The sequence below is a fragment of the Emys orbicularis genome, chromosome 9, assembly GCF_028017835.1.
Source record: "Emys orbicularis isolate rEmyOrb1 chromosome 9, rEmyOrb1.hap1, whole genome shotgun sequence".
NCBI classification, from domain to species: Eukaryota; Metazoa; Chordata; order Testudines; family Emydidae; genus Emys; species Emys orbicularis.
In genome coordinates, this window is record NC_088691.1 from 98,320,322 (window position 1) to 98,464,500 (window position 144,179).

A 144,179-nucleotide genomic window follows, 5' to 3' on the forward strand; every position below is an offset into this window, starting at 1 on the left:
GACTAAATAACCTCAGTTCCCTTAGCTTTGCCTCAGCCCCCTAATAATTTTTGTTACTCTCCACTGGACTTTCTCCAATTTGTCCACATCCCTTCTGTATTGTGGGGACCAAACCTGGACGCAATACTCCAGGTGTGGCCTCACCAGTGCCAAATAGAGGGGAATAATCACTTCCCTCGATCTGCTAGCAATGCTCCTACTAATACAGCCCAATATGCCATTGGCCTTCTTGGCAACAAGGGCACACTGCTGACTCTTATCCAGCTTCTCATCCACTGTAATCCCCAGGTCCTTTTCTGCAGAACTGCTGCTTAGTCATTCGGTCCCCAGCCTGTAGCGGTGCATGGGATTCTTCTTTCCTAAGTGCAGGACTCTGCACTTGTCCTTGTTGAACCTCATCAGATTTCTTTTGGCCCAATCCTCCAGTTTGTCTAGGTCACTCTGGACCCTATCCCTACCCTCCAGCATATCTACCTCTCCCCCTAGCTTAGTGTCATCTGCGAAGTTGCTGAGGGTGCAATTAATCCCATCATCCAGATCATTAATAAAGATGTTGAACTTTGATTAACTGCATTGAACTACAGAAAAAACACTTCTGTAGATGTAGGAAGCATTTGTGTTGCTAGAGCACTTGTAGTGTAGACATAGCCCTAGGAGTGCAGTAACTGACTGGAGGAAACAGCTTTGAAGTTTGTGAACTAATGGGGAGAGTATGTGTGAGATGGGGTGTAGGAAAGAAACAGGACCCTACTTATTTTGGAGGGAATAAAATTTTTGGCATCCTGTAGAATAGGGAGAGGAAAGATAAGTTCAGGGGTGGAAGAAGAAACCCTAGTAACCTCTTACTTTTAAAAACAAAAACACTCTTCTCTTTCTATCTCCATTTCTGTTGAAAATATGGTTGATAATCACCTTTGTGAAGGGCTCTGAGAACCTCAATGAAAGGTCCTATTTGAGTCCAGGTATTATTACTCTTTCTTTCTTTCTTATACATTTATTGCGCTGTGACCTTTGTACTGCTATAGAAGTATTAATATGCATAAATACATGAGCCATCAGACAGCTGAGGAATTTTGTGGGATTTTCATGCTTGGTTAACTTTTTAAATATGCAGGACGGTACACAGGAAACTTTGAATTCCTGATCCTACATTCACTTTTAAATCCCTATGCAAAACAGTCTCGTACTTCAGTCCATTTTAAACACAAATCTTTTTGACTGTATGACTTAAAGAACGTAAGGAAAGAAACAACCACCAGCAAACGGAACGCTACTACATATATACTGCCTTTATTATGGATTGAAGGCATTTGCTTCATAGTTAAGGTTGCAGCTGGGCTTCCATACAAGCTCACTACCCATTCTAAACTCTACAAACAAACAAACCCTATATTGGAAGGCTGGATCTAGGACTTGGCTGAATTGTTCCTGGAAAAAAGTAAATGACTCAGACAAAGGTTTCCTGAGCTACAACACCTAAAAATAGAGCTGAAAAGCAGTTCAGAAAGTTTAACTTTTTCTGATACTTTGAAGTGAAAACAAAGGAGAGATGAAATCCACTTTATTGGATTCTTCTAACAGTTATAGTGCTTAGGACCTAAATTTAGTTGATTAAAGTCAAATTACTGAAGTTAACATTTTCTTTGGTAATGACACTAGAGAGCCTGAGCTTAGATTTGCAAGAGTGCTTTGATAACATATACTAAGTTTACAATTTTTAAAAATGAATCTAGTTGTTATCCTTGTAGAAAGACACCTCGGAAATGTTTCATGAACACCAGACAGGAGACATGAGATTCCCCTCGACAGAGACTCACTCTGAGGCTCGCATGGGAAACTGACAAATTTCTTAAGGCTTAGTGGGGCTTCCTCAGGAGGCCTAATAGAAGGGGGATTATGCTTCCCTTATCTCTTCCCCAAAGCACCCAGTTCTTATCCAGTCCTGTCTTCCTGAGGCTCTCCTGGGATTTGTAATGATGAGTACCCTGCTCATGCATAACTTAAGAGATCTGCAGATGGCTGAGAAGAGGGGCTAATATCCGTAATGGTATTTCTCCCTTCCTGTTGACTTTCTGAGGTCTGCAGGTGGGGACGAGTCCCAGCAAGCATTAAGAGGCTCACTGGGAGCCACCTCCAAGTCTTTGGCTCGGTGGAGCCTGCCACATCCACTTGAGCTTGGGGGGTCACCCTGACCCCTTATGAACCTAATGCTGAGAAGGAGTGCTGGTCCCCAGTGGGCCCAAGGATACTTATCAAGGTCTTTCTCCTCTTCCTCCTCTCCCCCCTCCTCCAAGGAACGGCCACACCGGGCGCCAGGTCAGATCCATCCCCAGAAACCTGCCCCAGCTGCAGGAAGCTCCATGCCCTCCCTTCCTGCCCCCATGGCTCCTCAGCCGCTTGGGGAGGGGTCACTGTATGGGGAGCTGCTCCCCCGTCCGCCCAACACCTGTGCATCCAGACCCTGCCATACCCAACCCAACCTCCCCCCCCCCCCCCCCAGTCGAGCCTCCCCCCTGCATCCGGAACCCGTCTGCACCCAGAGCCTCAACGAGACCCTGCATCCAGACCCCCACCCCTGCACCCAGACCACTCCCCAGTGAGCCCTCCCCAACTTGAGCCCTCACCCCGATGAGCCCGACCCATCCTACACCTGGACCACCTGGATGAGCCCCCTGCCCCACTGAGCCCCAACCAGCTGCACACAGACCCCTATCCCATCAAGCCCCATTCCCCCAGTATCTGGACCCGCCTGCTGAGCCCACCAGACTCCCACTGCTGAGCCTCAACTACCTTCAGCTGGGCCCTCCTGCAGCATCCCATTCCCCCCACTGAGCCACCTGCAATCACATTGCACCACTCAAAACCCTCTCACCCCACACCTGGATCCCTCCATGCTTGGATCCTGCTGGATCCAGGTATTGTGGGGGGGATTATTAAAAGCACTATGTGAAGTTGGGTGTCTAACTTCCCTTGTGGCTTTGAATATTCCTCTGTGTATTTTTAATATACGTAGTCTAAAAAAAACAAAACCAAGTAATGGCACGGTGAGACCATTTTATTATCTGAATGTCACCAGTTGTTATCTACCTTTGGAGTTTGTTTATTCTGCTTTCCCCTACTCTCATTCTTTCTTTCTTTCTTTAGAATGTAACCTCTTCAGACTAGAGACCAGGCTTTTATGTATGGAAAGTGCCTAGCATTTTGTGGTTGCCACGCACTTTCCAAACAAAAAAAAGAGAGAGAAAATCTGTGTACATTTATCACATCAACCAGGTAAATATGCTTTCTTACTCACAAATATTTCAGTACTTAATACAACATCTTTAGTATTGTTTTAGAAATAGATTAAGAAGTATTCATTCACAAGCTCCAGTTATCCAAAATATTGGTATTAAAAACATTCGTCTATCTTTTGTTCTCTGTCCGCATTCAAACAAAAATCCCATCATTAACATTCTGTATTTTACCATCTCAAATTCATGCTTTTTACACTTCTCCCTTACAAAGCTCTGAACAGTTTCTTCCTCTCCTTTGTTTCCTATATATGTTTCTAGTCCTTTCTCCTAACTAATCCCTTTGTGTATGTCTACACTGCAAAAAAAGACCCATGGCAGTGAGTCTCGGAGGCTGGGTCAACTAGCTTGTGCTTGTGCTACAGGGCTAAAAATAGTGTTGTAGATGTTTAGGCTCATGCTGGAGCCCAGGCTCTGAGACCTGCCACCCTCACAAGGTTTCAGAGCCTAGGCTCCAGCACATCTACACTGCTGTTTTTAGCCCCATAGCACTAGCCCCACGAGTCAGTTGACCCAGGCTCTGAGACTCGCTGCCACAGATCTTTCCCCCCCCCCACCCCAGTGTAGACATACCTTTTGTGTTCTTGTCCCAGTTTTATCTTGGTACCTTCTTTCTTGCCAGACACTGTACATAGAACAGACTCTCACTTCTTGTCTGCCAAAAGTTTATTCTTCTTCAAATCTCTTTGTAAAACCTTCCTAAATTGTTCTTGCTCCTTTTTCTGCATTAGCTTCCTTCATATTTTCTGAAAAATTAAGTTCTGCAATACTTACCCACCTTTGTGTACAGTGCTTTTAAGCTCAATGAATGAAAAGCACTGTGTAAGTGTATGACAAAACACTTCGGATTAAAGTATTTTTATTTTTATCCATGTTTTGTTGCATTTATATTTATCACATTGTCCATCGCACATTTTTGCTGGCAATCAATTTCATGCTTACAAATTGAGTGTGAAGGGATAGATCTCTAATTGGTTTTGTCAAGCACTGAAAGAAATTTTAATATGACAGTTTTCAGAGTACTTGACATTGCTGCTTTAATTTTAAGGTCTGATGCCTTTATTACCTATGATCATAGTTTTTAATCAGGAATCCTCTTTGAGTTGTTTTATTGCAAAAGGCAGTTTTATTCCCTGTACAGTTTATAAAGTGGAAGAATTGAACTTTTCAACCCCATATATGTTACTAGTGAGGCCTTGAAAAACATACCTAAACTTACTTGTATGAGGATTAAGCCTTCCAGAAAGATGAAAAAAAATCTTACCTAGACTGGGAATCTGTGAAATGCTACAAAGAAGAGATAATGAAAAACTTAGAGCATATGATTAGGTTTTGTGCTGTGTTGCTTGTTCTACCTTGTTGGGTTTTTAAATTCAACACTTTTGTGGCTTTATTGGGGTTTCGTCTTGTCAGATTGTCCCCTTATTTCTCCCGTTCTCATTTGGTATTGTATTGTGGTTATTTCTGCAGGATTTGGACTAATTAGTTGTTTCCTTAATTTCTTTACCCAGTTTATTCCATGACTTATGCAGACAAAAAAGCTAACTTTAGGCCATGTGCATTCTGTGATACCTTGTTGTTTGTTACTAATGACCACATGAGATCATTAGCTGAGGGGAATAATCTAAACCAGGGGTTCTTAAACTTCATTGCACCGCGATCCCCTTCTGACCAAAAAAAAAAAATTACTACTTGACCCCAGGAGGGGGGACTGAAGCCTGACCCCACCTGAGCCCCGCCGCCCAAAGCCCGTGTCCCACCACCTCAGGCAGGGGGGCACAGCCAAAGCCTCAGGGCTTCAGCTCGTGGCAGGGAGCCTGTAACCTGAGCCCCACCACCGAGGGCTGACACCCTCAGGCTTCAGCTTTGGCCCTGGGCAGGGGGGCTCGGGTTTTGGCTTCAACCCTGGGCCACAGCGAGTCTAATGCCAGCCCTGGCGACCCCATTAAAACAGGGTTGCAACCCACTTTGGGGTCCCGACCCACAGTTTGAGAACTGCTGATCTAAACTGATATTTGCTTTCCATCAAATTCAAAGGAAGTGTAAGGGCTACCTCAGACTCCCGCTGTTGGAGTAGATTTTTAAAGCCCCCATTCTGCAGTCCAGTGCTGAGGATCTGGTAAGGGAGCCATAAAGGAACTCTTAGGCTTGGTCTACACTGGGGGGGAGGGGGAGATGGATCTATGTTACGCAACTTCAGCTACGTGAATAACGTAGCTGAAGTCAATGTACTTAGATTGACTTACCGTCAGGGCCAGTGCAAGGAAGTTCCGCGCCCTAGGCGAAACTTCCACCTTGCACGCCCCCCAGCCCTGGGCAGCTCCCCGCCCCCCCTCCGCCCTGAGTCCCCCTCCCCCCCACGGCAGCTCCCTCCCCCCCTCTGCCCTGAGGCATCCCCCCGCTGCAGCTGTCCCCCTGCCCGGGGAGCCGTGCGGCAGCTCCCCACCCCAGCTCACCTCTGCTCTGCCTCCTCCCCGAGCACGCCGCCCCCGCTCTAATTCTCCTCCCCTCCCAGGCTTGCAGCGCCAAACAGCTGATTGGCGCCGCAAGCCTGGGAGGCGGGAAAAGTGGAGCGGCGACTGCGCGCTCGGGGAGGGGGCGTAGCAGAGATGAGCTGGGGTGGGGTGCTGCCGCATGGCTCCCCGGGCGGGGAGGTGGGGAGCTGCCACGGGGGGGTGCCTCAGGGCGGGGGGGGGAGCAGCCGCAGGGCTCCCTACCCCAGCTCACCTCTGCTACGCCCCCTCCCCGAGCATGCTGCCCCCGCCAGCAATGACAATAATTGCGTGGAGCGGCCACTGCGCTGGGAGTGGGAGTCTGAGCCGCACGTGTCAGCGCGCCGCCGGCAGCCCAGCCCAGGAGCACGGTTTTAAAAAAAAAAAAAAAAAAAAAATTGGGGGCACCGCTTTTTGGCACCCCCAAATCTAACTGCCTAGTTTGCCTTAATGGTAGCACCAGCCCTGCTTACCGTGGTGTCTTCACTGCAGTGAGTCGACTGCTGCCGCTCTGCTGTTGACTCTCGCTGAGCTGGAGTACAGGAGTCGACGGGAGAGCGCTCAGGGGTCAATTTATCACGTCTAGACTAGACACGATAAATCGACCCCCGCTGGATCGATGGCTGCCCGCCGATCCGGTGGGTAGTGAAGACATACCCTTAGATATCACTCATCTAGTTAAGCCCAATGCCAAATTTGTAGGATCAGAATTGTATGAAGTCTGAAAATATGGTGGAAAAGCAGTTTTTGGTGCTGAGACTTCCTCAGTACTAAGCCTTGCTAAGAAGGCATAGAGCTGTGACTTGTAATCAGCCTCTCAGTGCTGAGATTCTTCTTCCGCAGGGCAGACTTGCCTAAGCATTTCCGAAGAGTGGAGGTTCATAAAGGCAGTTTTTGAGGGAGAGAGATTTGTTACCAGTAACGGTAGTTCTTTCCCCTTCTTGTCAAGTAGTTGTCTCCTGGAGTGTCTTTCTTTCCACAGCCCTTGTAACTAGGTCTCACAGCCTTGTTGAGCTTGGGAGTAACGACCAACCCTCTAGAAAATTGACCAGAATTGTCTGACCCTCAGTGTCACAAATGGCACCTGTGCCGCTGTGCGTCCCCTCCCACCTCCATCCCCGCCTTGCAATTTTGGTCAGGTTATGTCCCCAAAATAATTTGGTCTCCTTTCAAATTGTAGGATTTGGCCACCAAATTTGAGAGCATACATAACTTCATTGACGCATAATGCTTGCTGTTTCCCTTCCCCTAGTTCCTTGTGAGAACAGGCAAAAATGGCAGAGCAGGTGAAAAGCAAGCTTAATCCCTGCAAGGAGGTAAATGGTTGTGGCATGCAGGGACAGACTGGGTCTCCTACAATATTTCAGATGGCCAAGAGCAGTCTTGTAGCAGACTCCTGCTACTTGTCCCCCCTCAGCTGTTGGAGCAGCCATCGCACTCCGGCATTGCTGTCCTGTCCCGCTCCACACACTTTTACCCACTTTTTTGATAGTGGGTCTTCCTGACCTACTACCAAAACGAGGGCAGCAACAGATATTGATGTGGCTTTGCTGGCTCTAATTCCAGAGCAGCTGCCAGTGTAGGCTACAGCAGCACCAGAAGTAGGATAAAGCTCCCAGGTGGAGTATCTGCTCTTTGAAGAGGCTTTGCAGAAGAGGCAGCACTATGAGATTAATTTTCACTTCTAAGATTTGTTTAACCCTGCTCAGCAAGTCTACAAAACACAGTGCTCCCACTGTTATCATTGGTGGACCTGAATTGGTGGTAACAGTAGGAAATTTTAGAAAATAAAGTCTCGGAATGTAAGCAAGGCTTTTATGTTCTTTGAGGCAGGAAATCATTTACTTATTTGGGAAAGAGGGAAAATAATGTTGTTCAGTCAGTTTCTTGATTTTTGCACTGGTCGGATTATTTTTTCAAACTTGAATCGTAGCATTATGTTAGTGTAACTCTCTTCTGTTTATTTAAACTGTCTTATATGATTCAATTATGATCAACATTAGTTTGGCTTTTAAAAGTACAGCTATGACTATCTTTAATTTCTGCCTGTATTTTGGTTTCCATTTTTGCTTCTCTCCGCCTTACTCATACCCTCCCTTAGCCAAACTGCCATTTCCCTGTTTTCTTTTTTTCTGGTTTTACTGTGAGACAGTAACTTTTATCCTCATTTTGCATAGCCTGCATGTGCTCTTTCTTCTGATTCTTAAGGTTTTTTGTGACGTATGTCCCATAAGGAATGAACACACTCCACATAAATTTAGGCTTGTTTTCAGTTGATCATGTCAAAAAAATTTTAAACACAAAAATTAATCAAACACACAAGTTTAAAAAAAACCACACAAATTAATCAAAAATGTGTTTAAATGACATTAAAAAGCAAGCCTCCTAACAGCAAAAAAAAAAAAAAATCCTTTCTGGTCCAGATATGTTCATCTTTGTGTCCAATTCATAATCTGCTATTCTAAGACTCTTGTTAAAATTTGGATCCCAATTTCAGTTTAAAGATTAGCAGAATTTTGTGTGCCATGTGTGGTCTAAAACTATAGTTTTGATGTAAACTGTCCTGCCTGTTGATCAACTGATTTTTGCTTTTGCCTTTCAGGGTTTTGACCCACCACATCAAAGTGATACACGAACTATTTACATAGCAAATCGTTTCCCCCAGAATGGCCATTATGTTCCTCAGAAATTTGCAGACAACAGAATCATATCATCTAAGGTAAGGATCCATGTACTTTGTCAAAAATATTTGATAAAGAGTAAACATCACTTAGGATGTTATGGAGTATCTGTGCATCTGGTGGTGTGATGTGTTTTCACGTCATTTAAAACAGCAAATGACTTCAAAACCAAAGTTTAAAAAGTGAGGCCCCTTCTCCTCCTCCTCTCTGCTCCCATCACCCTGCCCTGCAAAATACAAAAACCTAATTGCACACTGACCAACCCTCTCGGGTAAAATTCCTCAGAAAAGAGATGGGTCTTGATCCATGAGATCCACTGGCAATTCCCTGAATCACCTCCCAGATATTTACATCTGTACTTAGAGAGGGCATCTCTCAAATTGCCAAGTCTCAAGCCTGTTATGTGAAAAAGAGCATGTTAGTGTAGAGAACACTGAGCTGCACACAGAGTTTCCTTCCTGGTGCACAGTCTGGCCGTTGGTGGGGTGCATGGACATAATTTGGTCAGGGTAAATATCTTAGTTGGCTGAAGGGTAAGGACAGAAGGCAGCAGATAGCAATGTCTGCTGCAGCAGCAGCCGCAGTAAATCTTTCCCCCTTCCCAATAGCCAGCTCGCAACCAGCTGATTGGCTCAGGAGGAAAGCAGTCCCCAGGGGAACCACTCTGACACCGCTCGCTCCCTCCCACCCACCAACACGCATGCACTGATAGATAGAAAGGTGTCTTCAGCTGGCACTGCCACAGCAGCACAGCTACCTCCAGGCCTGGGTTTCTCCCAGCTCCTGGCTTGCCCACAAGAAGGGACAAGCCTTGGCTCTGCCTCACCCCAAAGACAGAGAAGAGTGTACACCACTTTGGGGAGGGAGGGAGAGAGAGAGAGACAAGAGGAGAATTAGAAGGTTTTGAGGGATTTGTTGGGGAGAGACTGGGAGGAGATCGGGACGTTTTTGATGGAAAATTTATGCAATGTCATGTTATATAACCACACTTCTCTTTTCTTTACAGTATACGGTGTGGAATTTTATTCCGAAAAATTTATTTGAGCAGTTCAGAAGAATAGCCAATTTTTATTTTCTTATTATATTTTTGGTTCAGGTAAGTTGAATAAAACTCATAATTTCATGAGACTCCATAGTCTGAATATAGAGCTGGAAACAAGGATTTTCTGGGTTATATTCTCAGCTCTGCTACTCATTCTCTGCCTTGGGCAAATCACTTAGTTTTTTCATCTATTTTTTTTTTTTTTTAAAGGCACAATAACTACTTCACAAGGGTGTTGGAGGCTTAACTACTTAAAGGGACTGCACTGAATTTAGGCTCAAATTTGAAATATTATTTTGAGTATTTACAGTTTTTGTGAATTTTACATCTCCTTAACTTGAGAGCAGCATTTCTTTTCCTATCTACTTTATCAAAGTAGATTTTTATTTACTACTGTTCATGGTCCACTTAGTACTGCCCAACCTTTGTCTGTTATAGTATTCTTCTTGGTATAAATTATGTTTCCAGGCTGAAATCCTGTCTGGCTGTATAATAGCAGTACACAAGTTATCTAGCTCAGACTTGAATTTGCCATATTTTTTAAAACTCTGGTAAATTTGAGAGTAAAAAGATCATGAACAGGCCCTGCTGTGGCCCAAGCTATTTTCTCTAACCTTTAACTTTTTAAAACTCTATGCAAGATTTATTTGGTAGTGCTTCCCAAGGCAATGAGTTAAATTTCAGGTAAACCTAATAACTTTATTAAATTAATATTAATGTTTTGAATAACTGTTTGCCTCTGTATCCTTTCTCTGCAGCCCTTTAATACAGTTAGTTTATCCTGTAAAGTAGCACTGTTCCTGCAGTAGAAAAAAACCCATGCAGGCCCATGCACAGATTTTTAGTGTTTGCACTGAAGTTGGCACCACAACAGTGCTAGCATAAATTGTAAAATCTGCAAGATTCTCTTGTGGAAGACAGAAAGCAGTACTGTGAGCAAGGGGATTGTTTAATTTATGTGCCAGAGATAAAGCCCTAGGAAATTTGTGCTTTCAGTTTTCAGTTTGAATTTAAGATGTCTTTTATCCTACTTTATATTGTTGTAAGCTAGTTCTTTGTATGGTGTAAAAAAGCAGTTTCATATAATATATTTCTTAACTCAACCTGGTAGGAGAAAAAAATCTTGTTTTCATTGGTTAAGAATCTTAAAATCAAAATATGTGATGCACACTACCAACTGCAAGAGAAATTCGCTTCTGTGATCCTCACCATGGATTTTCTGTCCGCACTGGATGCGACCTTTAAGGAGAACTTCTGACATCAAGGGGAGTTTTGCACCTAGAATGACTATAGAATATGTAATAAAGATCCTCACTGACTTAGACAATTTTGCTCATGTGGTGTAAAATGTTATTGCCTTTGGTTTTATAAGATTTTTAAGAATAATCTGGTACTAACATTATTCTCATTCTCTTTTCCTATAGCTTATGATAGATACACCTACCAGTCCTATTACAAGCGGATTGCCATTATTCTTTGTCATAACTGTAACAGCCATAAAACAGGTATGAAATTAGCCTAAATAGCATGATTCCTTTTTAAACATTTTCTTTAAATGATGTAGTCAGGATTTGTTAGACATTCTAAGCAGTAAAGTGCACACAAAGTTTCTAGAAAGAAATCAGTAAATGTGTTTAAAATGTTGCCCACCAGAAGCTTAAACTGGGGAGCTCTGCTTAGCTGTCAGGTGCACAATGACTCATTGTAACACCCTTAAATGCACAGGAATGACTGTCAAAAGGCATTTTTGTCTAGGTTTTGTATGTCAGTTGTTATAAGACCATTTCCTAACGCCTCTCACTTATTCGCTTGGCACACCTCAGTACACATTATAAAGGAATCCTCGTACATAATACAGATCAGGAAAGAGACTTGGGGTGGATGATGCATTAAAAGTACCTCCACGATGTTTGGCAGCGGTTAAGACAGCCCCAAGATTGGGGGGGAGAGCTTTTCTTTCCAGTATAGAATGGTGCCCTAGGCAGGAAAGGCTTAAGTCCTCCCCTGGGGCAGAAATATAGGCATTCACACAGCTGTCAGATGAATGGAGGTAACCACTTTACAGCTGCATATTGATTAGAAGCAGAAATTCAATTAAGATCCTAACCTTACAAAAATAATGTTTGTAACCTAAACAAAGAGATCTGACTATATTTCACTATCCCTGAAGTACATTAATGCTGGTAGGGCTTTTGGCAAGGCTTAATGGTTACCTGCAAAATGGGTTGTTGAATTTTAGTTAATCCTAAGAGATATCTGAGCCATTAGTGATTATCTTTGAGAAGTCATGGAATATGGGAGAGATTCCAGAAGACTGGAAAAGGGCAAATATAGTGCCCATCTATAAAAAGGGAAATAAGGACAACCCGGGGAATTACAGACCAGTCAGTTTAACTTCTGTACCCAGAAAGATAATGAAGCATATAATTAAGCAATCAATTTGCAAACATCTAGAAGATAATAAGGTGATAAGCAACAGTCAGCATGGATTTGTCAAAAACAAATCGTATCAAACCAACCTGATAGCTTTCTTTGACAGGGTAACAAGCCTTGTGGATAGGGGGGAAGCAGTAGACATGGTATATCTTGATTTTAGTAAAGCTTTTCATACTGTCCCACATGACCTTCTCATAAATAAACTAGGGAAATGCAACCTAGATGGAGCTACTATAAGGTGGGTGCAAAACTGGTTGGAAAACTGGTCCCAGAGAATAGTTAGTGGTTCAGAGTCATGCTGGAAGAGCATAACGAGTGGGGTCCTGCAGGGATCAGTTCTGGGTCTGGTTCTGTTCAATATCTTCATCAGTGATTTAGATAATGGCATATAGAGAGTACACTTATAAAGTTTGCTGACGATACCAAGCTGGGAGAGGTTGCAAGTGCTTTAGAGGATAGGATTAAAATTCAAAATGATCTAGACAAACTGGAGAAATGGTCTGAAGTAAATAGGATGAAATTCAATAAGAATAAATGCAAATACTCCATTTAGGAAGGAACAATCAGTTGTACACACAGAAATTGGGAAATGACTGCCTAGGAAGGAGTACTGTGGAAAGGGATCTGGTGGTCATAGTGGACTACAAGCTAAATATGAGTCAACAGTGTAACGCTGTTGTAAAAAAAGCAAACATAATTCTGGAATGCATTAGCAGGAATGTTGTAAGCAAGACATGAGAAGTAATTCATCCGCTCTGATTAGGCCTCAACTGGAGTATTGTGTCCAGTTCTGGGCGCCACATTTCAGGAAGGGTGTGGACAAATTGGAGAGAGTCCAGAGAAAAGCAACAAAAATGATTAAAGATCTAGAAAACATGACCTATGAGGGAAGACTGAAAAAATTGGGTTTGTTTAGTTTGGAAAAGAGAAGACTGAGAGGGGACATAACAATTTTCAAGTATGTAAAAGGTTGGTACAAGGAGGAGGAAGAAAAATTGTTCTTAACTCTGAGGCTAGGACAAGAAGCAATGGGCTTAAATTGCAGCAAGGGAGGTTTAGGTTGGACATTAGAAAAAACTTCCTAACTGTCAGGATGGTTAAGCACTAGAATAAATTGCCTAGGGAGGTTGTGGAATCTCCATCATTGGAGATTTTTAGGTTAGATAAACACCTGTCAGGGATGGTCTAGATAATATGCAGAATTCCCCAAATGGCCAGGGTAAGAAGGTCATTCAGGATACAAATTACTGAAGTGATCTTTTTCTGTTTGTGTGACTCCCCTGCCTTCACTGCACCAGTTTCAAGACAAACGTCACAGAACTCCGTAACTCTGTTAGACTGGAGCTGTTCTATAGCAACGTTGCAGTGGAGGTAGTAGGGGGAAGAGAAATAGTGCCTCTTAAAATTAGGGTATTAAAATCCTGCAAGATGGTATGATATTTTAAATCCAGTAAGTTTTATGTGACCACTATAGGCTATCTCCAGTCTTTAGCAGGATTCCATAGTGTGTGAGGCATCACCAGCATGCTATGGTGAAGTACTGTAGAGCAAGCTCTTTATCATGAAAGTGCAACTTACAAATGTAAAAAAAAAATTTGTTACATAACTGCACTCAAAACCAAAACAATGTAAAACGTCAGAGCCTACAAGTCTACTCAGCCTTTTTCTTGTTCAGCTAATTGCTAAGACAAACAAGTTTGTTTACATTTACGGGAGATAATGCTGCCCTCTTCTTATTTACAATGTCACTTGAAAGTGAGAACAGGCGTTTGCATGGCACTTTTGTAGTCGGCATTGCAAGGTATTTATGTGCCAGGTATGCAAAACATTTGTGTGCCCTTTCATGCTTCAACCACCATTCCAGAGGCCATGCTTCCATGCTGATGATGCTCGTTTAAAAAAAAAAAGCGTTAATTAAATTTGTGACTCAACTCCTTGGGGGAGAATTGTATGTCTTCTGCTCTGTTTTACCCGCATTCTGCCATATATTTCATGTTATAGCAGTCTTGGATGATGACCTAGCACAGGTTGTTCGTTTTTAAGAACACCTTCACCGCAGATTTGACAAAACGCAAAGAAGGTACCAGTGTGAAATTTCTAAAGATAGCTACAGCACTTGACCCAAGGTTTAAGAATCTGAAGTGCCTTCCGAAATCTGAGACGGATGAGGTGTGGAGCATGTTTTCAGAAGTCTTAAAAGAGCAATACTCCAATGCGGAAACTACAGAACCCGAACCACCAAAAAAGAAAATCCACCTTCTGCTGGTGGCATCTGACTCAGATGATGAAAATGAACATACGTTGGTCCGCACTGTTTTGGATCGCTATCGAGCAGAACCCGTCATCAGTATGGACGCATGTCCTCTGGAATGGTGGTTGAAGCATGAAGGGACATATGAATCTTAACGTGCCAGATGCACTAAATACCTTGCGATGCTGGCTACAACAATGCCATGTGAACGCCTGTTCTCACTTTCAGGTGACATTGTAAACAAGAAGCGGGCAGCATTATTTCAAGCAAATGTAAACTTGTTTGTCTGAGTGATTGGCTGAACAAGAAGTAGGACTGAGTGGACTTGTAGGCTCTAAAGTTTTACATTTGTTTTATTTTTGAATGCAGTTATTTTTGTACATAATTCTACACTTGTAATTTCAACTTTCATGATAAAGAGACTGTACATCATTACTTGTATTAGGTGAATTAAAAAATACTATTTTTTGTTTTTTACAGTGCAAATATTTGTAATCAAAAATAAAGTGAGCACTGTACACTTTGTATTCTGTATTGCAATTGAAATCAATATATTTGAAAATGTAGAAAACATCTAAAAATATTTAAATAAATGGTATTCTATTATTGTTTAACAGCACAGTTAATTGCGATTAAATTTTTTAATTGCCCGATTAATCACGATACATTTTTTTTATTCACTTGACAGCCCTAGTTCCTAGTGTGTATTCTTTTTAGCAGTTGTGTTGCTCAGAAACAAGAGAATTGTAATGGCACTGGGATTTACATGACCCAAATAAGTCTTCCCTTCTTTCTTCTTCATTGTTCCACACCCTCAAAGAATTGGGTTACTCTTCTGAGTATTAGAGGAGTATTTGCAATATAACACTATAAACTTGGAAACACAGAATACGGTACTTTGGATTTTTTTCTCCATTCATTAGTCATGTGTGGGATCGTCCAATATCAGGTCATTTTTTAAATAAAGTGTTCTGTATCCAGGACACTTGAACCCAAAAGAAAAAAAAAAACTCATGCAGTGGCTGAATTAAGAGTATAATTGGGCAAAATGCTTCTATTTTATATATAATAAACACCATGTATGGAAGTGATATCAATTTTATAAATTAAGAACCAGTTGATAGATGATAAACCTATCATACCCCTTTGACTGCCTCAATAAACTTTCCACAGAAATATTTCCTCTGTCAATCCCCTCAAATTAACCCTAGTCCAAGGTTCAGGACAAGCAAGATTTAGTTTTGTATCAGTAACAACTTTTCTATACGTGAATATAAAAACATTCAGGTCCAATATCTTGCGGCATTCCAAGGTCAGAAACAATCTCATTAGGGTGGTGATATTCCCAGCATTTCAGTGAGACCCAGTACTCACTTCTAGGCTTGCAAGGTTCCAAGAAAGCAGACTGCTTTGTCACATTTTTATGGATGGAAAAGCAATTCAGATCGCTTTCCAGGTTTTTTATGGCTGCTTCTGACCTCTGTACAGTTGAATTCATGGTAACTAATGTCCCCAGCTTTGCAGATGGAGAGAGAGATGAAAATACACCCAATAAGATGTCTAAAAAATCCTCTAAAACATCCCTAAAATAGATTTCTATAATATTGCATATGACAAGTATAGAATACATGATGGTGTATAAGATGTGGTATACATTTATAAAGATATTGGAGGTAGCACTTTAGAGTTGGTTGGCTGTTTTGTCCATTTGAGGCAAAGTAAGGTAATGAATCTGTTTCTCAAGCATCAGTGGAAAGTGACTTTTCCACATTAAATGAACATGCCCTTGAATATTTGTCTCACTGAATTTAGTATGTTATCAAAAGTCCCCTAGATCTTCACAGAAAACTGATCTTTTGCTGTAATCCTTAGAGGTAGTTGATGAACACACTTTTAGTACTTTGAGTAGCCTTCAGTTTTTTTTATATAGAAATGGTAAATCTAACTCTGCTGCAGGCTTTGCTTTTTATCAAGTCAAACTTTTTAAAATTTTCACATCTGAATTTTATGCACAGCTGTGAGCTTGCTTACTCGCCCACCAGGCCTACTTTTGTAACTTTGAATTGAGAGTACAATACACACACACTTGTGAATGAAACATTGATAGAAAAAATATTTAACAGTGAATCATAGCCAGAGTTAGTCAGGAAACAGCAAAATACATTGCTGTTAAAAATTACTGGCTCAAGAACTTCCCTGTTATATACTTAGATTTTAAGCTTCTTGGGGCATGGACTGTCTTTTTGTTCTGTGTTTGAGCACACCTAGCACAATGGGGTCCTGGTGCATGACTGGGACTCCTAGGCACGACAATAACACAAATAATATTAACATTAACCTTCGTTTCAGGAATACAGATAGTCATTGAATTCATACGTATGCTGGCCGATCCATTGCCTTCTGCATATCAATAGTATCTTCCAGGATATACCTATTACTGTCTGACCACAAATTTATTGGGAGGTGTACAAGTAAACAAGCAATATATTAACTAATGCACAAAGAAAATATAAACAGGACATGTACCCTCCTTTGATTTTTGGATATCTGGAGGAAAAAAGTTAGTTTGTCTTCTCTATTAAAATTCAGGTTGATTAGTCAGTCTAAATCGTTGCCCTGGCACAGTCTGGATGAATTAAAACTTTGTACCTGACTATTTTTCTCACATACACTGTCATCTCCACTTGCTCAACAAAACATGAATGTCAACTCCACACGGTACAAGTTAAAATCCCTTTGCAAGAACAGGTGCCTCGGCTGTTGCTTAGAAAGACACTAGAGCAAGCTCTTTGGGAATTGCATAGTTTAACAGAAAAGGGAGTTATTTTAATAAATCAGTAAATGAGACTGTGGGAATGATTGGCTGTATTCCCTACTCAGTTGCCTTAATCCACTTAGACATTGTGAGGCTCTCAGGTTGCATGAGCAGTTGTATTAACTCTTCTTCAGGAACCTTCACCTCAGATATTTTTGTTTTAAAATAGGAATAACAGATTCCGTAATTCTACATTACGACTGCACAGTGATGGGTGCAGTAGAACCTGAATAGAACAGAGGTCTAGTGACATGCTCAAGGTCAAACAGCTGGTTGTTTGCAAAGCTATGGTGCCTCACACTACTTTGTTACTCTTAGAAAAGTATATAGCTGTTAGGTTTCTAGTTTAAAATATAACATTCAATCTTGTATTTCTGCAGGGTTATGAAGACTGGTTACGACATAAAGCAGACAATGAAGTAAATGGAGCTCCAGTTTATGTTGTTCGAAGTGGTGGCCTTGTAAAAACTAGATCAAAAAACATTAGGGTATGTGTCTAATAACTAGCAGAAAACAATGTATTTCTTTTTTAGAACTATAGTTATGCCAATTAGTTCATTTAAGCAAAATGCTCATTTGCTGCATTGCAATTTTATGTAGGCCTATTGCATTATAATTCTGAGTAACTGTTAAAATTAATTCTTAATCTATTCTTTTTCAAAAGCATACTCTCATTTATGTTTATCTTTTCAGGTGGGTGATATTGTCAGAGTAGCCAAAGATGAGACTTTCCCTGTTGACCTTGTACTTCTGTCCTCCGATAGAGTGGATGGTTCGTGTCATGTTACTACTGCTAGCTTGGATGGAGAAACTAATCTTAAGGTTGGTAGTCTAAACATATGCAGTTTTCTAGTATGAAATGCAACATAGAAATAAGTCAAATCAACTTTCAGCCTTTGCTTCCTTAAATTTCTCTGTTAATGACTCAAATGGGAGGTTTTTGTGTGTCTAATTTTACTTTTATTAAAAATTTCTTGTAGCTTCCACAATGTGCTAGCAGCTTTACTAAAAGTAAAGAGAGAGTGTCTAGGCTCTGTACTTATCGAAATATAGCTAATTTTTTATTTTTACTTATTTGAGCACATAGCAAGGCTATTTTAAAAATCACAATACATCATAATCTGCTGTTTTACCTTGTTGTGCTACACATAAGATCTTATTCTGCCACCCTTACTCAAACTGAGTAGTACCCAAGCCCCTTGAAATCAATGGGCTTTTGAAGTAAGATGTACTACTCAATGAGAGTAAGAGTAGCAGAATCTGACCTTTAGTTAATAGGTATGTCTTAATATATCAGAACTGTAGTATCCCTGTTTATTTTTCTTCAGTTTGAGCTGCAGTATATTAATAGGACCAAGAATCTTGCTTGATCTGCTAATGTAAGAAATGTTATAAAATGGTAATTAATGTGGGTTTTCTCTGGCCAAGTTAATCACTTTTAAGGAACACTATTGCAGTACTTTAAATGGCAGTTTGCAATGTCACAGTGGTGAAACATCTGTCAGTATACAAGATGTGATGCTTTCATATACAAAATCCATGACCCTTTTCGGGGTTCCAGAGGCTTTACTTGACCAACGAAACGCCAGCAAACTAATACTGTTCTGTATCATTGAGAAATTCTCATATATAGAGATGTGTGTTTTTCAGACTCATGTTGCAGTCCCAGAAACAGCAGTATTACAGTCAGTTGCCAACCTGGACACACTCGTAGCTGTTGTAGAATGTCAACAGCCAGAAGCAGACCTATACAGGTGTCATTTTATTCTTCATAATTTCAAAGTTGATTTAAAAGCAAAATTTCTGATGGTTGTTAATGATATGGATCTTGCTGAGAGGAAAGTTTCTCCACATGTATTGTACATTTCAGGTTTTATTAAACAAATTTAGGAATTTGTATGTAAATCCCTATGATGCTTAAAGCTACAAAAAGAGAAAGAGCCTTCTGATTTTTATTGTTTACATTTTAACACCAGCATGGTTCTGCATCGCTAGATAAGCAGTAAATTTGTTCACAAATTTTAAAAGTAATGGTGCTTGAGCAGGAATTGTGGAAAAAGACGAGCTGTATATGGTTCTGCCAAAACACTTCAGTCCTGAATATTTAACACCCCTTTCTTTTGTTCTAAATTTAAAGTGTCTCAAATTGTGTGATTTGTGTTAATTTTCCACTAAGAACATATACCCCAAAATTCACTTTAATTTACAGCCTAAGCAGGATTTGAACTATGTTTCCCAGCAGCAAAAGATTAGTTTAGTAAATCATTAACTCGCCAACATGTCTCATTTAAAAGCTACAGTCAGCAAGCAATGGGATAAACTTTTTAAAAGGGTGTTTTCATAACAAATGTATGTTCTGTAGGTCTATGGCCCTGTAAATATTTCTGACTCATAGCATAATATTAACATTGCATTAATTTTTTATTCATGACTAGCTTTAATAGAAGCTGATAACTTTCATGTACATTAGTTTTAGTAATTATACTATATGGAGAGTAGCTTATTTTAACTGAGTATTTGGTTCCTTGTGGAATTTCAGATTCATAACATAATGTATATTTGCTTAACTAATTATTGAACACTGAATCTCTTAAGTGGATTGTAAAGGTCATAGAATTAGTGATGTCAGTAAGGAGGTACTAAACCAATGATAGTGAACTTTTACAGTCATTTCAAATCAGGGTGCTATAAGGCATACAAAATATATTTGACATTTCAGACGCCTAAGAAGTTGAAAGTATGGTTTATTCATCTGCTTTGTTAGATGTAAATTAGTATTCATTTCAGATGGGAAAATGTACTGGTAACTTCAACCTTTTTTTTGGAATTCTGTTTCTTGATTGGAACATGTAATCGCTCTGGATTTTTTTTCAAAATTTACTTGTTACCTGATTTCATAAATTGAGTTGTATGGGTTATTTCTAAAATCACTCATTTTCTTGAAGGGGGGGATGGTTTCTGAGCTCTTGTTGATGACTTCTTGAAACATACCTCAAAATTATCACCAAGGTTAATGTATTGCCCATTAATAAAACAGACTGTAAATCAAGGATGGGATATTCCATCTGGCACATACCACATTTATGTCATGCTTTCCTTGCATAAATGAAATAAAGATTTTTTTTTTAATATTGGAGTTTGTACACTAACATTCTGACATGTGACCTTTTTTCATAGATTTGTTGGAAGAATAACTATAAGTCATCAAATTGAGGAAATTGTACGGTAAGTAAAATGTTTGTAAAGCTCACTTAGTAAAACTTAAAAGCTAAGTTATGGTGATTGAACATGACTGTTATAAAAGAGAATTATCATGGAATGGAAAAGGGTAATAGTTTATTATCCAGATACTAGTTCAACTCCATAGTTAAGGTTGAGTCAAGTAAAACTAGATTAGACAGTTGAAATATTTAAACCTCAATTTACTTGTGTTTTCCAAAGATTAGTTTATGGTAATTTTATGTGTTAGCTTCACCACTTGAATTAACTTGCTTTTTGTAAAGTTGGCATTTGAATGTTTCTAAAATGTGAGTATGAAGTTAGCATGTCAAATTTGTGAGAAGTGTTGTAATTTACAATTCTGTATCTCGTAATGCAATAGATACCCATAGCTTGATTATCAGAGGCCCTGAGCAATCGCAGCTCCTGTTGAAATCAGTGGGAAATACAGGCTTATTACCCTGATGGGGCTTTGGTTTTTTTAAACACGTTTAATAAATGTGCACTTTCACTAGGTATTTAACTACTTAAATGTTGCAGAGCATATAATCCCATGTATTGCAGTAAATGCACATCACCTGTTGTAGTGAACATGCCTGGTGTAATAGATTTTCCTGTTCCATTGAAATAAATGGAATATCCATTTAAAATGCAGCAAAAATTATCAAAAGGGTCAAGCAGTAAAGAAGTTCAGAGATTTAAGAACAGATTTTCAACTGATATTAGCTCCCATATAGGCACCTAAAAGAAGTGCCCAGAGTTTCAAGAGTGCTTAGCACCCAGATTGCCAGTAGAGCTGGTGGGTGTTGAGACATCTTGAAAAGTTAGTCCTCTCTGTCTTTTAAAATGTGCTTTTGTACATAATAGATGTATTCATTAACAAACCAGTTCCTTCCTATGACTTGTTTGTTATTTTAATGCCCAAGAAGTTCATTCTTAGGGCTGGTCCACACTAAGCCCCCAGTTCGAACTAAGATACGCAACTTCAGCTACGTGAATAACGTAGCTGAAGTCGAAGTATCTTAGTTCGAACTTAAAGGTACTTACCGCGGGTCCACATGCGGCAGGCAGGCTCCCCCGTCGACTCGGCCTACTCCTCTCGCGGAGCAGGATTACCGGCGTCGACGGTGAGCACTTCCGGGATCGATTTATCGCGTCTAGACAAGACGCGATAAATCGATCCCAGAAGATCGATTGCTTGCCGCCGAACCAGCGGGTAAGTATAGACGTACCCTTAATTGTTTTCGTTGTTCAGGCATAAAGCTTTCATCTCTAGGGCCTATCTTCTGTCCCCACACTTCATACAAGACTTTGGGCAAATCATTTATTCACGCTGTACTTCAATTTACTCATCTTTAAAATTGGCATATTTACTGAGCTCACAGCCAAATTGGGAGCTTAATTAATTAACATTTTATATAAATTTTTATATCTTCAGATAGAAGACACTATATAAGTGCTCAATTATAAACTTGTTAAAGAGATTATTCAGTTAAGTGGGAAAAGAGCTAAAAAAAAATCAGAACCAGTTAAGAATGAACTTCTTGGACTGGTTCTGATTTTTTTTTTTTTAAGCCCGTTTTCCACTGACTGAATAATCTCTGAAACAAGTTTATAGTTCAGCACTTATATAGTGCCCTTTATCTGAAAATATAAAAATCTTTATAAATGTGAATGAATTGATGCTCTCAATACTGCTGTGAGGTTGGTAAATGTGTCAGTTTTAAAGATGAGTACATTGAATAAGGGGTGAATAAATGATTTGCCTGAGCTCTTTTCCAAGGTCTTGCATGAAGTATGGAGACAGAAGACAGATCTTTCAGCCCCAAAGCCTATGCCTGAACAACAAAAACTGGGCATTCCCAAAGGTTTTCTTTAGGTTGCTACCACATTTGCAGCTCTTCAAAATATATTATTGCCAAGCTTTTCATGTTCAGCTCCAGGATTAATCTCAGAATTAATTCAGTTGAAAAGTATAGCAGAACCAGTTTAAAGCATGTGTGAAGACACACTTACAACTCCACCAGTAGACAGAGCTTATATCTCCTTATCATCAAAAATAAACCAGTTTAGCCTGTACTGCACTGATTTAGCTAGCTCAGAATACACAGTTCAACTGGTTTTATTGGTTGTAAAACTAATTGAGTCCAGCAATATGGGTACAGCTTCTTAGGAGAACATAATTTACCTGAATACCTAAAATCTTCTCTACTTCAAGTGTACTATATTGCATTGTTTTATTTTTTTATTAAAACATTGCAAATCTACTAAGAAATATTTACATTATAAGAATTTTTACTCAAGTTTGGGTTGAATTCTTTCTAACAGTGATTTTATACGGAAAAAATTTAAAGCAAATGTCACAAACTCAAGTGCATAATTTGCACATGCAGTTACTGTGGTTGTAGATGCAACTATGGCAATTGCTTGTGTAGCTATAGTTAGTCTAGCATAAAAGTCTGTCTTTTGTGAACACAGTTTTTTAAATCTGGGTTATGTTTTCAACTGAACTTGAAGGATAAGACACTTTGTTTATGTAAATGGTAGTCATGAGCTATTGTTGCTACTGCTTATGAAAGAGTGAAAAACCAACACTAAGCTGTACAGGAGGTTAATAAGCTGTACATCTTAGTGTTTAGTTTTTAATTCTGGTGTCTGCCCCTCCACTGGAGTTTTTTTCCATTTCAATTTCTATTGGAACCACTTCAGGCAAAATAAGAAAATTTTACTTTTTTTGCTTGACTTCAAGCTAACATTTTTGACAATTTCCAAAGATGGTACAAACACTGGGATGGAACATATACATATCTCTCTTACCTTAAATTAACCTTCCTGATAACTACAGCTGTGCTTTCCACAGCACCAGTTTCAGCTAATACAAATTGATTTAAAGGGACCCTTAGAATTCAAAATGTGGTGATGTCCTAGATTTAAAAAATAGCCATTCTTAAATATTGTGCTTTAAAAAAAAAAAAAAAAAAAAAAGCTAATGTATCTATTTCTTTTTAGACCTCTTGGGCCTGAAAGTCTTTTACTTCGAGGAGCAAGATTAAAAAACGCAAAAGAAATTTTTGGTTTGTAGACATCGAAACGTTTTTAACAGTGTGTCTTATTAAAACATGTTGATGAGTTGTGGCCTAATTTTCCCATTCATATTGAAGATATTTTAACAATCCTACTGGGGGTTACCTATAGATGGGGTATGATTATGGCTGAAGGGGAGGAGACTATGACCAGAGAGCCCTGTGGGATATCAGATTCTGTCTTTGGGTTTAATAATGGAGTAACAAGAATCCATTAGCTAGGTGGCTCTGACACTGCTGTCTGTTTCCACTGTTTAAGACCCACTCTAGGGCATTTATATTCTGACCTCTATACCCTTAATTATGTATCAGGGAACAGTACAGATCTAACATTGAGCAGTATTAGCAAGTGCTAAAATTAGTTCCAAGACTCTGCTTTATCATCACAGAATGCCACCGAAATGTCTAACTAGCCTCACCATGGTGTCTGAGTGCACATTACAAGTAGCAACCCTAGGGTTACCATATTTCAGCAAGCAAAAAAGAGGACGGGAGGAGCCCTGCCCCCGTCCTGCCCTAGCCCCGCCCTGCCCCTCCCACTTCCCGCCCCCCTCAGAACCCCCAACCCTCCCCCCGCTCCTTGTCCCCTGACTGCCCCCTCCTGGGACCCCTGCCCCTAACTGCCCCCCAGGACTCCACCCCCTACCTAAGCCTCCCTGCCTCTTGTCCCCTGACTGCCCCAACCCTTATCCACACCCCACCCCCAGACAGACCCCTGGGACTCCCACGCCCCATCCAACCACTCCCCCCCCCCCCCCCCAACAGCCTCCCCTCCCAGAACTCCCGACCCATCTAAACCCCTCTGCTCCCTGTCCCCTGACTGCGCTGATCCCTCTCCCCACTCCTGCCCCCTGACAGCCCCGCCCCCAGAACTCCCAACCCTCCCTGTTCCTTGTCCCCTAACTGCCCCCTCCTAAGACCCCCCCCCCCAGGACCCTACCCCCTACCTGTACCCTGACTGCCCAAAACCTTATCCACCCCCGCAAACTCCCGACCCCCCCCCCGTCTCTTGACTGCCCCCTCCAAAACCTCCCTGCCCCTTCTCCGACCCCCTGGCCCCCTTGTTGTTGGCCTTCACCTAACGTCTCTGTGAACTTGCTCAGGAACGGCCGGAGCCGTTCGTCCCGGCACGCTGGGCAGCAGGGGGGGGGAGCTCCAGACTGCTGGAGGCGATCTGCGAATGCAGGGAGAGAGGGAGTGATCTCTGCTGCAGGGAAAGCGGAGGAGGGGCTCTCTCTGGCTGTCGGAGCCCCATTCGGCCGGCTGCCCTGTTAGCCGCACGCGCTCTGCGGGGGGGGGGGGGGAAGTCCGGACATTTACAAATTCCCCCCGGACGCTATTTTTAGCTCAAAAAGCCGGACATGTCCGGGGGAATCCGGACGAATGGTAACCCTAAGCAATCCTTCTAATTTTTGTAGAAAATACCAAGCTGTACCTGAACAGAAACTGAAGTATGGTTCTGTTTTTTCAGGTGTTGCTGTGTATACGGGTATGGAGACAAAGATGGCATTAAATTACAAGAGTAAATCTCAGAAACGATCAGCAGTAGAAAAGTATGTATGTGTTATACTGTCTTATTTATGTGTAGCATCTAAACTCAGTGTTTCAGCAGTAATTAAAAAAATTAATTGCTTATGTTTTTGTCAGTACATAGACAAAGGGAGCTATTGTAAATGCTAGGTCTTCTGCTGGCTGGTGTAATTGTAATTTAAATTTCATTTGTTAATACTGGTTATCTAATTTCATCACTTCATTACTTACAGCTTCATTTTGCAATAGTATGCAAAACTAGTTTGATTGCTCTCTCTTACAAGGAAGGATTAGAATAATAAAAATAAGTCAGTTTTTCCTCTAAGGCCCTGTTTGGCAGTCCTTAGGCAGCGACTACCTAAGGCCATGAATGCTACTCCAGAGTAGTCAGGAGGAGATTATTCAAGAGATGTGAAGTGCTCCTTTCACCAGAGGTTCAGAGACTGTGTTTTACAGTAGTCCCAATCTTTGTCACTCTCTTGACACATCCTTTATTAGGAAGTTGCATCCTGCCCTTGTAGTGGGATGAACTCAGTCAAAGTCTTAATTTCTATCTCCTGAATCCTGATTTTCTCCCCTTCTTATTCCATGTGGGTGCTTGTTCCTGTTACATGGTCTGCAGTATTAGTAGAGAAGATACAGATTCTGAAAAGGAGCACTAAGTATCTGAAGATACTGGAAAATGCAGTTTGCCATGGAAAAAAATATGTTTTGTTTAATTTATTTCTGGAAAAAATAATTTACCCAGAAACATTGTGAGGGATATTAACTCCTTATACAGATTGCAAGTTCTATTTTTAATTCTTGGCTTGTTGTCTTTCCAGTCTAAAAGGCCGTTAAATGTAGTGTTTTGACATAAGTCTACAAATAGAACTCATTATACCAAATTTGTCTCTTAAAAAATATTTAATGTTTTTGTCTTGCAAGTTGTTCAAAGTGCAGGCTGGCCCGCTGACATTCTTTTACAACCAAAGAGTTAATTATACTAATGTAGCCAGACACAAACAAATCTGTGGGATGCACAAGAAGCTGCTGTATCTTTCCATCCCCGCATTTAACATTTCCCATGCACTGACATCAACTCTGGCCTTAATGAGTATTGACAGGGTTGAAAGGTGGTCACTGTCCAGCTATGGAACTGCATTTTCAGGTAGCGAAAAGGGAGCGGCCTTGGATTGGGTCTCTGTATTGGTCTTCCTTAGTTCCTTCACATTCTGAAGTGGTATTCAGAAGAGAGGGTGTCCTCGGAACAAGGATAATAAAAGTTAATCCCCAAAACTCCAAACAGCAGCTGTTACAGGAGACAGATTTTGATAGTGTTGCACCTTAATCTAACCTTCAATTTACAATAACTGCAGAAATCTACTGTAATTTAGTATACATTTTAGTCAGATGTAGTATTCCATTCCTGTTTGCCATTGTTTCCATTTGTCACATAGAAACTTTTCTGTTGTTTGAAACAGACGCACTGAAAATATTTGCCAACAAAACATTTTGTCATAGTTAAATTTTAACATTGCTTTCATACATTAAGGAAAAAACAAAACAGAATACACTGAAATAGTATTTTTGTGTCCTCCTTCTAGGTCTATGAACTCATTTTTGATTATCTATCTAATAATCCTCCTTTTTGAAGCAGTCCTGAGTACAATCTTAAAATATGCCTGGCAAGCTGAAGAAAAATGGGATGAACCTTGGTATGACCAGAAAACTGAACATGAAAGAAACAGCAGTAAGGTAATATGTGGTTATGTAAAACTACATATTGAGTAAATACACCCATAGATACTAATAGTATGTCTGAACCTTAGGATACTTCCCTTCCTGGATTTAGGCATGGCAGCTGCATAGTCTTTCATAGATATAGTTGGAAATCAGTATTGCTTTAATCAGAGCCGGTTCCAGCTTTTTTGCCGCCCCAAGTGGTGAAGAAAGGGGGGGGGGGAAAAAAAGCCGAGATCGGCGGCACTTCGGCGGCTGCTCTACCGCGCCGCTTCTTTCTTCGGCGGCACTTCGGCAGCCGGTCCTTCCCTCCGAGAGGGACTGAGGGACCCGCCGCCGAATTGCCGCCGAAGACACGGACATGCCGCCCCCTTCCATGGGCCGCCCCAAGCACCAGCTTGCTGCGCTGGTGCCTGGAGCCGGCCCTGGCTTTAATTTAACCTTTGGAGGAATCCAGCTTTAGTTTTAGTCCTGTTTCTGAAGTGGGGGAGCGCAAGCTGTCATTTCCTAGACTTTTTGTTTCTTTTGGCAAGGCCCAGTTTTTGATAGTTTTTGTTTTTAGTAGGGTATGTTCACAAGGCTATGTCGCAGGGTACTGTGTGTTCATCTCACATTGTTTGAGGGTATCTTGCCCATCCTTTTATGTTAAAACAAAGAAGTTTTTGGGATTTTTGCCTATTTTGTGCACTGCCTGTTGCAGTGATTTTATTATTTTTTACTTTGGGAAATCCTGTCATGCTGGTATCATTCAAGTAACTTCCCTTTGCCTGTAATTTCACTGCTTTGAAGATATTGCCAGACAGAATTCTCTTTCCTTTAGAGTTTGAAGGGATTCTTTGAAGAGATGTTCTCTTGGATCTTATAGTTTACATCTCTGGAGGATATCCCTACTTATTCATTTTTTACTTTATTTTATTTTAAATTTCTGACTTGTTTTGGGGGCCTCCTGCTTCCCATGCAGTTCAGGAGCTTATAGGAAAGTTTGGAAGGGGGTGAAATTTTCAGAGGTACAGAGTGGAGTTAAATGCTCATTTCCCACTGACTTACATTGGGAGTTAGGCACCTAACTTGCCTTTGTAATTTTGGAAATCTCCCCTCTAGACTCTAAGGCAGTGGCAGTTGGTGTGTGCTGACTAGTCATCATACAAATATGTAAAAGGATCCAAATTATGAGACTGAAGAGAGTCCTCCCAGGTTTCACACTGCTGCTGTAAAATAAAATGGAAGAAGATATGAGGAGCTCTCATTCAGGAACCTACAGCTAATGTTGTATTGGTACCTTTATTATAACACGTGACTTTCCCAAGGGTTTATGGTGTGAATGTTCTTCATGATTGAACTGGAAAAACATAAACATAATCTCTTCCTGGATGCCACTTTTTTGTAAATTACATTTATAGTTAAGTTGAGTGTTAAACTTACCAAATGCTTTTAGCTTTAAAACCATCTTATTTAAAATTTTAATTTTGCAAAGTATTAATGAATTGAAGATGTTTCAAAATTGCTCAGTGGCCATCTTTTTAGTATCTGAAACTACTTAAAGAATCTCCAGTTTTTTGAAGTAGTCAGTCAAATTTGTCTGAAGTAGTTGCTATGTAAATGAGAAGAACTTCTGGGCCCATTGCAGTGTGTTTGGAAAAAACAGGATAAATATTTACTAAGCCATTCCATCCCCTCATCCTCACCTTCAAGGCTATATGTAACCTTGCCCCTTTCTTTGATGTCATTTCCTCCTACCTTTCCTTCTTAATCATCTCTTTTTCACTCTGTTGCTCCCTTTATCTTTCTTCCACTCTTGTCAACCACCCGCCCCTTTATAGCTCCATTAAATATGCAGTTTTTAAAGAATTCCTTCTAGCTTCTGCCGCTGTCTTTTTCCCAAAAAATACCTTCACACCCTCCATTTTCTGAGCTACTATACTGTACCATGTCTTTGTTTATCTGGTCAGTCTTAGATTTGAAAATCTTTAGGGCAGGGAGCCTCTATGTTTTGTAAATCACCATGTAAACTTACAGTGTTGATTAAATAGTTATGCCAACATTCCCTAGTTAGGAAGAACACTTTTTATTATTAGCAAAATATTTACTACTTTTCCACTCTATTCCCGCACATTGTTCTTCTACTCCAGTATATTTCAATGGCGTTAAAAGGTATGTTCCAGTTCTTCTTGTCTCAAATATCTCCCTTTAAGCTTTCAGACATTGGTAGGAATTTCCTCAAAGATAAGTTTAATGCTAAGATTGTCACACTAATTATCAAGATAATATCCAAAGAAACTGTAAAATTGCATTTCATCCTTGATTCACACCTGTTTCAAAGTATGACTGAACTATGTTGTCATCCATTAATATAGAAATTTCTAGCTCTTGTTACTTTGTATGGCTACTTTAATGTGATCTTCAATATCAAATGTAAATTATGAATACTATAGATAAACGGGTAACAATGTGGAATATCTGTTGCTTTTAACTTGTTTTGCCTTCATAATTTGTGGATTGTTAAAAACAGTCTGTGATTGGCTGTTTTGTGGAGTATGTGATGTGAGTTGGTCATCTCAATCCAATTCCTTAAAAAAAAAAAAAGTGTTCACATTACAGAATTATCAGAACACTTAATATTGCAGCCTCCTTTACAGTCTCAGCAGAAAAGACATGGATTGATGGGCTTGAAAACTGAAATAGCCTCTCATCACTAAAGGCAGTCTGTCTGCATCAGTCTTAAAGACACATTGCTGGGGCACTGTGGTGAAGCCTGCATTGTTGCTACTTGTGTTGTACCTCTTCTGTGTATATAGAGGACTTCAGTCTCCTCCAGTACAGACAATCTGATACCTTTCATAATGCTGAAACACACTTAAGTGACTAAGTTCCGCTTAATGACTCTGATAATCTTTCCTTCTCTCTCTCTCTCTTTCTCATAGATTCTGAGATTTATTTCAGATTTTCTTGCTTTTCTGGTACTTTACAATTTTATCATCCCTATTTCACTTTATGTGACTGTTGAGATGCAGAAATTTCTTGGATCTTTTTTTATTGGCTGGGATCTTGACCTCTATCATGAAGAAACAAACCAGAGAGCACAAGTAAATACTTCAGATCTCAATGAGGAGTTGGGACAGGTAACAATAATGTCCATTTTTTACTTTTTGTTTAAATATCAGTGTTAAACAGTAAGGGAAAGTATTAGTGACTTCATATTGACTCTATTTTGAGCAACTCATGAATTTGAAAGTAAGATCTGCATATCTGACTTGATGGCAGAAATACATATTTGAAGTTTTTTTTTTAATGTTAGCAAAATAAGTTTGTGATATATGGGGAGATGGTAATAATTTTTCTGTATTAAATGTACATGATTCCAATTTGTCTTCTTTTATATTACTCTAGGTGGAGTACGTGTTTACAGATAAAACTGGTACATTAACTGAAAATGAAATGCAGTTTCGGGAATGCTCTATTAATGGCATCAAATACCAAGAGATCAATGGCAAACTAGTTCCAGAGGGGTTGACTGAGGATTCCCCAGATGGAATTAGACAGAGTCTTGTAAGATTTTATTTTTCTTCAAACTGAATAGATGCCGATTAATATTTCAGTTTAAATATTCTTTCTTCGTGTGTTATGTAGAAGAAGCAGAACTTCTGGAAGAATTTCAGGTAGTAAAAGTGATCACAGAAAGTGGTAGATGTAGGACAGTTTGAGAAATTAAATTATTTAAATACCCTATTCTGTGGTACTGTAGAGTAGCACATCTTGTTTTAGAAAGATAAACTTGGTTTATGAACAGCTTTGTCTTTCTTTTTATAGATGAAAGAGGAAGAGCTCTTCTTGAAAGCAGTCTGTCTGTGTCACACAGTGCATATCAGTGCAGATCAAACCGATGGCATTGGTGATGGGCTCTGGCATGCCAATGGAATAGTGTCTCAGCTGGAGTACTATGCTTCCTCACCAGATGAGAAGGCTTTAGTTGAAGCTGCTAGCAGGTGAGTTCTAAGGCCAAAATTGTGACAGGCACAGCATGGCCTACAGCAGCTTCAAAAGTTAACAGGGAGATTTCACAGCCCTGTGGCTAATTACTACAGTTTACTGCAAAGGGGTTTTATATACCACACACCCCATCCAGGCATTTTTTTATATAGAGAAAGTTTTACTTCTGGATCAATTGATAGAAAGTAGGCAGCCCAGGGACGTGGTCAATGGGGTCTGTACACATCACGGTTCCCTGGGCTACAAAGAGACTTAGGGGAGCACTTAGAGACTTAGGCCTGGTCTACACCGGGGATGGGGGGGAATCGATCTAAGTTACGCAACTTCAGCTATGTGAATAACGTAGCTGAAGTCGATGTACTTAGATCTACTTACCGCGGTGTCTTCACTGTGGTAAATCGATGGCTGACGCTCCCCCGTCGACTCCGCCTGCACCTCTCACCCTGGTGGAGTACTGGAGTCGACGGGAGAGCACTCTGTGGTTGATTTATCGCTGCCCGTCAATCGAGCGCGTAATGTAGACATGCCCTTAGGCAGCTCACATCCTTCACACGTAGAGTGTGATTATTCGCCTTCTAGCACAGTCTTAGACTAGATTCATAATGAGGCATTGGGACATTGCAGAATATTTTAATAACTATTACAATTAAATACTCTGGCTGCAAATGTCTTAGTTTTAATTCTCTAGTTTATAATACTCCAACCTTAAAATTGGATTGCTGTTTAATAGTTTCATCAGTTATTTTAAAAATAAGTTAGGCTACATTACCAGGACCTGTGAACACTTTGAATCAGTTGATCAAGCTTAAACAAAGCATACTGTTTTAATTGTCATATCTGTGTTTTGTTAATATTTAGGAAGATGCTGCTATTGCTGAAATGCAGTTATAATTAGGCTTAGCAAATTAAAATCTGTTATGGAATATGTAAAGTGTATGTTTAGAATAATAAAGCACATAATATACTTTAAGGTAGACTGTAGATCTGTAGAAGTATGTAGTATTGCATCATCTTTACTACAAAAGAGGCATAGAAGTATTGAGTATTTTTAATGTTCTGGAAATTAGAATATCTTTTTTCAGGTTATGTAATACTTTTGCATTATTTAAAAAATGGCTCTTCCACAGAATCTCATGTTGATGAAAATAGCAGGTAAACCTTTTTTTTCTCCCCCCCCCCCCCCCCCCATTTAGAGTTGGTGTTGTATTTACTGGAACTAATGGGGAAGGTATGGAAGTGAAAAGCCTTGGAAAACCAGAAAGGTATTTCTTTCATATCACATTTATTGTGGTTTTCAAAGGACAGAACATTAAATAATATGGATTAGTGTAATGTTATACTTTATATTTATCTTTACCCTTCTAGTTGGAAAGCATAGAATATTTTGTTCCTCTTGCTTTTCCCGTAACTGCCTTTTTCTGAAACCTTTGCATATGATGTCCTTGAAACGGTAGTATTCCGTCTTTTTTTTTAATGAGAATTAAATACATGTAACAATGGAAGGTGTGTGGATGTGTGTGTATATATATATATATCTACTGGTATGTATGTTACACTTGTCCTCTGTGCCCAATCCACAGATAATCTGAGCCTTGTTACAGTTCTCAGAGAACCTGGTTCTTTAGCTCAAGTTGTAGCATCTCATGCTTTCAGCTCTGGAGGTCCTCAGTTCAGTTCCTAGGGTCAGTCAAGATGGCAACTGTCATACATGCGCATTTTGATCATGTCTCTAATTTTTCAGCAAGCAGTTGAGAATGTATGGATATTTGCATTCTCTGCATTATACCATAGAATTTTTTGTCTTGGTCTGATCTCTCTTAGTAATAACATGACTGAGGTCAAAGTTTTCAAACCTCTTAACTTCTTTCAGAGCTCGTAAATAACATTTTCAAAAGTGACTTAGACACTTAGGATCCTAAATCTTATTGAAAGTAAATGGGCCTTAGGTTCCTAAGTGACTTAGCACTTTTCCAAATGTTACCCCTTAAATTAATACAAGGTAAGGCAGCAAGCTAGCAGCTAATAGTAAAAGTAGCTTTCCAGGCCCAAAGCTAGTATTCAGTAAACAAGATTTCCATTGGAAAAAGAACATACTTAACTCTTGCCCGACAGAGGCTACCAATACACCACTGCTGAAAAATAGCAGTTGAGAAAGTATGGATAATCGTCCCCATTTGTACATAGTATAGTTCTTATAGAATGTCTGGAACAGAATAGGGGTTTGGGAGACATTTTTATAACTTGTATTTAACTGTTTCCTACTGGCATTTGTTTCTAAGAAAAGCTGCTTTCCTTTCCCCTCCCTCTCCCCAGGTATAAATTACTTCATGTTTTGGAGTTTGATCCAAATCGTAGACGAATGAGTGTCATTGTAGAGAGTCCTTCTGGTAAGCAGCCAGATCTTGCACAAAGTTGTAATTTGTAAACTGCTAAATGGTGCATATGCTCAATTTTTACTCTGTTTTTTCTTAGGAGAAAAGCTCTTATTCACAAAAGGAGCAGAATCTTCCATTCTTCCTCACAGTAGAGGTGGAGAAATAGACAAAACAAGGATTCACGTAGATGAATTTGCTTTGGTAAGTCAAAACATTCAAGGTCTGAACCAACTAATAGATCTTGGTTGCTCGTGCTACTGCTCAGAAAACATAGTGGAAGTGTACAAAAGAACTGTGGGTCTCTGTTATGTGGAAGGGGTACTGTTTGTACGTGACAGGTTTCAGAGTAGCAGCCGTGTTAGTCTGTATCCGCAAAAAGAACAGGAGTACTTGTGGCACCTTAGAGACTAACAAATTTATTTGAGCATAAGCTTTCGTAGCCTACGAAAGCTTATGCTCAAATAAATTTGTTACTCTCTAAGGTGCCACAAGTACTCCTGTTCTTTTTGTTTGTAGGTGGCACTGCCTCTGCAAGATCTGAACCTGACACCACCAAATCAGAACAAATTAGTATGTCTTCTGATTTGGTTTGATTTATAACTCAGTGTAATTTATAAAACAAAAAAATTCGATTTTATAGTTTAAAACTCATTCAGATTTAAGTTTGGCAATTGCATCCTAAGAAGTCACTGTTACTTAAGCCAGTTGGGAACCCATTCAGTCCTTTTCTGGCTGCTGTCTTTTACCGATCCCCTTGAATCTCTGGTCAGCCCTTTTGTTCCTTCCAATTACAATATCTAGGGTCTTAAAGCTTCATAAATGGCTTAAACCAACCAAAAGCCTTAGTCTTGAACAGATTAAACCACTCTATCTAAGGCTTTAGATTAATTTAAGACGTTTATGCAGCTTTAAGGCCCTAGATAGGTTTAAACTAGGAAAAATGTTCAAGAAAACCTAATTTAGGGGGACTAGTAAAGAGTGGAGTCGCATTTATATGGGGAGAAATTCTAAGATTCCATGAGCTCAAATGCCAGCAATTTGCAGATGACACTGAGCTCTATTATTAACATTTTTATGCCAATGCCACCCTCGCCCCACCTATTCCAGAGTCTGGGTGAGGAAGATTTGACTGAAGCTATACCCAAGCAAGGTAGAGCTTATGTTTACAAGCAACAGGAAACACTTAGAAAAGCTTCCACCACACTGAGATCTCCTATTGAGGGAATTTGTTCCCAAATCCTCAAAATTAGACCACAGTCTGAGTCCTTCTAGACTCCTCAGGGATACTGAACTCTCACATAGCACTGGTTGCAAAACTGTGACTAACAAGGAATCTATAGCCTATTCTTTCCACTGACAAATTTTCCTTATCTGAACACTTTTGTTACCATCACACAATACTACCACAACTCAAAATATATATACACACAGGTATTAGAAAATTGTATAATCTGCTGTGCTCTGTCACTAGTCAACATTCGGCCTGCTGTTGCTTGTTAAGTCAATACATTCCTTCTGCCTCTTCTAGGCTTTCCAATATGTTTCCTTTCCTTGGTGTCTTCTAGTGATTTATTTTTTGTCTTGTATGGTGCTGATCACATTTTTGGCACTTAACCAAAGTTTAGCTTGGTAGTAGTAATCTGCCTTATTTAAAGCAACTGGTCAGTTTTTTAAGGTGTCAATTATGTATATTTATAGGATATAAATATTGTACTTATAGTGCCTTTTTTAGTGCCTTTCATATGCTTTTAAATCATTTTATGAACATTATTATTTCTGAAAACGTGCTACTTGTTTTGTTGCAGAAAGGGTTAAGAACTTTATGTGTAGCCTATAGAAGATTCACAGCTGAGGAGTATCAGGAAATAGACAGACGCCTTCATGAGGCTAGAACTGCCTTACAGAAACGAGAAGAACAACTGGCAGATGTATTCAACTTCATAGAAAAGGATCTGGAATTACTTGGGGCTACAGGAGTAGAGGACAAGTATGTTTTGGGCCTTCTGCTGATTCCGCTACAAAAACAAAACAGGCTTCTGTTTTATAATTCCATGATGATGTACCCCTCTTTGTAAAATTATCCCAACAAACCATGAAGTAATAGACAGCTACTTATCTGCACTTAAATAAATGCACACGTACACTCAATGAAGTCTTAAATGTACTAAAAGTGTTGTGCAGCATGAGACTTGATAGTTCCAATAGTGTGCTATGTGCTTTACAGACAGGTTTTCAAATGTCTACCTTGTAAAGTGCATTCACAATCAGACTGACTTAAATGTATGGTAAGGCTTCCAGATTCCTCCTGGGAAAAACCTGAAAAGTAGATATTCTTGAGGCCATTCTACTTTTATGCTGTATTTTTTTTTAAAACTATTTTAATTAGTCTCAAAATAAGTTCTGCTGATTCCCAATTTGAAGTCATAATCTCTTTAACAATATATTGATGAATAAATTATTGTGATTTGTGTAAGATTATAATTTCAGGGTGCAGATAGAACACTAAAGGGGTTTTCATGTATTTTATGGAAATATTGCTAAAAGTAAAAAAAAGAAAAATCGAAAAAAATACTGAATATAGGAAACTAAAACTTTTCTTATAAAAGATTTTTCAAATATATACAGAAGATCTCATCTTAAAACGCCTTACTGCTGCAAGTTTGAAGTAATTTCACTTAGTAAAGGTAAACTTTAGATTGTGCTTCACTGAGGTCTTGATTAGACTGGGTGGAAACAAAATTAGCTGAATACATTTGTGAACAGTGTTAGGAACACCCTTATTGCATCCAGATAAGCCAATTTACAAGTTAAATATCCTACCATATCATAACTGCCTATTTCAAACATGATTTTGTGTTCCTTTTTATCACACGCTTTGTTATATTTAAATATTAAACCCAATCATCATGTGGACTGTTTCTTTGTAGTGAGTTCTACCAGTTAGTGAAGATGTTCTTATTTTCAGACTCCAAGATAAAGTCCAAGAAACTATAGAGGCACTCAGATTGGCTGGTATCAAAGTGTGGGTGCTTACTGGAGATAAGCATGAAACAGCTGTTAGTGTCAGTTTATCATGTGGACACTTCCATAGAACCATGAACATCCTTGAACTTGTACAACACAAATCAGACAGTACATGTGCAGAGCAGCTGACGCAGCTAGCCAGGAGGTAAAGTACCATATGTGGCAATCTGAATGATGTTACTAACTCTGGATTATTTTTATTAAGTTTTATGACAATTACTCATTTTAGTTTATTTATATGCCTAATATATAAACTTACTCTGACACTAATAAAGCTGTTGCTTCTGAAAGTCTAACAGACACTCTTCTTCTCAACTTGTATGATTATTTGTTGTGAATATAGTACTTGCTTACTGTGTAACTAAATTAAAATACAATGGTATTTTCAATATAATAATGACATTTTTTCTCTGAATAGAATAAAGGATGATCATGTAATCCAGCATGGGCTGGTTGTGGATGGGACCAGCCTCTCTCTTGCACTCAGGGAACATGAAAAACTGTTCATGGACGTTTGTAGAAATTGTTCTGCAGTGCTGTGTTGCCGCATGGCACCCCTGCAAAAAGCAAAGGTAAGTCAATATACAATATTAATGGTTATTTTCAAATATAAGAATGTTTACATTTGTTATCTATATTATTGCACTGATTATGAGGACATCCTGCATTCCAAAGCTTTATTATAAAGTTAAGTATTATGAACTTCTTCTCAGAAGAATAGTTAGTATACCTGAAACCAGAGACCTATTGCATAATAAAGGTTTGGTTCTCAAGCATTGGCTTAGCAGTTTGGTCATCTAACAGCATTGTCATTATTATTTACCTATTAAGTCCGGGTCAGTGGTGGTTCGGTCATTTGGGCAACTGTATCACAGTGAAAAATCAGAACATGAAATCTGTGTGTAAAATTTTATTTCTAAATCTGTGCTCCATTCATATCAGTTAATTTAACAAAATACGTCTTAGTGTGGCAAGCTGTTCCAGTGCTTCATACTGTACAGTACATATTCCAGTAGGTGGTTTCAGAGAAGTAGGACTTATGTGAACAGTCTGGCAGCCACACCAGAGCAGTGGGGGGATGCTATTGCTAGTATCCCTAATTAATGAGTACATGGACAACTAAGCGTGAGCAAATTAATGTCCAAGCTAAATTTGGACAAGGAGCCACTACATGTCACTATTCACTAGAATTCATGTAGCAGAATAATGTATTGGGTTTTGCTCATTTAGGATATTTCAACAAAAGACAAAAGGAAAACATTTTAGTAACAGTTTACTTACAAATTTTCTTTTCTTGTGTTTTGTTTTCTGTGAAGTGTTTGTAGGATATCAAAGTGACTATGATACCTGCAATAATTGTAATTACTAGTGTTTTGAGTATCTCAGCTCTTCAATGCTATTTTAGTAAAGACATAAGACTTCCTCAGTTACTGCTGACAGGAAGAGAGGCCAGTCCTATTGACCAGTAATAAAATTGAGATTCCTTCAAGGAAATCCTTTCCATCTCAACCCAATGGAGAAATCTTCTTAGATTAAATTGGAGAAGCTTTATGGAGAAAGTACAGCTGCAGTTATTAAAAGGTGTAAAACATCTGGAAGTTTGAGTTGGGGGGAAATGAGGCCTCACCTCTGAAAGAATAAGATCTCTAGTGGTAATGTGCCTTCAGACTATTTTTTTTTTCTCTGAAGCTGTCCTGATTTCATATCTACTCATATTTAGTTCTTCATTGAATTTGTTTAGCACAGTTTTAATAAGTTGCTGGATATCCCATAACGCTGGATAGTGGCATCTTTCTGGCTTGTTCCTATCAGGCACAGAATGAAGTTTGAACTTTCTATGGTTCTGTTCAGACTGTATAGAAGAAAGTGGTTGCAGAAGTACTGGTAACTTATTACCACTATCCAGCCCAGAAATCCAGATGTTTTCAAAATTACTGTCTGGGGTGAAATTTCATGTTTGGCCTGGGCCTGTAAATAATACTCCCTGGAATGCTTTTGAGTAACTGGTAGCATGGATAACCATCATGATAGACCTGTTGCTCCTGAGAGAGATTATTATTCTGCTTAACGTAATGGGACTGAAAATGGGTGTATAATATAAGAAAAAACTATTGCCTCAATAGCATCAGACACCTTTCCAACGTGGAACTAGTTTCTGGCTGTTGTGTAACATTGTACCTCTTAAAGGATACATGGAAATCAAAACAATTAATTATGGGCCTGTTCCAATCTCCACTGAAATCAGTGAGGTTCTTCTATTATTCACGTTTCTGAAATCTCAGGAGTGGTTTGTTTCTTGTTGTTACTATTCTCCACTGGCTGAGACAATTCACTGGCCTGATGATGATAGTCGTATTACATATTTTGCTTGACTTGAAATTTTTGTTGCCAGCCTGCATCTTGAAAGCATAGCTATCTTCCAATTTTGGGTCAATACCTGTTTAGTTGCTTTTGCATCTGTGAAGTACGTATTCTTGGCTGCCAAAGAAGGTAGGTGGCAGCCAACAAGAACGATTTTTCACATCCTCTTGTTCCTGTCTTCTTCTACAAGTAGATCTGCCTTATTTCCTGCATCTTATAACAACCTATGTTAAAGCAGCTTCTGATGGAACTGACTTGCCTTAGCCATCAAAACTACAGTCAGATTACTCTGAAATGAGTACAGGACGAGGATAAACATGTTTTGTGGCAGCTTACTGTAGGCCTGTAAGGTTATATTCCTTCATTCATCTTGCCATTCCTCTCCTTTCTTTCGCCCTGAGTGCATATTGATACATCAGGGAGTTATATGATTTTACTCTGGGAGCTATTTTCTGAAAAGGTTCTGGCTCCACATCCAACAACTTGAAGGCTCAGAACATCTGTAATTGTGTTTGTGAGGTTTATCCCTTTGAGCTAGAGCAGCAGTTCTCAAACTGTGGGTCGGGACCCTAAAGTGAGTTAGTCCCATTTTAATGGGGTCCCCAGGGCTGGCATTAGACTTGCTGGGGCCCCGGGCTGAAGCCGAAGACTGAGCCCCAGTGCCTGCATGGTGGGGTTCAGGTTACAGGTCCCCTGGGCTCCCCCCCCCCCCCCCCCCGGGTGGTGGGGCTCCGGCAGGCTCAGGTTTCAGTGTGTCGTGTCCCGTTCTCTCTCTCTCTCCACCCTCCCCTCCCCCCCCATGTAGTAATTTTTGTTGCCAGAGTGGGGTTGTGGTGCAATGAAATTTGAGAAACCCCTGAGCTAGAGCATTCTCTCTCAATCCAGGAAATTAATCATTCATTATTTCTTCTTGGCCATGTGAAATTTTGGAACAGCCTTCCGAGGGAAACGGTGGGGGCGAAAGACCTCTCTGGCTTCAAGATTAGGCTTGATAAGTTTATGGAGGGAATGGTTTGATGGGATAACGTGATTTTAGTCAATTAGGCATTAACGTGCCATCGCTGGTAAAATGAGGGTCCGGCTGTAGAATCTTGCCTGTATGCTCGGGGTTCTACTGATCGCCATATTTGGGGTCGGGAAGGAATTTTCCTCCAGGGTAGATTGGCAGAGGCCCTGGAGGTTTTTCGCCTTCCTCCGCAGCATAGGGCAGGGGTCGCAGGCTGGAGGATTCTGTTGTGGGTGGGTCAGCTTTTGTGGCCTGCATCATGCGGGAGGTCAGACTAGATGACCATATTGGTCCCTTCTGACCTTAAAATCTATGAGTCTATGAGTCTGTCTCAAGGAATGCTTCTCAAGTTGGAGTTTTCCTAGCACTGGTTAGAAGGTTCCTGTTCAGAAGGTTCCTGTTCAGAATGTGTTTAATGTGTGCAGCAAAGATTTCGAGGACTGCTGTTCTCAGGAATGCACATAATTCTTGCATCCAGAGATACAATAGTGTTTCTCCATTTTACTGGTTCTACAGTTGTCCTTCCCAGTAACTAAACTGGGGCTACTCACTGACAGTAAACCTATTTTGCTTTGAAAAGAGGAGGAACTATTTTTGTTAGTGTCATTCTTAATTAGAATTCCTGATGACTCTTTGACTTTCTCAAATCATAATTGATGGTTATCTATCTCTCCTTTTTAAGGGATGTTTCTTACATGAATTTATCCTTTCTTCTAGTCTCACTTCTAGTATGTGAGAGGGTGCAAGATTCTTGTATAGCAATGGTATGTCCTTCTGGCAAAGCACATCCTTTCCATTGTCTGTGCCAAAATACATATTTGATTACATTAGCAATTCCTTTATTGCACTGTACTTAAGTAATCTGGGGAGACATCTGTACATATGTGTACTTTCCTTAGCTGTATTCATCATGGTTGAGTCTATGGAGTATCTCTCAAAAGTTTTAGCATTCCCTTCCAGGTTTGCTATGTCTCCTGTTACATTACTAGTATCTTTCTAGGTTCTAGCCTTGCAATCAAAGACATTGGGGCTGCACCTCTCTTCCTGCACAAACCAAAGGCAGTTCAAACTTGTCCAGAGGGCTTGGTCACACCCCTTATTCTTACACTAGATTCGCTCTGTCTCCATTGGTGCAAACAAAGCAGCAGTTTAGCATCCCCTGCCTTATCTATTGCAATCCTTAATGGTGGAGCAGTCCAGTCGGAGCAAACTGAAGATCAAGAGGTGCTTCATCTGCAAAAGAGACCTTTTCAGGAGTCACTTCTCTTCTGAACTGTGTGGAAAGGATGAGTTTGTTAATCCTTTTCCATTAGCTTTTCCATTTAAGAATATATATGCAAGTCTTTTGGATGACTTTGTTAGTATATACCTCTACTACTCCACTTGATACTAATGCAAAAGATCACATACAAAGGAATGCAGCGCAGGCCATATGTTATTGTCTTCGTTTTGAGCAGTGTTGATCATGTCTATGGCCGTTTCCCACCTGTTCAGGTATTCCCATATTCTCCTGTTTCCAGTTTGTTGTAAGAAGTTTAGGAAGTCTCCAGGGTTTTCTGAGATACAAGAAACATCCTTGGATTATTCCTGGCCCCTTTTATGATCTGGTGATTGTTTTGTGGATACTTCCCTTCAGCTATATAGCCTCCAAGAAAAGGAATTTAGTAAATACTGTATTTTCAGAGAGATTAAATGTATTGTAATTAAACTTTAAGAGTTGAGGGAATTTCATGCAGTCTTGTCAAATTATGTGATGCTGAATTCAGAGAAATTAATCTCTCCTTAAATCTGCACATACCACCAGATAAGAGTTTTCTCCATAACCTACTCTGCATGATCTTGAGACCATATTATCAAGGGATTCAAATTTTGGATTATTCCCTGGTTGAATTTTCAATTTTCCCTTTGTTCAGCAGCTATGGAATGTCTCTGTTCATCCTAGTTATTTTGTACGTCTTTTATGTGAAAATACCAATTTTATAGTAGATGTGTGTTTTATATTGTAGTTTTTGAATCGGTAGCCTGTGAATTAATATGGGAAAACTGTGCTATATTCTTTTCCTACCCTTATTGAAAACAAGCTTTTCTTATGCTGTGTGGGATGATCTGTATCATACAATTCAACTCCAGGATACAGTTGAGGTTTTTTCTTCCTGTCTTAAGTGTTTTTCTTATATTTCAAGTTTTTTAGCATTCAAACTTCTTTCGTTTGCCTGTATTATGTATACACAGCATGATCTGATGGATGAATGAGTCTGTTTTCATAGTCCCCATGAAACCTTTTAAGAGAGTTAACTGTAGGTAACCTTTGAAGGTACTGTCTATCTGTTGCTCCCACTCCCTACTTGCATGAGAAGTAAAATTCAGTATTTTGGTTAGTTTAATAGTTGTAAAAGACAAGATGGTTATGTGGATTGTCTTCAAAGCTCGCATAGGAATACCTACCCAAGCTGTATTCACTTATTTGATTGCAATGTAGACATACCCTAAAAGTTGTGTTAAAAAACAAGAGGCTTTTCCAATAGAGCTATGAATTTATGTGACACGTCCACTTATGTGACATGCTGGAGATACTCTTATCCAAGCATGCTTATCCCTGGAGTTCACTGGTGGTTGCATTTATTTAAGCTACTCATGAATTAGTGACAGATTTATAACCTGAAAATCCCCCCACCCGTCTTTTTTTTTTTTTTTTTTTTTTTCTTCTCTCTTCAGGTAGTACGACTGTTAAAAACATCTCCAGAGAAACCTATAACATTAGCCATTGGTGATGGGGCTAATGATGTAAGCATGATACAAGAAGCGCATGTTGGCATAGGTAACTGACCTTTTTCAGAACTTTCACTTGATATAAATATTTAAGTTTGTGTTCTTAATAAAGCATTTTACCATATGTAGAATTAGTCTGTACTTTACTTTTAAACTGCTGAACTTGACATTTTTACACCTGAAAATGACAATACATCAATCTTCCAATCATTTTTAAACACACTTGCAGTTGCATGTTGTATGTCAGAATTTCAGTGGAATCTAAAATGGAAGACAATATCTTAAATATCAATAGCTTGTGTCTGTTATACGGCACATCAGAATGTAGACCCCCATAAAGTGGTATTCTCTTAATTATCTCCAGCTGTTACTTAAGACACTATTGAATGTCTCTCTTGACACAGAATTGAAGCTATTCTCTTTATATAGGTAACTAAAGTTTTACCACCATAGATCTCTTTCATTACTATACACTGAACTTTAATTTTACCTTGGTTAGTCATACCAATGTTTTCTTTCCATATGTGTGTTTTTCTTGACTCGCCATGTTGAAAGGGGGCCTTACCCAATGTCTAGTGAAAAGAATCCAAAAATTTAAAAATCATTTAGTTTTATGTTGCACTAATAGAATAATACTTTGTCAAGTAAGACTTCAGCCCATTTTACTAATCCATCTCTCTACTTTTTTGCAATATATAAATAGCAAAGTTATTAAGATTTAGATTTGGATATAATTAAATGCTGCTCTAGATTGTCTTCCGCCTCTTATCCAAAAAGTGCTTAATTTTCAGTGCTGATTATATTTATTTCCTAAATTGCACCTTAATCTTGCACATCTGCAGAAAGGAAAGACAATAAAAAGAAGAGTATCATGAGAAGAATGAAAATCTTATTTCTGCCGTCACTTCTGCAACTCATTAATTTTCATTCTAGATCATTCTGTTATATTCTGCATGAATAAGAGAGGTTGATTTTGCTATTTAAAAAGAACTGTAACAATCCTTTAATCCTTGTGGCACCTTAGAGACTAACAAATTTATTTGGGCATAAGCTTTCGTTGGCTAGAACCCACTTCATCAGATGCGTGGAGTGGAAAATACAGTTGCAGGTATATATACATAGTACATGAAAAGATGAGTTGCCTTATCAAGTGTGTAACGAGACAATTGAATTAACAGTAGAATACCAAGGGAGGAAAAATCACTTTTTTGTAGTGGTAATGAGGGTGGCCCATTACAAAAACTAATTTCCCCATACGAATTTCCCCCTACTGTTACTCACATCATCTTGTCAACTGTTTGAAATGGGCCACCCTCATTACCACTACAAAAGTGATTTTTCCTCCCTTGGTATTCTACTGTTAATTCAATTGTCTCGTTAGACTGACCATCCACTTGATAAGGCAACTCTTAGCTTTTCATAAGCTGCTGGGTACTAATGAAAGTTTGACCTCTAGATTATACTCAACCCCACACTTCCACTGCAGAATTATTCTTTGCCCAGTCTAGCTTTAAATGTCTCTAAGGCAGAGGTATTCTCTCTTTCTCTTGAAACTCTGTTGCCGATCCACAGTTAAATATTGTAGATTTCACTTAACTTCCATCCTTTTTTTTCTGGGATGAAAGTGGGTTATGACACACGTGCCACTTTTCATTCTGTTACTCTTTTCATATAAACTAATCCCACTAGTTTCTTAAGGATTGCTGTAACATCACCACCCTAAGAGTAACTGTAGGAGGAATTGCCGTAAGGTCTTGAATATCCTGATGCGGCCTAGTAGCAACTCTTTCTGTGACAAGAAAAATCTACACAATATTCATTTATTATGGTGACTGTGAAGAGCACAGGACAACCTGCTTGAGAAATATTCAAGTAAATAGTAGATTGTCATCTATTGTCATAGTATGTGGTTAGTTCACATAAAAACGATGTAAGGAACGTGAAATGATGTACAGTTATCCAAGTTCCATTTGTAATTTGTGCAAATAATTCTAGCAATGATACCTTTTACTACCTGTTTTTAGAGAAAAGCCTCTCTCTAAAACTGGGCGTAATAAGTAAATTCAAGGGTTGATGGTAGATTTGCACATTTTAAGTAAAAAAAAATTTTGTGATTCTGTATGCTTTATTGTTGCTGTACGTTCCCTTAACATATTTTCTTTGATATAAACTGTCATTCAGGTATAAATGCAGTAGTATTTTGGTCTAACTGGTCCAGGGACCTTGAGTGAAGCTGATTCTCTAATTGTCTCCTATTTTTATCAATAGCTATTCGAGTCTTTAAAATGTGAAAGTGTATAGAAGCTAACCTGTCGCTTTCAAATGTATATTTTCATAAATTTACTTTTTCTGCAGCGTTTACTCTAATTTCATTTATATTTTATGTCCCAAATATTACAGGAATCATGGGGAAAGAAGGAAGACAAGCTGTAAGAAACAGTGACTATGCAATAGCAAGGTTTAAATTCCTCTCCAAGTTGCTTCTTGTTCATGGCCACTTTTACTATATTAGGATAGCAACCCTTGTACAGTACTTTTTTTATAAGGTAAGTCTATTCAGTGTGCCAATGATGTTCAGTAGAACTAAAGATTCTTTTTCCTAGCCTAAAATGTGTCTCAGATTTAATTCTTTGTTAAATCACCAAAATATTAAATATCTCCCACCTGGGAGTGTCTGGGTATTGATATACAACAGAGCACACCTGAAATGAGAGACCCATTTTGCTTCAGTATTCATGTGGAATACAGCTCACTGGAAGTATCTTTTAATATTGCAGCAGAGTTCACCTGGGCCAGTGTGCAGCTATTGTTACTCTACCAACTTGAAATCCAAGTAAATTTTAAAATAAGTTAAGTCATCTTGGGTACTACCCTGAGCCCAGTTCCTCTGTCAGTTTTGGTCATCTACAGTCACTTTTTCGCAAAAAGAACAGGAGTACTTGTGGCACCTTAGAGACTAACATATTTATTTGAGCATAAGTTTTGGTGGGCTACAGCCCACTTCATCAGATGCATAGAATGGAACATATAGTAAGAAGATGTGTGTGTGTGTGTGTGTGTGTGTGTGTGTGTGTGTGTGTATACACATACAGAGAACATGAAAAAGTGAAAGTAGCCATACCAACTGTAAGAGGCTAATTAATTAAGATGAGCTATTATCAGCAGGAGAAAAAAACTTTTGTAGTGATAATCAAGATGGTCAATTTTAGACAGTTGACAAGAAGGTGTGAGGATACTTAACATGGGGAAATAGATTCAATATGTGTAATGACCCAGCCACTCCCAGTCTCTATTCAAACCCAAGTTAATGGTATCTAGTTTGCATATTAATTCAAGCTCAGCAGTTTCTTGTTTTTGAAGCTTTTGCCACCTTTAAGTCTGTTACTGAGTGACCAGAGAGATCGAAGTGTTCTCCAACTGGTTTCTGAATGTTATGATTCCTGATGTCAGATTTGAGTCCATTTATTCTTTTGCGTAGAGATTGTCCAGTTTGGCCAATGTACATGGCAGAGGGGCATTGCTGGCACATGATGGCATATATCACATTGGTAGATGTGTAGGTGAATGAGCCCCTGATGGTGTGGCTAATGTGATTAGGTCCTATGATGGTGTCATTTGAATAAATATGTGGACAGAGTCACTTTTTCCTATTTTTTTTTTAAAAAGTTTATTCTTCTACAAGTGATTGTCCCTTTTGTATTCCAATGAGGGATAGGGATATGTGCATGTGCCCTTGAATTGCCTCATGGTTTAGCCTGAGGCAATAAAGGGCGAGGCAGACCGACCGTGTCTCCAGTTCCTTCTCGCTGCCGCATGGTCAGGGTTGGAGCATCTGCTGATCTCTTGTTCTTAGTGTGCACTTTCAAAAAATTTTACCAAAATACTTCTAATTTTTTTTTATAGTTAGGATTTTATTGTTTTTTATTGTAATTTGATAATTTCTTGGGACACCACTTCTGCGTTTTTTCCCACCAAATAATTCCTTCCCGCACCCCAGCTACTAGATCTGGGTTCTGGATTATGCCGAAGATGCCAAGATTCAAAGTCTGTGCTTCCTGCCCTGGCTCATTTTCCATCAGCAATGAACACCAACGCTGTTTGTACTGTTTGGGGGAAGCCCACATCACCTTCTGGTGCAGTATCTGCCTCTCCTTCCATGCCTATACATGGGAGGGCCAAGCTGTCTACCTCAAGAAACACCTCATGGAGGTTGCCATGGGGCTGAAGTCGGATCCTGGCTGGGGACCCCCCGTTGTACATCAGCCTGAGCAATCCAAGAGCATTCCCCCTACCGCAGAGCCTCCGTCTGGATCTGCCGGTACCAGTGCTACAGGCCCAGAGTAGGGGCCTAGCCATCAGCCACAGAAGTATGCGCAGAAGCATGGTAGTAAGTCGTCCTTTAAATCCAAGAAGGACGCTGCATGTTCCACAAGTTCCAGGCATGGAGGAGCTACACGTTCCACGGTGCAGAAGAGAGACGAGAGGCCACACCGCTTGCCAGATCCACTGGTGCCGGCACCAAATCCTCATATCCCTCCAGCATCCCGTGAATTGTTGGTCCTGAGACAGATGCCTTTACTAGTTCCAGTACCATCAATACACCGGACATACCATTGACTTCGGAGAGACTCAGAAGTGCTCCCAGCCCTCACAAACTGTTTGCTCTAGAAGGAGCAAGGTTTCTGCGTATTCCAGTGCACTCACCTCTGCAGAGGGGTCCATCTCCTGCACTATATCTCCCATCTGCTGGCCGTACCTCTCTAACACATCTTGTTCTGTTGGTACTGCCATTCATGCAAGACTCCGACTCCTCTGAATCTGAGGGATCTGGACTTTTGGCACAGTGTGCCACTTCCATTCCAGAAACACGACTACCAGAGGTTTTTGACTGCTCCGTGGCAGTTTCCCCCTTTGCCTTACCCAAGAAGCTGGTATCCGGCTCCTTGGGCACAAGTACAACAACAGGATCAACCGGGTTGGCCATATTGGAGCTTCTGGCCCCAATATTCGCCTTCAGAACAGTCTTGTCTCCCCTGTTTCACCGCCCCATCTTTCATCCGGTAGACGTTCAGAAATGGGGTTAGACAAGGCACCGATCAGCCCAGCTCTGACAGTACTGGGGGATCCAGGGAGATTCCCTTCGTCATCTCCAGACACAGCTGTGTCATCGACATCTTCCTCCCTGCCAGATGACTATCGTCAGTTTCAAGAACTCCTATGGAGAATAGCCAATACCCTTGATATCACACTGGAAGAAGTGCAGGACACTTACCACCAGTTACTAGACATTCTGCACACGTCAGTACAGGCAAAGGTGGTCTTACCCATCATTGATGGGTTTCTTCAACCAGCACACATCAGGTGGCATACCCCGGCCACATTTGCATCGACCCCAAAGAGGGCCAAGAAAAGGTACTACATCCCCCCAAAAGGGTCAGAATTTTTATTTTCACACCCTCCACCTAACTCCATGGTAATACAAACTGCGTCGGAGCAGACCAAACAACAACACACACGCTCTACCCTGGCAGACTGGAAGCATAAGAGACTGGACCTCATGGGTCAGAAGGTCTTCTCCTTGACTGGACTACAATTCTGGATCTCTAGCTACTTGGCACTGATGGCCAAGTATACACTCTGGTCGGATGGAGAAATTTGAAGATAAATTACCTCAGCAGGATCGTACTCGATTCCAAGCAATTTTACAGGAAGGCAAATTGGTCACCAGTTCCATACTTCAGGCTCCAGTTGATTCAGCGGGTACGTCCTCTCTTGTATTGGCAACTGGAATTGTCATGAGGAGGTAATCCTGGTAACACTCCTCAGGTTTCCCTAGAGAGGTACAGAACACAAACGAGGATCTTCCCTTCGGTGAATCACACCCCTTCAACCAGAAAACTGATGATTTCTTACACTCACTTAAAGAACCACCTTATGATCCTGGGGCGTATATACACTGGCATCAAAAAGAAAATGTTATCACCTACCACCAGCCCAGTGCTATAGAACTCCACACTTATAAGAACGGCCGTACTGGGTCAGACCAAAGGTCCATCTAGCCCAGTATCCTGTCTACCGACAGTGGCCAATGCCAGGTGCCCCAGAGGGAGTCGACCAACAGGCAATGATCAAGTGATCTCTCTCCTGCCATCCATCTCCATCCTCTGACAAACAGAGGCTAGGGACACCATTCCTTACCCATCCTGGGTAATAGCCATTAATGGACTTAACCACCATGAATTTATCCAGTTCTCTTTTAAACGCTGTTATAGTACTAGCCTTCACAACCTCCTCAGGTAAGGAGTGCCACAAGTTGACTGTGCGCTGCGTGAAGAAGAACTTCCTTGTATTTGTTTTAAACCTGCTGCCTATTAATTTCATTTGGTGACCCCTAGTTCTTATATTATGGGAATAAGTAAATAACTTTTTCTTATCCACTTTCTCCACATCACTCATGATTTTATATACCTCTATCATATCCCCCCTTAGTCTCCTCTTTTCCAAGCTGAAGAGTCCTAGCCTCTTTAATCTCTCCTCATATGGGACCCGTTCCAAACCCCTAATCATTTTAGTTGCCCTTTTCTGAACCTTTTCTAGTGCCAGTATATCTTTTTTTAGATGAGGAGACCACATCTGTACGCAGTATTCGAGATGTGGGCGTACCATCAATTTATATAAGGGCAATAATATATTCTCCATCTTATTCTCTATCCCCTTTTTAATGATCCCTAACATCCTGTTTGCTTTTTTGACCGCCTCTGCACACTGCGCGGACATCTTCAGAGAACTATCCACGATGACTCCAAGATCTTTTTCCTGACTTGTTGTAGCTAAATTAGCCCCCATCATATTGTATGTATAGTTGGGGTTATTTTTTCCAATGTGCATTACTTTACATTTATCCACATTAAATTTCATTTGCCATTTTGTTGCCCAATCACTTAGTTTTGTGAGATCTTTTTGAAGTTCATCAGTCTGCTTTGGTCTTAACTATCTTGAGCAGTTTAGTATCATCTGCAAACTTTGCCACCTCACTGTTTACCCCTTTCTCCAGATCATTTATAAATAAGTTGAATAGGATTGGTCCGAGGACTGACCCTTGAGGAACACCACTAGTTACTCCTCTCCATTCTGAGAATTTACCATTAATTCCTACCCTTTGTTACCGGTCTTTTAACCAGTTCTCAATCCATGAAAGGACCTTCCCTTTTATCCCATGACAACTTACTTTACTTAAGAGCCTTTGGTGAGGGACCTTGTCAAAGGCTTTCTGGAAATCTAAGTACACTATGTCCACTGGATCCCCCTTGTCCACATGTTTGTTGACCCCTTCAAAGATCTCTAATAGATTACTAAGACACGATTTCCCTTTACAGAAACCATGTTGACTATTGCTCAACAGTTTGTTTTTCTATGTGTCTGACAATTTTTTTCTTAACTATTGTTTCGACTAATTTGCCCGGTACCGACATTAGACTTACCGGTCTTTAATTGCCGGGATCACCTCTAGAGCCCTTTTTAAATATTGGCGTTACATTAGCTAACTTCCAGTCATTGGGTACAGAAGCCGATTTAAAGGACAGGTTACAAACCTTAGTTAATAGTTCCGCAACTTCACATTTGAGTTCTTTCAGAACTCTTGGGTGAGTGCCATCTGGTCCCGGTGACTTGTTAATGTTAAGTTTATCAATTAATTCCAAAACCTCCTCTAGGAACACTTCAATCTGTGACAGTTCCTCAGATTTGTCACCTACAAAAGCCGGCTCAGGTTTGGGAATCTCCCTAACATCCTCAGCCGTGAAGACTGAAGCAAAGAATCCCTTTAGTTTCTCCGCAATTACTTTATCGTCTTTAAGCGCTCCTTTTGTATCTCGATCATCAAGGGGCCCCACTGGTTGTTTAGCAGGCTTCCTGCTTCTGATATACTTAAAAAACATTTTGTTATTACATTTGGAGTTTTTGGCTAGCTGTTCTTCAAACTCCTCTTTGGCTTTTCTTATTACATTCTTGCACTTAATTTGGCAGCGTTTATGCTCCTTTCTATTTGCCTCACTAGGATAAAACAAAGGAGATTCCTTCCCCATGGTACTGATTCTTACTGAGAATTCAGTGATTTTCTGTCCTGCTTTAATTAATGGAGATATCCTATCTCCTAGAACTGGAAGGGACCTTGAAAGGTCATCGAGTCCAGCCCCCTGCCTTCACTAGCAGGACCAAGTACTCCCCCCCTACCCTACTTCTACCACCAATGAGCCTACGATCCTTTTCAGAAGCACCCTAAGGTACACAGAACCCGTCAACTGTTCTGGCAGCGCAGACCTCCGCACGACACACTAAGTCATTGCGAAAGCGGTATTTCTTAGTGCGCCTAGAGAGCCATCAACCACTCCGTACACCAAGCTCTTACTCTCCACCCCTTTCAGGGATCGTCTCAAACTCTTTCTACAAGCTTGGAGAGCTATAACAACAGACAAGTAGGTCTTGTACATCGTTTGATGGAGCTATACTGTGGAGTTTATGCTGACGCCTCCTCCACATCCCCCACCCTGACCACCCATCAGAGATTTCTCTCACAACAGTATTCTTACCCTAGAGGGTGGACTCCCTTCTGCAGAGAGGAGGAGTGGAGCCAGTTCCTGCAGCCTTTCAGGACACAGGGTTATATTCCAACTATTTTCTGGTACCCAAGAAGAAAGGGGAATGGAACCAATTTTGGATCTCCGACACCTCAACATTCGATTCGCAAGCCATAATTCCGTATAGTCACGCTTGCAGCCATCATTCCCTCACTGGAAAAAGGGCATATGGTTTACGGCTCTAGACATGCAAGATGCCTACTTCCATATTGGCATACATCCGACCCACAGAAGGTTCCTGAGGTTCAAAGTGGGTCATCGACACTTCCAATACTGGGTTCTCCCATTCGGGCTCACCACTGCCCCACAAGATTTTACAAAGGTTTTCTCTGTGGAAGTGGCTCACCTACGATGTCAAGGAATCCTTGTCTTCCCCTATGTGGACAACTGACTGCTGGCTGCCCAGTCCAAAGAGGAAGCTCAAGCATCGACGTCCCAACTTCTTCTACTCGTCTCCTCCCTAGGAGTGAGCATCAACATCGAAAAATCAACTTTGCATCCTACTCGGTTCTGTGAATTCATAGTAGCTCACATTAACATGGCCTCCGCACAAGCTTATCTGCCACAGGACAGATTCCAGAGCCTACTGGACCAAATAGCCCTGATAACCTCCAACCCTTCGGTCTTGGACAGGACCTGCCTTTCCATCCTAGGTCACATGGCAGGCACATACGTCATGATCTTTGCTGGCCTGCACCTTCCCTGTCTACAGCTATGGCTGCAAAGAGTCTATTCTCCTATGCACCAGTCCATGGACACCATATTCAACGTTCCTTCAAAGGTCATCTCTTCTCTTCGGTGGTGGACAGACCCACTACAAGTCTGCTCTGGGATGCCCTTCTTCCCATCCTCGCCGACTGTGATAGTCATAACGGACACGTCACTTGCAGGCAGGGGTGCTCACATTGGAGATCACATGACATAAGGCACCTGGACCACGCAGGAGGCCAGGATGCACATAAACATACCCAAACTTGGGGCAGTATGCAAAGCATGCCATGTGTTCTTACCAGCTATCTGCTATTGCCATGTTCTCGTCATGTCAGACAACACCACCACAGTATACTACATAAATAAACAAGGGGGCACAAGGTCCCCAGTGCTTTGTATGGAGCCAGTTCACCTCTGGGAATGGTGCATTGCACATGTCAGCAGCCTATCTGTCTGGCCCCCAGAATATGACTGCAGATTCTCTCAGGAGGAACTTGGCAACTGACCATGAATGGGAGTTGTCCATGATTATCATGTCATGTACCTTTAGTCGCTGGGATGCACAAATCAGAAACCTCTTTGCATCACACACCAAGTGCACCCAACATTGCTCCGGGGAGGACTCGGTGCTCACTCACTGGGCGATGCTCTGGTCATCAGTTGGTCAGACCGGGCGAACTACACTTTCACCCATACACAGACTCCTATCCCACATCCTCGACAAACTCTGGCAGGAGAGAGCGACGGCCATTCTGATCACTCCGTTCTGGCCTCACTAATTCTGGTTCCCTCTTTTCTGCATATCTAAATAACCTCCACTCCCGCTACAGACGTTTCCAGAACTGCTGACACAACACAACATCAGACTCAGGCATCCAGATCCATGGACGCTACACCTGACAGCATGGGTTTTGGATGGACATCTCCATTAGCATGAGAATGGTCATTGACAGTGCAAGACATCCTCTCGAATAGCCAAAAGGACTCCATGAGGTGATCCTATCAGGCCAAATGGACACACTTCACCTCATAGGCCCCCGAAGCTGTGCGCATCCCCATGCTCTTAAACTATTTCCTCCACCTGAAAACCTCGGGATGTGCTCTCAGCTCTGTCAGAGTGCATGCAGCCACCATTAATGCTTTCCACCCTGGAGTGGAAGGGCATTCCATTTTTACCCACCCCTTGACTGCCCAATCCTGGAAGGGACTTTTGCGTAAATATCCACTCATTCAGCCTATTGTTCCCCAATGGGACCTCAGCTATTTCTTACCTCTTTAATGAAAGCTCCCTTCAAACTGCTGGCCTCCTGCCCTCTCTCTCTCCTCTCTATGAAGGTTGCTTTCCTTGTTGCTATTACCTCAGCAAGGAGGGTTGGTGAACTGAGAGCCATGATGGCAAGCCCCCCTTTCACCATGTTCCATAAAGACAAGATCTCACTGCCACTGCATCCCAAGTTTCTGCCAAAGGTGGTTTCCCAATTCCACCTCAACATCTGACTACCTTCTTTCCAAAAACCACATGCCTCAAATGATTAATGGCAGTTTCCTTCCCTCAATGTGCATACGGCCCTAGTCTTTTATCTACAAAGGACAAAGCAGTTCCAGAAGTCTCCCAGGCTATTTGTCACCATAGCAGAGAGAATTAAAGGACAGGCCATTTCCACCCAGAGAACCTCTAAGTGGGTCTCAGGGTTCATTACACGCTGCTATTAATTGTTAGAGCGCTCCCCCGAGATGGGATACGAGCCCATTCCATGAGTGCGCAAGCATCAACCACACCCACGCTTCACGACATGCCCCTTCTGGACATATGTAAGGTGGCCACATGGAGTTCAGTACACACCTTTTCCTCTCGCTATGCTCTGGGATGTGATTCTATGATGCATGCCTCATTCGGCACAGCGGTCCTCTGCTATACGATTCCACCATCTGCCTCGCACCCTCCTCTCTAGGTACTGCTGGTCAATCACCTTCAATGGAATACAGTAGGGACTAGCATTTGAAGAAGAGGAGGTTACTTACCTGTAACTGAAGGTTCTTTGAGATGCGTGGTCCCTATCTGTATTCCAGGCCCACCCTCCTTCCCCTCTGCTGTGGATCTGTAGGTCTGTGGTGAAGAAGGAACTGAAGACAGTCGGTCCGCCCCTCCCTTGATCACCTCAGGCGAAACCACAAGGCAATACAAGGGCGCATGTGCAGATCACCGAGCAATACTACTTTGAAAAGCTCTGGCTCTGGGCACATGATGCATGCGCATGACCTTCAGTAGAATACTGATAGGGACCACATATCTCAAAGAACCTCCAGTTACAGGTAAGTAACCTCTTCTTTCCTCTCTTGCTGTGTGAAAGTGCCACACCAACAGGACACTGACTATAGAGGAGTTAGAGTGAAAATGACTATGCACAAAGTGCTGTTAAATGCCCAAGTAAACAAGCTGGGGTGGAAATAGAGATTTTTTGTTTTTATTATTCTCACATCTTTCAACAAGGGCTTGTCTACACATAGGCCTGGTCTGTACTAACGCTGTAAGTCAAACAAAGTTATGCTACTTCAGTTATATATGTTATGTAACTTAGGTTGACTTACAGTGGTGCCTACGCTGCGCTGTGTCGACAGGAGACACTCTCCTGCTGACTTAACTTCCGCCTCTCGGGGAGGTGGAGTACAGACGTTGATGGGAGAGTGCTCTGCCATCAACTTAGCTTGTCTTGACCAGACCCACTAAATTGACACTGCTGGATCGATCACAGACGTGCCGATTTAGCTGGAAGTATAGACAAGCCCACACACAATTTTTGTACTGCTATGCCTATATCTGTTTAGAAACCTGTATCATAGAAATATAGGGCTGAAAGGGACCTTGAGAAGCCATCAAGTCCAACCCCCTGTGCTTAGGCAGAACCAAGAAAACCTAGACCATCCCTGTCAAGCATTTGTCCAACCTATTCTTAAAAACCTCCAATGATGAGGATTCCACAACCTCTTGAAAACCTATTCCAGAGCTTAACTACCCTTAGAGTTAGAAAGTTTTTTTTTCCTAATATTTAATCTAAATCTCCCTTGCTGCAGATTAAGCCCATTACTACTTGTCCTACCTTAAATGGACATGGACAATAGTTGATCACAGTCTCTTTATAACAGCCCTTAACATATTTGAAGAGTATCATCAGGTCCCCTGTCAGTCTTCTTTTCTCAGAAGTAAGCATGCCCATTTTTTTTCCTTGTAGGCTGGGTTTTCTAAACCTTTTTTCATATAGTTAAAGCAGTACAACCCCTGAGTCTGGACACAGTTATACCAGTGGGAAAGGTGTTTATATTGGTGTAAATTATTCTCATAAATATATGGAATCTTAGGTGATACTTGTGAGAATAGTAGATGGTAAGATGATTATGTTTAAATTGAACCTTAATTCAAAAACAAGATCTGGTGCAGGGTGAAGCTTATTACTTGGCTTTCCCAAGTGAAACAGTGGAATGCTTTACTCACTCCATGTATTCATGCCAGCTTCATAGAAGTCATTTTTTTCAGGGCTGAGTGTGAGGGGCTTATACGTTCTAGGACTAACAATCCCTTTCATTTTTGTTTTTCAGAATGTATGCTTTATTACACCACAATTTTTATATCAGTTCTTTTGTTTGTTTTCACAACAAGTAAGTATTGGGTGTCTAACTTCTTTGTACATGGGACGGGATGTTAAATGACTAGACAAATGGGGAGGAAAGCAGTAAACTTTCTGCAGAAACTTTGTACCATTTGGCAGCTGAGTAGGAAATTTTTTTTTGTAAATTGCATATTCTTTAGCCTGTTGCTTATTCTTTTTCAGAAATGCAAAAATATATTAAATGATATTTTATTTCTTTTATCAAAAATGACTGCTGGCTTTTAAAAATAATCAACCACCTATTTCTTAACATGGCACTTTAAAAAAAATAAAATAAAAAAAAAATAGCTCTCTCTTCAGAAAAAGTGTCTGACAGCTACTTTTCCACAATAACTGTATGAATCAGTAGTGCAACTTCATGGATATTTTATTTTTCTCTTTCACCTTCAAAGTTTGTCACTTTTTTAAACTGAATTGATGAGCTTGTTTTTCCCATGTCTAAAGAGAACATAATTATGGAGGGAATAAAATTACACTATTGACAACCCATTTTCTCTGACCAAATCCATCTAATTTTTTGAGGGCATTTTTAACTATTTGTAGTGCCTTTCCCACATTACAGACAAATCAGCTTCTGCTGTAGAAATGATTGACTTCAAGTGGACAACACATTTAAGTATTAGCTTAAAAATAGCCAGCCTCCATTTTAATATTAATGATTAGTAAAAAGCAAGGTAATTTTCTAGAACAAATCTAAAAAGTTCATTATGTCAGTGAGTTACTGTTTCCCACCCCAATTAAGTCACTTCTGCTTATCTCTCATAAATTATTATATAGCTGTAGAGCGTTTATAAAATAGCAATTGCTAGAGGTTGGGGATCTGAGCTTTTAGAGCTTTAGACCAGGGGTTCTCAAACTGGGGGGTCAGGACACATCAGGCGGTCGTGAGGTTATTATGTGGGGGATCACGAGCTGTCAGCCTCCACCCCAAACCACACTTTGCCTCCAGCATTTATAATGGTGTTATAAATTAAAAACACTTTTTAATATATTTAAGGGGGGGGGGGGTCGCACTCAGAGGCTTGCTGTGTGAAAGGGATCACCAATACAAAAGTTTGAGAATCACTGCTTTAGACCATGCAGATTTCATCTCATGGGAAAGTGGTCTTGAGGACAATGTGAAGCAGAATTAGGCGCTAGTGGCTGAAGATCAGAAAACTGGGTCAGTGATGGAGGTCTCATTGTCTCCTCTGCACCACCTCTGACATCAGTTCCTGCACAAATGGCAGATTTTATTGTTAACATTATAAGTAGCTTGGTTTTTTTTTTTTTTTTTTCCTTCCAATATCTAGTACATAATCATAAGGCTTTTAAAAAATGTAATGGTTTACTTTATGTACCACGGTTTGTTTAGGTAATTGGTTTTTGCATTTGAATTTCCCTGCTTTTATTGCTTACGTGTAGTTTGTGTGTTAATTTAAACTTCGGATTATGCCAGTTTCTCTTACACATTTCTGTCTTCAACTTTACAAATCTTTGATTAGATTGTTTGGATATCTGTCAAAGCCAATCATGTTACAAATCAGAGCTTATGGGAGAACACACTTTTTCCCCCCTGGAATCAAAAGAGAACTAAAAAGCTCTCTAGCTCCCTCTTGGGAGTATAAATCCTATTCTGAAAACACTATCCCATAGTATCCTGAAGACTAAGGCCAGGTCTACACTATAAACTTGCATCAGTATAACTACATCACTCGGATGTGAAAAATCTACAACCCTGAGCGATACAGTTATACTGACTGAGACCCGGTGTGGCTGGGGCAGCCCTCACTGAAAATGCGAAGAGCAGGGCAGGCTTCAAAAGGGAGAGCAGATACTCCCAAGACTGGTGGGTAACACTGAAATTAAACCTCCCAACCAGTCACAAACTGTGCTTCTGATCCCCACACTGGTTATCAAGAAGCAAAAAAAAGAAATCACACAGTCCCCTTTATTGAATTCCAGTTTTCTGGCTCCCAGTCAGCACATAGGTCCCGTACAGTGAGACGTTATTTTAAAAATTCTGCTCACATATACAAAATGTTCTTCTGACCCCAAAGGGTCAGCCACGTTACCAGGTTTGGATCTTACCCAAAATACCACACTGTCCACCAATCCTTTAGTGTCTAAAACTAAAGGTTTATTATAAAGGAAGAACAAGAAGAGAGTTGTTAAATGGTAAAACAGTCATATACATACAAAGACTTCAGAGTCCATATATCAGGTTCCTAGCAGTACTGGTGAGTTTGCTGGCTTAAAAGTCCCTCTGGAACACATCCACAGCTTGGATGGGTCATTCAGTCCTTTGTTCAGAGTTTCGTTTGTAGAAAAGTTACTCCAGAGGTAAGAAGCAGGATTGAAGACAAAATGGAGAAGATGCAGCTGCCTTTTATAGTCTTTTTTGCCATGCGGTCTGTGCTTCCGTTGTCCCAAACACAAGCTGCCTAGCACATGGCTTGGAAGCCTTAGAGTTCTGCCCCTGCATACCTTGCTGAGTCATAATTTGAATCCCTTGCCTTCTCTCAATGGGTCAGTTGTATAGCTGATAGTCCTTAATGGGCCATCAAGCAGGCTAGGCAGTGCCGATGCCAAACTGTCTGGGGGTGTCACCCAGAAGCATAGCACAAGTTTTGTAATACAGACATACATACATATCCACTTAAATGTATACCATAAATTAAAAAAACCTAGTAAGAGAACCAGAAAAGAGCCACTGTGGCTAAACAACAAAGTAAAAGAAGCAGTGAGAGGCAAAAAGGCATCCTTTAAAAAGTGGAAGTTAAATCCTAGTGAGGAAAATAGAAAGGAGCATAAACTCTGGCAAATTAAGTGTAAAAATATAATTAGGAAGGCCAAAGACTCAAAGTAATAGCAAAAAAAAATCTTAAATACATCAGAAGCAGGAAGCCTGCTAAACAGGCTGCTAGTGGGGCCACTGGACGAACGAGATGCTAAAGGAGCACTCAAGGACGATAAGGACATTGCGGAGAAACTAAATGAATTATTTTCATTGGTCTTCACAGTTGAGGATTTGAGGGATATTCCCAAACCTGAGCCATTCTTTTTAGGTGACAAATCTGAGGAACTGTCCCAGATTGAGGTGTCATTAGAGGAGGTTTTGGAACAAATTGATAAACTAAACAGTAATAAGTCACCAGGACCAGATAGTATTCACCCAGGAGTTCTGAAGGAACTCAAATGTGAAATTGCAGGTCTACTAACAGTCTGTAAGCTATCATTTAAATAAGCTTCTTTACCAAATGACTGGAGGATAAGTAATGTGGTGCCAATTTTTAAAAATGGCTCCAGAGGTGATCCCGGCAAGTACAGGCCCGTAAGCCTGACTTCAGTACCGGGCAAATTGGTTGAAACTATAGTAAAGAACAAAATTGTCAGACACGTAGATGCACATAATTGTTGGGGGGAATAGTCAACATGTTTTTTGTAAAGGGAAGTCATGCCTCACCAATATACTAGAATTCTTTGAGGGGGTCAACTAGCATGTGGACATGGGGGATCCAGTGGCTATAGTGTATTTAGATTTTCAGAAAGCCCTCACCAAAGGCTCTTAAGCAAAGTAAGCAGTCATGGGATAAGAGGGAAGGTCCTCTCATGGATTGGTAACTGGTTAAAAGATAGGAAACAAAGGGTAGGAATAAATGGTTAGTTTTCAGAATGGAGAGAGGTAAATAGTGGTGTCCCCCAGGGGTCTGTAATGGGACCAGTCCTATAGAACATATTAATAAAAGATCTGGAAAAAGGAGTAAACAAGGAGATGGCAAAATTTGCAGATGATACAAAATTCCTCAAGATAGTTAAGTCCCAGGCAGACTGCGAAGAGCTACAAAAGGATCTCTCAAAACTGGGTGACTGGGCAACAAAATAGCAGATGAAATTCAGTGTTGATAAATGCGAAGTAATGCAATTGGAAAACCTAATACCAACTATATATATAAAATGATGGGGTCTAAATTAACTGTTACCACTCAAGAAAGAGATCTTGGAATCATTGTGGATAGTTCTCTGAAAACATCCACTCAATGTGCAGCAGCAGTCAAAAAAGCTAACAATGTTGTGAATCATTAAGAAAGGAATAGATAAGAAGACAGAAAATATCATTTTGTCTCTATATAAATCCGTGGTACACCCACATCTTGAATACTGCGTGCAGATTTGGTTGCCCCATCTCAAAAAAGATATATTGGATTTGGAAATGGTTCAGAAAAGGGCAACAAAAATGATTAGGGGTATGGAACACCTGCCATATGAGGAGAGATTAATAAGACTTGGACTTTTCAGCTTGGAAAAGAGACAACTAAGGTGGGATATGATAGAGGTCTATAAAATCATGACTAGTGTGGAGAAAGCAAATAAGGAAGTGTTATTTACTCCTGCTCATAACACAAGAACTAGGGGCCACCATATGAAATTAATAGGCAGCAGGTTTAAAACAAACAAAAGGAAGTATTTTTTCAGACAACGCACAATCAACCTGTGGAACTTCTTGCCAGAGAATGTTTTGAAGGCCAAGAGTATAATAGGGTTCAAAAAAGAACTAGATAAATTCATGGAGATAGGCCCATCAATGGCTATTAGCCAGGATCGGCAGGGATGGTGTCCCTAGCCTGTATTTGCCAGAAGCTGGGACGGGGATGGATCACTTGATGATTACCTGTTTTGTTCATTCCCTCTGGAGCACCTGACATTGGCCACTGTCAGAAGATAGGATACTGGGCTAGATGGACCTTTGGTCTGTCCCAGTATGGCCGTTTTATGTTCTTCTATCAATACCCCAAAATACAAATGTGATACAAACACATAAACGAGATCATCCTGTCTGGCAAATTGTAACATCTTTGCAGATATCTTTCATGGCATATCTGGCATAACTCATTGCAATTTTACAGTATTGGTATTCATAATATCCTAAAGTGTCCCCCAGATTCCATACAGCGTCACACTGACCTAACCTCCGGTGTAGACAGCACTGTTTCAATGGGAGGACTTATCTGAGCAACATAGCTACCGCCTCTCATGGAGGCAGATTAACTATGCTGATTGGAGAAATTCTCCCTTCAGCGTAGCACCGTTTTCACTCAAACGCTACATCGGCGCAACTGCACCAGTGCAGATGCACCGCTGAAGCGTTTTAAGTATAGACCTGCCTGAACTTGGAAGATTACTTCACATTTGCATAGAAAAGGATGATCACAAATGTCCAAACTAGAACTTGCTTAAATTATGGATTCTTTGGGGTAGGGGGCTGACTTTTTTTGTTCTGTTTCCACAGTGTCTATCACAATGGGGTCCTAGTCCATGACGGGAACTCCTAGGTGCTACAGTAATACAAATAAAAAAATAATTGTAATAGGATTTAACACACAGTGGAATGCACTTTCATGTATACACTGTATATCAAATTTTAAATAGTGCAAATTCGCATGAGATTAGGTGGATTTGCTGCTACTATTGCTCTATTGCTTTTATATATCTGTTTTTAAACATGTCACTCTTTCCATTTTTGTATTTAAAAACTTAAACTAATTAAGTGTATTTCCATTTACAGACGCTCTATGACAGTGTGTACCTGACTTTATACAACATTAGTTTCACTTCTTTGCCTGTTCTGATGTACAGTCTTTTTGAACAGCATGTTCACCCTCATGTGTTACAGAGCAAGCCAACACTCTATAGGTATGCATGCCCTTTGTACCTAAATGTGGACCTAGTAGAATGTCAGTAGTAAAACTTACTAATAAAGTGGTGTCTTCTGTAGTTATATCTTAATGTGCTAAAATTACTCCATTTGCTTAGATTCCCCAGTATTTGTATAACTTATTAACAACCTTCAGAAGAAAAACTTGTAAAAATGAGGTTTCCAATATTAAAGGTTAGTTTTCAAAAATATTTTTGTGATTCAAGAGCCACATCTGTTATATCCAATCCCATGTTAAGATTTGAAAAGAATGAGCTCTTCTTCGAATGATATGGTATTCCACTGAAGGTTTACACATGTGATCCATGCATCCAGAGTCAGAGAATCTGAAAGCAGGAGTGTCCATTAGTCCGTGCATGTGTCCTTGCTTCGTCTCATGGTTTCGTCTGAGGTGATAAAGGGTGGGGCGGACCGACTGCGTCTCCAGATCCTTCTCACCATCGCATAGTCCGAGTCGGAACTACTAGCGTCCTCGTGTGTGACACACCTTAAAAAGTGTAGAGCTGTATATAATTTGTTTTTCTTGTATTTGCTGTTTTTACTGTTTTAACATAGTTTTAGCTTTTTAGTAGTGTTTGGAGTAGAACTAAGACTTTGGGAAAATCTGTTTACTGATTACCCCTCCCACCCGCATACCCACATGTGGGTACTGGACTATGCCGCAGAGTCATGGATTTAAAAACTGTGCCTCCTGCCTTTCTTCTCGATCAGCGATGAACATCTGTGCTGCCTCTACTGCTTGGGAGAAGCCCACATTTCATCCAGGTGCGGTATCTGCCAGTCTTTCCCAAGCTGTACCCGTTACTCCGTTAGTCGGACCAAATTAACTGCACCTGGCCTCCTTACCACTCCTGCCACTAATACTCCACAAGATCAGGCAGGAAAGAGCCAGAGTCTTCCTGATCATCCCATTCTGGCCAAGACGGTTCTGGTTTTCCAACCTTCTCTGCATGTCAGCTTGTGCCCCACTTCCCATTCCCACTTTCCCTGAGCTGCTAACACAACACAGTGGCAGGATCAGACATCCTGCTCCACAGACGCCTCAACTCAGAGCATGGTATTTGGATGGGCGCATCTGCTCTAGAGCAAGAGTGCTCATTGGAAGTGCAAGACATCCTATCGAGCAGAAGGAAAGATTCCAATAGGCATTCCTACCAGGCCAAGTGCAAACGCTTTGCCTCCTGGGCCAAACCAAAGGTGCTTTCCCCATAGGAAGTAGAGATTTTCCCTTCTTTTGAATTATTTCCTGCCCTTAAAGATGTCAGGGCTTGCCCTAAACTCTCTCAGGGTCCACCTAGCGGCAGTCAGCACCTTCCGTCCTCCCAGGGAAGGATACTTCCTATTTACACATCCGTTGACTACTAGGTTTTGAAAAGGCCTCCTCTGAACTTTTCCACCTGTACAACCTGTTGCTCCCCAATGGGACCTCAACCTTGTCCTGTTTGCACTGATGAACCAATCCTTTGAGCTACTGGGTTCATGCTCTATGTCCCTTCTTTCCATGAAAGTCACCTTCCTTGTGGCTATCACTTCAGTGAGAAGGGTAGAGGAACTTAGGGCCATGATGGTGAACTCCCCTTTCACCGCTTCCCATAAAAACAAAGTCTCCCTGTGCCTATATCCTGAGTTTCTACCAAAGGTCATCTCTGTTTCATCTCAACCTACCCATCCACTTGCCCGCTTTCTTCCCAAAGCCTCATGCCTCAGAAGAGGAACGATGACGTCACTCCTTTGACGTATGATGGGCCTTGGCCTTTACCTGCAGAGGACAAGATTGATCAGAAAGTCTTCTAGATTGTTTATTGCAATAGCAGAGAGAGTTAAGGGGCAAGCACACAGAGAATTTCCAGATGGATTTCCGGGTGCATTACACTATGCTATCAGTTGTTAGGACTGTCTCCACTCTTCAGGGTGAGGGCCCATTCCATGAGAGCCCAGGCATCCACCATGGCCACCCTCCACAATGTGCCGCTTAGAGAAAATGTAGGGTGGCCATGTGGCATTTGGTACATACCTTCACTATATGTTACGCCTTGGTGTAGAACTCTGCGATGGATATCTCATTCAGCACAGCTGTCCTCCACTCAACCATTCCATCCTCATCCTCACTCCCTTCTCCAAATTAGGTACTGCTCCTTAATCACCCAACGTGGAATAGAATAGGGACCATCACTTGAAGAAGAGGTTACTTACCTGTAACTGGAAGTTCTTTGATATGTGTGGTCCCTATCTATATTCCACATCCTGCCCTCTTTCCCCTCTGCTGCGGATCTGTTGGATTTGTGGTGGTGAAGGAACTGGAGACGTGGTTGGTCTGCAACATCTTTTATCACCTTGGACGAAACCATGAGGTGAAGCAAAAGCACATGCACGGACCAACGGACACCACTGCTTTCAGATTCACCAACTCCAGATGCAAGGTGCCCTCAGTGCAATTCAGATAGGGACCACATGTCTTGAAGAATCTCCAGTTACAGGTAAGTAACCTCCTCTTCTCAATCACTTTCCGCTCATGTCCAAAATCAATGTGGGGCTGCAGGTGGCAATCCTTGTAGTGAAGGGCAGTTGGGGAGAAAACCGTATTTATTCTTGTGTGACTCTCTTCCTATTCTCTCTTAATCTCAACCTGTCGCCCTCAAATCTAGTTGTTACTATGTACCTCATTCCTCTGCGGTCTGCAGTTTGTGCTTGTGGAGTATAATTCCCCTAGTGGAAGCATGTGGTACTGCATTACACAGTTGTGATGTTATTGGTGGTGCTTAGTCCCTTTAGCTTCTAATGATCAGCTGACCCTTTCTAAATTATAAATTATATTTACTTTATTGAAGGTAGTTTTGCTTATTGGAGACAGAAAAGTGTACTGTAGCTAAAACTAAATTCACTCATGTCATCTCCGAAGATCTTTTAAGTAGAACCATCTGTCATAACTTATTTTGTGGGTGGTTTTATTTGTATCTAAAGTAAGTGAAATAAAAGTCTATAGGCAAAATAGATGCTCAGATTCTACAGTGATGCTCAGATTCTACAGTGCAGATTAAAAAGTGTTTTAGCCAAGATTTGATGGTAAGGTTACAGGGCCTAGGTGGCAGATCCTGTCCCCCCTGGGGAAGGAGGAACTTCATTGTCTGACATTCCTGTTAGCGACTTTTTAATTGGACACCTGTCCACTAGAAAATAGGCTGAGACCAGCTTTTTTTTAAAATGTGAAGTCGTTAAAGCACGGTACTCTGAGTGAGAGAGCTCCCATTGATTCCTCTTACGGCCTGAGGTATGTCATTTAACCTTTCTGCCTACGTTTTTCCATAAAATTGAGATAGAAATAATAGTCAGCTCATGAGGATGTTTATAAAGGAGATTTAGAGATCCTTGCCTAGATGGGAAATAAATCCTATCAGTGGTTTCAAGGTGTCCCTTAAATAATTGTTTTATTATTTGCAATTTTAAAAAATTCATCTCAGCAAAGTTAGAGAATGAACGAATGTTATTGTTTTGAATAAATGCAGTTTCAGTAGCTAGCTGATTGGTTATTTGGAGAAAATTTGAAATCTAAAATTTGTTTTATTTCCACAGAGACATTAGGAAAAATGCGCTCTTGGGATTTAAACCGTTTCTTTACTGGACCATTTTGGGGTTCTCTCATGCATTTGTTTTCTTCTACGGCTCGTATCTTCTGATGGGAGAAGACACTTCTCTGCTGGGAAATGGCCAGGTAAAATAGTTCACAAATTGCAAGACAGTGTATTCAGTGATTTTTTTTTTTTTATTATTATTATTTTATTTAATATACTCTGCAGTTTCTGTAAAATTAGTGTACTCTAGCGGTGCAAAAGTCACACTGTATTCAGGAAATTTAAATAGTAAACCAGTAGACTTCTTTTTTCAAGACCTTAAGAATACCTTCTACACTGAATAAATACAAAATGTGCTTTACCATTATTCCCTTATAGGCAGTAAAAGATCCTGAAATTAAAGTGAAGAAAATGCAGAAGAACAGATCATTCATATGATGATCTGTTGCTCCTAGGCTGGTGCGTGGACGTTTGTCCAAAATAAACTCATATCCTAGAAAGATCCCTGCTAATGGATTAGAGTCTATCTGCTTTATTTCTAATATAGTAAATAATTGAAATGTTGAATCTTTGGATAGTAATTATGAAAAACCATTACTGTTCTATTCTAATTACTGAAAATCTGCACACTTTCTGATTACATAACTTTCCCTTTGTATTAGCCAGTGACAATAGAACCACAGAGTTACAAACACTTTGGGAATGGAGGTTGATTGTAATTCTGAAATGTTCATAACTCTGAACAAAAATGTTATGGTTCTTTCAAAAGTTTACTATTAAACATTGACTTAATACAGCTTTGAAACTTTACTATGCAGAAGAAAAATGCTGGTTTTAACTATCTTAACTTTCTGTGCTTGTTTCATTTAAATTTCCTTACCTTGTCAAATCTTTTTTTTAAACTTTCCCTTTATTTTTTTTAGTAGTTTACGTTTAAAACAGTAATGTACTGTATTGGCTGCTTTTGGGGAGTGGAGGGGGGTCTCTTTTGCTGCCTGATTGCATACTGCTGTTCCAAGTGAGGTGTGTGGTTGGCTGATTAGTTCATAACTGTGATGTTCGTAACTCTGAAGTTCTATTCTACAAAGCAAATGTTCATAAAAGCCCAAACAAACAAAAACCCACAGAAAAATTAAATGGATTACTGAGTTTTCATATCACATGAAAACCTGTAATAAAATGTGTTTGAACTACCAGTGAATTATGACTGAAGATGACAGAGCATTATATAAATACCTCCACTCTTGGAGGTACAGAAATTCAAGCATTAAAAGAGAGATCCTTCCAGATGAGCATTTTTGCTTAGCCACTAACAAAATGTTGAGCAATCCTTTAGTATGCCCTGGAGTATATTTTGATATTTATTAAGATAATGAATAGAAAACCCTGTGCAACTCTTAATTGTCAGAGTAATTCTGCATAATTGTATATCTTTATTCCAAAAAAATTGTTCCCCTGAGAGCATGTGCTGAAAGGCTTCTTTTGAAGTTGCCACAGAACCAGTATAATAGTATTCAAAATGTCATCGTTTAACATCTCTGTAACTTGAAGTCTTTAAATCATGATTTGAGGACTTCAGTAACTCAGCCAGAGCTTATGGGTCTATTACAGGAGTGGGTGGGCCACGTTCTGTGGCCTGCAATGTGCAGGAGGCCAGACTAGATTATTATGATGATCCTTTCTGGCCTGAATGTCGGAGTCTAAAAGGAGTCCTATTGGTTCTGTGTAAATAATGAAATTTGAGACTGGTTTGGTGATTTAAACAATTTTTCAAACTCTTTATTTGCTGTTCTAGCTAGTCTTTTGTAAATCATTTTGACAGATTTGATAGTCTGTCATTAAATTTATATGAGTAAAGTGTAAATAGTTTGTTTTCCAATAACATGAAGGCTTCAGCAAATAAGTGGCTGTAGTATCAATGATGAACTCTCCTTCAAGGTCATGAAATGGAATAAGAGAGTCTAGTTTTCAGTACTTAAGTGAAAATATGTCAGGAAGACTAAAACTTTTGTTTTAGTAGAATTAGTAGTATTTAATCATTAACCTTTTAAAATTACAGGACACTAACATCAATTCTTGGGATTTCTTTTTTACTGCTAGACCAAAACAAGAAAACACAAGGGACACTCTTCTAGAATCTGTCCAGGATCAACTGGCCATTGTCCCTTTACCGCCATCATTACTCAACTTGCAGTGTGTTTGATACTAATGGGCAATTGCTCCTTTTGTGGGACTAGGATTTAGCATCACAAAGTAGTTTTTTTTTCCTTACAGGTGGCTGTACAGATTAGGCATTTCTTACGTTTAATTACCTACTACCTTGTCCTCAGTGCCTTGTGTACCTTATTGTTGAATGCCAAATAACAGGAGAACTAAGTCCAAAAGAGAACTGTTTGACTTAGTAAATTTGTAATGGAATATATATCTCTTCTCTAGGTCACTGGTTCAAATTCACCCCATCTCAGTGACCTAGTTTCCATCCAGTGGCCAATGTGAAACAAGTTGGTGGTTTCCTTCTAGGATGATGTGGGGAAACTCACATTTCCACTATCCACATGCTACCTGTTGTGTGAAGAAAGAAGATTTCAGTCTGCGAGGCTGTAACCAAGCACCTTTCACATATATACTTTGTAAAATAATTTTTTCAGTGAATACAGTCATTTTCTTTCATTTTGTAGTGTGACAGGGGGTTTTAGGTCTTCCAAATGAGTGCTGCTCTGATGGCAGGAGTTGTCAACCTGTTATATTCTGTATATCTCTGCCATAGACTCCTCATTCATTCTTGCTCAGACCTCAGTAAAACTTCCCTCCAGAGCTTCCATTTATGGCAGTCAGATGCTAGAAAAAAGGCATCTGTTAAAGTGCTTGAATGTTCCCATAATCTTCCAGGTACTTTGTGAGCTCTACCCCAGTTTCACCAGCAAATGATATATATTTTTTGGTGAATGGACAATGGCCAAAAACATTTTGTGTGGCTAAAGTCAGAGAGAACATGAAACAATTGCTAAATTCTGTTGAGAGAGCAGAATTTAGATAGGGTGCAGGCTGAAAAGTTAGTGGTGATAATACAGCTAGCTAGAGTATCTATCCACTTATGAGATGTTTGACAGAGGCATTAAAATAGTTGAACCTCTGAGCAAAATATCTTTACTAATTGCGGATTTATTGTCTCCTCTGGTGTAACATAGTAAAGGCCATATGACTTTCTGCTTGTGCATTCATAGATATCTTGCTTTTGTTGAATTTTATTGAATGGAAAAAGTTTTTCAATACAGCTTTTCCCCTCTGGATCAATCCATTCCTGAGCAGTTATTGGTTCAAGTAAAAAATCCTTTTTACATCAAAGTGCCTAAGTACAGACTTAATGGTAGACTTTCAGAGCACCAAACAGAACAATTTACTTTGTATACGTATAACATATGGTTAGCTTCCAGAGCAGAGTATGTAAATGTGTGTTTGAGGTTTAATAGCCTTACATCATAACACACTGTACTACAACTTGATCTTTTAGTTCTACTTTTTTCCCCCTTTTTTCATGCTGTGCATGTCGTCAGATATTGAAACCTAACAGGCAAATGGTAAGATTTACGTTAGAAGAAAAGAAGGAGATACAAAATATTGTATCTGGTATTCCACAAAATTAAAGGATGTAGCATCTATTCTCTGTAAATGCTTTCAAAAATAAAAATGGTGGCAAGAATTTGTTCATTTTTTGCATTACAGCCATCAAGGGTAAATTAAGACACTTTCTTTCATGGGCCACTCTTAATAGCAGTAGTTTAATCTCATGGTTAACAAGCTGAAAAATTATTTTTCTTCCTCATATAGCAAGGCACTGGGTGTATGGGGGTACACTTGAGGTTTTTTGTTTGTTTTTTAAAATCATTTATCTATTATGAAGATTGTGGTTTGGAAAAACGAAACCCTCCAATGATGCTGCATTTCAAAAATAACCTTTAATGTTAAACTTCATAATTGAGGAGTTATTGCTTTTACACTAAAGTGGAATACCTTCCCATTGATAGTCATGGCTAACTGGATATTCACACATAATTGGTTGATTAGTAACTTCATTTTCCTACCACCTCATTTTATGATTTGGTTTTGTCATCTTCTGCTGTAGATTTGTGGTGGTAAGGAAAAAGATTCCTTGCTAGTGGGATGTAAATTTTGTGACTCTTAATAGGAATTATATTTTTTCTTTGCCTGTGGTTTGCGCTGTACCCTTCTTGCTCTACTAACTATACTTAGTGAACAATCACAGGTTTCATTAGTGTAGCTGCTTTCAAATAGCTATAATTTATTACAACTACTATTAATTGATTTTGTGCAATGACTTCTGTTTTTGTATTTTATTTAGATGTTCGGAAACTGGACTTTCGGTACTTTGGTCTTTACTGTTATGGTTATAACTGTTACAGTGAAGGTACAGTAGTATAATATTTACCCTCCATTTTGGGAAATGTAGGCAAATACAGAATAATTTATCAGTTTAAAGTTGGTTTCATAGTTTACAAGAGTGGTGAATAATTTCTGTCTCTCTAGGAAACAGGAGGTAAAGAGGGCATTAGGGTTAATTTCAGTGATGGCTTAAAAAGATTCATTTCATAGTTTCATGTGTCTTGAAAGGTGTTTACTGATTAAGTTTGAAAGTAAATCCAAATAATTTGAAAGCAATGTTGTCTTTTCATATTAATGAAGTAAAACAGCATAGATTAATTTTCTAAACATTCTTTGTTTTTTAGATGGCTTTAGAGACTCATTTCTGGACTTGGATAAATCATTTTGTTACCTGGGGCTCCATTGTATTTTATTTTCTATTTTCCTTGTTTTATGGGGGAATTATCTGGTGAGTGATTTTTCCTTTTTTCTCTGTGTGTGCATAAAACATAGGAAGATAAAGTAGAACATTGCTTTTAGTATTTGATATCCTGCACTATAGCTATTAATTTCTTCATACATTTAGAACAGGAAAGGAAATGACAGTCCCAGCAATGGGTTTTTGCCCTTTTCTTCAAACTTAGAGCCTGTTACTCCTAACATATAGTGTGTAATTTTGCAGCCTTGCATGCATTTATCCCTCACCTGAGGCAGACACATGTTTATGCATTTTAGAACTCTGAAATTCATTGCATTTTTTCTAAGTTTACTAGTTTTCTGGTTAAATGAAACTGCAGTCATTTTGTGTAACAACCCAAATTCTTCCCTTAGAATGACTATTTTCTAAATCTCAGCATCCTCATACTGTTTCTGGAAACTTTTTTTGCCTGCTACAGTACTCCATGGATGCCATTCTCTCAAAGGCCATCCACCTCTTTCTGAAGAGGCTTCTGGCACCTATTTCCATACACATGAATGCTGAAAAATTTGGACCGTTTTCTTTGTAAATACAGATTTTTCACTTCACCATGCTGCACAATGCAAGGCTCACTGTATCAACTATGGAAGATGAACTAATTAGATATTTGCCTATTAGTTCTTCATAGAATTTAAGGCTTCATAATTTCTACATAATGTTGGTTTAACAATCAGAATACTTTAAAGAATACTCTTGTTAATCATGTCCCTTTTAAAAATCCTGCACTGTTCTCATTTCTGGTTCTACAGGGATGTGCAAATTGCATATAGCTGTATCCGTATGGAACCTTACACAGCTGTGGGAAATCCATGACATATGGCAAGGCGATGTTCTGTTGATGGGCAGCTTTAAGGTGTTCCAAAGGAGCATTTCCTCTTATAGAGGCTGCAGCAGGGATGAATTAAAACAGCACATCCCCAAACTTCCCTAGCTACACTCTTCTCCAGCCCACCCCATTCACTTTTTAGCTGCCCTATGCCACTTTCAACTACTAGACTCCCCTCAGTGGACTCGCCGGTGCTGGGGTCCTACACTCTGACTTATTCTGGTGGACAGCATAAAACGGGGATGAATTTAGCAAATTAGTTTTGTTTAATTTGTACTTCTGATATTTTCCTCTAATTATCCTTTCTCTAATTTTTCAGGCCATTTTTGCATACGCAGGACATGTACTTTGTATTTGTTCAGTTGCTGTCAAGTGGTTCCGCTTGGTTTGCCATAATCGTCATAGTTGTCACTTGTTTGTTTCTTGATGTTGTGAAGAAAGTGCTGTGCAGACATCTACAACCAACAAGTACTGAAAAAGCTCAGGTAATGTTATATTTTTATATAGAACATGGTCAATAATTAAAAGAAGAACTTTATTAAATTCAATCCTGTAAGTGGATAACTAAATAATCCTTCTCTGAATAAATGTCAAAAGATCACTTCCTCTGCAAAAATTGAAAATTTTATGATGCTTCAGTATGTAAAATAGTGGTTTCATTTGAAAGCTGTCATGGGATAAGAGGGAAGGTCCTCTCATGGATTGGTAACTGGTTAAAAGATAGGAAACAAAGGGTAGGAATAAATGGTCAGTTTTCAGAATGGAGAGGGGTAAATAGTGGTGTCCCCCAGGGGTCTGTGCAAGGCCCAGTCCTATTCAACATGTTCATAATTGATCTGGAAAAAGGGGTAAGCAGTGAGGTGGGAAAATTTGCAGATACAAAACTACTCAAGGGAGTTAAGTCCCAGGCAGACTGTGAAGATCTACAAAAGGATCTCTCAAAACTAGGTGACTGGGAAACAAAATGGTAGTTGAAATTCAGTGTTGATAAATGCAAAGTAATGCACATTGGAAAACGTAATCCCAGTTATACATATAAAATGATGGGGTCTAAATTAGCTGTTACCACTCAAGAAAGAGATCTTGGAGTCATTGTAGAGAGTTCTCTGAAAACATCCACTCAGTGTGCAGTGGCAGTCAAAAAAGTGAACAGAATGTTGGGAATCATTAGGAAAGGGCTAGATAATCAGACAGAAAATATCATATTGCCTCTATATAAATCCATGGTACGCCCACATCTTGAATACTGCATGCAGATGTGGTCGCCCCATATCAAAAAAGATATATTGGAACTGGAAATGGTTCAGAAAAGGGCAACAAAAATATTAAAGGGTATGGAACAGCTTCCGTATGAGACGAGATTAATAAGACTTGGACTTTTCAGCTTGGAAAAGAAATGACTAATGGGGGATATGATTGAGGTCTATAAATCATGACTGGTGTGGGGAAAGCAAATAAGGAAGTGTTATTTACTCCTCATAACACAAGAGCTAGGGGTCACCAAATGAAATTAATAGGCAGCAGGTTTAAAACAAACAAAGGGAAATATTTCTTCACACAACACACAGTCAGCCTGTGGAACTCTTTGCCAGGAGATGCTGTGAAGGCCAAGAGTATAATAGGGTTCAAAAAAGAACTAGATAAATTCATGGAGGATAGGTCCATCAATGGCTATTAGCCAGGATGGGCAGGCATGGTGTCCCTAGCTTCTGTTTGCCAGAGGCTGGGAATGAGCAACAGGGAATGGATCACTTGAGGATTGCCTGTTCTGTTCATTCCCTCTGGGGCACCTGGCATTGGCCACTGTCGGACGACAGGATACTGGGCTGGATGGACCTTTGGTCTGACCCAGTATGGCCGTTCTCATGTTCTTATGAAAAGATAATTAATTTAAATTATGTAAACCTATTTAATGCTATCATCAGATCCAAGTGTAAGTAAGGATTTTACTCTTGCAAAGGATAACTTTTGTACTAGAACTGAATAAACCATTTCTGAATAAAGTGAGCCTACAGACTTGTTGGCACACAAACTGTTCAGTCTTTAGCATCTACGTTTATAAAAGCGTGCCAGGGTACGTGTTTCGTAAAGAGTTGCACTGCTTTAAAGCTAGTTGCAAAATTTACTCTTCTTGTTTTCTGAGACTGAACGAAGTGTCTAGAGAGATTATTGCCTTTGAGTGGCTGTTACAATGTAATGATGTGCAATAGTTGAAATGATTTCACTAGCGTGTAGTTTGGCAAAATAGTTTTATAGCAAATATTCATTAGTATTACTATACAGAAATACATACTTCTCTATTATATGCTGATAAAACATTCTCCATAATGTATTTAGTGTTCCATAAAATCCTGGTTATGACTTATGCCTTATATAGACTATTTGACTAAAGGTTATTGAGTTTAATAAAACTGTATTATAATGCTAGAAGGGACCACCGTTGTCATCTAGTCTGACTTGCTGAATAACAGGCCACAGGACTTCCCGAATTAATCCCCATTTGAACTAGAGCCTCTTTTAGAAAAACATCCTATCTTGATTTAAAAATTTCCAGTCATGGAGAATCCACTAACCGTTGGTAAGTTGTTCCAGTGGTTAATTACTGTCATTGTTAACTATTTGCACCGTATTTCTTGTCTGAATTTGTCCAGCTTCCAGCCAGTGGATCTTGTTATACCTTTGTCTGATATATTGAGGTGCCCTCTGTTATCAAATTTGTGTTCCTCATGTAAGTACTGATAGATAGATCAAGTCACCCCATAATCTTTTCTTTGATAAACTTAATAGATGGAACTGAGCTCCTTGATTCTTTCACTGTAAGACGTTTTCCAGTCCTTTAATCATTCTAGTGGCTCTTCTCTTAACGCTCTACAGTTTATCAACATCCTTGAATTATGAATGCCAGAACTGGACACAGCATTCCAGCAGTAGTTGCACCAGTGCAAAATACAGAGGTAAAATAACCTCTCTACTCCTACTTGAGTCCCCTGTTTTGCATCCAAGAATCACATTAGCCAGCTCATGTTCAGCTGATTATCCACCATGACCTCCAAATCTTTTTTTAGTCTCCTTGCTTCCCAAGAGAGTCCTCTATTTTGTAAGTATGGCCTAAGTTCTTTGTTCCTAGATGTATGACTTTACATTTGGCCATATTAAAACACACATTAGTTGCTTGCTCCCAGCTTACCAAGTGATCCAGATCGCTTTGTATCAGCGACAAGTCTTCTTTATATACATTCCCCTATTTTTTTTCATCTGCAAACTGTGTCAGTAACAATTTTATTTTCTTCCATGTCATTGATAAAAATGTTGAATAGTGTAGAGGCAAGAACCGAACCCTGCAAAACCCTAATGGATTCACACCTACTTGTTGATGATTCTCTATTTACAATTACATTTTTTAGTCCATTTAATCTGTTCCATGTTGATTTTGTATCATTCTGGTTTCTTACTCAAAATGTCTCGATACCAAGTCAGATTCTTTACAGAAGTTTAAGTATATTACATGAGCACTATTATCTTTATCAACCAAACTTGTAATCTCATAAAAAAAATCAAATTCGTTTGACAAGCTCTATTTTCAATAAACCTGTGTTGATTCGCATTAATTATATTGCCCTCCTTTAATTCTTTATTAATCAAGTCCTGTATCAGTCACTCCATTATTTTGCCTAGGATCGATGTCACAGGCCTATAGTTATCCAGGCTGTCGCATTGACCCTTTTAAAATATTGGCACCGCATTAACTTTATTCCAGTGCTCTGAGACATAGCCAGCATTCTAAGACTTAATGAAAATCAACAGTAACGGTCTAGAGAACTCTTGGATACAAGTTATTTGGACCTGCTGGTTTTAAAATGTCTGACTTTAGTAGCTGCTGTTTAACATCCACCTTAGTTACTGTTGGAATGGAAAATATTTCATCATTATCATATGACAACATCGTCTGACTTTCTTCCAAATACAGAACAGAAATATTTATGGAACACTTCTGCTTTCTGCATTTTTGGCAAATTCTACCACTTCCATCTAGTAATGCACCAATTACATTGGTACAGGAGTCCTTTAGTTCCTAACAGACTTTATATACATACATACATACATACACACACACACACACACACACACACACACACACACACACACACACACACACACACACACACACACACACACACACACACACACTTATTTTCCTTAACTCAGCTAGCCATAGATTTCTGCTTGTCTTTTTTTCTCCTCTTATCAATTTTCTACAGTTCCTAGCTTCTGATTTCCATTCATTATAATACATCTATTTTTAATCTCACTTAATCTTTCAGTAAGATGTTTGTTGCCATTGTGATTGTATGCTTATGGGCATGGCCTGTCATGTTACCTAAGAGAGAAGTATGATACTATCTAACATTTTTCCTGTGGTAGTGTAGGTATGTGTTTTGGTTAGTGCATTTTTTTTCCCTTTCTCCATTAGTACTGGACAGTTTGGCAGCATCTGCATTAGTGCCACTGCATTCTGCTGGAATACATCTTGCTGGGAAACCCCAATTCTGGTATTAATTGCATTAGACAATCAGCTAAACTTTGCAATAAAATCCATTAACTGTTGAGTAATTTTTAATGGTGGTAACAACTTAATGACCATCTAGCTGTGTGTGTGCATGTGTGTCTTTAGAAGTGTAGTTACAGTCAGAAAAGTAAATTTGCAAAAACGGGACCTTACTATTTCATGGATCTCCTCCTGCATACATTCATACATATACTCGCCTCTTTCAACAGTTGCAATCTAAGGGTCAGGTTCTGCCACTTTATATGAGCAGTTCTTGGGACCAGTCTGAGATCATGAAATCAATGGGAGTTACCATGGAATAAGGAACTAAACATGAGTGAAGGGTGACCATTTTTTTTCTACTTATTTTAGTTAGCTGTATTATCATTAAAGTGGTGCGGTATGGGATTCTTTTCAGGTTTGTACATCATTACGTTTGTTAACTAAATTCCAATTACAGAATTTTTTTACTGTTGATCTCAAAGCAAAGAAAATAACCCAGTTTGACTTTCAGATCTCATGTTGAGTTGGTAGGGATGACAACTAGAAAAAGTTGTTGTTGTTTTTAAAAATATGCAAATTTTGTATGGAAGCTATTGAGAGAATAAGTGGAACTCCACATTTCCATTGTAAACTTACTTTTCGCAATACAACTGCATCTTACATGTGACTGAATTAATTCCTGTGTACTTGCATCTTTTAAAAACAGCTTAGCTCCCAATAACTGAGACTCTATGTTGGGGGTCGGCAACCTGTGGCACGCGTGCCAAAGACGGCACACGAGCCGATTTTTGATGGCACACTGCTGCCTGCCGGTGTCCTGGCCCCACTCAGCCCCCTCCTCCCCCCCGCCCACAGATTTCTCCTGCGGGGGCAGAAGCTTGGTCATGCCGGCAGCCAAGCTCCCCCATCCTCCGCTTCTTCCCACAGCGTGGTGCTTTCCTGCCACTCCCACTCCCTGCAGCCAATCAGCTGATCGCCCTTGCGAGGGGGAGGGGGAGCCGAGCCGCAGTGTGCTCGCTGCTCCGGGGAGGAGGCAGAGAGAGGTGGGGATGGGGCCCTGGGGAATGGTGTGGGAACGGGGCATATCCCCTCCAGCCCCCTGCCATGAGCACCCCCATGAGCCGAGCACCTCAGCCCTCTGCCCTGAACCCCCACACACACACCCAGCCCTCTGCCCTGACCCCTGCACCCCCACACACACCTCCAGCCCCCGTTCTGACTCCTGCACCCCTCACACCCCATGCCCTGACTCTTGGACCCCCCCACACATCCCCTCCCCCCACCCTGAGCACCAAACGGGAGCTCCTGCACCACCACCACCCTCCACATTCCCACCTGCACCCCCGGTCTGGGGTCCCGGCTGCCGGCCCCTTGCCAGCCGGGGTCCCGCAGGCCCTGCTCAGCCCGCTGCCGAACTAGGTGAACGGAACCCCAGGCCGGTAGCGGGCTGAGTGGGCCGGCGGCGTAAGAGCAGCATTTTAATTTAATTTTAAATTAAGCTTCTTAAACATTTTGAAAACCTTGTTTACTTTACATACAACAATAGTTTAGTTATATAATATAGACTTATAGAGGGAGACCTTCTAAAAAACGTTAAAATGTATTACCGGCACGCGAAACCTTAAGTTAAAGTGAATAAGTGAAGACTCGGCACACCGCTTCTGAAAGGTTGCCGACCCCTGCTCTGTGTGATACAGCAAAGTAAAACTAGTTTTAGGTCAGGACAAGGAAATAGATTACATGCAGTAATCGCAAATTTTTAAAAATGGAGCTGTTGGGCTTTCATCACCTGCTGTCTTTCACCTTTAAGTTCTAAAATATTTCACTGGGAGAAATAAGCAAGCTTAAAGTACATTTTCTTAACTTGGTATGCAAGGTATAATAAGTGTCCCAGTAACCCTAAAAATGAGTCAACAGATTGTCTACATCTTTTTAAACCCAGATAATAGTTTACTTTGGAAATTATAAATACTACTATCATCAAAATAATCATTCCCCAGAGACCAATTATTTTCTGCACGTAATTAATTTAGACATCATGTAAGATCTGATAAACTTCTGCATGAGAGAAATAGCTAAAAAATAACATTATACACTGTTTCTAAAAGCTGTCTTAAAAAATAAAAGTTAAGGTATTCTAATCAGGAACTACTGTGTAAGAAACTATTAGTTTTACTGCATTTTGAAAGCCGATTTAATTAAAAACTTAGCAAAAAATGTAGTGTGGCTTGAAAATGGGCTTTCATAGTGGGACAAGCATGACTTTTTGCCATGTTCCAAGATTTTCTGCCTGGTATTGCAATGAAATCATCATTCTGTAATTGCTGTGAGCTTTTGCATTTATAACTACCGTGCGATCATATAGGAAGATGTGGCTACTGGGGGGGACAATCCCAGTCAAAATATAAATCTTTTGGTAAACAGCAGAAATTGCAATACTAATGGGGTGGCGGGAGAGTCTAAGGACAGCTGGAGAAGTATGCCCCAAGTATTTCCATGGTTTTTTCACCCATTATGAAAGTTAAGGGACACTTTTTAAACATGGCCCCGGTGAAAAATAAATGATGATGGTGCCAGGAACAATCTGCAAGTATCAGTCTCATATGTGTTGTGCGTATGAAGTATATTCCAGTAAATAACAATGTCTTTTAAAATCCTGTCCTGTGTCTTTCTCTTAGAAAAATACTATTACTTACTGACTTGTATGTTCCATCCCTTCTCTGTCCACTTATAGATGTACTCCAACAGAGTTGCTTTAAGTGATGAGTTCATCGCACTGCAGCCATTATCCAGGGCAAGGAATCAGCTGAGCAGAATTAGGTAGAGTAGGAGGGACAATTCCTCATAAACTCTTATGCATGTTGAAGGTCAACTAACCAGCAATGAGAGAAATGGGAAGAGGCATGAATATCAAAGTGGGATGAGAGGCAGTATCTATAGTGGAGATTCATTCTATTTGGCATCTTTCTTGGCTTTGCTCTGTGTTTTTTCAGGCCAATTGCTTCTCATAAGTAGCATGTATTAGATGGTCTTTTAGGAGAAAATCCCTAGCATGATGCTCAATTTAGAGAATACAGTACTAGTCTTTCTTGCATCCATTTTTAAAATAACCACAGTTTTTAGCATGGTTCCAATGTTTTTGCTTTGTGTAGTCAAAATTAGCAGTGCTTTCTGCATGTTGGATAACTACAGCTTCATAAGACCACAACAGAAAGGTCCTTGTATTTTAGGCAGCAGTTTTCTTGCTAATTGTTTGCCCATTTTAATTTGCTTTCACTTGTGCCATAAGAGCATAGAACATGTCTTTTGCTTGGGTGTAAATATACATTTGTGCATCAACTAAGACTCTTGCTTTTGTTTAATGCATCTATCAAGTGAATGTTGTTTATTTTCAATGTATTATGGATGTCTGTGTCTCTAAAGATATTTCAGTGTAAATTGTATGAAATACTCAAAAAGACTGAATTGTGCCTGTCTGTTGTCTAGGAAAAATACTAAGATGCTGGAACTTTTATAATGCACTCAGTCTCAGTATGTGAAATGCTATAGGACTACGATTTGACATTTTTTGAAATAATAAAACATGCACAAAAATAAATGTTTTAACTTGCAACAAAGATTAAGGGCCAAACCTTCATCCCAGCCTTATACAACCATCCACTTTTGCAGCAACAAAAAATTAAAAGCACAGTTTTGTTCATATAGTATTTGATTGTCTAAGTCTGGGATGGTGCCTGTAAATCAGGACCAGGACATCCATGTGACCTACATTGAAGGAATGGATGTACATCCTTCAAAATAGGGGAAATAGGAGAGGAAAGTGACCTATGCAAAGGTAATGAGTGCTATATTTTAAACAAATAATTGTGACAACTAACTCTTAAAAACCTGAGAAATCTCAGTTGCAGACTCCATGGTTCATCTGCCAGGGTGAGCGACATCACCACAAAGAGAAATTCGAAATAACAATTCCATTCTTTTCTGTTATTACCATGTGATGGTACTTGTAATGCAACGCACTCTAGCAGAAATACCAGGAAGTCTGCAACTCAGATTTCTGAATATCATAGGGAGTTAATCTTGTTGAAATGCAGCACAAAATTAACTTTTGAAGGAAGGTAAGTTGGCACTTTCTAGCTTTTTTTTTTTTTTTTTTAAACTAAGTTTTTGTTTAGGAATGTCCCTGTGTTTTGAATGTGGTGCCAAAAGTTCAAAGTAAATTAGTATATATGGTCCATATGAGTAGCGCAGGCATCAGCAGGTCTTAAGAGTTCTTCTAGGTGGCTTCTCTCCTATAGACTTCACCCTGTACATGAAAGTTGTGTGTAGTGGGGTCATTATAGTTGGGTGGCAAATTAAGGTTTTGTACAGCAGAAGGGGAATCTAAGGGACAGGAAAGACTTTTATCCACGTGGAATGCTAATGCGTGAAGTTTTAAATCTAGGAATTAAATGTTAACACTTTTTATTAATGTGGCTCAAGCTCTGTCCTTCCATCACTCTCTGCCCCCATCCTCCTCAAACGATTCCACTGTTGCCCCTTGTTTTCTCCACTATCTCCATGCACGTCTGCTTTTCCTAAAGCCCTCCATTCCAAGACTACAAGAGTATGCCTCTGTGGCCTCAGGTTTTCATGACCTGAACTGCTACTGTTTTTCTCTTCACTATCATGTCTGCCTCTGGTCAGTAGCTGCTGCAGCAAAGCCTGGAGCCAGAAGCAGATCAATTTCTATTAAATTTGTATTGTACATATTGTTATATATATGTTGTAATTCCACTGGTAAACCAGCCTTTTCCTCACCCTTCAATGCTCTCCCCTCCCTCCCCCCCCCCCCCCCCACACACACACTCTCTCTCTCTCTCTCTCTCTCTCTAAGGGGCACCAAGGCATCTCTTCTTAGCATGACAGACTTAGATTGTATGCTCTTTGGTGGCAGGGATGATCTTTTTGTTTTTTGTTTGTACTGGGCCTACCACAGTTGGGCCCTGATCCATGACTGGGGCCCCTATGGGCTGCCACAGTACAAATAACAAAAATTATTTGGTGTTTGTAGACTAAGTCATTTTAGAGGTACAACTGAGCAAAAGATTTAGGGAAATGTTTTTTGTTTTGTTTTTTTTTTAAAGTGCCAGGGAGACTTTTGAAATGCCAAACTTCAAAATGCCTTTTCTAAATTTTCTAGAAAAACTAACCAAGGATGAGATGTAGCATTTGAAATTTCAGAGGAATCAGTCTCTTGTTGGGGTGACTAGGAGAAGGTAAAAATGGGGCTCATAATGGGAAGCTACTTTAAAGCTTAATTGTGGTGTAGCAACAACCATCTCATAATCTATTTTAGCTATTTACATAGCATCGATTATATTAGTATCTAGGACCCGGCTTCAGCAAAGTGCCACTTAAGCATTTGCTTAACTTTAAGCACATACTTAAATCCATTTCTTTTTAGCAGAGCACATAAGCATATGCTTCAATGAGATATAAGTGCTTTGTTGAACTAAAACCTGCAGGTGTCATTTGGCAAACTGGGAAAAGAATTGGAAAGACCCTTTGGACAAAAGCGCTAGTTTTAGGCCTTTATTTGGGGGAGGAAGGGGTCGGAATTGAAAATTACTTATCTACATTCTTTGTAAGCCTTTAATTTGTTGACAAACTATACTCTGTGGTAACATTGATGTGCATTAATAAATAATTTGTGATTTGGATAACTTGAGAAACTGGTCATCTCTTCCTGCGTAAGCAAATGTGCACTGTTCTATCAAGAACAAGTCAGTAGATTAAAGATTGGTTTAAAGATTACTGTTTTAACTTAAACTGAGTGTGGTGTTTTATAAGATTTGTTGCTTTTCTGTCCTTCTAGATGGAAGAGGATAAGGGTTCAGTCAGCTCAGCATATGACTTTGCTGAAAGCAGGCACAGAGGGGAGGACAATAGGCAACTGCTAGCTGATCCATCTAGCCAGCAGGACAGTTCTTGCATTCACTAGGTAGTACTCCCACTGTACCCTTATGTATAGTCCGTCATGGAATCATCTTTGAAATTCCCATACTTGTGATATTTACAAGGAAACTTACATGACGGCATGTTTTTTGTTTGGGCTTAACAGATTGAATCACTAATTGTAATACATAGTATTTTTTTTTTTTCTTGATTCATTCCATTAAAGTTATCCATTCCCCTGGAAAACATTTGCATTACAATGATTTAAATAGCCCTAAACCATACCTTTTGAAAACTTCTTTGCAGCCCAAAGATTAGTGTTCTCATTTTTTTCTCTGTATATGTCAATCTTTAAGCAGTGGCTCTTCCTACCAGTTGCAGCCCAGTCGAGGATACACTTAGTATTGCCAGAGACTTTTTTGTTTTAAAACTATCTGTGCTCAGTACTGTCCAACTCACAGCATTCTTCTGCATTGTTGTCTTACCTGTTTTTGTCAGGCCTTAGTTTAGTGTAACACACAACTGTGATCAAATCTGTGCACAGATCTAAAATTGGAGAGGAAGGCTAGAAGAGATGCAGGCAGTGAGGGGAGATTCTGTATTAAAGATAAAATCCTTCATTCAGGAAAGAGATATAAAGAGAATGGATCCTAAACCAGGTAGCCACTGTCATCATATTGAGTTTATTTTACTATTGTCTCCTTTACAGTCTAATATTATTTTTGATGTTACTAAGAGCTAGTTGGTATAGCTGATATAAGGAAGGTGTGGATTTGGGATTGCAAAGGGATCTCTGATGTTCACAGTTGACTCTGGAAGTACTACTTGTAATGCTTCCACTCAGTTTTTAGTCTTTAAAGTGGGAGGTCTGTGGATTTAAAATAGCAAATATTAATTCTTCGCAATTATCTACATACCGGATTCTGTAAAGTCACTATTTTCAAGTAGGTAGTATTAACCCTTTTGAGTCATGGTAAAGCATTGACTCCTTATTAAACCACTATTGTATTGCACAGAAACTAAAGGCAAAATTGATTTTAAGCTCATTAGAAATCAAATATTTTCATCTTAAGTAGATTTTTTTTTTTTATTTTAGCCTGTTTTGTTTTTCCAAAATCCCCCCTTTGCATCGCAGTCACTGCTTTTTTATATGTTTTATAGGCAGTTCAGAAATACATGGTGCATTATACATTAAAGATTGCACAGACAGAGCATAGGATTCTGGCATTGAGGGAGACAAAGATAGTTTTATGCACCTTTTATATGACCCTTCTTCCCAAATTCTGGTGCCAACTGTTTCATCCCACAAGTGCAAACCTGTGCAGCCTCTTGGCTATTCCCTCTTTGTGTCAGCTTGTAACATTCTTCAGTGATCTCCAGCCATTATGCCGGCTAGGGATTATTAGAGCGCAATTACACCCTGACTACTTCCCCAATACGCACCCTCTGCCAGGGGCTAAGGAGGCCATAGCTCTGCATCATCTGGATATTCCCTCAGCTGATTGGTGAAGTCAACTTTATGGCCCCAGAATACTGCAGGGAGCAGGTTCTGCTTCCTACAGTATGTATTAAGGGAAGAATCAATTCTGTATATAAAAATCAAGATTATAGAATGTGAAGTTGGCTCGCCACTGATCCAAAATTAGGGGTTATATGAATCTACTGCTAATAAAAGACCTGTTTCCGGAGCGACTATGAAACAAAAATATAGGTACATATGCCTCCATGAGTGTAGTGAGAAAAGGGACATGTATCATGCATGAATAAGTAATAATGGAGCTCTTTCATGTGTGATCAGATAGAAATTATTGGAAAACATTATATACTATTAGAGACCATTTTCTGCTAACTTTGAGCCAATTGTAAGTAGAAATCTCAGATCTTAATCTCTTTCATGAGACTTTTTAAAGCCCCGCTCCTGTGATTTACTGAGGCACCTTCTGAGAGGTTCTCTGTCCTCAACTCCTGCTTACTTCTGTTAATTTCTATATCTAAAGTGAGCAGCATAAATTTGTAAATATTTGAACGTCCTGTTGGAAATTTTTAGAGCCTCAGAATAACTGATACATATCGTCCAGTCAGGAGGTACGCTTCTGTATATAATTCATCTCATTGCATTGCATCTGTGATGTTAAGTGACCAATACAGTTTAATGTGTCTTCCCCCCCCCCGAATTAGTGTAACTGCTAAACAAATAGTTTAATTTGAGTTATGTAGGTAGCTTCCCCCTCCTCACCCCCACATCACCACCCTCAGTAGATTTGTATACCCTATTAGAAGGGAGATAAGCACAAATGAATTCAAATTATTCTCTCTCCAGTTTTTCTGTAGTGCTAAATATTTGGAATTTTATGTGTGCTGCAGTGGAAAAATACTCAGATGAAGTGTAGTATGAAGGAACTTGTTAATAGGTGATTTGTAATAAAAACATCTTCCTAAACTCTGTGTAACCTCTCTCAGTTTATTCTAATATGTTTTACATGTACTAATAAACTTTGTTGTATTCATTCATAGTTATACTAACATTCAACTTTTCCTTATTCTTGCGTGAATATGACTGATGGTTCTTAATGTTAATTCTGTGTTTAAATTTAAATAAAAATCTGTAGACAACCTTCCCCCCCCCAAAAAAAAGTGAGAGGTTAGTTCAACTCCGTATCATAAGCTTTAATAATGGCATTCCCAAATTCCAATCCATATCCTGTATTTTGTAAAGGGAGGCTTATCTGGCATCATAAATGGTAACCTGGGATAAAATTTCAGAACTATGTAAATAAGACAAGAAGGGTAGCTAGAAAAATTTACCTCTGACTTTTTTGCTTATGATTTAATGTCAGCTTAAAATAGTAATAGTGAGTCTATGGCTAGTCATGGAACCTGACTTCCTTCAGAAAACTGCGTTCTGCAGTTCTTTTTGAATTGTTAAAACTATTATTTTTAGGCAGGTTGCCACATCCACAGTCTCACTTATTCTAAAGCCTTTTTCTATTATTATTATTATTGGGGGGGGGGGGCGCTAGTATATTTTGAATGGGGATAGATCTTGAGCTAGTGTAAATTGTCATAGTTCCATTAACGTCAATGGGGCTATGACAATTTATACTAACTGGCGATCTGCCCCTGTAAGTGTATTACAGGTAGAGCACTATAGCAGATGATTTGCCAGCCAGGTTACTTACGACAGTAGTGGGACCTGGACATATTTTTATTTGCTGGGTGCTTGTGTGGGATCAATGTTAAACAATCGCCATTTGTTCATTTATTTGTTCAAACCTTGGCCGCACCAAAAAGCATCTAAATCTCCATCTGTATGATTCACATGGAGAAAGCAAATGCTTTTCTTAATAAGATATCATAATGATTTTCCTATAAAATAGAAACATATTCTATTAACACTATTGAAATTTAAAAACTAACCTTCTTTAAGCATTGTCTGTGATAGCAGGACACTTTTGTCACAAGAATCCACAAATACTAATTCTCTCTTTTTTCACTCCAGCTTACTGAGACGGGCTCAGGTATCAACTGCTTGGACTCCATGTGCTGCTTCTCCGATGGGGAAACAGCATGCGCATCTGTTAGAAGAACGTTGGAACGACTAATGGGAAGATGTAGTCCAACCCGGGTCAACAGGTGTGGAATTTCTCTCAATAGCCTTTGCTGCAGACGATTCTCCTATAAACTGGAACCTGATGAGCCTGCAGCTATAGATGTCTAGCAAACCAGTTGCAGGTTTTGCGTAATTAACAGGAAATGCTGTTCTTGATAGTGCTTTTTGATCCTAAAAGATCCGTTTCTTGCTTACTGGGAGTGCTTTTGTTAGAAAAAGGAAGAAAACGGTTTTTCAAGAAACAGAACTCTTCAAACTTTGTTTGGTCTTTCTAGTATGAGATCTTGTGTTGTGTATATATGGTATTTTCTCTGGGTTTGTACATCCTTCTGTTTAGAAAAACAAACCTCACTGTGCTGATTGTTTTCCTGATCCAGCTTTTTGCCTTCACAAATCAAGCGTTATTTGTCACGTCAAAAGGCTTTTCCTTTGATACTTAATGTATGTCCTCCAAATAGTCATGGATTAGCTTGTTACTTCTAAAGATATACAAAAGGGTCGCATTTCCCCCAGACAATAACTCTATCATTAAAAGGAAAGTCTTTAGACTTTTCATCCATTGGTGGTTACTAAATTTAAATATTTTTTGTAATATAACTTTTATACTCTATTTCTAGAAACCAGCTAATTTACAAAACAAAGCCTTCAAATTAACTTAGTTTGAAGGATTTTTCTGTTTGTATCAAAAATGTCAGTAAAATCACGAGTGCCATTCAAAAATATGTGCTAAATATCTTCTTGAATTACATACACTAAAACGCACATTGGTGGAAGAAAAACATAAGAATAATCAAAAATATTTGTCACAGGTAATGCTGACATCTTACAACAAACATAGCTGTGAAAGAAATTTAGAAAGTGATTTTGAGATCTACTGAAGTGAACACTTTCACATCTCCCCGTTTCAAACAAACTCAGAGAACTAGGTAACAAATTTGGGGGTAAAAATAAAAAACCTTTTGTATATCTTAGTCTGTCTTTTGCTGAATGATATCATAGTACTCCATTATTCAAAAGCCAAACCTGGAAAAAAATTGCACTTGTCACATTTACCTGGGGTTTCCTTTAATATGTGAACTGTCTCTTTTTAAGTTAAAGGATGTGATATCATTCATACAAAATAAAATCTTGTATGGGTAATTTATACTGACATGCATTGTCAGTTCTGATTTTACCTTTAGGTGTTGACTTGGTATGTGGTATAGTTCAGTTTTAAAATTCTTGTGTTAACACATTGTCTGTGATTCTAATCATCTTCTTTATTCTGGCTTGCTTATGAAATTTTGTTAGTTATTTCCATAAATCTAGGGTATAATTATGCAAAAATATCCTATTCTGTATAAGAAGGAACTGTTTATGATCAAGTAAATTTTTTTAATCAAAACTCTTGCTGTATAGTAAGCAGGCATGATGTGTAAAATAAACAGTTGAATAGAATTTTTAAACTACAAGATGAGCATTTAATTGGTCTAAAACCAACATTTCTGTAGTGGTTGCTTTAGCTATATTTTCACTTATTGCTATCTTCTGTAACAAATGAAAACGCTGCGCTGCAAATTAGAAACTTTTATTTTCCACGCTGCTTTCTTTGTTCTAATGTCACCTAATAAGTGATGCTGCTTTTGGCCAAAAATTGTTTATTGTGCAGGATCTCATAAAGGTAGGTATAATTATTTTTTCATTCTGCTAGGCATCTAGATTTTATTTTACAATTTCCTCCCTCCTTCGGTGGGATCTACTAATAATAAAAATAAAATATCATATTTGACAGAATATAAAGCACTTTTTCAATATTGTGCTATTTCTCAGGTTACTTGTCTGTTACCGCTTGTCATCTTTTTTTCCTAATGACTGTACCGTCTAACTGAATAATTTTAAAGCCTAAAAAAGAGTTGTTGAAGCATTAGAATTAACATTGCTTTAAACAAATGAATATGCAAAACAATCTAGGTGCTAGTCAAAGGGCTTTAGAAGTTCCATTGTTGCTGCTGCAGCTCCAATTTTTATATTGAAATGGCTCTTCACAACCCTTTCAGTTTCACTTCATGAAATTAACTAGAAAAGAATCTGTTTGCTTCATTTATTTATTACATTTTTGTTTTGAGTGATTCCAGCTCCTTCCCTTCAGCATTTCTATTTAAAATCTAGCCTAAAAGTGGTAGGAGGATATATTTACATTCTTCCCCTCACTTCCCTTGCAATACGTGAAAGTTGCTGAATACTTTTGTTGAACATACTAATTATGTAAGTCACATAAAACAGTTACCTGAAGGTACAATGAAGTACTTTTAATCCCAAAATATATTTATTTCTCAGGGTTAAGCTTAGATCAGGCTTGGATACAAATACAATTTAGATTTTACTAAATAGCTATTGTCTTTTAGAAGATGCATGCAATCTCAGATGTAATAGACTATTGTGTAATGTTACTGCTGGTGTGAACCAACTGTTCTATTCCATCCCAGAGGCAGCTGCATATCATTGATGAATTAAGTGATACCTGTATATATGTAGTTTGTAAAAATGCTTTGTAATCCTTTGTAATGAAAAACACTTTTTTCCAATTTTGTTGATATAGATAGCTTGTGTTTATATACAATATGTGCACCTAATATTCAGTCAAATATGATAATGGGATATGAAATTATTATGCTATCAAATTTTGGGTGGGAGCCATTTCTTTTGATCTCAAGGTGTACAAATGCTTGGAGTAGAGGGCAACCAGCATAGAGTACTGCAGATTTATTGTTTTTTAAAATATAATCAAAATACATTTTTCATTGTTTCATTCATTTAAAATAAAATTGAAATATTGCATGTTTCTTGCAAATTAGTAAAATGCATTTCTGTCTGTCTCTCTCTCTTCCATTAAACTAAACTGTCTGTCTACTCATCAGCCAATAGAATATTAAAAATGCTGGATCACATATAAGTTCTTATGGTAGAACCCATTACTGAATGATCTGGACCTGTCATTAGCCAATACACCTGTCAAGATACATGTGTGTACTATTTTTGGAGAAATAGCAGATTTCTGACAGAGGTGGGCTTTGGAGCATAAATTGTTTCTACTTTGTGGCCCCCTTCCTTCCCACCCTTTATTTCCAACTTTTAGTCTAATATGTTGACTTTAGCAATCCTGCCAAAGCAGTGGCCTATATACTGGATTTATTAATCTAGGAAAATAACTTACTTTTAGGTGAAAAACGTTGATAGATTATATCAGAATCAAAAAGCAATGATAGTTTGGATATTTTTTTCTCTTGTCATACATTTTCGTTTAAATCTAGAACAGCCAATAGTAAAATACAGTAACTCCTCACTTAAAGTCGTCCCGGTTAAAGTTGTTTCATTGTTACGTTACATGGGGGGTCGCGAGCTGTCAGCCTCCACCCCAAACCCTGCTTTGCCTCCAGCATTTATAAGGATGTTAAATATATAAAAAAATGTTTTTAATTTATATGGGGGGGGAAGGTCACACTCAGAGGCTTGCTATGTGAAAGGGGTCACCAGTACAAAAATTTGAGAACCACTGATTTAGCAGCAAGGCATTCCCTGGGAAATATCCCACTCTCTTCCACCCGCTAACTTCACCACCTCAACCAAGCTTCACAATCATCATAGCTGTGAACAGTATTAAATTGTTTGTTTAAAACGTATTTGTGTGTGTGTGTGTATAGAGAGAGAGAGAGTTTTTTGTCTGGTGAAAAACATTTCCCTGGAACCTAACTTCGCCCCCCCCACCCCCTTTACATCAATTCTTATTGGGAAATTGGATTTGCTTAACATCGTTTCTCTTAAAGTCGCATTTTTCAGGAACATAACTACAACGTTAAGTGAGGAGTTACTGTATATCTTAATGTCTATAGTTAAACTATTAGATGAAACTTGTTCTAAGTTAAGTAGCTCACTGCATCAGTATTAAAATATATAAATAAAACCCCAATATATTAGCATACTGCAATTAGCTATTTGTGTACTGAGAGGATTTGTTAGAATGATCTTACTATGCCAAAAATAAATGTAGTATTCACCGTGCCTGATTTACATATATAATATTGAAGTTGCCTCAAAAAGCCTAGAAGCCCCATATAATTTCAATTGATAGCAGGTTAAATATCTTTTTAGTCATGTTATAGTGAATTTTAAAAATAAATACTGTCTGTTCAGAAAATTCATGAAATAGTTGTTGCAGCATATTTTTGAGGGTTTGAATGAATTGCAGGTGTCAGGGTGGAATTAACTGACTACAGTTTTAAAGAAAGGAGTAATTTGCTTTATGCTCTTAGACCTTTTTTCCTCTCACCTAGAATTATAGGTTCCTAGTCAGCCAAACTTTTCTTTTATTGTTACTGTAGATCATGGAGCTCATCGGATCCCTACTATACCAACGACAGAAGCATCTTGACTCTCTCCACAATGGACTCACCCACTTGTTAACAAGGACATTTGTTAGTGCCTGGTGGAAGCCATATGGTGCTTGCATATTGATAATAGGTTATGCATGAGTTCAGTGCTGTACTGTCTGTCCTAGAAAATGTGCTAGCACAACAAAAACATCTAAATACAAACCTTGTGGTCTATCTTGTAGCATAGCAAAACATACATGTGAAGGATAATCTCTTCCACTACATTTTCTAATCTTATAACCAAATTATTAAATATTTGAATGCTTTTTCTGTGCCCATTTCCTCTTTGTGCTTCATACTAACAGGTTGGAAGCCTGTGTTTGACATTTTATTTGAGATCTCAAGGTGAGGGAATGACCAAATTTTTCTGCTCCCAAGTAATCGATTTGAGGGTACTAACTTATTTTTAAGTCTGGTTTTGTAAATTAAGCTGATTTTTTTTCCCTTGGGGGGTGGGGAGAGAGAGAGATTTTTTTATTCTAAATTTATATTGAAGCTTCTTGTTATGCTAACCTCTTAGTCTACAAATAAACAAAACTCTTGTTTCTTCCATGGGCAAGTCAATTCATTAATATATCACTTTTAAAAAAAACTCTGCTAATGGATTAGCTGTTAAGAGATTGAAATACCATCCACATATTTGTATTGGTGTACAAATGTAAAATATGACATAGCCTTTTCCAAGTGGTGACAAAAGCATAGCATTGTGTACCCTTCAGGTATAATAAGCATCTCCTGTTCTTTACAGGTAATATTTAAGAGCCAGTCATTCTCCTCCATAACCATTATATCCTACATGTTTTAATAACTATTATTGATCCTAACATGGAAAAATAGGGGGAAAACATGTTGACTGGATTGTGCAGTTCTCACTAGCATAAGTGTTGAAAATTTAAATGATTTAATCCTTTTACCATTGTTGGGGGGGGTTGCATGTTTTATTTTTATATATTTATATTCATACTGTACTTTGAAGATTTAAGCATTATCTTCATATATCTGAAGGATCTGACACATTGATGACAATGGTTTGATATACATGTATCTCAATAAAAACAAAGTGCACAGATGCTACTTTGCACAGAATTATAAATTTTGCAGCTACATTTTCTGCTATAAATGTGTCTGAGTTCTTGGGGCTGGGTAGGAGTGTGTGTGTGTGTGTGTGTGACACACACACACACACACACACACACACACACAATCACCACCACTACTACTACTACTACTTAGCAGGAGGACTGAATCTACTGGCCATAGAGAGATACAAATAGGATGTTGCTAGACAGCCTTTTGCCACCCCGGCTTCTGGGATGGTGGAGAGTGCTGCAGCCCGTGGACACTGATTGGGGACTCCATGTTTTAAATCAGTGGTTCTCAACCAGGGGTTCACGAACCATTTCAGGGGGGCCGAGGAGCTCCGAGGCTGAACCTTGGTGCCCCAAACCCCAGCACTGAAGCCGGGAGGACGCGGGGCTGAAGCTACCCTTCAAGTCCCTGAAGCCAGTCAAACTTTCCCCCCGCCCCCAAGCCAGGAGCAGTGGGGGGCTGAAGCCTGGAGCCCCAGCGTGCCCTCTGCTCAAGCTCGGAGCCGCACTGGGAGCCCCCCTGCCTGTACACAGCCCTTAGCTACCCCCTCCCAGCATCCTGAGCGGTTTTCAAACTTTTTGAACTGATTCCCCCTTTGAGTTATATTTTTTGGTTGTGTTCCCCCACAGCCCAGACAGGCTGGGTGGCCTCCTGAGTGAGTCGGGGTTGGAGGTGGCACTGGACCCTGCTGTGTGGAGCTGGCTCGAGCCCTGCCACCCCTTGTCTCTTCCCCCCCCCCCAAAAAAATAGAAGTAAAACTATGCCTATGCCCAAGGGTCCCCCACTGGCCCAGAGCCCTGTGCTCCCAACCGCACTGGACCCTGGTGTTTTTATAACGTGCTGAGGGGGGCCTCAGCAAGAAAAAGGTTGAGAACCCCTGTTTTAAATCAGCCTCTAGCTACTAAGTCCCATAAATAAAATTTCTGCCCCCCTCCCCCCCCCGAAAAGGAGAAGGAGGTGGTGGAAAGCTGCATCTATATTGGCAAAACTCAGACCTGTAATTATCTACCAGTGGTGGCAATGGTGAATGCTGTAGCGTAGGTAGTGTAGACAAGGTGTGTAGGCAGGCCTGCTGACAGGAGGGGCCATCGCCCGGGCGGGCCGCAGGGCGGTACTGGTGGTGGCGAAGGTAGCCGGGCAGGCATGTGGAAGCGTTGGCCATGCCAGAAGAGCGCAGCCGGCAGCTCGCTGGGCACCAGCCAGCGCAGGCACAGCACCGCCCAAATGTCAGGCGGACCGTGTCCGCGGCTTGTGTGTGCGTGCACCAGCCGCCACACGTGGTCCAGCTCCACACCAATGTGGCAACATCACGCCGGGCCTGGGGACCCATTGACTGTTCTGCCCTAGGGCCCGGAATTGCTGTCGGCAGGCCTGTGTGTAAGGTAGACAACACAATGGTCTAAGTGCCTGCCCCTGTCTACACTACAGCTTCCATTATGCTATCACCTGTAGAGCTGCATTAGCGGTGAATTACATGACTGATATCTTTTTCATAGTATGGACAAAGCCTTAGAAGTCTTCTACACTATGGGGCATGGGCTGCTGCTGCAAGAGAGATTGGTCTCCATTATCCTACTTCTCCCAAGCTTTCCTGGATTTTGTGAACTGTAGAGGATGGAAGTGTTAAGATGTCTCCACTGCTGTTCTCCTTTTCTCTTCTCAGATTTTTGGGTCATCCTCACTGCTAACACCTCCAGTGCCTACCTCTGCTGCTGTTCATGGCTTTCCCAGCACTGCATCAGTTTGGTTCACATCTTGAATCTTCATTTTTGCTACAATAAGAACTAGAAACTTAACTTTTTACAAATGAAAGTTTAAATTCTTGAGCAACTGGTGGATTTATCAATCTTTCAATTGTATACATATACTTGGAAGTCTGAGTTAAATACTAGCACAGGTTTTCTCTGGTTTCTGTTCCTGAGACAAAAAAGTTTTTATGCCATCGTTATCTGTGAAATAATTGTAGGCCCCATTTTCTAAACAACTTCTCATCAGATATCTGTTGTTTGCAACTGTTATCTTTGTGTTTTAAGCCATTATGCTTCACTTCTCAAAAGTAGCCGTTGTCTGTCAACGTCATTCATTCCTTAGCCAGCCCTCAATGGTTTTCAGTGTTGCCATATAGTTTTTCATTAGTTCTTGTGATTAGTATGTCATGTTTTGAAATCTAAATTATGGCAAATGGTTTATTTTTTTTTAAAAAAAAGGGGAATGCTTTGAAAAATAACCCTGCTCCAAGCATTTATAACAATTCCATACCACACATATATAATGTTTTGACTTTTGTGGTATGAATAAAAGGTTGAATACTTTTGTGCCAAACAAGCAAAATCTAAGGTTACTGAAGAAATAAGCTCTTCCTGAATTGTTTAAATACATAAGAATTTATCTGTTTACCACAGGTACACTTCTCTATTTGGAGAAAAACTTTATCAGTAATGTTTATTTCTCATTAATGGGAATACATAGTTGGTTTGCATAGAATACAGAATGTTTATCTAATGAATGCTTAGGAGGAAAAACAACAATATTTTGTAATGTAGCACAAATAATGTAGAATTGGTTTTACTCAAGAAAGGTTGGTTTTGTATACACCTCTCACTGTTACAGTATATGCAATATGCCAGTTCTAGATTTGCTAGTATGTGGAATTTTACACAAAGCAAAGTTAACCAAGTATGTCATCTTCAGTTATCCAACAGTAACTATTGATCTTTCTGATTGAGAACATGAGGGGAAAAGAATGTATAGTATAGAGTATATATATATACTCTTGAAATCCACAAAATGAAGGCACATGCAAAGGATTCCTTATGGAGTTTCCTTTTACTGCAATAAAGGCTACTCCAAACATTCTTAACTCACAGTAACACATGACATTATATACATTCTTATTTTACTGTGCCGGATGTTTGATAACATGGATGAAAGAGAGCACTTTGTCCAGAGCCACCTTTTAAAACTAGATTGAATTCTCAGTGGATCTTAATACCTGGTATGGGGGAAAAGTCAGTTTTTCAAGAGCATATATTGTTTCACACAACATTTGGTGTCTAAAGCATACCGTGTAGAGACTGGGAACTGGAAATTACAATCGGATAAAACTGTTCTGTGTGTGAAAAGTCTCATTTCTAGTACTAGAAATCTCGCATCATAAAGCTATTGGTAAACAAGAATAGTTTATAGAATTTTTGATTGACAAACTTTCGTTTAAGATTAGGCTTTATGTACTCCAATTGTATTTGTGACGTGCAGCATTCAGAAGTACTTACCATGTATGCTACCAAAATCATGTGTTCAAGAGAATCCTCTATCTTGCTATATTAGTTTCTCATTTTACAATATACAATAGTAATGTGGCTATTTAACAGAGGTTAACCCATAGTAACTGTAATTGTTACTGCATTATCGTATGATCATCATGGTTTCTAATGGAGTTACATTACTAGAGCTGGGTAAACCATTCATAATGAAGAAGTTGACTAAGTTATCTCTTTTTCTGTTCACAAATTATCTACAGACAGACATTTTACAGATTAGTGTTTTATGCAAACATTTCAGTCTACTGCTGGTTTGCAAATTCCTTGCTTCTGCTATTTGCTTTCTAAGGTGTGTGATTTATCACCTCAGTCACATATATCTGGTTTCTTCTCCCTATTTTGGGTTACTTAACTTGTATGAAAGGGGTAGGGGAAATTGGAGATTTTGCTATGGCTGTGTGAAAACTTCTGCAACTGATCTTCTCACAAACACATTCACAAAAATATTTGCAAGTCTTTTTGTTTTCCACGGAAACATTCCTGCAGCTAAATATCATTCATACAGATTGCAAAGGCAGTCAAATGAAAAATACACCCCAGGTGTTATCCACATTAATCCATGGTTTTCACTAGAATGTTCTCCATCGCTTTCTTGAAATATTCATCTAGCTCTAGCTATTACCACAGTATAATGCAAGTGGTTTTGCAGTAATTGTAGACAATTGTCATTACTGTAGTTATGACTTTTTGTTTCCAGTATGTATAAATGCATGGAACTTAAATAAAGTCTGACAGGCTTGGGGCAAAAAGGCATCTGATTATATAGTACAAAAAGGTATATGAGAGCACCCTAAAAATATTGCTAATTACAACACAGTGTGAATTGTTTAAAAGACACATTTAAATGTGTCTAAACATGATCTAATGTAATAGAAATATCATTCTTTATAGTCAACATTTTTAAAGGAAATTGTTTCGTATGTCAAAGGAGCCTGGTTGATTGTATTTTTCTTATCTTGGCAGTGGGATAAATCATAATACGTTGCATGTATATATTTAAGAAGCATGGGCAGAATACTTTAAAAACCAGACTGTTTCAGGTATAAATAAAATGTCATTACTACACCAAAGAGTATATTTGTAAGAAAAATGCTTAATTATGGTCCCATTAAATGTTTCAATTCTTATGTAAATGTAGAAACAGTGAATCATCTTAACTTCCTCCCCCCCCCCCCTTAAGAAAAGCATGATCAAGTGCTGCTTGTTTTGGGTAAAAAAAACTTGAATGATACTCATGCAAGAAGTACTGGATGCTATGTTGAAATTGATACTGTTAGACATTAATGGGCGTTAACAACTGGAAACTGTAGCAATAATTAGTACAAAAAAATTTCAGACCTCAAACACTGTGCTGCCTCTAATGTTCTGACTGACAGCAGAGTTAATGCAGGGTGTTAAATGTACCGTTCTGTTAGTGAAGTTGTTTTTAAATAGTTCATGGAAATTTATTTAATAAATATAAACTTTCACTTTTAGCTGGGTTGGTTTGTTTTTAATTGTGTAATTTTGCTTTGAATTGGGTCTATTTTGATGCATTTATACTACACCATTATGTGTGTGGAAACAGTACTCCAGAGCATGATTTCATAACCACAGGTCTGTGTTTAAATTGCCTGTGAGCTATTGTAAAAGTTACTTTACAATCTTAATGCTCTGTAGCATCCTCTCTTGTCTACATTTGGGAGTTTTATTTAATCCCTTCAACAGCCCATTGGTGTACCTATAGCAAAGGGAATCTTCAGCACATTCTTCAACTTAGAGCTGCTAATTTTTCTGGTAGCCACAAATCAGCATCCAAGAATTGTAACAAAGAGAAGTTTCGTTCTCTGATAGCTGATTCCTTTTTGTTGTTGCCAGCATCCTAGAGTAAGTGAAGTCATTTGCAAACTCAGGTTTTAATTTTGTCTTTATCTTTACCTTCAAGACAACTTTACGTTTAGCAGAGCAGCAGCTTTTGTTGAGTTTTATTTGTTTATTTGTTTTCTTATGCTGAAACTTTATCAGTGAAGTTTCTTATGGGGTGCAAGCAGACGCAAATCTTCAAAAACTCTCTTGGGCTGCATTACAAATTTAACAGCTCCTTTGTCCCTTAGCATCTCCTACTCTTTCAAATAAGGAACATTTTGTGCATCAAATTAGGAATACAATTCAACCTTATTTTTTGTTGCATCTTCCATGCCAGTTATCCCTCTGCTCAAGAACTGTATACCCTATAGAAACTTGACCTCAGGTTGAATTTTAAGACCTTTAAAGAATTTTAAGGCATACAAGTAGAAGGAGAAGAGGAGATCCATGAAAACTATTCCAGTTGACAAGAGTAACTACAGTGAAGTTTTATTTGCATCCCTTGTGGCAGGATTGTGTAATGGAACAGAGAAAACCAGTGCTGGATGAGCAGAGAGAAGCAGTCAAGATAGCTTAGATGAAGTCACACGGTAGGCTTATAAAGCAAACAAGCCAACTGTAACTTAGAGACCGAACTGCTTGTGGCTCCTCAAGGCATAGCTAGGCCCCGGTGGTGATTTTTGTCCTTGGGAGCTCTTACTCTGCTGAGCCCAGGTGGGGAGGGGGAGGAGGAGGAGGAGGGGAGGGAAGGCCTGCATGCAGCCAAGTGCCTCTACCACATTTCTCCATTTTTCTGAAGGCTCTGGGTGCATTGGTGATACATTACAGTAGGCAAGCCTGTCACTGAAAGCAAATTATACAGATGCTACTCGGGACACTATTATAAATTTTGCAGTTGCTGGAAACACCAGCAATTCATGGTTTTTAAACGAAGCAGAGGAAATTGTCTGAGGGAGTCTTCAAAATACAGCCCAGTTCTTCTGTAATGTTAATGGAGGTAAATGGTGGAAGGGGCAGTCTATGAATTGCATGTAAATAGTATCTTACTATAAAACAAAGACAAATCCTAGCAGAAGTGTTCCATCTAAAGGGGGGGGGGGGGAATATTTGTAAAGTTCTCTAATGGGGCTGACGGTTTTTCCCTTACCCAAATCTGAGCATGCGTCCTAAACTTTTGAACCTGGGTATATCCCAGCATGATGTGCTTTCACTTTATAAAGGGGAGAAGCAGGGGGAGGGCCAGAACCCTCTATAAAGAGGTGGCTAAAGATAGCAACAGAGGTAGTAAATTGGATGGTAATGAACTGGACCGAGAGGAGATTTCAGGGCCACATATGACAAACAGCCACATTTGAGCTGACATGTGAATGGGAGATGTCCTTACTTCCCCCACCCCACCCCCTTTGGCCAGAGGCTGCTCCAGAGTGAGCAAAACCCTAAAGCTCCCAGGGAAGACTGAGGGAGCCAATATTAGAAGTGGGAGAGATTAGCGCTCCCATGCTGAGGTGAATTCAGCAGCGGTACTGTGATGGAGGCCAGCATGTTGTTTGTATTGCAATGGTACAGAGCAGGCCCCAGTAGAAGTGGGAAACCTAGTGCAGCAGCTCTACAGAACTACCTTGTAAGTGATTGACGTGGTTGGGAACAGCTTATGGTCTAAATCAGGGGTTGGCAACCTTTGGGTCGTGGTGGGCCAAGTCCTCATTAATTTAAGGTTTCGCGTGCCACACCGGCAGCGCGGGCGGCAGACGGAACCCCAGACCAGGAGCGGGCTGATCACCGGCCCCGCTCAGCCCGCTGCCGGCTGGGTTCCATCCATCCAGGCTGCCCCCTGGGCTAAATAGACAAACTGAAGGGTGGGTGACTATGCAGCAGTGACAGATCTTCATGTCTGGTTTGTTGACTTGGGAGGCTAGGGGGAGGGGTGTTTTGGTTTTTTTTTTTTAAGGGTGAGAACCCAGTAAGGGATATGTTAGTGAGAGAGCAAAAGGGGGGCACTGTGAGGAAGAAAAGGGAGAGGAAAGGTCTGCAAGTAGCGGAATGAGGCTGGGTGCTTATGGAATGGGAGGAGGTACATGAGCTGTGACTATTGAACACATTGTGAATATTGGGAAGGAATGTACAACTGGGAGATGTCTACATCAAGCTTTCTCCCTGAGCTCTGTGTCCTCCTACCACTTCCGCACCCTCCATGAAGGGGTTCCAGTGCCGGTGAGACCACCTCGCTCCTTCCTCTTCTGAAGATGCTCCCCTCTTCTTTAGCAAATGTTGGAATAAGGCAGTAAGCTCATATCTATCATTTTTACTAGGCTTTAACTCCACGTGACAGTAAAACTTTGGCAAAGCAAAGGTAGAGACCTATAGTTTCAGACCCCTTCCCCCTCACACCCACATGCACTCTTCTCCAGCATCACTTGTCTTCAATAATGACTGAGGCAATCCATGCACCTGTTGCTTGCCCCTGTGCAGCACTACAAGGGAAATAATTGTAGTTCTATACCCCGGCATCAAGAGAAGAACCCTAGTAGGGAGAAGAGGAAAGAAAACATCTTTAAGAACCCAACTTCAGAAAGTCAACCAGCTAGCAAATTCTAGACCTACATCAATCCAGCTATACTGCAACATTAGTAGAACTGAAAGGGAAAAAAAATGACCTTCCCTGAACAGCGGTAGCTAGAACATTCAAAGCTTGTCTTCAATCAGTTGTTGAAGAGTATTTGAAAATCAACTTTGTTCATGATTAAGACTCCATGTTTTTCATGGAGGTCACAGAAGTCATGGACTTTGTGACTTCTGCAGCAGCTGGTGTGCCGGAGGGTGCCCGAGCAGCTCAGGCAGCCCCTGGGCCCGTCGCACCAGCCGCTGCTGGGGCAGTCTCCCCCCCCCTGAGCAGCAGTTTGGGAGGGCTCAGGGCTGGGGTGCAGGGCAGTGCTACAGGAACTTCCCTCCCTCAGCTCCATGGGCTGCCTCCGCCTGCAGGCACCACCCCCGCAGTTCCCATTGGCTGCAGTAGAACTGGGGCTTGGGGCAGAGTGGAGGCAGCACATGAAGCCGGGTAGGGAGCTTGCCCTAGCCCCGCCAATCATCCCCCCCAGCACCTGTAGTGCCCCTGCCAGGCAACGCCCTTCACAGCACATGTGGTACCCGCCCCCCCAGGTTGCATCACCTCAAAACTCCCCCCCCCCCCCCATTTTTAGTCAAGGGTATATAGTAAAAGTCATGGACAGGTCACGGCCGTGAATTTTGGTTTACAGCCCGTGGTCTGTCTGTGGCTTTTACTAAAAATACCCATGACTAAAACGTAGCCTTAGGGCGCGTCTACACTGGTAACGTTCAAGCGCTGCTGCTGCAGCAGCACTAACCCGTGGTTGATGTAGTCACGGCAGAGTGCTGGGCGAGAGCCACCTCCAGGAGGGGAATAGCTCCCAGCGCTGGGGCACTGTTTACACTGATGCTTTACAGCCCTGACACTTGCAGCGCTCGGGGTGTTTTTTCACACCCCTGAGAGAGAACGTTGCAGCGCTGTAACGCGCCAGTGTAGACAAGCTCTTAGTCATGATATTTCAACCCAGGACATGCTTGTATGTGAATGTACTAGACAATCGAGTACCCTAGACAATATTACTTCACCTAAAGCTCTGGACACTTCCCAGACGAGGGCCAGAGAAGTAGCTCCCCTGTTCACAAACTAGAGACTTTTCCAAACACAGGATTACAGACATAGCCCTATTAGCTACACATTATTTTAGTGTGTCTGATCACAAACGGCAAGTCCCACGCAGGAAAAAAGCGCCGGGCCCAACCCCCCCCCCTTCCCCCCTGAGCGCCAGGCCGCCCAAACCCCGAGCGCCGCCCGCCACCCCAAGATTGGCCGCCCCTTCCAAGGTGCCGCCCCAAGCACCTGCTTCCTCAGCTGGTGCCTGGAGCCAGCCCTGGCTTGATTGGCTGAGCTGCCCGCGGAGCAGGACCCACGCTCTGGCCCCGGGCGGAGGTAAGCGGAAGGGAGGCGCTGGCGTGGGGCAGCCTGGTCCTGTCCCGCGCGGCGCTCAGCCATGCCCCAGGGGGAGGTGAGGATGGGCTCTGTGCCAGCCCTGCCACGGCCTCCCCGCCGGCAAGCGGCCCCACCGGGCACGGCGCAGGGGCTGGGACAGGGCGGCTCTGCGCCCACAGGGGAGCTAGGGGGCTCCCCGCGCTCTTGCAGCACCGCTAACGGGCAGGGGGTAGGCGGGGGCAGGCGCTCTGGCTGCATTCGCAACGCGTCTCCCAGGCAGCGGCAGCGCCGGCTGGAAGGAGCGCTGCGGGTGGCTGGAGAGAGCGCACAGAGCGCGTCTGGTGGCTGTGGGTGACTGTGGCTGCAGGGGGCGCGCAGCGCTGGGGTGGCTGGAGAGGGCACACAGAGCGCGACCAGTGGGTAGGGGTGACTCTGGCTGCAGGGGGTGCATGGAGCTGGGGGTGGCTGGAGGGGGCACACAGAGCGTGTCTGGTGGCTATGGGTGACTCTGGCTGCAGGGGGGGCACGGAGCTGGGGGTGGCTGGAGAGAGCGCGACCAGTGGGTAGGGGTGACTCTGGCTGCAGAGAGCTGGGCTGGCTGGAGAGAGCGCATCCAGTGGTTATGGGTGAATGACTGGCTGCAGGGCGTGCACAGAGCCGGGAGTGGAAGGTGGAGCAGTGGTGGGGGCATTTAGGAGTATTCTCTGCAATGAGTTTGTCAGGCCTCAGCAAGGAAGGGCAAGCCAGTCATTTGGAAATAGCTCCCGATGGGTCTGGACAGTGCTGTGTCCTGATCTTGTCTGGAAAACTTGGCTTGTAAGCACAGCATTGACTTTTGGAAGCAGAAATTCTCCCCCTCAAGAGGAAACAACCCCTTTGCATTTCTACAGTCCAAAACGCAGTCCATTTTTTCTTCAAATAGCCCTTAAAAATGTACTGTAGGGGTGAGAGCTTCCCTACAACAACCTTCAGCTTGTGTATCCCAGCCATGTAATGACTGGCAAACCAGGCTGATTTTAATGGACTCCAGGACAGTCTGCAGCCTGACCGACAGGAGACTTCACTGGCCTCCGCCCCGTGCTAATGGTCACACAGCACCTTGTGTGGTAACCTAGAGCTGTGTCTGTGTCTGTAGCTCTACCCTGAAAACCCAGTTGTGCTGTTAACTTGCAGGGCAATAATTTTCTGCCATAAACCTTAACTCCAGTCAATACTATACCCTTTGGCGTGTCTTTGCGTGTGGGTTATATGTACTCAGCTGATTTACAGTAGTAAATACCGTGTTCCCCCCCATTGACCCAGGATCAATAGTTCACATCTGGCAGTAACAGTCCACTTATCCTCATCATGCAAGTTCTGAGCTCACATTAGGAGCCCTGGTCATGGACAAAGGCCCATTGCGTTAGGTGCTGTGCAAACACAGAACAAAAAGATGGTCCCTCACGTCCCCACACAGTGGTTCTCAAGTTCACAACCAGCTCTAATGCAAATGCAGAGCGTGAATAAAATGAACTAGCTGGCCCGTTTCAAGAGCTGTGGGGCAAGATAGACTGATTTGAGATTTTGTTTAGTTTTTCATTTGCTTTCTTCCTGGCAAACATTGCAGTAATTTGACTGCTGTGTCTACCTAGGCAGGCCTGCTTTTAACTGCTGTCGCAGCTAGAGCACTTCTTCACAGCAAAGGGCCCTTTATAAATGCAGAACATAGTAATCAGATCTATTACAATTACTACCAGGTAGCAGGATCGCCCACGGGAGGCAAGTGGGGCAATTTGCCCCAGGCCCCCACGAAAATATAGCATTCTATAGTATTGCAACCTTTTTTTATGTAAGGGGCCCCTGAAATTGCTTTGGGAGGCCCTGCTGAAACTGGCTGCGCTCAGGGGGGTGTTTTTTCATACCTCTGAGCGAGAAAGCTGCAGCATTATAAAGTGCCAGTGTAGACAAGCCCAAAGTTAGGAGATGAATGGGCTAGTGCAGAAGGTAAGCATGCGAGAAAAGTCCTTGTCTGCATAGGGTGACCAGATGTCCCTATTTTATAGGGACAGTCCCGATATTTGAGGCATTTTCTTCTATAGGCGCCTATTACCCCCACCCCGTCCCGATTTTTCACACTTGCTGTCCAGTCACCCAATGTCTGCAACACACTTCAATGTGAAAACGTTTGAAGTTAAAAAGCCGTGCACTCTGGCACGTGCAAAAATTAATGATTACAAACAAAATTACCGACATCAAAGGAGGAACAATTTCTGAACTGCCACCCACATGCAGATTTAAAACATTTCAACAGAGGGAGAAGGAGTTAAAAACAAAACAAAATTGGAAGACAGAGAAATTTCTGATTGAGGACATAACGGAGGCCTGGCGAAAGGCAACCTTGTCAGCCTGATACAAAAGGTAACTAAGAACCTGTTAAAAATAGGCCAGAAGATCCCGTTATTGAAAGCACACATCAAGTCTTTGCCTGCAGCAAGCAACATACCCAGAAATAGTTGTCAAAAGGCATCATTACAAGCAGGAGAGCAGAGAGGTAACAAAATACAAGGCTTCTGCGACCTGCCTGCAACGACACTCAGGGGCAGGAAGGGAGCTATTTAACAGAAGTAGTAAGATATTGTGACTTTGGAGAGATGAAGGCTTCCATTTAATCTTCTGCTAATCTGTTATATACTTTGTTTTTAAGCATTTTGAGGCAGGGACTGTGTTTTTGTTGTTCGAACAGTGCCTAGCAGAGGGAGGACCTGGTCAATGACTGAGGCTCCTAGGTGCTACCACAATGCAAATAATCATCTCTGACTTCCTGTTGTTTTTCTAGACCATCATTTCAGCTGGGACAGACAGGGAAGTAGCGAGCCCTGCCCTTCAATCCTCCCTTCCCAGCCTTTTTCAGAGCCATGATCTGAGCTCTGTCCCTGCCTTTTGCCATAGGGCACCCTCCATTGTTCAGTTTAATAAGGAAAGTCATATTATCTAGTCTCTGTCCTGTGCCCTGTAAAGCAGTGGCTCTCAACCTCTCCAGCTGACCGTACCCCTTTCACGAGCCTGATTGATTTTGGGTACTCCCACGTTTCACCTCACTTAAAACCTACTTGCTTACAAAAATGAGACACCCCCCCCAAAAAAAAGACACCAACAAACACAGTGATCACTTGTAAGATCTGAGAGGTTAAGAAGTGACTTAATTATGGTCTGCAAGTACCTACATGTGAAAGAAATTTCTGATAGGAAACGGCTCTATCAGAAAAGGGCATAATGAGCTCAAATGCTTAGAAGCTAAGCTAGACAACTTCAGAATAGAAATAAGGAGAAAATTTTATTTTTTAAACAGAGCCTGTTGGAAACATTGGAACAACTTACCAAGGGATGTGATGGATTCTCCATCACTTGAAGATCTTTAAACCAAGACACTCGCATTCTAAAAGATATGCTCGGAGAGAAAGGCTTGAGGAGTAAGTGAGGTTCTCTGACCTGTGCTAGGCAGGTCACAATGGATCATTATAATGGTCCTTTCTGGCTTTAAAAATCTATGAGCAATTAACTTAGCAAATTGTAATTTAATTGTAACAGCCAATGAATCCTTTCTATTTAAAAATGGGAGTTCTCTCCAATTAAGCGTTTACTGGTACTAACATGACACCACAAGTAAGTGTTCCTATTAACATACAAAATAAAACTTTTTCAGATGAAATCTAACTTTCGCCCAAGTATGCCTTTCATTAGATTTCTGTAGAGGTCAGATAAGCTATTGGCACCAAGTATTTAAAAACCTAATGACAGTCAATGTATCATGCTCAAATAAAATCTACAGAGACTTCTTGCAAAATTATATAAATAAGTGTGAATGACAAAAGTTTATTAAACGTATTTTTAAAAAATTATATCTTTTTTAAATAAGGATTTCTCAGTAAGGATTTCATTGTAAAACAGTTTTGAAGCAATTCATAAGTTACTTTATTTAATAACATGTTGCTCAATAAAAAAAAGTCATTTACTCATATACTGTAGTCTTCAAACCAGCCACATTTAAACAAATGCACTGCATGTACTTATGGTATTATCCATCACACGCTAGTTAATGTCAATGCAGCATAGCTGGATAAAAATTGCTCCATTTTGTAGCTGTAAACATTTAGATTAAGTGGCAGGCAAGATGTTGTATCAGTTCTTAGATCTCCCCTCCTCCCCCCAAAAGCTTGCCGTTTAGTGCACGTTTTATTCAGGACATAGTATTCCATATTTTTTAAAAAGTCTAGAAATAAAGTTTTACAAACAATAGACTAAAACAATGCATGAGAAGATTTAGTCATGGCAATTTCACTGGAGCTTTATTGCCTCTGTTGGTAATGAGAGGGATTTGTAAGAAATTACATTGAACTTACAGAGATATGCAGATGATGTTCTTTACTAAATATAATCTTGATCTTAAGTGTTTTATATCAGGGCACGTCTAATCTTGTACATTTTTAATGTATAAAAACAGATTACAAATTTTAAGTTTTTAACCCATTTTTTTGACATTTGGCAAAATGAAACTGATCCATTAAGGGGAAATCATCATCAAATTGAGGACGTAAGCACTTATGAATTAAAGCAATCCAAGTAGGTAACTGTTTGAATTCTTAAAAAATAAAAAAAAAACCACCCACACGCATATATAAAGGAAGAACACATGGCCACATGTCTGAGCACTTTTCAATACAAAATATTTCCTGTAACCAGGCATTTATCCTTAGAATAACCACACTGTTAAATCAAGCTTGTTTCCAACTAGAGTCATTTGTTTCGTTAAATTCTAAGATGCCATTACAGAATGAATAACCTTAACTTTTCTGCTACATAATTATCCAAAGCTTTATGTAATGTATTTTTGTTTTATAATTACACAGTAATTATAAGTGTTTAGTACCAAACTGATGACAACACTATTTTGTTGAAAAGGTCTCGCATTCATAAGGAATATTCTTTAAAAACACCATGGCATTATGCCACTAACCAATATCAGATTTTTGTGAAGGTCATATCTGTATTGGGATAAAAGCTAATTAGAGCTCATCTCAAAACACAGCATACTTGAACTAATCAATCTGAAACTGTACCAAAACCCTTAAGACAGAAAACAGCACGCATATATACCTTGTAAAGTTTTCATAATTCAAGTCCCCCATTGATATTTACACAAAATTGAAAAAGGAAATACTGAAAGCAGCAAAACAAAAATCACACACATTTTTGGCATAGCCAATTCCAGTAGCTGGCGTAGAAATTTGCAACGCATTTTGTAGAACTGTATTCTTGAAATAAATGCATGAATGGACTTTATTAAAAGGGCACTGCTATGAGGGGAAGCCTACCTTTCAGTCAACTTCAAAGCACAGAGGGTAAAAGTTTTAGCAGTTTAATACTTAAATTCTTCCTAAAATCTTTTTAGCATCTGCATAAAAGTGTACTGCTGTTTTAGTGCAAGTTCCACTTACTAATTTCAACAGTAATTTCAACCTTAACATGGGACTGGTTGGAGTATTCAAATAAGTACCCTATTCCTAATAATTACTATAATAATTTTTTTAGACATCCTAGTTTAACATTTTCTAGCTTGTTTTACAGAAGTTTTTATTTCAAGAAAACAATAGCCTCTTCTTCATAAGTCAGCAACTGAAGAGTGAAAAAGCATTTTCAGGATGAAAGAAATTCAAGGGCTCCTGTAATGTTAAAAAGCACACAACAAGATAAAATCCAGCTTTGAAGTGAAAATCAGTTCTAATTTAGTTATGTGCAGTGAGACAAATAGAAGTAGTAGTGATCAACAAAATAATGTAAGGAAACAAAAGAAGCCAGTGTAGTATTTTGCATCTGATCTATGCTTGTTTGAGAAAGTTTTACTTTTAATATCTGTAACTGGCAACCACAATGACCTGTAAAAATCCCAACAAAGTAAGTAACTGAGAAAATGGGCTTTGTCCATAAAGGCAGTACCTATATGTTGTAAAAATGTAACTTAAATGGCCTGTGATAATCACTTCAAAACTCAGATTCGTATCAGATTTGCCACCCTCTTATAAAGCAGGTTCATTTGTTATTTCATACCGCAACCATCAAAACCCATGTCTGAATTTAAAATACTGTATTGTGTACAAAACATAAGACACAAATTCAGTATATTGTTCAAGTTTTAGATTTCCACAAAAATGAAAACGCCTTCCTGGACAGACAGATAAGCATTTCAAAACTGTAATGAAATCGGATTAGATAATAATCTAGAGAATATTAGATTCTGTTATGCACGTAGCGTGTCTCAATGAAGCTCACTGGAGGCTGACTATAATATTAAACCAGGGGTGCTATAAGTGCACAGTAGTTGTGTAGTACTTCAACTCCTTTCAAAGATGGGTGACATACAATAAAACCTTTCATATAGGCACCTAGATTTCTCAGTATCAACGTTCTTGTTTTTGTTGGTTGTTTCTACAATTGTTTTAATCAGATACTCAAAACTCACTTAGACAATACCTGTAATCTGCCATGAAAGAAAAAAAAAAAAAAAAAATCGAACCCGGTACACTTAAATATATCACTCTTATAGGAAGTGCTATCAGTATAGTCTTTGCCACTAGCCCAAAGTGTATATTTAAGGAATTAAAAAAAACCCATTTGTGATGTTGATCTGTATAATGCAGATGCCAGACAACGGTTGTCTCATGAAGACAGCATTGTGCTTTATGCAAAACCAGAAATCTCAAAATAATCATCATAAAGCTTCTAAGACTTATGGGAGAGTAAACAAAGGTGGTCCACAAAAATATGATGAAATCCACTATGCTGGAATTATAACTGGCAAAGGTGGTTCAGACTAGAAGAGAAGCCCAAACCACCATTAGATGAATGAATGATATGGTCCAAGATGTATCCTTAAAGGTTTGTCTCAACCCTCAACCCTTATGGTGAGGATTGATCTTCAGTTCAGTCCAGCCAGCAGAAATTGACTGTGCAATTTTCCGTTGTATTTATTTGTACAGTCTATGTACATTCTAGAAGGGTCCTTTAGTGCTACACTGTCGTACTTTTTGTCCCAGCAATTTGAGGGCGTGCAAATTCCACAAAGTCATCAATAAGAACTGGCCATGCTCCTGAAAGGAAAGAACAAGCAAAAGCACATAAGAAATCAGGTGAACAAATCCCATTTCTTCCAAGGTAGAGCTATTCAGTTTAAAAAAACCTCTTTAAATCAAAATAGATTCTTGACGATTTATCTTTCCTGTTTAAAGTTTTAAATGAATAATCCTCATTTCATTCTGTTTCTTGAGATTTAATATCTGGTTAAGATTTTTTTCCTCAACTGAAACCTCCCCCATGCCAACACACAAATTGAACACACCCAATTTTTCAGGTATCATTACATAACAACCATCTTTTTTTTTTTTTTTTAAACCAAGAAAAGCTGGAAAAAAAACTCCTTTCAGAGCCAATTAGGGTGACTAGATAGCAAATGTGAAAAATCGGGATAGGGGGTGGGGGGTAATCGGAGCCTATATAAGAAAAAGACCCAAAAATCAGGACTGTCCCTATAAAATCGGGACATCTGGTCACCCTCGAGCCAATCAACATGATAACTGGCCCGAGAGGGCTGAGAGTACGACAGCACAATCTCCACAGCACTCATCTCACCTGGCTAACCTAAATGGGAACCAAAACTCAAATCTGGGTCTCCAGAATGGCAGCAAGTGTGAAGGAATTCTAATAATTGTGAATGCACGCACCAAGCTAACAGCACAAGAGCACCAAAATAATTAGAGCTCACAATAGGATTTCATATTAATGTCATGTTCATATGTTGACATCAGCATGTCACCACATTTCAAACAAAAAAATTGCTGCTACTGCAGACAGTGTAGGGGATGGGTCTTGAAGAAAACCTTGCAGATTAAATGAATTTACCTGATGAAAATACGGTGCACTCAGTGATTATCCAATTCGAAATACTACCCTCTTCATATGTTTTTCATTCTGTGTGTTCCCACCCTCACTTAAATAGAATGTCTGAAATGCTGACAAATCAGTAACTGGTGGCTAAAGAACATAAAACTGTTCCTCTGCTGAGGAACAGCAGAAGCAGAGAAGCCATGCAAGGAGATGTGGGAAGGGGGGGAAGAAGAGGGGCACCATTAGTTGATTTGTTGGAGGAAGCAAGAACTGGGTGGGTAAATTTATTTTTATTTATGTGTGGTAGAGTTGGAGACAATTTGTTTTATGCAGGGAAGAGCTGACTTTTTGGGAGCAGGAGAGGAGTGAAGATGTTTTAAAAAAAAAAAAAGTAATCTCCTGGCTTTGGGGAAGTGACAGCACAAGTATTTTTCTCCTGTGCTAGTAGGCTTAGTCCTCATCAGCTATGTGGCAGAGAACTTCTTCAAACCCCAGAAAAAGTCACATACTGTTCTGCAGACATTCTGATTGCCAGTCACTAGTCAGATATGCTACCCCAGCGACACACTGCTAAATGTACTATCCACAGAAACACACACACACACACACACACACACAGAAACTGAGAAAACAAAATGTAAATATTACCTTCCTCATCATAATTAGACATATCATCTGCTATCATTGTACTGAAGTCTAAAAGAAGGTTCCAGGTATCTTTAGGTATTGATCTTTTATGATGTTCCTATTTGGGGGGAAAAATCTGAGTTTAAAAACCATGAACAAAATTAATTTTAAAGTCTGAATATTCAATATTAAATCCCTGAATATATGCAAGTCACCCTCAACTAAATTTTTACTGTATTTGCCAAAAACTGCAACATCCATGCATCACAAAAGAATGCTCTGTCAAAATAAGTTATGTGATCTCTTCAAAGACTTAAATACACATGGATTCATCTTCCAAACTAAAAAAACCCCACAAACCTATTGCAGCCCAATTTATATTATAGAATAAGGTTTAAACTTACCAATAAAAATTTGTTCCACAAGTCTAGGAATTTAAATCTTCCATTAAGTACTAAATTCCAGTAGGCTATAGCCATTTCTAAATCTGCAATATTAAAAATATGTTACTCTCATAGATATATTTGAAATATACATTTTCTCCACAGGTATTTTCACCAAGCCTGATTGGACTATAAACTAAACTAATGAAGGTGAAATAAAATTAACTCTCAATGCAAGAATGCTCTTAGGTTCTTTCCAAATTTTTTAAAAGGTAATTAAAACTGAGGAAACTGGTGGGTTTGTTTCAGATGAACCCCTGGGGCATACAAGATCTGAAAATGTATTTCAATTATTCAGGTTAAGAATTACTCTGCCCAAAGCATACAACAGATTTTTCAACTTTTTTTGCTCTACACAAAGAGATACCATTGACTTCAATAAGAATTCCACATCATTTGCTGGATTAGGCTCCTTTAATCAAATGCAATTCCCATAACCTAGTTTGCTATTATTTTATTTTTAGAGCAACCTTGTCACAGGTTTTAGAGTTGCAAAATGGTCTTGTCAAATTTTCAAATCGCTGAACAGATTTCCTTTAGGACAAGCATCCCGGGAAAGACTATGTACATTAGGTGGTTGTCTTTATGATGGCCAATGTGGATTTCCTGCCCGTTTTAAGTCAATTTTTCAGGGTCACTTTCAATCTCTCTCTATTTTGAGTGGGCCTGTATTCCTCAAAGCTAGGAACAAATCAGGACTACTGAAGTATGTGCATGTACCCCAAACAACTTTAGTTTACATAATCAATTAAGAGAGAATAAACTCTTCAAATGAACATTCAAAAATCTCAATACCACCAAGAGAGAATCACTGTCAGCCTAACTGGATCCACCTTCAAAGTGTCTGCATCCAGAAAGTCTTACATCTTCTGGAGTGTACCAATTTGTTTTGTCCATAACCAATCCATACTTTAAGAAGCAAAAAGCACAGGCACCCTGTTAGATTACTTTTTCAGACAAACCGATGCATTTTTTAAAGTAATATTAAAGACTTCTAGATTAAATATGTTTATCTGCCAATATGAGTACCTATGCTGGTCACACCTGAAAATTCTTACTGACTTATTCCCAGTGCCAAAAGTCTCTCCCCCTTTCCCAATAACTTTAACAGTGCTCCTCTAACAAGTCTAATAGAGCAATCACCTCATCATAGCCCCTCCAGACAAATACAGAGTGAAATCGTGGCCCCACTGAAGTCAATGGGAGTTTTTCCAGGACTTCATTTGGGTCCGGATTTCACCCAAAAGATTTAAGTTCAGGGCTTCCAGAGGCAGATAAAAATTTTGATCCGATGTGTTTTGTGGATGGACACGATATGCCATTATATTTGAAAATACCAAGGATGCACTAAAACTTAAGAAATCTTATTAGGCTCTTAGCGGTCAGAAATTTGAGTCTGTCCCCACTTACTGGAGGACGTTTCAGATATTAAACTGATGCTCCACTTAAATCTTAGTTAAAAAGCTATTGGTGCCTTTCCAAGAAATACAGACTTTATGTTTGGCTGGTGACACTACTTGAGGGTAAGAAGTTAGAAAAAGTAAGTATTATGAATATGAAACGTAGTAGGCATACCAGATAGGTAAAAGCTGTCAAATTCCATGTACATTATAGTACACCTCTACCCCGATATAACACCAAAACATCTTACCGCGTTATAGGTGAAACCACGTTATATCGAACTTGCTTTGATCCACCAGAGTGCGCAGTCCCGCCCCCCCGGAGTGCTGCTTTACCGCGTTATATCCGAATTCGTGTTATATCAGGGTAGAGGTGTACTATACAAACAAACAGTAATGAGCTGCGCATTTCAATTTGCATCCATGAGAACCATATGTTATATTCCTGTGGCCAATCAAGGACCTTAAAACACAATTCTAGTGAAACGAGCAGCCTTCATTATTCTTAAACCAAAGTAAAAATAAAACAACCAACCAAACTTTTGTTAAGATAAAGATTAGGACATGCATAAGTAACTTCAGGGGAAGACATTCTAGGAAAATAATGGAAAGGACAACTGTTAAAAAAAAAAAAAAGTCAGGAAATTCAAACTTAGGAGTACCTTTTAAAACCCACAAGAAATAGTATGGAAACAGAGGTAAGGTCTCCCTAATAATCGTAAATGTCAAAACAAAAACAAAACAAAAATTCACTGCCCGTGATCTGTCCATGACGTGTACTATATACTCCTGACTAAATGTTGGGTGCTCGGGGGAGGGGGATGGTGGCCCGGGACCCCCACTGCTGCTAGACATGGGGGGGGGAGGGGGAAGAGTTGGGGGGCTGGCAGGCTCCCTACCTGGCTCCTGGCTCCCTGGAAGCAGCAACATGTTCCTCAGCTCCTAGGCAAAGGGATGGCATTGGGGGCTCTACGCGCTTCCCCCGCCCCTAGCACCGGCTCTGCAGCTCCCATTGGCCAGGAACTGCGGCCAATGGGAGCTGCAGGGGCAGCACCTGCGGGCAGAGGCAGTGTACAGAGCTGCCTGGCCACGCCTCTGCCTAGGAGCTGAGGGACGTTGCCACTTCCAGGAAGCCGCCCCCCCACCCCCGAGCACTGCCCAGAGCCCTCACCCCCTCCCGGAGCCCCCTCCCACATAAACTCCTGCTGCTGCTGGGGGAGGGGCAGAGGCACGGTGGCCCGAGACTGCCCCAGCAACGGCCGGTGCAGCTGGCCCACAGTCACGGAGGTCCTGGAAAGTCACAGAATCCGTGATAGACTCATAGTCTTACTTATAACTTAGTTAAATTTGGGCAGATTTTCACTGGGATATTCCTGACACAAAGGACAACCACCTCTGCCAAATGTTGAGTCCCTGCTCCAAAGCACGGGGCACTAAAGCTTTTCAAAGAAAAGGTCACCAAATTTTAAACAAGGGGGACACAATGTATTTTTTCCCCTAGCCCTGTTCTCAGAAACAACTGAATTGTTTTGGGCTGAAATTTTCCAAAAAAAAATTCAGTCTGAGCCACACACTTAGCATAGAACATTTTAGCCAACAGTTAAAGTTTGGCAAAGTTATAAGCAACTTACTGTAGTATCTTATATATGGGAAATGAATAGTAAGCACTGCCACCAGCCCTGCCTATAGTAAGAGGATGAAAATGGACAATAAAGAGTTTTAGATTTTACTGGCATGAGCGTTTAAAATGGCTGCAATACTCATGAATTCTGAAGCCACAAATAATGCAAGTCAGTCCAAATAAGTGCAAATAATCAAACCTTTATACCACACTCCCATGTATTTTGTTTATGCCACTAATTTAATCAAAAGCTTTTAGAAATATTATATATTTGTGGCATAAACTGAATACATGAGGGGAGTGTTTTACTGACACTCATTTGGAGTGACTTGCACGATGCCTATCACACAGCACCTCAGAAAAATTGTTGGAAATAAATTAGATTCAATCAACAGCTAATCATCTAGGTTCTATGACAAACAGTGAGCTCAAGCAGCAGTTTATCAAAACACTTCACAACATATTTTAAGTCTCAGAGTAGCAGCCGTGTTAGTCTGTATCCGCAAAAATAACAGGAGTACTTGTGGCACCTTAGAGACTAACAAATTTATTAGAGCATAAGCTTTCGTGGGCTACAACCCACTTCTTCGGTGGGTTGTAGCCCACGAAAGCTTATGCTCTAATAAATTTGTTAGTCTCTAAGGTGCCACAAGTACTCCTGTTATTTTAACATATTTTAAGTTTCCTAAAGGGATTCCACTAGATACGTTTTTACCTTTAAGGAAGGTAAATTTGGAGGGCCAAACACATTGAAAGTGTCATTCAAGGACACAGAACCTATTAGAAAGCAAGCTTTTAGACAATGAATTTCTATAGCAGCAATTAGTAACAGTTGATGGGTCTCTTTCTATTCCTCCATACTACACACGTTTATAGATTTTGTTTTAAGATACTAAAGTCCAATTTTCCTCCCAATGCATAAAATCAAAGCAAAGAAATTCAAACTCCTTCCAGACATGTCTGCCATACCCTGATTAGAAAACTAAAAGTATGTGTCTGTTCATGTATCATTTTACCTCTAGTAAACAGTTACCATGAAATCTTTTCAATGGAAGGGTGATAACTCCAGACACAGGGAGTGGGGAAAAGGGAAAACATGCTGAGACTGCATTTTAATCAAAAGGCTCCCCCCCATATCCTGATCTTCAGAGCTATTTATTATGTACTTAGAGAACTACTGTAATACAAATAAATAATTACTACAGGTAAAACATACAAATCTAAAAGTTATATTTGTCTATATCTTTTTTTTATATCATTCTTAGAGGCTGGCCTCCCTGAAGAAGCAATAAGAAGGCTGAAGGAAAATGAAAAAGGATTATTTTTCTTGCTTAATCATTTTCACTGAGGTCTCAAAAAACAAATTATCTATCGTTCCCGAGATGTTTAATTGATTGTTCTGTATATGCTCAGTCCTGTATGGAAATAAGCCAGCAAGAAAAGAAACTAATAGGCTTCTCCTTGTGTGAGAAATGTGGACAGAGGAAATCAGAGGTGTGGTCTAAGCACAGAACTGGAAGTCAGAAACTCCTATGATATACCCCCAGCTCTGACATGTGTGTTCTGAAGCTTTGAGGAAAATCACGACTTTCATGGCTCTATTTCAAAATTAATTATATAAGGCGATAGCTACCTCACAAGGATGTTACAGAGTATTTATCAGTTAACATTTGCAAAACTATTTGAAAATTGAAAATACTATATAAATACTAAACATCACCATGGTAATCAGAAGCTATTGTTATGGTTCAGGTTGCAAAACTATTTCCATATTATCTCTCTCTCAAACACATATACTCTTTTGTAAAATTCACTATTAAGGTTTCAGAGTAGCAGCCGTGTTAGTCTGTATCCGCAAAAATAACAGGAGTACTTGTGGCACCTTAGAGACTAACAAATTTATTAGAGCATAAATTCGGATGCATCCGAAGAAGTGGGTTGTAGCCCACGAAAGCTTATGCTCTAATAAATTTGTTAGTCTCTAAGGTGCCACAAGTACTCCTGTTATTTTTACTATTAAGGTTGAAACTTTTCACGTTCAACCCCAATTCTGCAAGTGACTCCACATGGGAGTAAGACTCAGCCTATACATCTATACAACAGTGTTACTTACATCAACAGGTCTGTGTGTAGTGAAAACCACTTATTCCACTCTAACTTAAAATACCCAACCAGGCCTACTGAGAGTACAGGAAAGTTTGAAGATTGGCACAGACAGTGTCCTCATGGAGAACAGACATTGCTAATTTTTTAACAAAGATTGGTCCATGTGCAATTTGCAGATTTATCACATCCAGTAGAACAAACAGTTTCACCATGCACAAATGTGAAGTACTGTGCACATTTGTTGGTTCAAGAAACTTCCACTGGGGAAATTAATAAAAGTTTGCAAGCTGCAAATAAAATAGCTGCAGATTTTTCACTGCCCTAATTCCCCTCATTAAATGAAAAAAAATTAATGTCCATTGTTTAACATTAAACAGTTCAAATTACAGAAAATCAGGAAATACGAGTTGCTTTTGGAACCTTAATTGCACTGTACATATGGCCTATTTCTATTCCTGACTTTCTGATTAAACGAGTAGCTACATTATAATGGCATAAAACGCATATAATAAAACATACAGGATGTGCATCCTGGCCCAGTTAATACTGCTGTTAGAATCTAGCTTTTGCATTCCCTTACTTTTATGATTCTGCATTAACAGTTATTTCATTTACCGTAATTAGTAACAAACTACACCTTTCCCCCCCCTCCAATGACTTTTTCCTAGTGAGTAGTTCTTCCACTTCATTTGGACACTCGATGCTATGACTATCAAGGGGGAAGCGCTGAAATAAAATTATAGAAACCATGATTTGTGTGTGTCATTGAGTTTTATATTCTGGAATTTGTCCTCATTTTGCAATCTTTCTCCAAAGAGAAAAACTATAGATCCAGCAGGCCCTGAATTGTGCTTAAGATCTTGACTGTAGATGCAATGAGATGAAAATCTAATCATGCCTGTTATGTGGAAATTACTTGGCAATACCTGAATTGTAGTTTGCAAAGAGATTTACATGTATTTTTGGTGGCATGAGAGACTTTGTGCAAGTCTGTACCTATACACAAACTCACACTTACAGTTGAAATTTAGGCTATTTGCTCATGGTTGCAAATTCTAAAAGTTTTAATTATATTTTTAGTATGAAATCATAACATGTTAACTTTAATGGGAATTTTGCACATACTGTACTCTGAAGGGAAGATTGCAACCTCATGTGTTAAATTGAAACATTCAGTTCATGAGGAAATCTCTGTGAATTTGAAAATCTGGCATTGACCTTCAAATTAGTTCTGACATCTATATTTTACCACAGTGAAGTATATTTTTATCCCATGGCTAGTTTAACTGGATCACAATAATAGTTTCACTTACTACAGTAAATATTAGAGACAGTTTCTAGTAACTATATCACAAGTGTTTACAATTAAGAATACATACCTAAACCTTTCTGTCCAGGATTCTTTGCAAAGTTGAAAGTAAACTGATAAAAATCCTTAAATCTTCCTGGCTCTTTTAATTCTTGTTCCATTTTAGGAATCTGGGCCTTTAGTTTTTCTATGCTGTCACATCTGTATTTTAAAAAGCAAGTTTTTCTGTGTATTATTCATTTTGTCAAAATAACACGCTAAATTTATTTTTAAAACCTTATCTACTATGGACAATCCTTAGTTGCTTTAATACAGAAGGATTATGCAAACTAATTTCAGCAAGTCCGTAACAAGTCTGTTTATGAAACAATTTCAGCTGCTTTTTAAAAAAATGTTTTTTCACATTGGCATTTGAAGAAGCTGGTTGATAATCAGATATATGTAATCTAGAATAATTAAAAGTCTGTCAGAATGTTCTTAGAAAACAAAAACTAGAGCTCTGATGCAGGGCAAAGAAATTACATTCTTAGATAAATGGCCCCAAACATTTTGGCCTTTGGGCCAAATCCTTCTTTTACTCACTCGTTTTGTTGTAGCCAATGGGACTAGTCACATGTTTAAAGCAAGCAGCATTTTGCCCTTTATTTGGGTTCGCTTATAACTTCTGCCAAATTTATAGAAGATGTATTTCTATATTTATAGAAGGCAGATACTAGACAAATTTTGAGAAGACATAATTCAGTTCTGAATTGCTAAAAGTGGACATATTTTCCTTTTAGTTCCAGCTTTCTCCAGTATGTTACACTGCTAAGTTTCTTTTACCTGTTGCATACTTACCCTAATTCTGTCATCCCATCCATAAATTCCAGCTTTGAGAACTCGCACTGTGTCGCAGCTCTGAATTTCCATGCAATGATCAGTACGCTAATACTGGCTGGGTCAAGTGCTAGGTCATCACAAAATTGCTGTATACCATCTATGCCAATTTTATTTTCATCTTGAGGATCTTTGGAATACAATAATAAAGATTAAAAACAAACATTAAATCTTCCATGATTTTGAAGTAGTAAGTTCCTTCACACATGAACAAACACAAACACAAACAGATACATGCATAGAATCACCTCTGGAATAAGCCACATTAAAGGGGATATTTAAGCACTTTTTAAAAATATACACTTCAGATTCAATTTGTAAGAAAACGTTAAGGCTCGCGGCTATTATTGGAACGAAAGCTCTGTACAGTGAAATCCTCTCTGTATCCACTGAACAGATACTGTAGAGATAGTGTTCTGCGTTTTCATTTTTTATCGATTTTCACTGATAAATTACCAGGTTTTTTTATTAAAGGAGCTCAATTTTTACTGATTTACACCCATTTACTAATCAGTCTTTTTTCAGGTACTTATTTTTGTTAAAAAACAAAAGCTTTACACGATTGCTGTGTCCGTCAACTCTGAGACTGAAGCAGTTCCACAGTGTAAAAAACACAGAACACACACATGGTGGAGGTTGGAAAAAAAATCAAGCAATGTTAATATCGTATCATCACTGGCTCACAAGGACATGCTGCCCGCCTATTTCTTTGCGTCCATTTAGTGTGGCACTGATTTAAGCAATTAATCCTTTACAGATAAAGATATATAATGCCCCCTATCCACCCGGATACCTCCTTTAGTGCCAATCTCCTTACGGGTTTGGATAAATGGGCTTCTGGATCCTCACACAGCCAGTCCTGCCCTTTCTGTGGCTAGCTCCCAAACGGCTTCTTTCCCCTCCAGGGGGCTCCCAGGGACAGCATCTCACTCCCTATTGGTCAGGTGACTCTTCTTCTCAGGCTTTCCTGTATTAATCATTTCACTCTGCCCCTTCCTCTTAGCAGGCACATCAGCAATTCTTCCCCAAACCAACAGGGTCCCCAGTTGTTCTAAATAGTCTCTCTCCTCTCTCCCTCTTGGTTCCCTAGAAGACTTTGAGTCTGCCCTTGGCTCCCCCTTGCTACCAGGAACAGTGTGCCTCTCCCTGAACTATCATCACACAGAGCCCCAGGAACCTAGGCAAGTTCCCTGGGGATTACAGATAGGTAAGGTAAAAAGGTAACTATGGGGCAAAAACGCAAATCTATGCCCAAATACCAACAAGAAAATCAGTGCTTAGAAATTTTCAATAAAAATAAAGACGGGAGTGAAGAGGATGCATTGCACTGCAAGTAGTGCAGCATTGAGGTCAGTGCTCGCGCTGACAGAATAAAGGAGCATGTTGAAAGCAAGTGACACAAGAAGCTTAAAGAAGAAAGTGAGCTTCGGGATAAACAGTCAATATCAGGAGCTTTCATCAGAGCTTTAATGAAAGAGAGGACACAGCAGGATTGTGTCAATGAATTTGTGCGTGCTCTTTGTTTCACCGGACAACCACTGTTAACAGCAGAGGGGCCTATTGGTGACTGTGTGACAATACAGTCCAGCTGCAAAAACCCTTTCTAATGCCGACAACCTCACTTGTAAGTATCTGAAAGAAAATGACAATGCTTTGGTATCTAAACTGATGGAATGAATTGATGGAAATGGGGTGAGTAGTCTGATTTTTTACAAGTCTCCTGATGCTTTCGATCACATGCTTCTTGGCCTTTTGTTTTCATTTTTTTATTTCAAAGCGAATAAACCTGCATTGTTTTGTGTTGATGTGACATGCATCCCTTCTGCTGCCAGCGGTTTTGTCAACATGTTTGAGATGTACCAACTAATTTGGGAAAACGTGGCCACAACTAACACAGATTCTACTTCCTACATGGCTAAATTTGCACAGGAGATTAAACTCAATCAGAAACAGGAGTTGCTATGTATTACCTGTCCTGCTAATCTGATTAATGTTGCATTGTCAGCAGCTACTGCTACAGAAGAAATGAAAGACATGAAATCTTGCATCATTGGATTCAGGGCTATTTGCAAGCATGGAACAAGTTGAAGGCTTTGTTTTACGCAATGCGAGACGAGTACAGAGCCAGCTGCCGATTATCTACCCCTGTTGTGCCACATTGGTGGATGAGCTTGTATTTTGCTGCCTGTCATGTAACTAATGTGAGGACTGTGCTAATGCGTCTCCTAGAACATCCTGATTTTGTTCGCTCTAAAGCAGAAACTCTGAAGAGACTGGCAAATAACCCAAACAACTGCCAGATTCTGTGCACAAAGGTAATGTTCATTGCTGAAAACTTGGAATCACTGTCATACAGAAAACACTGGAGTTTTCTCCACCTACTGCTAACGCATTTGCCAATACAGACGTTTACCAGATCCTGACAACTAAAACGTCATCTGAACTGAGCACAAAAGCTGCAGGAGAAACATACGACGAGAAAACCCAGCTGTTTCTGGAAATCCTTCCCATCCCAGAATATAAGAACTAAAATACATTCAAAACCTTCAACACAACGCTCAGCGAGAAATGGCAGACAACCATGGTCCATAATCTGAATCCTGAAGTGTTTGGTGCTGAAGATTCTTCTTGGAATGTCATCCAGGTGTTGCACCCCTTCCTCAAGGTGAATTTTGTAGCAGACCCAACCGTTATGCCGAAGTGTTTCAATCATTTTCCACTAAAGATAACATTTCAAATCTGAAAAGGGAATTTACTACTTACATGAACTTGCCTAACCCTGACTATGTGAAACTGGATGTGCTGGCTTTTTGGAACAGTCATCAAGACACACTTCCCAACTTCTGCAAAGTGCCATGGAAAGCTTTGAGTGCACCCCCTGGATCTATTGATGCAGAGCACTGATTTTCAAAGTTGGACTACCTCCAAGACAGCAAGAGGCTCAACATGAGTGAGGATACTTTGAAGAAAATTATGCGAGCGCAGCCAACCAGGATTTCTGGAAAAAACTACTAGCTCAGAGAGGCAAAATATACCTTTGTTCATTTAAAAAAAGTTTCAATTATACTGTAGTAAAATATGTATCCTACAAGTTTTTTTGTTTTTCTTTTTCCCCTCTGGATTTTTAATTTTTTTTATTTTTAACCCAATTTCATCCCCATTTTAATGTTAGGAAAATAAACACTGAAAAACTCCCATATATTTTTTTTTTTTTTAAACACAAATAAAAACTGAAAATGCAGAACACTAAGCATAGACAAGAGCAGTGCAAGTGCCCTGTGGACGTGTGTGCTCACCCCTAGGGTGCCCGCCTATTGCCCAGACACAGCGTTGCAGGGGACTTTGCCTCTTGCCCGCCCTCTGCTGGCTACTTTTCAGCTGCATTGACAACTCCCAACGCCTCCCTTCGGGTATTTTGTGGCTTGACCCTCTGACCAAGTCAGGTTAAAGTCTAGATCCCTTCTGGAGTAGCAAGAACAAGTCCAAATAAAGATTCGAACAAGTCTTCAAATGAACAGCCCCTCCACCCACTTCAGGCTTCCCTATAGTTCCCTTGTTGTACCTGTCCTGTTCAGCTCTATTCCAGGGTTTTTCTCTGTCAGAGAGATCTGCCTTCTCTGGAGTCTCTCCAAAAATGAGCTCCCTCAGTGTACTTGTATGGCTTAGCTCTGCCTCCACTATCCTGGAGGCAATTAGTTACTCCCAAAATGCAAAGCATAACTAGCTGGATGCCCTCCCTTGCCTGGCTGGTGATGGGACTTAACCCCTATCACCTACCCACTCCCCAACCCGAGGTAGTACCTGTCCGGGTACTCTGTACATGTTACTGTACTTGGCCTTGCAGTCATTCCAGCTCTTCTTCGAAGTCATGTATCCAGATGAACAGTGTTTTGGTTCATCTAGCACATCTTAAAGAATACTGAAAGGAATGTTATCTTGCACATGTATTGCAGGGCTTCTTCAGCAGTGGCTAACCTACCTTGGAATTACTGGAACTGTGTTCTCTCCATGGCTTGTCCAGCCTCCTGCATTGCCTGTGGCGTGGCAGATCAGAGTCCATGACCAGGGCAGCTTCTCCTGTCTCCTCACTCAGGACATCGATTCCCACAAATTTGCCCAATTCGATCTCTCCCCTGCATGGTCCTGCTCTTGACTCCCCCCAGAGATTGAGGCCCCACTGTCACATGATTCCACGATATACAGTGCAGCTACTTCTTTTCATATGCCAGTCTTGTCCAAACCAGTTCTTGCTCTTGTTTTACAGCCTCCTCTATTATTTTCTGTCATGATGCTTTCACCTCTTCCAGCTCCCAGTTTGCCTCATATAACTATGTTACCAGGGCTTGTAATTGCCTTGATGTCTCCATTCAGAGTCTCTCAATCAGCTCCCCCAGCCCATCGAGTCCTCACTCCTCATCCTTGCCGCTGGGCCACGCAGCCCAACACCCCACATCCGGGTGACGGTCATATTATGGTCAACAGATCCGAGCACTCCTCTTTCTCATAATAGGGCCGGGAGATTAGGCCAGTCTCTACCTACAATTACGGACCAGGAGAGGTATCTTACAATGCCGACACGCAGCTTGTTCCTCCAACCTTGTAGTTCTATCTCTACCTCTGCTGTTGGGTAGACCCATGTCTTCCAGGTAGACCCATGTCTTCCAGGTACATGTGAAATTTTCACCGGCAAATGCCGATCTATTCTCACTATGAGGAGACTACTCCCCACTCTGTCTGCACCCAGACTTAATCAGTCCTCTCATTTCCTGTCCAGCCACTTCAGCAGTTACCTGGTAGGCTGAAGTGTGCCCCCTACTGAGGGAGCGTCTCAAGTCGCTTTCCGTGACTGGGCAATCCTTTTGTATATCAGCCAGTTGGCCACACCAGAAACACAAAAACGGATTCTTCTGAGTGCCACTACCTCCTCCAGTTTCTTAAGTACAGAATTGTCTATGAATTTCTCTCTCCGTGCGTCTCCCATGCCATCCCAGAGTCAGGGTTCTCTCACATTGCTTCCCTCAGAACAGTCCCTTTGACCTACACCTTCGTTTAGGTGGTTCAGCATTATCACCTTCCATGTAGGTCTCTGGACTCGCCACGGCCTCATCGGCAGAAGTTGGCCAAAACTTCTAGAGTCAACTATGGGCCCCCACAGACAAGATCCTTAGGAACTCTTCTAGAAGTACAAGGTCCATCACTTTGTCTAATGAGTTTGTGTCAGGCTGCAACCATTGTGTTGCCAGATCTCATAAATGTGCTGCCACTCTAGGATGCACCCTCGGGGGAAAGGCTCTGTCCTAAACTGGTGGTGGTACACTTCTGGGCCCAGACCCAGTTTATCCAGAATATCTTTTACAATTTTGTATGACTGTGCCTGCTGTCAGACAAAGCTTAGTAGGCTGCCTGAGTTTCTCCTGAGAAGAATGGGGGAAGAATGGGGCTACCGAAGAGGGGCTACCTGCTGTGGTCACTACCCTCTCAAATGTGTGCAAAAATCCCTCTGGGTCAACATCTGGGCCCAACTTTGCCAGGCCTAGTACCTGTCTGGCAGAATTCTCTTCTCCCAAAACCAGTCGGGTCCCTGGGGTCCACTTTTCTAGGCATTGCAGGAAATGTTCTTGCTGAGCCTGTCCAGCCTCTTGCTGTTGTTGCTGCCGTTGTAGTAGGTACAACAAAAGGGCATGCATCTGCTCCTATTGGGCCGCCAGCATGCGGACGATGTACTCCATCGTCCCAAAAGAAGAAGAGAGACTCTTAGTCTGTCCCTCTACACCTCGCCTTAAAGGAAGTTGGTATCTCCCCCCCCTTTTTTTCCCTTTTTTTTTTTTTTCTTTCAGAGAGTGGGGTTCCAAATCCTCCTCCTGGTATCATGTGTAAATGTGTGTCCCCACCTCTCGCGCACCCCCTCGTGTCTGAACATGGCATTGCAGGGAACTTTGCCTCTTGCACCCCCTCTCTGTTGGCCACTCCTGACTCCCCCTTAGGGTATTCTGTGGCTTGACCCTCTGGCCAAGTCACATAAAAATCTAGACCCCTTCTGGGGTAGTATAAAAAAGTCCAAATAAAGATTCACACAAGACCTCAAATTAATAGCCCTTCCACGCCCTAGTCCAGGGCTTCTGTCAGAGATACCCGTCTCCAGCGTTCCCTGTAAGCTGCGCGCTTGGGCGGCCGCCCAGGAGAGATTCAAATGCCACCCAGCTGATTAGCAGAGCATGCTCAGCCAGCAGCATGTGTTCAGGTGCTCCTCCCCCTACATTGCTCCGTCCTGCAGCTGCTCCCAGGACCCTCCTGCTGGCTGTGCAGAGCAGAGGGAGGGGGGTGCTGATGTCAGGTGTTCCCCTCCCCCCGCCTCTGTACCCCATCTCCGCAGAGCAAGGGAGGGGACACGGCCTGGTTCAGGACTCGGAGCTGTTGCGGTGAACGGTGAGTGACTGACTGCCTTTCTTAAAGAGACAGTGCACTGTTTCTGAGATTTTCCCCAGCAGTGAGTTCACACAGTTTCTGTCTCTCTCACACACACACTCTCCCCCCACTCCCTCCTGCTGCCCGTGTACCCCATCTCTGCAGAGCGGGGAAGGGAAGACAACAGGGCTCAGGACAAAGCAGGAGGGCTTTCAGTGAGTGTCTCAAAGAGATAGCGCACGGCATGTCTCAGAAACTTCCCCAGCAGCCAGCACACACAGCCATGTCTGTGTCTGTGTCACACTCACCTCCCAACACATACTTGTATTATTCTTGTTGTTACTTCTTGGTACTTCCTGCACTGCACATATATTCTCTGCAATTTTATTCTTTCAAAGTGTGTTATTTTAGTGTTTTAACTGGTCTAAGCATAATTTTTATTTCTCTTACACTTAAATTTAATTCTTTGGTTAGTGAGTTCTAAAATGCCTAACCTGTCCTGGCTGGAGTAATTATCCCTATGGTAACTTTTTTAAAATCAATCTCTCTCTCTCTCTCTCTCTCTCTCTCTCTCTCGGTTTTTTGTTTCTACTGGTGGCACACATCCGCACATACCTTAGTGCGCATAAAATTTATTCCGCACATGGATGGAAAAAATTTGCAGGAACATTGCCTGTCTCCTCTACAGTCTCTCCACAACTGAGCTCCCTCAGTCTACTTATACAACTTAGCTCAACTTCCTCTATCAAGGAGGCAATTAGTTACCCTCCAGGTTAATGTAGACAAGCTCTAACTCTAGGAAAATGAAGGTAGTTCACTCCTCATTGCACACACAAGTTCTTGGCTAAGATTGCCAATGTGGGTGCCACTTCCAATGATGGATTTTGAGACAACCAAATTGGCTTCCCCATGAAACTACTTGTGCTGAATTGGATATAGTAACCTAGAAGGCAAAGACTTTGTTGCCTCATTAGCAACCCCAAATCATCCAGCCATGTGTCCTCTTTCCCCCCACAGTTCATAAAAAGAGAGGTCTTCACATTTCAAAAGGAGGTAATAACCCTCTACTAATGTAAGCCAGCAAAGACTTCAGGATAATTGTATGTGTATTACACAATGTTTATGCAAACAGCACACATCTTAAAACTAATAGAAAACGTAAAGATGACTATGCAAATCTATTTTTTTTAAACTAAAACATGAAGTGTTTTTTTAAACTAGAATCTAATCTATCGCTGCAAACCCCCTCCGCCTTACTTTGTTCATTATTCAGCCAAACATTCAACCAATGACATTTTCAGATAGGCCACAGTGGGTGTTTCCATCTCTTTCCTGCCCTGTCTGTATTGGTCTCATAAAACTACAGGGTTGCTTTTAAAGTGACTCCCCATCCTCACTCCACCTTTTTGACTGAGTGACCAATCTATATGCCATTTTATTTTGTCAAGGGTTAAGTCTGGAGTGATATGTTACCCACAAAAGAACCAATCAATCTAAAGAAGCATGGCTATCAAGGGGTCAAGTGGGTAACACTACATGAAGCTACAAGTTGAAGCCACAATCTTGCAAAAACTTACACACATGCTTAAGTCAATAGTTCATGAAGTTAAGCATGTGTGTCTTTGCAGTACTGTGGTCTTATAGAAATGGTATCTCTGCTTTTCTAGACTGGGCTTGTATTATTAGTTACATAAAAGTTAGTGTGTACAGGTCAGTTTAAATTTAAGTAGAGTAGCCCAGTTCTAAGCATATGATGCACATGGAATCTATAAATTAGCAGCTGCAAATAAAATAATCTAAAAAGGGTAATTGTTAGAACTCACTGCACTCACCTTTGTATCTGTTATATAGCTGTTCTAACTTCTTTCTGTCCAATGATCCTTTAACGCTCTCTCGTATATAAAGTTCAGGATTTTGGAAAAAATTGTCTGTTGCAACATCTAACTTCCAGTCATTTTGAGATAGACAACTCACTGCAGTCTTTTCACTAGATTGAGTGAAGATCATAAACTGACGAACTTTATCTTTCTGTGACGATTTCAACTTGTTCTAGGAAAGTTAGAAAAGACAATACTGAGACGAACACTGGTTACTGGAAAAAATATAAGTACCTCCAAATTCCATTACAACCTTCACAATATATTAAACTTCTCTCCTTAACAAACATTAAACAGTCAGACCACAACTTATGCTCTTTATACTTAATACATACCTTGTTTTTCTTACAGTTGGTTATATCAAAAGATGCTTTTTTGTTTAAATTACATGTGGACATATTTTTTAGGCATACTGTAAGACAAACAACTGGACAGGTATAAACAGATACATTTCTATAAAACATTATTGCTGGTTTCCTACGAGTGCACACAAACAACATTGTGTGCACCATAATGTTTGCTTGAAGAAGTCAGCAGTGTCTTCAGTATTCTCAACCCCTTCTGGCTGCACAATGCAAGGGTACCCTCAAATCCAGGTCTTCTATGTAATGGCAAAACTTTCAACTAAATCACCATACAAATCCCCTAACCATCCAGAAAATGTTAAAATTGATAATATTATCTCAATAGGCAATAAATTGTAGTGATGATGGCATAACACATAAACATACAGTTCCTATTTAAAAGGCTGATCTTTTAAAACCTATCTTACCTAGAAGATACTGAGTTCTCGGCTTACAGCAAGAGCAATTTTTAATGTTGTGTGTGACAAAGGTAACTGAAATGCATAAAATTTAAGTCTGCTGTAATTTGGAAAACTCTCATTCCTCATGCAAAAAAAAAAAAAATCCACCAGATGTTGACAGACTAGTTTGCAACTTCAATTCAGATAATACTAGCATTTAAAAATAGTGAAAGCTGAAAATTGAAAAATGAAACATCTTCAAACATTTATATAGTGCTTTTTGTTTTCAAAGTCCTTAACAATAACTATATAATCCCCACAACAGTTCTATGAAGTAGGTACGGTCTCTATTTTATAGAAGCAGAAACAGACTCAAAAAGGTTAAGCAACTTGCCTAAAGCAATACAGTGACAAAACTTATCCAGCAAAAAAATACCTGCAGCAGTGAGTCTTCGGGTATGTCTTCACTACTGGCTGGATCGGCGGGCAGCGATCGATCCAGCGGGGATCGATTTATCGCGTCTAGTCTAGATGCGATAAATCAATCCCTGAGCGCTCTCTCGTCAACTCCTGTACTCCAGCTTGGCGAGAGGCACAGACAGAGTCGACGGGGGAGCAGAAGCAGTTGACTCACTGTGGTGAAGACACCACGGTAAGTCGATCTAAGTATGTTGACTTCAGCTACATTATTCACGTAGCTGAAGTTGCGTAACTTAGATCGATCCTCCCCCCAGTGTAGATCAGGCCTCAGAACCCGGGTCAAACTGGAGCTCATGGGGCTTGGGCTAAGGTGCTAAGAATAGCAGTACAGACATCTGGACATGGGTTGGACCTGGAATGTCTACACTTCTATTTTTAGCCCTGCAAGCTCAAGTCTGTTGACACAGGCTCTGAGACTTGCTGCTGTGGGGTTTTTTTTGGGGGGGGGGGGGGGGGGTTGCACTGTGTAGCCATATCAGGGTCACAGTGAGAATTAAGGAGTTCTCATGCTTAAACCAACAGACTATCCCTCCACTTAAGTCCAAAATTAAACCAACTTCTTGAATCCAGTAACTTACTAGGCAATATGTGATTCTGGATTCAATGATTCTGCTTTTGAGTGGGGGAGAGGACTAAAGAGTGCTTAGTATTTCAAATCAGACATTTTTACCTGAAGTACATTATAAAAATATTACCCCAATTGTTATTGATGAAAACAGGGTCTCTTCCAGCCATTTCACTGAACCTGAATCCAATTAAAAAACTAGTCAACCTTTTCAAAGCAGAAAGCCTTCTAATCAACATGCTGAAACCTACTAATAAAAAGTGCCGTTCTAAGTTAGGAAACAAAACTCAGCTTTAAAGCCCAAATTTTCATATTCCCAAACTTACAATTTTTCATCTTGTATCCTATCTAGGTTTTTATACCATGCCCATCACAGCATTATCTGACTGCCAAACTCCTTTTCAGAACCACAAGGGGGGAAAAAAGGCAAAGATCTGAAACGGACATGAATTATTCTTAGTCAAAGAATGAACATTTTAAAAGGAGTGGGAACAGAAACCCAATTCCAACGCATTTTTTGTGTCCAATTAAATAATTAGGAAGTACAACCAGAGCTTCAGATTCCAAATTATTCAAACTCAAAAGTCAGATCCAATGTAATGCTGCTCAACTCCTCTTTGAGTGGATGACATGAAAAACCAATACTCAATACACTCGCAAAAGTAGTTAACATAAGTTTGCAGCCTAGGTATTATACATTCTATTGAGTACAACAATGCACACATAAGCAAAATTTAAATATGATCTACAGTGGAGCCCATTCATGCTATTACAGAAGAAAGACAATCAGCATTTCTATTTAAAACCCCTATTAGAAGGAATGAATTACTATCTGAAAATGTTTACAGATAAGAACTTGGCACATAGAGAATATGCTGTTTTATTCTCTCTCAGCTTTATATAAAGTTTTGCCTTAAACAAGTTTCCCATATTTTGCTCCTTTTCCCACAACGTATGTTAAAAATTAAATTTTCAGGAACAGTTGCAGACAGAGATCAATCCATTTGAATAGGTACTGCACAGATAATGGTAGAGTAAGTGCCCAATGTTTCAAACTGGTGCGCATTTCCTGTGAGCCACTGAGCACCTCAACTACTGAAATTAGGAGTTGTAGAAGCTCAGCACCTCAAAGGAGGCATTCAGTGCCTTCCAGGATTGGGCTCAAAGTTTCATCCATGTACGTCAAGCACAATGTGGAAGGATTACTTATAGAGGTAAATATGCTTTTTTTTAAGAAAGGAAGTACAATATTTTGTAACAGGGTGAATAAAAATAAATGATTTTTTTTAATCAAAAAAATCAGATTTTTTGATAAAATGCTTTTTGAGGAAAAAACCTGCCTAAAGATAATTTTAATTAAGATACACTATAGCTCAAATATATCTCATCATGGAATAGGGATTCTAAATTCTAATTCTATAGTATGAGACAATATATTCATGTAATGTTTAAGAAAAGTTTTGTAAATGAGTTCCAATAGTTCATGGATTAGGGACCCAATCTTATGGTGTTCCAGGGGCTTCTGCATGGATTATTTAGGTTAATCTTTCTATCTACCCAATGGGACTCACTGCTCAGTCTAGAAAATACCATCAGAGATGCTTAGTTTTGCAGTTCTCAAACTGTGGATTTGTGTCTCCAGAGGTAACATGCTTGTTAACAGCAAAAATGTTTTTAAATAAATAAATAAAATATAGAGGTGAGAAATAACAGACCTGAACCCTATTGTCCCTCTATGTACAAAAATTTGCAGAGTCAATCCCTTACCTTTCTCTAAAAGTGCAAAGATTCAAAAAGTTCAATGAATAGAAAATTGTTGGGGGCGGAATAGATCTGGACAAGGAGAAGTCTGGAGATAAATGTGAGAAGGGAGGGACAGGCTGTAAAAACAAAAGTGAAACTGTTTGAGCAGCATATTCCACAAGTCTTGAGGTCTTTCTGAGTGTAGCCTTCATTGATTTGAGATCTACCATACCATTCTCTCACTAGAAGGGAAAACCGATAATGGCAGCAGGCCGTAAAAGAGACCCAGTTTGGGAATAAGAACCATTCAAGGAATATATGTTTGCTGATGATGATGTTTTAAAGAAAGTCACACCAGTGAACTGGTGGAAGTCACTTAAGCACTTGGATTCAGAGACTGTTGAAGTGATAATCTCACTTAACAGCAGTAGCTTCTTCTGCCGGTATAGAAAGAATATTTTCTTCCTTTGGATTAATTCATTCCAATTGAGAAATCGTTTGGGACCTGAAAAAGCCGGAAAGCTTGTTTTTCTTTTCCAGATTATGAACAAACAGGAAAGTGAAGGTGAAGACGACTGAGTTAACTGCAGAAGCCAATATTTTAAGTTTCTCGTGTTGACCTGGCTGACATAGTCGATTTAATTTTCGTTTAAAAAAAATTATTTCATTTAACTATTTTAGTTAAAAACAATTTTATCAAAAACAAACCTGATTTTAAAAAACTTGAATGTTTAACTACATTCAAAAATTCATATGTTTGTTTTGTTAAAATATTATGTTTGCTGTTGAAGAAAAAAAATCCAGAACAATAACATTGTTGTTTTATTTAAATAAAACAATTTAAATGTTTGTCTGGTGATGTTCTCCTACTAATACAGCCTGGCAAGAAAATCCTCCAAATATTAATGATTAACCTGTTGAATTGGAGATAGTTCACCTCCCAATGACTTCATAAATATCTGCTTCAATTTACTTTTGGTAAATGAAATGACCAATCATTCATTTTCTGATATAGCTGTAAAACTAATCTGAAAAAATTTCAAAATAAATCACTTTAAAAATGTATAGTGTGTACCTTCTAAAAATAAAACCTACATCTATCTCTTAATTGTGAAGAATATGTATTAAGGTTATAACAACAAACAAGAATGCACTTTTATGTATAAATCTATGATTAAATCGAGTCTTCCTGACTAGTTTTAAAATCAAATTCATCCTCTTTTGTAATATTACATATATAATATGCTGTGGAAAGTACTGAACAAAATCCTAGAAACCAAGATGGCAACTCCAAATCTGTGCATTCCTCCCTCCCCATTAGCAATACCAGGAAGGTTATAGATATTTGCCCGTATCAATCAAGGCTGCAATCCTGCAACTAATTCCATACACTCAGGCCAATGTTCCCATATGAAGTCAGTTATAAGACTGGGCAATCAGACGGTAAACTCTTCAGGACTGGAGTCTTTACTCACTATGTAAAGTACCATGCACACTTATGATTATTTTAACATTTGTATTTGTAAGTCAAATATTTTTAAATACAAAAAATCACCAGGAAGATACTTTATATGCTCTGTACCATGCAATCCCTACAAGGTTTGATGGAAGATCCCAAGAGTAATGGTATAAAAAGCAAAGGGAGGTCAGGGGAAAGCTTAGCCAGGGCTTCAACGGGAATGCAGTGAATTACAGAAAAAGGTAAACAGAAATTTTAAATAATAAATAAAACAAAAAATAAAAGCAATTTATTAGGTAAAAAAATTGTAGCTTAAATTGGTTTTACTGTATAGTTTTAATATATGCCTATATGTGTTTCATTCATTCAGAATTTTCCTATATCCAAGATTACCTAAATGTTAGTAACAATTCAATGCCTTTTAAATAAAACTAGAACTCATTTTAACAGAATAAAAGCTGTGTTACAATTCATTTCTAATCCATGTTCTCCCTTATAGAATATTTCATTATTAGAATTATTTAACATCCATTTTTTCTGATTATGTCACCAGGGAGCTTATTTCTGGTGGCATATCTGAGATTCCCTCCATCACCTCAAAGGCCCTGTACATTGGAGGAGTCTTTCCCCAAAAGCTTCCATACTCTGTGTTCATATTGATTGGGCAGCTATCCTAAAGCCTGCTGGTGTGGGACTGCAAGAGATAAGATTATTGCCAAGTTTTTAATATCCTGTTACAGCTCATATTTGGTTGCACTAAAAATAAGCCACACCTCAAGTGGCAACAGGCTCCAAAGCATACTGCACTTTTTTAAAGGATTTAGAGAAGCTGAGTTTCAAGAGACTTGTTTTAAAATGCTCAATAGAGAGGCTACCACACCCTACAGCCTTTCCTGTATTTAACTAGAGACAGATACAGTACTTGCTACCCCAATTCAGGTTAGCTAACATACCTCAACTTGAAGGGAACATTCTAGTAACATGAAGTCAGTTAAACAAAAGTTTATTTGCTATCATTGTTGGAATAAAAAAAAGACAGTGAAAAGTGAGATAAATGAATAGACTGAATGTTCTAATAAATTCTATCAGCCTCTGGATAAGGAGAAAAGTACAAACTCAGGTCTTTGCAGACCATTCCCTTTGATCACAAATTTACGTGATGAGCACAGTATAAAAACCTAGATAGATGTTTATGCATAACACTGACAATTCTGAAACAAATCTCTTGTCTGTGTAGAATAGGGGTGTCAAACAGCGCACAAGTTCCATGTGGCGCCAAGAACCCTATTCTTTAACCTGCAACTTCCTCTGAAATGAAAGACAATCTAGCCTCGAGGGAGCCACTAAGCAGGAAACTCATGCCTGACCACACAGATGCCTGTGCAAACTGCCACTGCTTGGGAGGAGCAGGAAGGCACAGGTAACACCACAAAGCCTGGCACAGAGAAGTTCGTTTCTAGCCTCGCCTTCCTCTTCTCTATCCATCTCTCCCAGCTCCTTAGCACTGGACTCAGGGATATGGCATCTTCTCCACTTCACTCCCTACTACCTCCTGCCTCCAAAGAACGGGATGAAGAAGATAATTTCCTAAAAGAGGGTAGGAAAAGAGAGAAATTCCCCCAGAGGAAAGGGGGAAGAATGAAAAAAAGTCTTATTTATGAATTCTAAGTGAACACATTTTCTTTAAACACAGTATTTAACTTCACTAATGAGACACATGATGCAATTGCACAAGACTGCAAAATTTACTTATCAGTGAATTTTTGCTCCTGCTCCCAACAAAAAATGAGTTTGACACCCCGGTCTAATATGGAGATATACCTATCTCAGAACTGGAAGGGACCCTGAAAGGTCATCAAGTTCAGCCCCCTGCCTTCACTAGCAGGACCAAGTACTGATTTTGCCTCAGATCCCTAAGTGGCCCCCTCAAGGATTGAACTCACAACCCTGGATTTAGCAGGCCAATGCTCAAACCACTGGAGAGGTTCTAGAAGAATGGAGATGGGGCATTATGTTAGCCTATCTTTTAAAAGGAGGAGCCAAGGAACTACAGACCAGTCAGCCTGACCTCGATATCTGGGAAACTACTAGAGCAATGTATAAAACATCCAATTTGCAAGTACCTAGAGGATGAAAGGGTAATTGCTAGCAGCCAGCATGGATTTACTAAGGACAAATCATGCCAAACCAGCTTGATTTCCTTCTTTGACAAGGTAACTGGTTTGGTGGATACAGGGAATGCAGTGGACATAATATACCAAGACTTCAGCAACGCTTTTGACAGTGCCACATGATATTCTATTAAGTAAGCTGGAGAAATGCGGGCTCTGCAGAACTACCAGTAAGTGGATATATAATTGGACAATTTGCAAACAAAAAGTAACTATTCATGGAATGATGTCAGATTGGAGGAAGGTCTCAAGTGGGGTTCCACAGGGATATGTTCTGGGTCCAGTGTTATTTAACATCTTTATTAATGACCTGGATGTAGGAATAAAGAGCATACTGATCAAATCTGCAGATGACACAAAGCTAGGGATGTTTGCCAACATTTTGGAGGCTAAAGCTAAAATTCAAAGGGATCTTGATAAATTGGAGAACTGGGCGACAGACAACAAAATGAAATTCAACAAAAACAAATGTAAGGTGCTACACTTAGGGAAGAAAAACTAAATGCATAAACACAGAATAACTGGCTTCATAGCAGCAATGCTGGGAAGGATTTGGGAGTTGAGGTGCATCACAATCTCAACAATGATGCTGTTGCAAAAAAAGCAAATACAATTTTAGGTTGCATTAACAACCCAAATCACGGGAGGTGATAGTACCTCTCTACTCGGCCTCAGCTGGAGTACGGTCTCCAATTTTGAAAGGTTGTAGAGTCTCTGGATCCTTTCCAGTTTCAAGTGATAAAGATGATCAAAGGGATGGAATGCAAGCCATATGAGCAAAGGCTGAAGGAGCTGGATATGCTTAGTTTGGAAAAGAGGAGATTAAGGGGGGGACATGATAGCAGTCTTCAAATACTTGAAAGGCTGCCATAAAAAAGATGGAGAAAAGTTGTTCTCTCTTGCCACAAGAGGGTAGGACAAGAGGCAACGAATACAAACTACAGCATAGCAGATTTAGATTAAATCTCAGGAAAAATTTCCTAATGGTAAGAACAATAGGACAATGGAACAGACGGCCTAGGGAGATTGTGGAAGCTCCGTCACTGGATGTTTTCAAAACGAGGCAGGACAGCCATCTGTCTTCGATGGTTTAGATATGACAAATCCTGCATCTTGCCAGGGGGTTAGACTAGATGACCCTTGCGGTCTCTTCTAACCCTATGGTTCTAAGATTAGGGGTGTTCATTTTAGAAAAGAGACAATTAAGAGAGGTTATCATGGAAGTCTATAAAATCAAGAATGCTGTGGAAAAAGTGAATAGAGAAGTGTTATTTAACCTTTCCCACAATACAAAAGGTCACCTGATTAAATTAACAGACAGCAGGTTTAATACAAACAAGAGAAAGTACTTTTTACACATCACTCAATTAACCTGTGGAATTCATTGCCATGGTATGCTGTGATGGCCAAAAGTATAACTGGGTTCAAAAAAATAGATAAGTTCATGTAGGATAGGTCCATCGATGGCTATTAGCCAAGATGGTCAGGGATGTAACCCCATGTCCTGTTCTGTACGTGCCCCCCAAAGCTCTGGTACTGGCCACTGTCAGAGAAAGGATACTGGCTAGATGGACCGTTGGTCTGAACTCCCGTATGGCAGTTCTTATCTTCATCCTTTATCAACTCATTTCTTGTCATGTGACTCCGCTTCCCTCTCCTTCCTCCCCCACACTGAAACTTCTTCTTGTGTGTTTATATAGCTCTTTGAACGATGGGAACTTAGATCTTAGTTGTTGCTTTGGGGAACTATGGGAATACAAATTTTTTTAAAATAGTTCCCACAGCCACCCACTCACCATCACTCTCATATATTGGACTTAAACATTTGCCAAACACATAATAGCTAGATCACTAAATAAAGATGATAGGCCCCGCTGCCCAAGATTAACATCCATGTGAGAAGTCAACACCCCTTCTTCCATGCTGCTTAGAAAGGGAAGCATGGACTTCTTTCCAGTACGCTGCCCCTGGAACTTCCCCAGAGGTTGTGTGTAGTCTCCAGCTATTTGGCATCTGATCAATTTGAAGAATCCCCACCCCAAATCCCTCTGGCTTGCAGAAGGTACAGAGTATTTGTTCGATTACCATCTCCACCAAACCAATATTCTGGCCCAGGTGTGATGGGAGTCTCTGCTATTCCAATCTCTTCCCAGTGTCACATTTTGGATGCCTACCTCTTCTTGTCAGTTTCACAACTACTCATAGAGATCCCAATAGCAGCAATGAACACTCATAAAACTCTAGCCAGTTATCAATCTGCAGTTTAGAAAAGCTCATAGCAACAGAGGCACTGGAACTTATTTAGAGGTTACATCTTTAACTATAATATTTTAATATCTTTATTAGGCCTCTTAAATTATGGCCTAAAAATTCACATAGATGCGGTGCATAGGAATCTTTTCCAAGTAAGTAGCATCAACTTTTGCAGAATCTTGGCTTCCATTTTAGAAAAAAAATCAGTTCTTATGTTAAGGATACATAAACTGCCTGTAAACCCTACAGAGTAATCTGCATGCAGGAGAGGCCCTTACACTCTCATAAAACTCCAGTGACTTCATGTCAAACACTGAATAACCTGAAGGCACTGTATGCAGACATTAGCATCGGCGGGTATGATCACCTTTTAGCTCTGGGGTCCTGATTTGTGAAGTGTTTGTGTGCACCTTAATGGGAGTATTCTTATGGTCATAACAGCATTTCTTCACTTTTCTTTAGAATCAAAAGCATTCAGTGTTGTGCTACATCCGTCAAAAGAATGCATCAGACACTTGCAAATAACCATAAGTGTTCTTGTCTGTGTTTATTAACATATACAATTGGTAAAACATAAAAAGCAAAACCTGATCAAGGGATATTTTATTCATCATATTTGTTGAGAGCATAAAAACTGATCACAGAAGTATTTATTACCACAACAAGCTATGCATTTACTGAGGGATAATTTATGCATCTAGTGCCATGGCATATGGGTGCATGGCAAATTAAAAATAAATGCAAAGTCCAAGTGTAGCACTACCAAAAATCAATTCCCACAGCATTTTCTGTACTAATAATAATAGTCATATCCTGATAATCACCTTCTCTTCTCTGGTGGTTTGGGGAAAGGAAGATAAAAAGAAGAGAGCAAGGACACATTTTCTTTTTCTTTTTTTTAAACTGTATTTTAAGCTGAAATAAGATCCACTCACTTTCAATTCAGGAACACAAAAATTAAACGTTCACAAGATCCGGCAACATAAACCACTCAAAGAAAGGGTGTGAACACCAGCAAGGTTATCTTGAAGTTTTCTGGCATTCCTTGATTTGTTTTACAAATTTAAGGTTATTTCAATTAATGTGTGTGTGTAATTGGATAATCTTTCATGGCAATTTATACAATTCTTACCTACCTAACCAAGAGAATGTAATAGCTCTGAGAGTCACTGAGGTAATTCTGAGTTAGGGTACGTCTTCACTAGCAACGTTAAAGCGCTGCTGCATAGTCGTGGCATAGCACTGAGAGAGAGCTCTCCCAGCGCTGTAAAAAACCCACCTCCATAAGGGACGTAGCTCCCAGCGCTGTAGCGCTGTCTACACTGCCACGTTACAGCGCTGAAACTTGCAGCGCTCAGGGGGGTGTTTTTTCACACCCTGGAGCGAGAAAGTTGCAGCGCTGTAAAGTGCCAGTGTAGACAAGCCCTTAATCTAGCACGCAGAGTAAGTGCTGAATTCAGTCCTTTTCCACTTTTGCCCTAAAAGCAGGTGCACAATAACACTATAACAGTCAAGTATCAGAGGGGTAGCCGTGTTAGTCTGGATCTGTAAAAAGCAACAAAGAATCCTGTGGCACCTTAAAGACTAACAGATGTATTGGAGCATAAGCTTTCGTGGGTGAATACCCACTTCGTCAGACGCATGTCAACTATAATAGTTGTTTTGCACCCATAATTCTGGTCCAGCCTAGAAGCATCTATACACCCCCTATATAGCTGCTTCTATAAGACACACTTCCACCAGGAGTGCAAGAACGTGGATAGAGAATCAAGGGTGGGCTACACACTAAATCACACAATGCTCTGACAGAAGCCCCTATTCCTGAACAATCTTAAGATAGCTCTGGTGAAAAGGAACTATATAAACATGAATCCAATGGACTCTTTGGAAAGCTGGGAAAGGACACAAAGATGTATATCCTTTGGCCATCTCTTTTTTAAGATACAGATGAAGTGGCCTGAATTGATCCTAAATGCAGATGCTAAATCTACAAATGTTACTTTAGGAAAATAAGCTGGTTTTGAATTTGATGTGCAAGCACTAAACTATTATAAACACAAATATTCACCATATAGGTACCAAATAGCCGTATGAAACAATCATCTTACAACTTACAGGGTGATATTAAACTGTAAAATGATGCCATGAACCGAAACAAGATATTACAGAAGATAATGTCAAACATTAAGAATTTCAAGTTGTACAAGAATTTCAGTTTCCTGTTGCTGCAAGAAGTTTGTCATAAGCAACTGTATATTTACCATTTTATCACAAGAGAAGCATTTCTTAGAGAACATGTGCAGATACACAAGACAGTAAACAATGTAAATTGTTGAATAAAGATTATAAAATTCGTTTGTAGTTCTGGGTTAGGCTACAGTGCTGCAAATACTTAAGCATGTAATTAACTTTACTATTGTGAACAGCCCATTGATTTAAATAGGACTATTCATGGTAATAAAAACAAGCACATGCATAAGTGTTGGCAGAATCGGAACCTTTCTACCCAAGTACTATTACAAGAAATCCTAACCATTTCATAATGAGGGTGTGTTTTTACTTTGAAGTTCATGGTGACATGAACAAGCCATTAGTACATAATTGTAGAATTAAACAAGTTAAAGCTGGAAAAGACCTATTTGTACAGTGCCTAGCACAACAAGCCCATGTTCCATGACTGAGGTGGCCAGGTACTACTATAATACAAATTAATATAATAATAGACCTATTAGATTACCCAGTCCATCAGTGTCAATACAGCATTGTTCCCTACAGAATGTTTTCTAGTCTTTTGTTCAGTGTAGTGGCAAAAAAACCAAAGTAAATAGGCGTCCACCACTTCCCTCAGGAGACGATCCACAGCATAATATATCTCATTGCCTCTCTCTTGTATTTAAATTGTACAAATGCTTGATTAAATTACAATCTCTAATCATAAATCCAGGTGTTGATATATGCATACACAACCAACACACCTTGTGTGTGGTTATATGGCATATCCAGGTTGTGTTGTGAGGCATGAGGCCTAAAGCCAAGTGCCTTCAAAGACCTACGTAGTACAGGTATCTAGTTTAATTGTACTTCCTGAAGCCTTAACAAGATGCTTTTTATAAAATGTTGCACAACACTGCTGAGGTAACAATTACCTAGTGCAGCGATTTTCAACTGGGGTCCGCTGACTATGTCTAAAGCAGGGGTGGGCAAACTTTTTGGCCCGAGGGCCACATCTGGGTGGGGAAATTGCATGCAGGGCCATGAATGTACGGCTGGGGCAAGGGGTTGGGGTGCGGGAGGGAGTGCGAGGTGTAGGAGGGAATGCGGTGTGCAGGAGGGGGCGCAGGGCAGGGGGTTGGGGTGCAGGAGGGGGCTGAGGGCAGGTGGTTGGGGTGCAGGAGGGAGTGTGGGGTGTGGGAGGGGGTGCGGTGTGGAGGAAGGGGCTATGGGCAAGGGGTGGGGTGCAGGAGGGGATGCGGAGTGTAGGAGGGGGCTCAGGGCAGGGGGTTGGGGTGCAGGGAGTGGTGCAGAGTACGGGAGGAGGCCCAGGGCAGGGGGCTGGGGTGCAGAAGGGGTACGGGGTGCAACAGGGAGCTCAGGGCAAGGGGTTGGGGTGCAGGAGTGGTGTGGGGTGCTGGAGGGGGCTCAGGGCAGGGAGTTGGGGTGCAGAGTGCAGAGTGCAGGAAGGGTTGGGGTGCGGGCTCCGGCCCGCTGCCACTTACCTTGAGCGGCTCCAGGGTGGCAGCGGCGCACAGCTCCCTGCCTGCCTTGGCCCCATGCTGCTCTCGGAAGCGGCTGGCACCACTTCCCTGCCGCCCCTGGGGAGGGATGGCAGAGGGCTCCGCGCGCTGCCCTCGCCTGAGGGTACCTCCCCCGAAGCTCCCATTGGCCGCGGTTCTCCGTTCCCAGACAATGGGCGCTGCGGGGGGCAGTGCCTGCAGGCGAGGGCTGCGTGCAGAGCCTCTGTCCCCTCCTCTCCCTGGGGCTGCAGGGACATGGTACCAGCCGCTTCTGGGAGCGGCGTGGGGCTGGCAATCCCACGGGCCGGATGCAGTCTGTAGTTTGCCCACCCTGGTCTAAAGGGTCCGCAAAAGATTGTCATTACCACAGAACAGTAGTTTTCAACCTGTTGTCCGCAGACACCTAGGGGTTCGCAGACTATGCCTAAGATTTTCAAAGGGGTCTGCACTTCCATTTGAAAAATTTTAAGGGCCCACAAATGAAAGAGGTTGAAAACCACTGACCGAGTTCCAAAAAGCATGTAGTTATACTAAGATTCCTGAACAACCTCACCCTTCAACTGCAAGATCTCTCTTAGAAAACCTGTTTCGCACAAAAAGAAACGTCATCCAACTGCTCAATAAAAGGTTTCGATTTTTATTAAGGATTTCTAATGACAACAAAAAAGTGAAGTGCAAGAGGTCTAAATGCCACACCAACAATCTATGTCCTGGAATACCACAGGTGTTTTTTTGTTTGTTTTACACAAGTCTAACTATGTTGGTGAGATTTTTTTTAAATGATATAGTTATGCCAGTACAACCCCTAGTGTGGATGCAGTTATAGCGCTGTAAAGGTGTCTTATACCTTTATAGCTTATTCCCCTTCCCACATATTTATAACAATAAATCTACGTCCTTACTAGGAGCAGTGTACCACTTTAATTGTGCCAATATTGTTAAAGTGGTACAACTTTTGTGTGCAGATGAGGCCTTAGAAAAAAGTATGACACTAAAACATGTCCACTTGAGTACACAAAAACGTGTGAGAGAAGTCAATATCAAGATACTCCCATATTGAAAAAAATAATAATAATTTTAAAAACAACACATTGTATACCAGAAATCATTAGCTATTACCAAAATAAATCAAATTAAAAAGTGTAAATGGATAGAATGTCCTTCGTGATGCTGATGTGAAAGGGATCAATCCCCGGTCTACGCAGTAAATGCCCACAAATTCTCCAGGAAGGCTCCGGTTTGATGAACCTCAGAAACCTCCCTATCACCAGTGAAGTTGCTTTGCTACAATGGGCACTGAGCCCGGGGAAAGCATCCCCATTAGCTCCTGGTGTACGATGGGATTTGAATCCACCCAACCCAACAATGACACAAAAAACTGAACCTCCCTAAAATGCCCATGAAGTTAGAAATCCCCAACCCAAGGGACCTGAATCCCCCCCCAAAAAAAATACAGGGAATCCCCCCCTTGAGCCCTTGCTGTGGAGAGGCCTGGACTACTCCCTGCCAAACCCTCCCTGAGATGCAGGGTCCCCCCAGGAACCCACAGACCCCCTCACCTAGCCCTGAGGTGCAGTTCCTGCTCTCTCCCCATAGAGCCCTAGTTACCTCTTCCCTGCAGCACTGAAGTGAAGGTTCCTGAGTTACCCTCCCGACAGAGGTGCCCAGTCAGCCCCACAGCACCCTCCCCCCCATATGCCATTCCAGGGGACCAGTGTGCCCCCCTCCCCCTGAAGTGAAGGGCCTGACCTCTTCCCCCCCTCCCCCCAGCCCCTGAGCTGAAGGGGGCCTGAGCCCCTCCCCCCCCCCCAGCCCCTGAGCTGAAGGGGGCCTGAGCCCCTCCCCCCCACCAGCCCCTGAGCTGAAGGGGGTCTGACCCCCAGCAGCCCACCTCCCGCCTGAGCCGAGCCGAGGCCCCGCAGTGACCCCCGGCCTCCTTTGCTCTGTCCGGCCGGGCTGGAGGCTCCGCAGGCGCCGCCTCTAAGGCGCTGCCCCCTGGTACTTTCTCCCCCCCGGCGCCACCACGACTAGGCCCCGGCTCCCGCATAGCGGCGCTGCTTGGCGGCGGGGGCCGGAGCGCGGCCCGGCCCAGGAAGCTGCCCCCGGCGCTCACCATGTTGGGGGCTGTGCAGGCCTCTCCCCTCCCGGCTCAGGCGGAGACTGAGGGCGGCGACGGCGGGTGCTTCCTCCGGAGGCGGCAGCGGCTCCTCCAGCTCCGAGTCCGGCTCCTCACGGGCCCTTCCGCCGCCTCCCGCTCATGCGCAGTGCGGCGGCCCGGCACCGGGTACCCGACTCCCTGAGGCGCCCCCCGCTGGGTCTGCCCCGGGCGCTCCCCGCCCTTCAGGGGGACCCCCCTGCTCCCCGCATTGGGCCCCGCCTGACTGTTGGGGAGGCCCCCCTGCCCCTAGCAGTGATCGGGCTGGAGGGGAATAGGAAGGGGACACCCCTGCCACCCATAGAGATTATTAGGGTGCACAAGGAATCGCCCCCAGTGCCACAGTTTCCATGGGATGTGGTGGGAATAAGAGAGACACCTGCTGAACCCCCCTGGTGGTTACTGGAGTGCAGGGCGAATAGGGGAGGCTCCCCCAGTCCTCCTAACTCAGTTCTTAACCTTTCCAGGCTACTGGACCCCATGCCGGAGTCTGATTTGTCTTGCGTACCCCACCTTTCACCTCACTGAAAAACGACTTGCTTCCAAAATCAGACATAAAAACACAAAAGTGTTCCGGCACGCTATTACTGACGCGTTGCTTCCTTTCTCGTTTTTACCATAGCATTAGAAAATACATGGATTGGAATATAAATATTGTACTTATAGTTCAGTGTGATCCTTGCGCCTGTTTTTCACGTGTGAGCCGTTTTTGAAGCCTGAGCCCCAGGCAGCAGGGCTGAAACATGTAACTTCGCTTTGTGGGGCCCCTGGTAGCATGGGGTTCCAGGCAATTGCCCTTCTTGCCTCCCCCTAATGCTGGCTCTGCACTTGTGACCCTCCTAAACCTGTCCCAGGACCACCCCCCTCAGGGCTGCAACCCCCAGGTTGAGTAACACTGATCTAATTGAGCTGAGTATCTCCTGGAAGACCTCTGAGTATCCCCAGAGGTATGCGTACCCCTGGTCGAGAAACACCGCTGTAAGTTCATAGAATCATAGAATCATCATAGAAGATGAGGGTTGGAAGACACCTCAGGAGGTCATCTAGTCCAACTAGGATGACCAGATGTCCCGATTTTATAGGGACAGTCCCGGTTGTTGGGTCTTTTTCTTATATAGGCTTCTATTACCCCCCACCCCATCCCGATTTTTCACACTTGCTGTCTGGTCACCCTAAGTCCAACCACCTAATCAAAGCAGGACCAACCCCAGCTAAATCATCCCAGCCAGGGCTTTGTCAAGCCAGGCCTTAAAAACCTCTAAGGATGGAGATTCCACCACTTTCCTGGATAACCCATTCCAGTGCTTCACCACCCTCCTAGTGAAATAATTTTTCCTAATACCCAGCCTAGACCTACTGATTGATTACTTGATTACTGGGTGCTGGGAAACGGGAGAGAGACATCCACTGGTGATTATTGGGGTGTAATGGGAACGGAGGGACCCTCTGAATACCCTAAAATGATTGTTGACTGCAGCGGAAAGGACATCCCCTAGAGTGAGTAATGGGGTGCAGGGGGCTGGGTGACGGATATCTCTGGTCTCCCAGAATGATTACTGTGGTGCAGGGAATGGATTAGGGTCACCTCACTCCTGGCATTGTACTGCAGTACAGTTGGAATAGGAGAGGAACATCTGTTAGGATACAAGGATAGAGAGGGACCCTCCAGGGAGCCTCCCCTCCCAGCCATAAGTAGTGGTTACATGCACATGAGTTGAAGGGTACACCCACTTCTCCTGTTGATGTGAACTTGGGGTACATATACTCAGAAATGCTAATCAAAGTCATGGCTGCCATTTCCTAGCTCTCGGAGCCATGGGTGCCTTATCCATCTGCACTTTCTGGCAAGAGTTGCAAACCTAAGAGCATGAGGCTGTCATTTAACTGGTTCTGCAAAAACTTATTTTATTTTTAATAAATAATTAAAATAAAACATTTGCAACTGTTGTTTGAGGACATGGGCGGGGGAAGTAACTGCAATCTCAGACATTCTTCCATTCACAAGAATATTTCTGAGTATTTATTGAGGGCTGACAGATTGCTTTGCTCTACACAGAAGGAGAACCTGCCCCAACGTGCTTACCATTTTTAAGGCTTGAATTTACAGAGAGGTTAGTGGGAAATGTGACTAAATAAAAATGGCACCTTCTCACCCAACATATCTGTTCCCTGTGTGTATTCAGAGTCACAGCTCCTTACGTTATTGACAGATATAAGTTTGCACTACTTTATACTACTGTTAGCTCTGCAGATTCAACATTCATAAAGAAGAATGAGCTGAATTATCTTGTAACGTTTTTATGATCAACAGAATTGTTAAATAAGTTTGAACAGCAGACTTTTTATTATTGGTGATAATGCATGATCCAGAAAGAAAGCAGATTGACTTTTGGATCTCAGGGTGAGTTTGCAAATCAGGCTGGATACATTTGCTCTGGAAACAGACAGAATGAAGATGGAACCCCCGGTACCATTTTTAGTCACTTTTTAGCTTACACCTGAAGGGCACAGTGAGATTACAGATCTGGTTTTCTGATCCCTATTCTTCTATCCAAACTATACAAATGCTAAACAGATAGAGACATTGGGCTAAGCTGCTGAAGGGAGTTTGATAACACAATATTGAGAAAAGGGTAACATCCCAGAGTTGGGAACTAAGTTAACGAAATATAAAGGAAACCTGGATGGATCACGTAGTTGGACACTACAATTTAAAATATTGCACAGAATATATAGGCTCTTACCAGACTCAAGAAGGTTTGTCTTTTGCCATCAATGTATCTTGAATGTTCAGAGATGCTACATGTCCTTTGCACATGTAGCATCCTCTCACTTAATCCAAAATAATTTAGGGGGGGCCTCTAGTGGAATCATTGGAGTTAAACTGATGTGATGGAGAGGAGAATCAGACCCTACGGTGGAAAATGTAGTGTTCTGGAACAGTACAATTGAGGGTCAGTTTGATATTACAAGTGGATATGGAGTTGAGCGTGAAGTCAGTTATCCTGGGAGACACTCGTTGCCTGGTTACCTTTTGAGAAGCTTGTGTGTGAGACCAGTGGTTGCTGCTAAGAGACTAACTCTCTCATAATGCAAACAGCCCTGTACACAGCACAAGATTAAAGTACATGTGAGCAGTAACTTGGTAGCTAAATTTGAAAAATTACTTCATCAAATTAGCTAATTGCCATCATTATAACATCATGTAGCAGCCCTTATGCAGTCTGGAGACATATAAATTAGGCTTTCTTGAGCATTACTGCAACAGGTAACATAATCTGATAGATGAATTCTAAATGTGATGTGTCCTTTAGGACAGAGACAGTATTTGGGGTGATAGACATTTTCTTCTCTTCCATTAGTGGGCTGTTGTTTCTCCTTGATGCCCATGAGTCTTCTTTGTGTTTAATAGTTCTTTGTTATTTTGTTTGTTTCCTCTTAATTAGTAGATTGGGGGAACAGAGGGGTAAGCCTGAAGTTGTTATGTAATACAAATATTCAAAAATATAGGGCTGTCAAGCGATTTAAAAAAATTAATCGTGATTAATGGCTCTGTTAAACAATAATAGAATACCATTATTCTATTATCTGGTGCCAGGGCCGGCTCCAGGCACCAGCTTAACAAGCAAGTGCTTGGGGCGGCCAAGGGAGAGGGGCGGCACCTGCGGCAATTCGGGGGCGGCAGGTCCCTCACTCCCTCTAGGAGCGAAGGACCTGCCCCTGAACTGCCGCTGCCGATCGCGGCTTTTTTTTTTTTTTTTTTTTTTCAATTGCCGCGGCAGAAATGCTGGAGCCGGCCCTGCCCAGGCCCTAAACATTGCTGGAGCCCAGGCACCACGGGCCCATACAACTCGCCGCCCCTGTTGGTACCTTCTTTGCATTTTGTCAAATCTGCTGTGAAAGTGTTCTTAAATGAACAACATGTGCTGGGTCATCATCCGAGACTGCTATAACATGAAATATATGACAGAATGCGGGTAAAACAGAGCAGAGGACATACAAAACTCCCCAAGGAGTTCAGTCAAAAATTTAATTAACGCATTATTTTTTTAATGAGCCTCATCAGTATGGAAGCATGTCCTCTGGAATGGTGGCCAACGCATGAAGGGGCATACAAATGTTTAGCATATCTGGCACGTAAATACCTTGCAATGCCGGCTACAAAAGTGCCATGCAAATACCTGTTCTCACTTTCTGGGGACATTGCAAATAAGAATTTATCTCCTGTAAATGCAAGCAAACTTGTTTGTCTTAGCGATTGGCTGAACAAGAAGTAGTACTGAGTGGAGTTGCAGGCTCTGAAGTTTTACATTGTTTTGTTTTTGAGTGCAGTAATGTAACAAAAAAAAATCTACATTTGTAAATTGCACTTTCACGACAGAGAGATTGCACTACAGTATTTGTATGAGGTGAACTGAAAAATACTCTCTTTTGTTTATCATTTTACAGTGCAAATATTTATAATCTTAAATAATATACACTTTGATTTCAATTACAATAGAGAATACAGTATATATTAAAATGTAGAAAAACATCCAAATATTTAATAAATTTCAATTGGTATTCTATAGTATAACAGTGCAATTAAAACTGCGATTAATAAGATTTTTTTGAGTTAACCGCATGCGTTAACTGTGATTAAACGACAGCCCTAATATTTACCAGGTGTTACTCATTTTATTTACCTATGTAATATAGATGATTTTATGATCTAATTCTTTTGTGTGAGCTTTCTGTATAGTCATAAAATGGTCAGTTATCTTAAAGGGACACTTGCCAGCCCTTCTGTATGAAAATCTTTTACCTGCGCTTCTTAAAAGTGATACCTAAGGTTCTGTAACTGATAGAATGTAGAGAAAAATAAGTTTCTGTTTTTCAGTTTGTGTTTAAATTGTTTAGTTTTTAAAAATTCACTATAAGAAGCTGTTTGAATGTTGTTACACTTCTTAAACCTCCACTTAGTTAAAACCAGTAATTTCATCTTCAACTCAAGTTATAGCATTAGGTGCTTATAAATTAGCTGCAGTTCTAGCTGAATCTTCTTTCAGTAATTCAATGCAGAAAGTAGCAGATAAAAAGCAAAATATGTCCAGTCCATTCATAACCATGATGTAACTAATTTATCTTTTACTTTAAGTTAGCATGGTACAATAGATAAGGTACATAACTGTGAGTCTATTTCCACTGATTTGCAATTTGACCTTCAGCAAGTCACTTCACTTCTCTTCACTACAGTTTCCCATCAGGTAAGATAAGGCTAAAACTACATCCCTGTCTCGCAAGGTGTTGTGAGGCTAAATTTAATAATGATTGTAAAGTGCTTTGAAATCCTCCAATGACAGTAGCTATAGAGGTGCAGAGTATAATTATTGCCAGGATGTAATTGTATTTTCTGTTTAAATTAGATTGGCGATTGGAGCAGGATTAGGAGCTCCTACTGCCAGTTAATAAATGGGGTTTTTGCCATTGATTTCAGTGGGAGCACAATCAAGCCCCT

General features: G+C 40.4%; 2 protein-coding genes across 2 annotated transcripts; one reads left to right on the forward strand and one right to left on the reverse strand.

Moving 5' to 3' along the window:
• The first annotated feature begins 7,059 nt into the window (after positions 1–7,059).
• On the forward strand, positions 7,060–89,610 carry ATP11B (ATPase phospholipid transporting 11B (putative)). The gene is made up of 30 exons (XM_065411433.1): positions 7,060–7,101; positions 8,388–8,504; positions 9,473–9,562; positions 10,933–11,013; positions 17,391–17,498; positions 17,704–17,832; positions 18,661–18,764; positions 20,188–20,235; positions 23,239–23,303; positions 24,784–24,865; positions 26,429–26,579; positions 29,486–29,683; positions 29,952–30,110; positions 30,372–30,547; positions 31,745–31,813; positions 32,865–32,938; positions 33,024–33,127; positions 34,732–34,913; positions 35,892–36,095; positions 36,369–36,526; positions 42,037–42,135; positions 44,487–44,632; positions 55,028–55,087; positions 60,644–60,771; positions 64,364–64,502; positions 68,723–68,788; positions 69,108–69,211; positions 70,366–70,531; positions 84,032–84,165; positions 88,501–89,610. Exons 1-30 carry the CDS (start codon positions 7,060–7,062, stop codon positions 88,580–88,582), a joined length of 3,465 nt encoding a protein of 1,154 aa, XP_065267505.1. The 3' UTR covers positions 88,583–89,610.
• Positions 89,611–105,797: 16,187 nt separating this feature from the next.
• On the reverse strand, positions 105,798–138,723 carry DCUN1D1 (defective in cullin neddylation 1 domain containing 1). The gene is made up of 7 exons (XM_065411001.1): positions 138,641–138,723; positions 123,333–123,549; positions 115,057–115,225; positions 114,290–114,420; positions 107,745–107,827; positions 107,362–107,458; positions 105,798–105,920 (listed from the first exon to the last, which is right to left on the reverse strand). The coding sequence occupies exons 1-7, from the start codon at positions 138,641–138,643 to the stop codon at positions 105,841–105,843; spliced, it is 780 nt and encodes a 259-aa protein (XP_065267073.1). The 5' UTR covers positions 138,644–138,723; the 3' UTR covers positions 105,798–105,840.
• Positions 138,724–144,179: the final 5,456 nt, after the last annotated feature.

What these genes read in the sequence shown, in the direction of transcription:
- ATP11B (XM_065411433.1), top strand. Translation starts at nt 7,060, where the DNA reads ATGGCAGAGCAGGTGAAAAGCAAGCTTAATCCCTGCAAGGAG. An exon ending in ATGGAATTAGACAGAGTCTT is followed by an intron (nt 30,111 to 30,371) that starts GTAAGATTTTAT and finishes TTCTTTTTATAG; the next exon opens with ATGAAAGAGGAAGAGCTCTT. An exon ending in CAAGTACTGAAAAAGCTCAG is followed by an intron (nt 70,532 to 84,031) that starts GTAATGTTATAT and finishes TTTTCACTCCAG; the next exon opens with CTTACTGAGACGGGCTCAGG.
- DCUN1D1 (XM_065411001.1), bottom strand. An exon ending in GATGGGATGACAGAATTAGG is followed by an intron (nt 114,421 to 115,056) that starts GTAAGTATGCAA and finishes TTTAAAATACAG; the next exon opens with ATGTGACAGCATAGAAAAAC. An exon ending in TCCTGGACAGAAAGGTTTAG is followed by an intron (nt 107,828 to 114,289) that starts GTATGTATTCTT and finishes TTAATATTGCAG; the next exon opens with ATTTAGAAATGGCTATAGCC.